The sequence below is a fragment of the Gobius niger genome, assembly GCF_951799975.1.
Source record: "Gobius niger genome assembly, chromosome: 6".
NCBI classification, from domain to species: Eukaryota; Metazoa; Chordata; class Actinopteri; order Gobiiformes; family Gobiidae; genus Gobius; species Gobius niger.
This window is the reverse complement of record NC_136857.1, coordinates 4,276,102-4,411,104: the sequence shown is the minus strand read 5'-3', so window position 1 is coordinate 4,411,104 and position 135,003 is coordinate 4,276,102. Positions and strand designations below refer to the sequence as shown.

Below are 135,003 nucleotides of genomic sequence, written 5' to 3'. Positions count from 1 at the left end.
TGAATGTGTATTTTGACTGTTTTCTGAATCTTGAAATAAACCCGTGGTCATTCTACTGTCTGCCTCGTGATCGCTGACCCGGTCGTCGTCGTCGTCTTAAAGGTTGCGCAAAAGTCTCTCGGGGCCCCAGTGTCAACAGAGGGGAGGAGCCTGCGGTTATAAATTCCTCTGGATGTTTGTTTGGGTTGTAAAACTCTCCGCAGTCACAAGACGCACTTCAATGGTTAATCTGCACAAGGTCTGCCGCAGTTACCCAGTGCTAAAGGTCCACCGGGGTTTAATACGGAACACCAGGACGACAAACTGCGGGTGACTCGGCAGTTTTACCAATACGACTGTTTGAGTATATTAATAAAGCATAAAGATGAATTGTTTTTTACTGTTCACCTATGTTCCAGTTTCTGCCTCAAAACGCTCTGTTCATTCTGCTGATGTCATGACGTGTCTTCACTCACCAGGAAGTGCCCCCAGCTTTTGTTTTTGCTCTATTTAATCTGCCCCCCCCCCTGCTCATGCTTCCTCTGTTGACCATGCTCAGAAATGATTACATACATGATTACATACATTAACATAATACAATTAAAAGATACCCTACTAAAAACAAGGGGGAAAAAAATTCTGCCAATGGGGTCAGCATTCTTTTCTTGCTAAGAATTCTTATTTCTAGAATATTTTTCTCATCATAAAACAAGAAAGAAACACTAAATTTAAGCAAATAAATAGCTAGAATTAAGCAAAATGTCCTCAGAAAATGGAAAACATTCTTATTTAGTGAAAAATGTGGGGGTATTTTACTTAAATGTTGCTTGATTTAAGTAAAATGAAGCCTAGGCGTTAATTCAACCTGGGAGACGATTTTCAGCATCACCTCCAGCCAATGATCGCTTCCGAGAGGCCACACCTCCACCTCAGCCATCAGCGTAAGAGCCGCACCTCCATAGCTCCAATCATCGCCCTCGGTCCCGCTTTTAAGCCCCAGCAATCATGGTTCATTCGCTTCCCAGTTGTGCTGCGACCCGCCTCCGCCCTATCCCCGCCTCTTCCATCCACGGCTTCTACCTGCTGCAGCTTCACGGGTCTTCCACACCACCACCAGTGTCCAGGCTCCGGGGGAGACATCCCTAACTACAAGCTGTTTATCCACACTGACTTTCATACATTGATGTTACCGATGTCTAGGTTGAAATGTTCTAAATTACACAAATTTTTGAGCAAAATGTTCTTAATAAATACTAATATTTAAGGAAAGTATTGCCCACGCCCGGGGACCCGTCTCCATGATGTGGAGCCAGGCTGATGGTCAGAATCACCTGCTGGAGGATTCACCTATTGTACATGTTTTTAGTGGTAGACACGGGGAGAACATGCTCCACACAGAAAGGCCCCGTCCTGGTGGGAATCGACCCCAAGACCTTCGAGCTGTGAAGCTGAGGCTCTAACCGCTGTGCCACCGAGCCGCCCACTTTAAAGAATGGAATGTATTATCTCTCTGTGAGAATCAGTTCTTACGTCAAGAGTTGTTGTGATCTTAGTTTTTTTTTAAACAAACATATTCTTTGTCTAAAGCTGAAGAAGATTCAAAAAGTTTTTCTTGTTACAATCAAAATTAGCATGTTTTTTTTAATCAAATTTATCTGAACAAGAAATGGCCAGATTTTATTTCCTTAAATAAGAATTTTTTTCTCAAGAAATCTTTGCTCGGCAAAACATCATTACTTTTTAGGGAAAAAATAAGAACTTATTTCTTAAAGTAAGACATTTTTTACTTGCCTAGAATCCACTTTTTGCAGTGTAATATAGGTTGCGCTAATTTAGAACAAGGCATTATTTACAACTGAAGTAGAGCTGCCTTTAAGCTGTAGATGACGCCACAAGCTCAACTTCCATATTGTGTAAACCGTCGCTCATTTGAAAGCCAAGAACGTCCAGAATTCATTCACCGAGCTTTAGGGCTGCATTAGGGTTTTGTTTGGGGACCGGTGCTGGGATTGTGGAAGCAGAAGAGTCCCTTTATGTTAATTTCCAAACTGGTTTTAGTATCTGGAAACCCTACAGTGGGGTTCTGTCTGATTGGATAATCCGCTAAAGAACCAAAACTACATGTTATTGCGAAATAACATGGGGATAATTAAAGTTATTTGTTGATTTGTACAAGTAGACTGTAAATTAACTCATGCAATAACTTCTATGCAATAATCTCTGTATCTGTCACTTTATGAACCATCTGCACTGTGGCTGTAAACTCTGCACTGCCATTGCAAACATATATTGATATTGTACCATTTTAGATTCTGTCTTAAGTTTTATTATTTATGCTTTTTGCCCCTTAGTTTTTTTTATTAATTGCAGCCTATATATGATACCTCATTGAATGCCCTGAGTGTTTCTTGCTGATGTAGCAATTGAATTTCTCCAGATCAATAAAAGCTTATCTTAACCTCTTAACTCCCGCCTGAACCGAGAGGATCTTTTTCCTCACGTCATTAGATTTTTTTTTCCATCATTTTTTTGTTGGGTATTCAACTCATTTTTGTAACTTTTTTTGTCATTTTTCGTCATTTTTTATCACATTTTTGTCACATTTTTTGTCATTTTTTCATCATTTTTTGGTCACATTTTTGTCATTTTATTGTCACATTTTTATCACATTTTTGTCACATTTTTGTATTTTTATTGTCACATTTTTATCACATTTTTGTCACATTTTTGTATTTTTTTGGTCATTTTATTTGTCATTTTTTGTCAATTTTTTGTAATTTTTCATCACATTTTTGTCACATTTTTGTATTTTTTTTGTCATATTTTGTCACATTTTTGTCATTATTTCTTAAATTTTTCGTCACTTTATTTGTCAATGTTTTCTCACCTTTTTGTCACATTTCCATCATTGTTTTCGTCTCAGTTTTGTTGCTATTTTCACAGCTTTTTCCCAGAAGCTTTTGGACTGGGGTAAAGCCAAACTGGAGAAAATGTGCTCCGTTCAGGTGCGACGAAAACAATGATGGAAATGTGACAAAAAAGTGAGAAAACATTGACAAAAAAGTGACGAAAAATTTATGAAAAAGTGGCAAAAATGTCACAAGAAATTGACAAAAAAATGACGAAAAAATTACAAAAATGTGACTAAAATTTGAGGGAAAAATTCACGAAAATTTGATTAAAAAAACTTTAGAAAAAATGACAAATGTGACGACAAATGAAAAAAAAATGACAAATGTCACAAAAAATTGACGAAAAAATTACAAAAATGTGACACAAATTTGAAAAAAAATTGACAAAAATGAGACAAAAAAATGACAAAAAAGTTGCAAAAATGAGTTGAATACCCAACAAAAAAAATGATGGCGAAAAAAATCTGACGTGAGGAAAAAGATCCTCTCAGTTCAGGCGGGCGTTAAGAGGTTAATGAGAATTGACACCATGAATGTTTGAATGTTTATGAAACATCTCACATCCCCTTTCCTTCAGTGATAAAAAATGAAACTCTTTTATAATTTCTGTGACCGAAACATCGTCCACTGCAATTTCGCAACATGTGAAGCCATTTTTGGTCAGGATAAACGGTGTCACTCCTCCTTCATGTGACTCGTGGTCATGTTACACAGTGTTTACCACGAACGCCAACATGACGCTGACTGGATGAAGTTCCTCTTTGACACTTCCCAATCCTCCAAGAGAGAAGATGAAGCCTGTCGCTCTGACAGCTCTCACACCTGTCAGGTATTTATTTATTCATTTATTTATCAACCGAGGTGAGAGTTTGAATCTCTGCTTTTGTTGTTGCAGCTGCACGGTTTCAATTACCTACTTTAATTCATATTTGTCACGCTTTTACAATAGTTTACTGTGGTCTAACAGATTTTAATGCATTATTTTTAACACATTGAACATTCTAAACTCAATATTTTATCTCCCCTGCTGAAAATCATTTTCCGTGCACATTACATGTCATTAATCTACTTAACCCTTTAAACTACTGTCAAAACAATGTCATTAGAAAATTGTGCCCACTTTTAAAGCTGTCAACTACAAGATTAAATGTTTCAAAAAAAGTTAATAGATTGCTCTGTGTTTTTATCAAATCGTACATTACATCAAATTCCAGGTTCAGGTGGTCAATTACACACAAATTGTCAAACGTGGACAGCAGTGAGTCCACCTGATGAGGAAACTGAACTCTTTTAATGTATCAGCAAATATTTTAAGTAACTTTTATCATTCTTTTATTGAAAGTGTCTCAACCTTTTCTTTTATTTGCTGGTTTGACGCCGGTCTGTGAAAAATAAGAACAGTCTGAACCACATTGTCAAAGTGTGGAGTCAGATTTCTGGTGTGCGTTTTGAAGACCTTGCCTCACTCTGTAAGAAAAGAGTCGTCCAAAAGACTCCATCGATTTTGGGTCAACAAAATCATGTCTTGCGGCCGCACTTTACTTTGATGCCTCCGGGAGGCGATATGTCGTCCCCCAACAGAAAAGAAACCGCTATTCAAAGTCCTTCTTTCCGACTGCTGTCAGAAATTTAAGTGACAACATCTAGGAAGGCAGAGTTTATCTTGTTCTTTTTTTACTGGTCCCCTTGTGTCCTGATGCTCTTACAGTTCATGACGTCTGTATATGGTCGTATGTGTCTCCATTTACTGTTTTTTATGACCAGAGAGCAGTGAACAGAATTGCCCATTGGGATGAATAAAGTTGTTTTGATTGATTGAGTAAGTAATATTAAAGGATCTGTATCTGCTATTTTAGCCATTCCAAAGTTAAGTATAGGCATTTATATGATATATTGTACCTTTACCATTATGCAGCACTCATTTTTGTGATAAATATAAGTGTTTTCTGGAGGTATTTTTCAAACCCGGAAAAGACTACGCTTCGATTCAGTTAACTCCGCCCCCTCTCTCCGCACATACAACTTTACCGTAAAATAAATAAACAGCAATTAGTGAAGTTACTTCACGATGCAGTTATACGGAGTTGATGATGGAGTACATGATGGGATTCACGTTGGTTATAAAAGTTAATCTGGCGAGGGTTCCCCAAACATCCATCAGAGACAGTCACAGAAAAACACTGTTCTGGTGGAAGTCGCCGAATCCCGGAGAAAAAAAACAACTTCTGACGAGTGGCCTCTTTAGAAAGGTTGAATAAACTCCCGTCCTCATAGCCAAACGCGCTTCTTTTTCTCCGTGACATTATCGTTAGGTAAGAATAAAGAACAGGTGTGTCCAGAGTAGGTTATAACGAGCTCCATCTTCACACTTTGACCAATGAGACGAGTTTTCCTGTGAACCGGCCTGCAGGTCCCTGTCCCAGTCCCCACCCCGCGCCCTACGCTCCTCTGCGAAGTGTGCACTTGTTTGAAGTGCAAGGGTTCAAGTGCGCAGGTCACAAGTACAAAAACTGCAGAACTGGGACAATGCAGCTGACGTCATTTTCAGACCGAAGCTTAATAAAGTTGAAGGTAATTTCGTCCGTCCCTGTGAAAACAAAAAGTAGTAGTTGATGAGTTGACGTTAAAACACGTTAAAATAAATATATATTAGATATTAGTAATTTATTTGAGCTCGCTGTATAATTATTATTTTAAATGTAGAGTGGGTAGCTAACTAGTATCTGGTAAGTTTTATGTTTTTATACATCCTAAGTTTTGTTGAAGTGAAAAGTTGAAATTGGATTTTAATGAATGACAGCATAAAAAAAAGGATTGAAATTGTTGCATAATGTCCGTAAATACCAGTTCGCAAATCATCGTAGTGCTTCATCATATATTTATGCTTCTTTCCAAAGAACATTTAATTTCATTTATTAATTTATTTGAATGGGACAGTGCATATTAATGAACAGGCAACTAGTGCTGTAAATGTGCCGGATTTAGCTCAAGGCTAATTTCCATCCGCAGTCCCATAAAAAACAAGACGAGAACATACAAAATATAAAACATAGAAGCCACAACACACAGCAGTGCATTACAGACAAAACAGGCAAAGTCAACAACTACACAATACATAAAGTGCATCTCTTTCATAGGCCACTCCCCTCGTCCCGCCCACTCACACACCTGTACCTGCAAGTATTTAAAAATATGTTCCTGTCTAATGCCTTTTAATGGTTACACCTTTGTTGGCAGAAAAGCCGTTCTTTCAGTTGTCTCTTAAATGAGACGTAGGTGCTGCTTTCTCTAACTGTCATGGGTCGAGTGTTCCAACTAGAACAAGCCTTAAAGGAACAGGCCACCGTTTTTACATACTGAGATATGTTCTTACCTGAGCTTTGACGAGTTCTTTAGGACCTGTCTGATCTTCACCCGTGCCTTCAGTCACGTAAACACAGCGCAGACCAGGAGTAGTTCGAAATCCGCGCAGTAATCTTCACTTTACTGTGCGGATGCCAAACTACTCCTGGTATTATTACGCCTTACAATATAGTCCCCCCTTTTTTCCACTAAGAAAATCCACATTGTTTAACTTTGTGTAATTATACTTTGTAGTGGAACACTTCACGTAACCATATTTAAATAGGGAAAACGTGGAAGAGCTTGGTAGCTTCTATCTTGACCTGTTTTGGAGCTATAGTGGAGAGAGGGAGAGGCTAAATGCTAACGCCGTCTGCGCTGTGTTTACGTGACTGAAGGCACGGGGGAAGATCAGACAGGTCCTAAAGAACTCGTCAAAGCTAAGGTAAGAACATGTCTCAGTATGTAAAAACGGTGGCCTATTCCTTTAACTCTTTCCCAAGTATCACATTTGAACAGATTCCCTTTGAGCCTCTTATGGATCATAACTGTGTTTGTGTCTTGCAGGAGCGCCTTTGCCTCTTGCAGAGAGTCTTCGAGCAGAGCAGTTTCTCATCTCTGGAGGATCTACTGCTCCCCTGCTCCCGCCGGCACCGACCTCCTCGCGCTCCTCTCCCTCTGCCTCGCTTTATCCACCGTCACAGGAGGCCTCCTTTACAACTGGCTCTGCGCGACCCTCAAATACTCCCACGATGCATCTGTCCAGACCTCCTGCGTCTACAGCGCGGCCGTGTTCCTCGCCTGCTCCCTGTGCCACCCCCTGCGCTGCGTCCTGACCATGACCCTGCCCACCGCCTGCACCAAGGAGGGCCGCCGGCTCCTCATCTCCGCCTCCCTCCTCCTCCTGCTGGTCAACGTGGTGCCCAACGTCGGCGCCAACGTGGGGGCCGTGGTGTGCCTCCTCAAGTGCACCGCCGAGGGCTTCACGCGCACCCTGCTCAACTCGTCCGAGCTGCTGAACGACGCCAAGAGGGACCTGGTGGAGGAGACCATCAGGGTGAAAAAAGACGACTTGAACATCGTGACACATCTGCGCGAGTGGAGCCACGACAACCGCGTCGACGTGTCCGAGGTGAAGAGCAGGTTCGCCAAAACGATCGGGCAAATACACGTCGACTTCTCCTACATAAGGGACGCGCTGAAGGGCTGCAAACTGCTCGCCAATCGGATCCTCGCCGCCGTTTTTGTTGCCGTGCTCGTTTACGAATCCGCACGATATCTGAAGTCCTTCCTCTCGTCGGTCAAGTTCGACAACCCCGGTAGGAAAACGGACACGAATACGGCTTTAAGTAAATTGAAAAGATGTAGAATCACGGGTCCAGAATGCACGTCGTGTTTGATCACTTTGATCGTGGTGACGCTGTATTTCATGGCCATGGCTTCGATCGTGGCTTTGGACTATGTCGTGTTTCATATAGTGGATGTGATTGAGCCCTGGCTGGAGGACTTTCCCACCACAACCGCCAGCATCGATGTCGACTTTCAGGTAAGGATTTAAGGGCCTTTATCAAGCCTACCACCACTATTACCACTGATACTACTACTACTACTACCACTGGTTCTACTACTGCCACTACCACTACTACCACCACCACCACTCACACTACTCACTAAGGCCCAACCGATATTTCGGCATATTCTCTATATCGGCCAAAATTGGCTGACGACAAGTCACGACCAAAATTAGCATTTAATCATACAGTTGTGCTCAAAAGTTGACATACTCTGGCAAAATTTGTGGTGACCATTTTCCAAAGTAAATAAAAAATTACAGTCATGGTGAAAAACATAAATGGCTTGACACAACGAGTTTGCTATAAAGAAAGTACCAAAATAGTTAACCATGGCGACGTGAAAATAGGAAGTGACCTCCCTCTCTCCTGGTGCAGCTGAATTGTTTGCCTTTTTCAGCGAACCACGTTGTTTTTCTGGATACTTTTGTACGTCTTTACCGTGTTTTTGTGGAGGTTTGGTGGATTTGTTTACTTTGAGAGTCCAAAATGGTCCTGAAGAAAGCAGCTTTTTGAAGGTAAACAAACTGCTAGCTTATCAGCTAAACCCATTTGAGATCTACAAACATCTTCTTCTGAGACACTGAACAGTGAAGAGGCACCAAGAGCCCCCACACCTGCAGCACGGAGGAGGCGTCACAAGAGGAGCTACAGGAAACAACAAAAGGGACCAACGAGGAGATGGTGATAGACTGTGGAGGGAGCTGTGCAGGAGGAAGAGGAAGGACGAGGTGGAGCTGACCAGTGCAGGACACCACGCTCTGAGACAGGAGGCGGGGCACCGTTTCAGATGATCAGAGGAGACCGAGGGCAGCTGCAGTTTCTCCATCCTCCAAGGTCATGCGGGTGGAGTGGCTGAAGGACAACGAGATCATGGACCCGGCCGAGGACAGGAACTTCTACATCACCGTGGACCTGATCATCAAGCAGGCGCGTCTGTCCCACACGGCCAACTACACCTGTGTGGCCAAGAACATCGTGGCCAAGCGCAAGAGCTCCTCCTGTGACCAAAACAGTGAAGATGGCGGCCGCGACACAACCATCTTTCACCAAAGAAAAAAAAGAGTGGAAAAAGAGTGGTGCGCACTGAATGGGTGCTGCTGCCGGATGCTCTCTCATCGAATGCAATTTCTCCATCTGTGAGATCAGTAAAGTATCATCTTATCTTATCTTATCTTAAAATGACCCTGATCCAAAGTTGTGGATCAATGACAGCTCATTTTGGCACTTTCTTTTTTCACTATGATTTAAAAAAAAAAAGTGTTTTCTTTCATATTCTTTGAAAAAATAGTTTAAAAAAGTCCAATTCTGCCAGGGTATGTAAACTTTTCAGCTGTATATTATACTGTATAATAATGCATTCCTCCCAAAAATATCATTGTTTTAAGCTTTGAATAAAATTAAAGCTCAAAAACACCTCAACATCTTAATTTTAACAAACTCAGCGTTTTGTACATTTTCTGAAGATAAATACTGAAAGGAAACCCACTTAGTAGTTTGGGTCCCCTTAGAGCAGGTTATGGCTCTGCTTTTTTTTAAAGATGCATTATGCAACTTTTTATGAAAAAAGGAAGTTAATATTAGTGCGTATTTGACCTTTCAGTGACCCAGTAGCTGTGTGGGTGGTGAGCTGAGTGAGCGCCTTTACCTTCTAAATACAGACGGCATCTCGTCATAGAAGGGGGCGTGGCTTTGCCGAGGGGAAAAAATAGAATCTTTTTGGAAACACATATTTCACTCTCTTTAGCCATTTTCTGGTGGAAAATGAACTTATTTATCACATACAAATAAAGTCAAGTGTAAATCGGGTCCATATGGATATTTTCTCAGATTGTTCTGTAGAAGTGAAAAAACGGCAGTCATAGCAGGCGCTAGCTAGAGTTATCATAAGCACGTCTCCGTTTGCTCCTCCGCATGTCTTTGTATCTTTATTTAGTAGAAAACTATGTTCATAATTCTGTAGTTTTTGAATAATTAGAGAAAGTTTAGATTTATTTCCTCAAAATTGTTTTCCCCTTAACTGATTTCAAACATGACCATATATGGGCGATTCCAGAGACGCCGTCTGTATCTATCCCAGTGGCCCCATGATGCTTCAGGAGAAATGTTATTTCTTTTTTCTTTTTTGGGGGGGGGTTTCTGGTAGGTTTTCAAGATGGAATGTTTATGTAACCATGGAGACGGTTCAATCAGCAGTGAAAACCTACCAGAAACCCTGAAAACAATTGATCATGGACTGTCTTAGGGGCCACCAGGATGGGAAATAAAGGTTCAGATGTTAATTACACACGAACATTTAACCTCTTAACTCCCGCCTGAACCGAGAGGATCTTTTTCCTCACGTTATCAGATTTTTTTCCATCAATTTTTTGTTGGGCATTCAACTCATTTTTGTCATATTTTTTTGTCAATTTTTTAGCATTTTTTTTGACATTTTTGTCACATTTTGGTCATTTTTTCGTCAATTTTTTTAATCACATTTTTGTCTTTTTTGTTGTCATATTTTGGTCCAATTTTTGTCATTTTTTCGTCAATTTTTTATTCAATTTTTGTCATTTTTTTGTCACATTTTTGTATTATTTTTTGTCATATTTTGTCATATTTTTGTCATTTTTTCCTCCATTTTTTATCACATTTTTGTCACATTTTTGTATTTTTTTTGGTCACATTTTTGTCATTTTTTCGTCCATTTTTTGTCAATTTCTTGTGACATTTTTGTGACATTTTTGCCACTTTTTCATCCATTTTTTGTCACTTTTTTGTCAATGTTTTCTCACTTTTTTGTCACATTTCCATCATTGTTTTCGTCTCAGTTTTGTTGCTATTTTCCCACCTTTTTCCCAGAAGCTTTTGGACTGGGGTAAAGCCAAACTGGAGAAAATGCTCTCGGTTCAGGCGGGAGTTAAGGGGTTAAGGCCCCAGTGTGGCCTTTTTCCCGCTGAGCCTGATGTTGTTTCTGTCCAGGTGAAGTTCTTCTCTCCCGTCTTCTGCCTCATCCCTTCGTCATGCGTGACCCACGAGCTCACCGACTTCCACCACGCTTACAAGTGGACCTACACGCCCGGGCCGTCCCTCTGCGACGTCACCACGTCCCGGCCCAAAGCGGGGGTCACGCTGCTGCTGGGGGCTCTGTGGCTCCTGTCCTACCTCCTGGTGTTTCTGGAGGTTTACGCCGGGCGCATGCGACGCAAAATCTCCGCATCTTTCTTCACGGCGCAGAAGGAGAAAAGGGCGGCTCACAGGGCAGGGAAAGTCCACAGAGCGGGTGTGGATGGCGTGGGCCTGCGTGTGGTGAACGTGTGAAGTTTCCATCATGCAGCCTACAAAAGCCCTCACTGTGAACACGTGCACACTCTAACACCTTCGCAAACATCCTGTGTGAACACGTGCCTCTTCAAATGCACATACGCCTACAATGTGGGGGCTCTTTGCTTTGTCACTTATGTTCAGGGGCCGGACTGGGACTGAAAAAACAGCCCTGGACTCTGACCAGCCTGGCCCAAATTAGCGTAATTGTGACACTTCCACAAATACATATTTTAACCTTTAACCCCTCGCCTTAACATTAACGAGTGCATTTTCCACAGTTCTGCGTTTTATTATTATTTTTTTGATCGGTATCATCAGCAAAAAGAACGGGAAAGGTGGTCGTAGAAGCAGAAGCAAAATCATTAATATAAATAATAAATAATAATGGGCCCAAAATTGAGCCTTGTGGTGCACCATACTCCACGGAATTCCTTTTAGATTCATGTTTTTTTAATACTGGGCTTTACCCGAATCTAAAAGCGTCTCGACTGGAGAGCAACAACGTAACGCCTCATTTGAAAGCAAAGACCTACAAAAGTGACGGAAACTTTTCGTGACGTCGCCACATTTGTCATATTTTTGTTGTTTTTTTAATCATTTTTTGTTTTGTTTTTCTCACGTTTTTGTTGACTTTTCATCCTCTTTTTCTCACAATTTTGATGCTTCTATGTTTAGCTTTTAGATTTGGGTAAAGCTCGGTTGAGGCGGGACTGGTGGCCCTTCTGTGCTCTTCCAGAATGGACATGTGGCCAGTCCGCCCCTGCTCATTGGTATTCTATGGAGCTACACTAGATGTCACTGTGGAGCTTTAACAAAACAGGCACAGAGAACTAGACTCTGTCGCTTTTCTTTCATTCATGAGGTCGCCACAAAGTCTACCTAAGAATTGTGTTGCTTGAAAATGCTTCTGCAATAGGAATGACCCCCTTTTATTGGAGTATGTGATTAATTAGATATCTTACTGGATCAGTACTATACTGCAGGTATCGAAAATGTTATTAATTAAAGTATTGTAAGCAGATACTGGGGGGAAAAATACCTTTAGATTCAAGTTGTTTTGCTGTTGGTCCATTGACAGCATTAAAGGAAGTGACTTAGTAGTTTCAGCTCAAATAAATGATTTCCGCCCCCCAATTTTGCCCAATTGTTTTCCCTATTTTTGCCCATTTTTCCTTTTTGATTTTTTTTTTGCCTAATGTTTGATCCACTTCCCAATATTTTTTTTTTTTAATCTTATGTTTTCACAATTATCCCCCTCATTTTTATTACTAATATTTTCCCTAATTCCAACTTTTTTTTTTACCCATTTTTATTTATTTTTGCCCAATTTTCCCCCATTTTTTAGACTTTTAAAAAAATTATTATTATTATTATTTGGTCCCAATTTTTTGCTAATTTTTATGGCTAATATTTTCTCAAATATTTTTCTTTTTTTTTTTTTTTACATATTTTGCCCCAATTTTTAGTTTTCACAATTTCCTCCCTCATTTTTATCACTAATATTTCCCTTATTCCAACATTCCCCCCTATATTTCTTTTTTTTTTGTGCCAAATTTTCCCCAATTTTTTAGACATTTTTTTCTCATTTTGCCTCAATTTTTTCCCTCATTTTTATGACTAATATTTTCCCATATTCCAACATTCCCCTATATTTCCCCTATATTTTCCTATTTTTTTCTCATTTTGCCTCAATTTTTCCCCTCTTTTTTATTACTAATATTTCCCCTTATTCCAACATTTTTTTTTACCCATTTTTCTTTTTTTTTGTGCCAAATTTTCCCAAATGTTTTTAGACATTTTTTTCTCATTTTGCCTCAATTTTTCCCTCATTTTTATTACAAATATGTTCTCTAATTCCTCCAAAATGACCCCCCATTTTCCACACATTTCTTGACATTGCACATTTGCAGATGGTTCTAGACGACTAATATTTTCAGTCCCAGCCCTAATCATGAGAAATCCACAATGTTCTGACGTCTCTGTGCATATTCATTGTTTTGCCCATGTCAGGGGTCGGCAACGTCAGGCCCGGCCCTCAAGATGATTTTGAGAAACATTATTACACAAATCAGAGAGTACTTTTAACATTATTAGAGTTAAATGGGAGAAAAAAGGTAGAAATATAGTCAATACACCCAATTAGGTCATATATTATGTACACTAGCGTTTGAAAGAAGTGCACTGGAAAAAGAATAATCGTTTTAAGGAAGAAATGACATAAATCTACTTAAATTAACAGATTAAATCTAAGGTTTGAGTGGATTTGGTCTGGTCTTAGACGAGATAAAACCTCTAGTAGTCGTTATTCCATCCGTTGGCGCTCTAGCATTTGTATCGTAGTTGGATTAGTTCAAACAGACTCAAATTCAACATAGAAGAACTTCAGAAATCAGTACGTACATATTAATAACATGAACTCAAAGGAGGGAAAAATAACCCACGGTGTTCCTCAGGGCTCCGTTTTGGGACCTAAACTATTTATCATGTACATTAATGAAATCACTGAAGTCCTCAACAAATTAAAATGTATCCTATTTGCTGATGATACCAGTCTGTGCTGTTCTGGAAAAGATCTTGAGCTGCTTTTGAATACAGTAGGAACTGAGCTTTAAGATACTAAAAAAATGGTTTGATATAAATAAACTTTCCATAAATCTGCATAAAACTAAATATATTGTATTTGGAAACAAGGAAGTAAACAAACCGTGTCAACTCAAAATTGGGGAGGTAGAAATCGAAAGGGTGTACGTAACAACGTTTTTAGGAATCAATATTGATGATAAGTTAAATTGGAAAGTGCACATAAATACACTAAAGACTAAAATTTCTAAAATTATTGCCATATTATGTAAAATAAAAACCTCTGTGAATCAAAACGCATTATATATACTGTACAATTCCCTCATCCTTCCACATTTTAGCTGTTGTGTGGAAATATGGGGGAACACCTATAAAACTAACATACAACCTATCTTTTTATTGCATAAGAAAGCAGTTAGAGTGATCAGCCGTGCAGAATAAACAACAAATCCACTTTTTATTCAACTAAATATCTTAAAATTGCATGATCCTGTTGATGTACAAAGCTCACAATCTCATGCTCCCTCAGTGTTTACAGGAGATGTTTCAAACTAGAGAATCTATAAACAACCTCAGAGGAACTGATCTGCTGCAAAAACCTCTGGCGCTCAGTAATACTAAGAGGAGGTGTTTATCAGTTAAAGGCGTCGATCTATGGAACGGTTTATCTATTCAACTCCAAAAACTATTAAAGCATTTAAGAAAATGTATAAGTTAAAAATGATAGAGAAGTATAGAACGCTTGAATGAAGAGCATTAGAAAAGAAGTCGATCGAGGAAACAAAGCATCATTTCTGATTGTTGAAGTTTAAGTTTTAAGTGTTTCCATCGTTGGCATTAGAGAAAGTGTATAATGTGTCTCTTTGGACACAGAGTCACAGTTGTAAAAGGGGTTTAGAGGCAGAATAAGTCTTGGCTTCAGCCTAAACCCCTTTCGGTCAGGCATCATTTAGATTAAATTCTTAATGTATGTGTTTTCTTATTGTATAATGTCTAAGATCTTTGCAAAACATGTGACATGTGATTTAAATGTTCATAATGGCTGAAGAAAATAAATTAACTAACTAAATTCAAGCAATTTTATGTCATTTATTTCATTTAAGATGGTCCTTTTTCCAGTGTTGTGCTTTACTTTGGGCTAATAATCAGCCTCCGCCAAGAAAACCTGCCCTACCCCTGCCTTATGTTGTGCTTCCTCCACTACCTTACAGTGCACAAAAAACTTATATAACATTATGCTTTTTGTCTGAAAGTGTTTCTGAAGTTCAGGTAAACGCTGCATATCTGAGTATTGGGTTATCTGGTTTCTAGTTATCTGATTTTTGTTCTGCCCGTGTAACTGTATCCACTCTATAAATAGCCTTCCTGTAAAAAAAAAAACACACACTTCTCGTTTTCTTGTCTTCCTTTTCTATAAATCCCACGTGAATCGGGTTTATTTTAAGCCCGGGTATAAATAGAATCTCTTTGTGGCATCTATTTTTGATGCCTTTGTGTCCACGCCGTGACTGTCCCGGTGTTTGACGAGTCGCGCCGAAACTGTCCGGTTCTGTCGCCGCCTGATACATAATTCACGACTCGCTCCCGGCTAAGAATAGCTGCTAAACGCGGCTTAGATTTTCCAGGGTTTCGTGGTTTGTGTCCCACTCTTTCAGGGGCGGACTGGGCCTGAAAAACAGCAAAAAGATGATATCAAGCATTGTCAAGCATTGTCTGGAATTGAGGAAATGTTTCTTGTTTTGAGCGGTTTTCACTCATTCAGACACTTTTCCTGATCGGACCAAGTTTACTTTGCTTGTTTGAGGACATTTCAGACAAGTTCTAGGGTAAATCTCGCTTGAAATAAGAAAGTAAAATTGCCAATGAGATAAGACCAATTTTCTTTCCCCATTGGCAAAGAAAATTACTTGAAATAAGGACAAAATGTATCGAAACGAGTCAGAAACGTCTCAGAACAAGTGAAATAATCTAGGACAAATGCCCAAGAACTTCTTATCGAGTCAAAACAACCAAAAATTGGATTATTATGCTCAAATTGAGATGTTTATACTGATCTAGTTAAGTACTCTTTGCAGTGCAGCCTGGCCCAAATTCACTTCCACAAATATATATGATAACCTCTTACCACCCGCCTTAAAGGGGCTAGATGCAAGTTAGTCATTTCATGCTCACTACTGCCACCTCAGGTCGTACGTGTAACTGCAGCTTCTAGAGGCAGTTGCGGTGAACAGGTCATGAGGACATGGAGGAACATGTAGGGGGAGGAAAATACTTTTAAGTTAACATTTTTAAACTCCTTATAGCCCCTTTAACCGAGAGCGTTTTCTCCAGTTCGGCTTTACCCAAATCCAAAGGCTTCTTGACTGGAGAGCAACACTGTAACGCCTCATTTGAAAGTTAAAATAGAAACGTGACTTTTTGTCACGTCGTCGCTGCATTTTTGTTTGTTGATGTTTGTTTTTGCTGCTTTTTCATTACTTTTTGTGACTTTTTGGCCTGTTTTCGTCACTTTTTTGTCACTTTCACTGCAAAAAGTATTTAACAAGATCAGTATAAACATCTCAATTTGAGCACAATAATCCAAATTTTAGTTGTTTTGACTTGTTAAGAAGTTCTTGGGCATTTGTCCTAGATTATTTCACTTGTTCTGAGATGTTTCTGACTCGTTTCGATACATTTAGTCCTTATTTCAGGTCATTTTCTTTGCCAATGGGGTAAGAAAATTGGTTTTATCTCATTGGCAATTTTACTTTCTTACTTACTTCTACTTACTTCAAGCGAGATTTACCCAAGAACTGGTCTGAAATGTCCTCAAACAAGCAAAGTAAACTCGGTCCGATCAGGAAAAGTGTCTAAATGAGTGAAAACCGCTCAAAACAAGATACATTTCCTCAATTCAAGTCATTTAAGCCAATGCTTGATATTCACTTTTTGCAGTGTTTTCGTCTCTTGTTTTTCGGGAGGGTTTTTTTGTCATGTTTTTGTTGTTTTTTCATTGCTTTGTCGTCACGTTTTCGCCACATTTTCGTCACTTTTTTGTTGCTTTTTGTTTTTGGATGCTTTTCTTTTAAGCTTTTAGATTTGGGTAAAGCTCGGTTTCGCCCGGGGGTAAGGGTAAGGTAAAGTGAGGGGTCAGACCGGTGGCCCCAGAGCCAGTGGCCCTTCTGTGCTCTTCCAGAATACAGGACATTTGGCCAGTCTTTTGAGGCGTGTTGCAGCTCTCTCCTTCTTTGATAAAAAGTGAAACATGTGGTGATGAGGATGACTGATCTTGTTCCTCGTCTGGATGAAAAATCTTCGAAGAGACGATTTCCTGCATTGTCGTTGTGCCCGTGTGCAAGAGGCGACGCCCGCCTTGTGTGTGAACGTGTAATAATAGAAAACGTCTGCGTCATCTACTTTCGATTCCTTCGTGTCCACATCGTGATTGTCCCGGTGTTTGACAAGCCGCGCCAGGACAGCAGCTCTATTATAGCGACATGCATTATTCATGATGGACGTCCGTGTGGGGCGGGTCAGTCGAGGGGGATCCGGTTTAGTGCAGCTGCTAAAACTGCATTATTTTTAACTTGTTATGTTATGACAAGGTTGGGACCCGGAGTGCATCATCTTTATGCCATTTTTCCACAGTTAAAAGACGGTGCTGGTTTGAGAATTTTAAAAACATTGACTGATGATAGATCCGATCCAAAAATACTGCAAGCACTTGTATTTTGACTTCATAAAATGCGGTGCGTATTGTCAATCAAAGTAATCTGTGCAAGTTATTGTGACTCATGTATTGCCAAGTAATGATTAAACAACGAGGAGCCGCATTAGACGGTTCTAACGCCCGACACAGTGTTGTTCCTCCTGCATTATAACGTCTAACGCGGCTCCTCGTTGTTTAATCCGCTTATACCAGGGTCCCACAAACGTAACATTTATAATAAATGTTTTTTTCATTGACTAAACTCACTAAATCTGCCAGACTACGGGAGTATTTTGTGTGGGTTATTAGCCGGTCACTGAAGGCTGGTCTCAGAGCGAGTCATTCTCCGCAGCTATTACGAGGATCTCAGTCAGGCTCAACGACACAACATCAGCACAGAATCACAACACAACAGGACTAACCCGGAAACACTTTTCCCTGGAAGTAAACACCGATATGCGGCTCTCGTGGGCAGGAGTTATTTCACTTTTACACTGTTTAACTTGAAGCTAGCTAGCTAGCTCAACCAGCTCAACTGTTTATGGAAACAGCTGCGGTGGAGTCGCTCACACCTGGGCCCCCCCAACTGAAACTTTTATGTTTGACTTTACTAATCCAGACAAATATGCTTCAATGCAGGATCATTTTATGTACGCCTGAAAATGATGAATAGCCTTAACCGTTTCCAATAGAAATGTAAAGCTCATATGTTATTAACAGTAGCTAACCTAGCTGCTCACTCTCCTCTACAAACATTTAGCAAACCTTTTGTTTTGGCCAAAAACGTTGAAATTAACACAAAATCCATCTCATACGTTCCTGTCAGTCACTAATTACGCCTTTATCTGATTCAGCTGTGTCATGCGTTGCTATGGCGACGCCACAGCGGAGTGATATCCCAGTGATTTAACTACCGGACTACGTGTGCGGTTATACCAAAATAATGCACCGGCCAATCAGAATCCAGTATTCACCCAGACCATGGTGTAAGTTACAGATAATTCACAATAGTGTTTTGTGTAGTACTATTTATTTCAACCTGGATAGACTCCGAGACAAAAGCAGCGATTAGACAAAAGTATCGACATGAATATTTTGGCGATCAGACCCCGGCCGTGGACATCAATATACGCATTTTTGTCATTTTTGTCACATTTTGTCATATTTTTGTCATATTTTTGTCATATTTTTGTCATATTTTTGTCATATTTTTGTCACATTTTTGTCATTTTTTTTGTCATTTTTTTGTCATTTTTTTGTCCGTTTTTTGTCATTTTTTCGTCACATTTTGTCACATTTTTGTCATTTTTTAATAAATTTTTTGTCACATTTTTGTCACATTTTTGACATTTTTTTAATCAATTTTTTGTCAGTTTTTTGTCAGTTTTTCGTCCATTTTTTATCAATTTTTTTTTTCATTTTTTGTCACAATTTTGTCACATTTTGTCATATTTTTGTCATTTTTTTGTCACATTTTTGTCATTTTTTGTCATTTTTTGTCACATTTTGTCATATTTTTGTAATTTTTTTGTCATTTTTTGTCACATTTTTGTCATTTTTTAGCCATTTTTTGTCATTTTTTTGTCCGTTTTTTTGTCCGTTTTTTGTCATTTTTTCGTCACATTTTTGTCATTTTTTAATCAAATTTTTGTCATTTTTTGTCACATTTTTGTCACATTTTTGTCATTTTTTTGTCATTTTTTTGTCACATTTTTGTCATTTTTTGTCACATTTTTGTCACATTTTTGTCATTTTTTTGTCATTTTTTTGTCACATTTTGTCATTTTTTTGTCATTTTTTTGTTTTTTTTTTCTCATTTTTTTGTCCGTTTTTTTGTCCGTTTTTTTTTCTGTTTTTTTGTCCGTTTTTTGTCATTTTTTCGTCACATTTTGTCACATTTTTGTCATTTTTTAATCAAATGTTTGTCATTTTTTGTCATATTTTGGTCACATTTTTGTCATTTTTTTAATCAATTTTTTGTCATTTTTTTGTCACATTTTTGTCATTTTTTTGTCCGTTTTTTATCGATTTTTTGTCACATTTTTGTCACATTTTTGTCATTTTTTTGTCATTTTTTTGTCACATTTTTGTCATTTTTTGTCACATTTTGTCATATTTTTGTCATTTTTTTGTCATTTTTTTGTTTTTGTTTTGTCATTTTTTTGTCAGTTTTTTTGTCCGTTTTTTTTTCTGTTTTTTTGTCCGTTTTTTGTCATTTTTTCGTCACATTTTGTCACATTTTTGTCATTTTTTAATCAAATGTTTGTCATTTTTTGTCATATTTTGGTCACATTTTTGTCATTTTTTTTATCAATTTTTTGTCATTTTTTTGTCACATTTTTGTCATTTTTTTGTCCGTTTTTTATCGATTTTTTGTCACATTTTTGTCACATTTTGTCATATTTTTGTCATTTTTTTGTCATTTTTTTGTCACATTTTTGTCATTTTTTCGTCCGTTTTTTATCAAATTATTGCCATTTTTTGTCACATTTTTGTCACATTTTGTCATATTTTTGTCAGTTTTTTGTCAGTTTTTTTTATCACATTTTTATCACATTTTTGTCATCTTTTGGTCACATTTTTCGTACATTTTTTGTCAATTTCTTGTGACATTTTTTGTCAATTTCTTGTGACATTTCTGTGACATTTTTGCCACTTTTTCATCCATTTTTCGCCCTGCTCCCTCCAGCTGCATTCACACAGTCTCAAGAGGGTTTCACTCTCTACATATGTACTCTCTGTGAGTGACAGTCAAGCTGACGTTGATCTTTTGATCTTTGGCCTTTGAGACGCTGAACTGAACTAAGGAGTAGTTCTTAACCGTCTCCCGAGGGAAATTTGTCCCCAGCATCCATCAAGGCGGCTTAAACCTGAGAGTATGAATAAAATGTACTCCGAGTCACAATAGGAAAGAAACGTGGACTGACCATGGAAAACAAATCCATTTCCTGTGTTGTTTTGATGGAGATGCTTTACGCCGTTTCACACAAACGCACAATTGTTCACCCGACCTTTGCTCATTATATTTCCGCCGATCACTTCATCTTTTTTTAATGGAGAGTTTACCTCCTCTGGTAATTGCAGGAATCACACCCAGTGACCAGGTCCATCGCTGCTGACACGGACTGGGAAACGCTATTGATCGGTCTTTCAGGGTATCGAGGGTTTAATAGTGTTTTTGTGAGGAGGTGAGAGGAGAGAGAGAGGCAGGTGGAGAGAGGGGAGAGAGGGAGGGAGTAACGGAGAGAGAGGAGGAGACGCTGGACTCTCGAAGGCGACCACTGCATTTGCACATGTTGGTGGAAACGTCAATGGAGTCCTGCTTTCTGCTCGCTCATGGTAAGTCACTACCTTTTTTTTTTTTTTTATTACAAAATGCAGTTAACCTCTCACCACCCGCCTAAACCGAATGCATGCTGTCCTCTTTGGCTATCGGCCTGTGTAACGCCTCATTTGAAAGCTAAGACCCACAAAACTGAGCTTTTTCCTCGCATTGTTCCTGTGCTGTGTCACCTTTTTTATGTTTTTTTGGGTTTTTTTTGGTTTTTGTCACATTTTTGTTGAATTTTTGATTAATTTTTATCACTTTTTGGTTGAATTTTTGTTGAGCTTTTGTCACATTTTTGTTGAATTTTTTGATGATTTTTTGTCACGTTTTTGTTGAATTTTTATCACTTTTTGGTTGAATTTTTGTCACGTTTTTGTTGAATTTTTGATGAATTTTTGTCACATTTTTGTTGAATTTTTGTTGAATTTTTATCACTTTTTGGTTGAATTTTTGTCACGTTTTTGTTGAATTTTGATGAATTTTTGTCACGTTTATGTTGAATTTTTATCACTTTTTGGTTGAATTTTTGTTGAGTTTTTCAAAAAAAATTGTTGCATTTTTGTCACATTTTTGTTGAATTTTTGATGAATTTTTGTCAGTTTTTTGTCACATTTTTGTCAGTTTTTTGTCACATTTTTGTCATTTTTTCGTCCGTTTTTTTATCAAATTTTTGTCACATTTTTGTCACATTTTGTCATATTTTAGTCAGTTTTTTGTCAATTTTTTGTCATTTTTTTGTCATTTTTTTGTCCGTTTTTTGTCCGTTTTTTATCACATTTTTATCACATTTTTGTCATCTTTTGGTCAAATTTTTGTCACATTTTTGCAGCGTTTACATCTTTGTTTTTATTATTTTTATTATTTTTTGTGGCTGTTCTGGTGCTTTTTTCCCCAAGAAGCTTTTTGATTTGGGTAAAGCCAAACTGGAGAAAATGGGATCTGTTCAGATGGGAGTTAAGAGGTTAAACTATGTTACACTGTCGAAAGGATTTCCAATAAATAGATCCTCATTTTAGTTTAGCTTTGGGAGTTTTAAATAAAAAGTGAACATAAAAATCCTGGTTTTGATTTGAAATGAATAGAAAATCGGCACAAATGTAACAGTGGTTAGTTCATTATATGTTTTATATGTATATTACTGTTACTGAGGTTTAGGTTAGGAAAGCTGGAATGTCTACAGTTCATAAGGCTGATCATTGCGTGACACTGCAGCTGACTTTCATCAATAAGGACGAGAGGAAGTGGTTTTGGCAAATACATGAGGTGATTGATATTATTGATTTAATATCGAACTGTGACAAAATAGTACAGTAAACGATATGGGAAAAATGTCACAATAATTGACGACCGAATTATTAATAATCTGTGTATGTCACGTTCTCGTTTTGAATCCTTGATGAGCCATGTACTGCACATGCATGTTTTACTGTTATTAACCTCTTAACTCCTACCTGAACGGATCCCATTTTCTCCAGTTTGGCTTTACCCAAATCAAAAAGCTTCTTGGGAAAAAACACCAAAATAGCCACAAAAAATGAGAAGAAAACAAGGATGTAAACGCAACAAAAATGTGACAAAAAATCAACAAAAATGTGACAAAAATTCTACAAAAATGTGACAAAAATGTGACAAAAATTCTACAAAAAAATGACAAAAAATGTGACAAAAATGTGACAAAAATGTGACAAAAATGTGACAAAAAATCAACAAAAAAATGACAAAAAATTCTACAAAAATGTGACAAAAAATGACAAAAAATGACAAAAAATGCAACAAAAATGTGACAAAAAATTCAACAAAAATGTGACAAAAAAATCAACAAAAATGTGACAAAAAATCAACAAAAATGTGACAAAAAATCAACAAAAAAATGATAAAAAATTCCACAAAAAATGTGACAAAAATGTGAAAAAAATTCAACAAAAAAATGACGACAAATCAACAAAAATGGGACAAAAATTCAACCAAAAATGACAAAAATTCAACAAAAAATGACAAAAAATCAAACTGATCAAAGCTAAGGTAAGAACATATCTCAGTATGTAAAAACGGTGGCCTATTCCTTTAAGCTTCAGCTTCTGCCTACTCCTTTTGAGCATCATATCCATGTTATTTATTTATTTATCTATACACCTACTCATGTATCCTTTCTTTGGTTTTGATTACTGTGCTGAACTGTTCCTATGAAGAACTTTGTGGAACTCAGATGCTCAAATAAATAGATGAATGAATGAATGAATGTCACCTGAAAGATGTGAAACGTGTTTATAAATCCCTGTAGAGAGTTAGAAAGGAATGGTAACATTTTGAACACACTTCTTCTGTCATTGTCAAGTACAGAGCCTTTATAACGTTTCTTTGTCTCACAGGTTTGACCCCAGTGAAGTAACAAAAACATGGAGAACATCACCAACACGTTCCAGGACCTGAGCCGAGTCTTAACCCTGACTGAAATCCCTCACAAGCCCGTGGAGGAGCAGGTCATCACCATCCTCCTGACTCTCCTGATCTGCGGCGTCGGCATCGCCGGCAACATCATGGTGGTGCTGGTCGTCCTGCGCACCAAGCACATGGTCACCCCGACCAACTGCTACCTGGTCAGCCTCGCCGTGGCCGACCTCATCGTCCTCCTGGCCGCCGGCCTGCCCAACATCTCAGACGTGGTGGCCTTCTGGATCTACGGCTACACCGGCTGCCTGTGCATCACCTACCTGCAGTACTTGGGCATCAACGTCTCGTCCTGCTCCATCCTGGCCTTCACCGTCGAGCGCTACATCGCCATCTGCCACTCCATCAGGGCGCAGTTCCTCTGCACCGTGTCCAGGGCGAAGAGGATCATCGCCGGGGTGTGGGTTTTCACCTCGCTCTACTGCGTGATGTGGTTCTTCCTGGTGGACATCGATGAGACGGTCTACTCCAACGGGGTGGTGGTGACGTGCGGGTACAGGGTGTCCCGGGGGCTCTACATGCCCGTGTACTTTCTGGATTTTGCCCTGTTTTACGCCGTGCCGCTGTTCGTGGCCATGGTTCTGTACGGACTCATAGCCAGGATTTTGTTCGTGAGCCCCCTGCCCCCCCACCTGAGCGACAGGGGCGGGTCGGTGCATCAGGCCAACGGGAGCAACAAGAACAGCAAGGGATCAGTGACCGCCAGGAAACAGGTTTGTGTCTTGTGTTACTTTTTTGTGTGGAGGTAACAATTGAAACAATATAATAAACACTGCTAGCTTTGTTAAAGGGGGGGTATTCTGCTTTTTTCAATCACATAGCACCAGTCTATATCACACTACAATGATGACAAACCTTCTGTTGGTCTGTAAATGCAGTAAATTAGAATAACTGCCTTGTATAAAATGTCTCTCTCAAAATGGCTGTAGTGAATGTCTTGAAATAGGCCTCTGTCTCTTTAAGAACCTCTGAGCCTTTAGACACGCCCCCTCCACACGCTGTCTGTGGCATCAGTGGGGAGGGGGTTCTGCTGAGGAGCAGTGGTTGGTTACTCGGCTGGTGACGAAAGCTCGGAGGCGTCTCCAGGAGGTGGGGGCGTTCCTAGGAGGACTCAGGCAAACCTATCCCTAAAATGGCCGCCATCAGAGTTTTTACAGATTCCTCAAAAATACGTGAATGTGCCAAGGCAACACTTCAGGCAACTAATTTTTGTAACTTTTTTTTTAATTTTTTTTGGTCATTTTTTGTCACATTTTTGTAATTTTTTCGTCAATTTTTATCACATTTTTTGTCATTTTTTTTGTCATTTTTTTGTCATTTTTTTGTCATTTTTTGGTCAAGTTTTTTGTAGTTTTTTGTCAATTTTTGTCATTTTTTTGTCCATTTTTTGTCCATTTTTTGTCCATTTTTTGTCCATTTCTTCTGACATTTTTGCCACTTTTTCATCCATTTTTCGTCACTTTTTTTGTTGTTTTCTCACTTTTTTGTCACATTTCCATCATTGTTTTCGTCTCAGTTTTGTTGCTATTTTCACAGCTTTTATCCAGAAGCTTTTGGACTGGGGTCAAGCCACAGTTATCCCTAAAATGGCCGCCATTAGAGTTTTTACAGATTACTCAAAAATACGTGAATGTGCCAAGGCAACACTTCAGGCATGTTTTTAATGAGGGAATGACATAATAACATGATGGAAAGCTTGAAAAAGTCAATTTTGCATAATACCCCCCCTTTAACATATAATAAGATGGTGTTGACTGAATGTGATTAGCATTAAGCTCAGAGGCCACAGCTGAAAACATCTGCTTCGTTCATAAAATGCAAGGTTTGATCATAGAAATTAAAAAAGGGGGGAAGCGTTTGATCCTAACTTATTTGGACAGTCAGAAAGTTGCCTTGTCCGGGAGTCCGTTAGCTCAGTTAGCATTAGCCATCAAACATCGCAAATTCTGAACAACCAAGACGTTTTCAGCTGTTGCCAACCTATCGACCATATTTAGTCAAGCCTGGTTTGAAATCATTAATGAATGTGCAGACCGTTTGAGATTTTACTTTAGAACAAAGCAGCATCAAAGTGTCCTCTGAGTGAAGTTTTTTCTTTTTGTGGGGTTGAATGACCATCCACTGGCCACTAAACACCATCTTGTAAGATTTTAGTGAAAAAGAAACCACAGAAATGAGAGAAATGTCATGAAAAAGACAAAACATGCCTCAAACTTTAGCATTACACCTGCAAGGCTGCATCCTGTAGGCCAGTGGTTCTCAACTTTTTGGAGCCGCGACCCCCATTATAACAGTTAATTAGGATCGTGACCCCCACCCGGGTCAGACCATGGGGAAAACAGGGACATTAACCCCTTAACTCCCACCTGAACCGAGCACATTTTCTCCAGTTTGACTTTACCCCAATCCAAAAGCTTCTGGAAAAAAGCAACAAAACTGAGATGAAAACAATGATGGAAATCTGACAAAAAAGTGAGAAAACATTAACAAAAAAGTGACGGTAAATTGATGAAAAAGTGGCAAAAATGTCACAAGAAAATGACAAAAATGTGACAAAATGTGACCAAAAAAAGACAAAAAAATGACCAAAAATTGCAAGAAAATGACCAAAAAAAAGACAAAAAATGTGATAAAAATTGACGAAAAAATGACAAAAAAGTTACAAAAATGTGACAAAATGTGACAAAAAAATCACAAAAATATAACAAAAAAATTACAAAAAATTAATAAAAAATTTACAAAGAAAATGAAAAAAAATGTGAGAAAAATGAAAAAAAAAAAATACAAAAATTTGATAAATATCTGACAAAAAACTACAAAAAACTTGACCAAAAATTGACGAAAAAATTACAAAAATGTGACAAAAAATTAGTTGCCTGAAGTGTTGCCTTGGCACATTCACCTATTTTTGAGTAATCTGTGTGAACATTCTGGAGTCATTAGAAATGTTTTAAAGGCAATTTAATGCACTCAGAAAATGCTGTATGAATACTTATGCAAGCCCCACTTTTCACTTTTTTATTTTTTGAAAATTAACAGAATCATGTATCATTTAGCTTTCACTTCACAGTTGTCGGTTACTTGTGTGTGAACGTTCAGTAAAAAAATCAAAATAAAATCTTTATGTTTAGGGTTGTAAACATGACAAAATGTGCAAAAGTTCAAGGTGTATGAATACTCACGAGAGGCACTGTAGATTGATAAAAAAATGGGGGGGAAAATTTAAAAAAAATTGACAAAATGTGACACAAAAATGATGACGTGAGGAAAAAGATCCTCTCGGTTCAGGCGGGAGTTCAGAGGAGAAAAAACAATGGCTAAAACCAAAATGAATTAAATTTAGAACAAATAATGGCACCCTGGTAAAATAGCATGTATGCTACGACACCATAATAATAATATTAAAATATATATTTTATCTATATGCTCTGGTGACCCCCCAAATTTGTCTCCCGACCCCCTGGTTGAGAACCCCTGCTGTAGGCCCATGTGGCGCCTCATTTGAAAGCCAAGACCTACAAAACTAATCTAAACTGATCTTTTTCCTTGCGTTGTTGCCACTTTTTTAAAACTTTTCTGTCTCATTTTCGTCTCATTTTTGTCGCATTTTTGACGTTTTTTTTCAAGAAGCTTTTAGATTTGGGTAAAGCCAAACTGGAGAAACTGAGCTCAGTTCAGGTGGGGGTTAAGACGTTCGTATCGGCTCATTTTATGAACTTGTGCTTAGCGGTGTTTAGCTGCTGGAGAAAAGGCTTAGGAATATAATTATACTGAACAAACATTATTTAAATGTCATGGAGCCTGTCAATAATCAATACGAGCAATAAAACGAAACAAATAAAAGAAAATGAGATGATTGATTGTGTTTATCCTCAGCGTCTCTGGGGTAGAGGGTACGTACTATGACCAGGGGTTTGACTCCAGTTGTCATCGGGCAAGACACTTTGTTGGTGCAGATAAACAGCTGTTATCCGGCCCCAGTTTAAAGGGGGGGTGTTATGCAAAATGGACTTTTTCAAGCTCTACATCATGTTATTATGTCATTCCCTCATTAAAAACATGCCTGAAGTGTTGCCATGGCACATTCATGTATTTTTGAGTAATCTGTAAAAACTCTGATGGCGGCCATTTTAGGGATAGGTTTGGCTTGACCCCAGTCCAAAAGCTTCTGGATAAAAGCTGTGAAAATAGCAACAAAACTGAGACGAAAACAATGATGGAAATGTGACAAAAAGTGAGAAAAACAACAACAAAAAGGGACAAAAAATTGATGAAAAAGTGGCAAAAATGTCACAAGAAATTGACAAAAAAATTACAAAAATGTGACAATAAAATTACAAAAATGTGATAAATATTTGGCCAAAAAACTACAAAATACTTGACAAAAAATTACAAAAAAATGACCAAAAAAATGACAAAAAATGTGATAAAAATTTACAAAAAAATGACAAAAAAATGACAAAAATGTGACAAAAAATTACAAAAAAATTACAAAAAAGTTACAAAAATGAGTTGCCTGAAGTGTTGCCTTGGCAGCCATTTTAGGGATAGGTTTGCCTGAGTCCTGAGTGACGCCACAGACAGCGTGTGGAGGGGGCGTGTCGGAAAGGCTCAGAGGTTCTTAAAGAGACAGAGGCCTATTTCAAGACATTCACTACAGCCATTTTGAGAGAGCAATTTTACACAAGGCAGGTATTCTAATTTACTGCATATACAGACCAACAGAAGGTTTGGTCATCATTGTAGTGTGATATAGACTGGTGCTACGTGACTGAAAAAAGCATAATACCTCCTCTTTAAGCACCTTCACCAAGTGCGGAGAAAGAATGAATAATGGCCGACGACTCCGCGTTTCGAGCTCGTAAAATGCGAGATAGATTTACAGCCTTTGCTCACTGACATTGTGTCTCAGGGAGGGCACTTAACCTACCTTTGTTTTGAACATGTGTGTGACTGTTTTATGTTTGTGTGGAGAGGGGGAAATGGAAAATGTAATAGGATAATTAGCAGTGAGGTTCTCACGACTAGGGCTGGGTGCATCGGGGGGGAAAGGTTTAGGTACTACTGAAAAAAAAAAGCAAAATACTTTGCCTTCAGAGACCAAGATTTTATGCCATGTTGGGTCCAGGGACAGCATTAACGGTAACTTGGTTGTTTTGGCTCAATTAAATTATTTGGTTCTAGTTGACAAATATTTTAGGCATTGGAAAATGTATCGTTCAGGTATCGGTATTGAAAAAAAGCCATGACCATAGACCAGAGTATTTAAATCTATATATCTGTAAATGCTAAGGTTTATTTGAAAAGCATTGGGCTGTATTCTTCTCACATGTTTGACTTTTCCTTTGTTTGAGCATAATTTGCACTATTATACTGTTAACCTCTTACCACCCGCCTAAACCAAATGCATTCTGTCCTCTTTTGCTATTATATAGGTCTGTGGAACACCTCATTTGAAAGCTAAGACCCACAAAACTGATCTTGTTCTTCGCATTGTTGCTGTGTTGAGTCACCTTTTGTATGTTTTTTGTGTGTGACTTTTTTGTTGAATTTTTGTCACTTTTTGGTTCAGTTTTTGTCACATTTTTGTTGAATTTTTGTCACATTTTTGTTGAATTTTTGTCACATTTTTGTTGAATTTTGTCACATTTTTGTCACATTTTTGTCACATTTTTGTTTTTTGTAAACGAGGAAGTGAATGTCAGCCGTGTTTCCATCAGTGCAGTCGCCTCCTCTTGTGACGCCCCCTCACAGGTGGCGGTGGCGAATGGCACATATAGCGCCGCCACTCGGAAAATAATTCGCCAAGAGCCTGCGCCGCCCCGTGCGCCGCCACAAGATCTGGCCCCATATCCTTTACCTTATGTCCCAAGAGAGAGAGAATACTATATATCGATGGGTCCCCCTCGAGATGTGGTAAAGAGCACTGGAAACTCACACCACATGATCAAAACACCAGGACATCCACCCCCACACCCATCGCCACCCAGAGCAGCGGAAATATTCCAGTTGGGCATGGTCTGTAGGGGGAAAAGCTTGGTGAGGGAACACTGATGTGCTAAATATCGCCATGGGAGGCTGTCCAGCCCTTGTCCAGCTCAGGTACTGTACCCAGTATGAAACTGAAGATTCCACATAGCCCCCATGTCATCACACAAATGTCTAGTGAAGTCTGCATTTGGCTCAATGTACTTCAGAAACAGTGTAAATGCCATTCTGTCAGCTTCTGTTGATATGGTGTTACCATCAGGGCCGTAGCCAGGATGTAAAAAACAGTGAGGCCCGGATGATTCTTTAAACCAGGGGAGTCTGGGGGTCTGAATTTTTTAAAGATTCAGATGTAATTTCCTGTATTTTAAGTGATCAAAAAGACTTTTGTCTCATCCTGAAGCTGTTTTCAAACATTGCTTTTTGTTGCACCGTTTGGGACCAGGAGCCTGAGTGAATGTGGTGAGTGGATGGTGGTCGGACATGCAGATGGAGCAGACTGGCCTCGCTTCCATCAGTCTGCCCCAGGGCAGTGGGTGCAGCCGTGCACGAGTCACGTACCCCCTACTTTGACATGATGAATATCACAAAATAAAATACCTATTTAACATCTATTTCATCCATTATTACTGTGAAGCAGGTACTCGTCTGAGTGAGAGGCAATAAGAATGTCTGGTCCTAAATAAACACGAAAATATTAAATGAAAATGTCTGTTTTTAATAGTTTTGAAAGCGAGGCTGTGGGTGTGAATGGGTAGAGCTGAGGGTTTTGCTTTGGCTCATTCTGAACATCAGACTCTGCGCTCTGGCCCCGCCCCCTCTGCGTCGCCCTCACTCAAACCACTGGAGCTACAAAGGTAAATGCGCTGGTTTAAGCTCTCATTAAAGCGAAGATCATTATACGCAGGACATTCTTTGCCTGGGACAGAAACAAAGTGAGCAGCAGAGGAGGAGGTGATGATGAGGCACAGACGCTTCTCCTTCTTCTCTCGCTCCTCAGATCAGAATGAGGAAAACTCCTGTTGTAAATCAGAGTCACCGTCAGTCTGAGGCGCACTGGCTCCTCTCTCTTTGGCTGTTTCCCAATTGCCAGGATCCTCAGCGTCTCGACCACTTCGGACGTCATTCGCGTCATCACGGCGCCGCCAAGTGGTTCCATTTCACCTGGACCACTCGCCCCCTCGCAGCTCGACTCCTCCGTTTGGCTCATTTACGAAGGATACAGCAGTGGATCCTCCGCTGCCTCGGAGAGCTGAAATTACCCATGATGCACTGCTTCTTTTCTTTTCTCCCAAACCATGTTTAGTTTTAACTCACAGGTCGGTGGGGAGTCCTTACCTCAAGTGGAGGAGTTCAAGTATCTCGGGGTCTTGTTCTCAGTGAGGGATGGATGGAGCGTGAGATCGACAGACGGATCGGTGCGGCGTCAGCAGTGATGCGGTCGCTGTATCGGTCTGTCGTGGTGAAGAGGGAGCTGAGTCGGGGCAAAGCTCTCGATTTACCGATCGATCTACGTTCCCACCCTCACCTATGGTCATGAGATTTGGGTCATGACCGAAAGGACAAGATCGCGACTACAAGCGGCCGAAATGAGTTTCCTTCGCAGGGTGGCTGGGCGCACCCTTCGAGATCGGGTGAGGAGCTCAGTTACCCGGGAGGAGCTCGGAGTAGAGTCGCTGCTCCTTCACGTCGAAAGGAGCAGCTGAGGTGGCTCGGGCATCTGTTCCGGATGCCTCCTGGTCGCCTCCCGCGGGAGGTGTTCCAGGCATGTCTTAGTGGGACGAGGCCTCGTGGAAGACCCAGGACACGGTGGTGGGACTATGTCTCCGAGCTGGCCTGGTGTCGCCTCGGGGTCAGAACAGCTGGAGGAGGTGTGGCCTCGGGGTCAGAACAGCTGGAGGAGGTGTGTGTGGATCGGGAAGTTTGGGCATCTCTGCTGAGACTGCTGCCCCCGCGACCCGGCCCCGGATAAAGCGGAAGAAAATGGATGGATGGATAAAAACGTTTTCTTCCACATAAACAGTTCCCTGGCCTCTGTTGTTCATAAAACAGTTGTTTTAATGAGCATAGATTGACATTTGATTATATGATTTGACACGAGACATGACGCCGCCGCTCGCTCCGGAGGCCGTTCCATTTGAGCTCAAAGGCGGCGGAGAGAGGACACAACGCTCCGTTTTGGAGGACCGAGGACGTCAACGAAGTGGCCAAACGGAGGACGGATCCTCGCAATTGGGAAACAGCCAACATGACAGAGAGCAAAGAAACTGCATCTCGATCAAACTTTGGCGCGATTCGTGCTGAAGGCGCAGAGTTTTACGCACTCGGGTCCAAAGCAGCTCATGAGGTTCGGTTTTAGAGTGGACACATTTGTGATGCCACACCATGCTGTGACATCACCTGCAAACCCTCTATAGTGGAACGCCAAATGTTATGTAAATTCTACCTCTTTGTGTCACATCCTGCGCTCAAACATTAGCGAAACACTTGGCCTCACCTGTCATATTTGTTCGCCGCAGATCACGAAGATGCTGGTGGTGGTGGTGGTCCTGTTCGCGCTGCTGTGGATGCCGTACCGCACCCTGGTGGTGGTCAACTCCTTCATCGAGCCGCCGTACCACGACCCCTGGTTTCTGCTCTTCTGCCGCATGTGCATCTACTCCAACAGCGCCATCAACCCCATCATCTACAACCTCATGTCCCACAAGTTCGGGGTGGCCTTCCGGAAGCTGTGCGCCTGCTCCCGGGGCGACGGGGAGCGGGACAGGTCGGCCGAGTACCACGCCCCCATGTACTACACCGTCCGCAGGGATTCGTCCAACGAGAGCCACGACACGCAGACGGATCAGGAGGACGAGGAGGGACTGGAGAGGAGGGGGAGGCTGATGATGCAGCGGCTCGATCGGCTAACGGTGACTGTTTCATAGACGGCAGGAGGAGAAAAGCCACTTTATTAGGGTAGGAAACTGGTACATGTTTCCTACCCTAATTTACAATACAACTTGGGCATTGTATTGCTTCAAGAGAATGTGAAAATTATTCAAAAATATTTAGGGATGCACCGATACCACTTTTTCTAAAACCGATACGAGTACTTTGATTTAAGTACTCGCCGATACCGAACACCGATACGAGTACAAGGCATTTTCTTCAACGTTCGTACTTTTTTCACAGCAGATCGGTTTGTAATTAGTTCATTTACTCATATACATTTCCTTAAGTAAAGCAGGCGACACATTTAAGAGCAGTTATATTAGAATTGTGCTGATGCCATTTATTTATTTATTTTCATTCAATATAATTTTTGATTTGTATTGCTCTGTCCATCATAGACAGAAAAGCCCATGTCCAAAAGCTCCCAATGCCTGAGCTTTATTTAAATTTGTATTTAACAATACACTGCAAAAAGTAATTATCTCAATTTGAGCATAATAATCCAAATTTTTGACTAGTTAAGAAGTTCTTGGGCATTCGTCCTAGATTATTTCACTTGTTCTCAGATGTTTCTGACTCGTTTCGATACATTTCGTCCTTATTTCAGGTCATTTTCTTTGCCAATGGGGAAAGAAAATTGGTCTTATCTCATTGGCAATTTTACTTTCTTATTTCAAGCGAGATTTACCCTAGAACTGGTCTGAAATGTCCTCAAACAAGCAAAGTGAACTTGGTCCGATCAGGAAAAGTGTCTAAATGAGCGAAAACCGCTCAAAACAAGAAACATTTCCTCAATTCAAGTCATTTAAGACAATGCTTGATATTTACTTTTTGCAGTGTGGTATTGAGATGTTTCTTAAATGGTCTCTTTTCGTCTTGACTTCAGCTCCTGTAGATTTTCTCGTGTGTTTGTAGTAACTTAGCGAGAAGCTACAGCGTTTTCATTGTTCTGCTGCAGCTCATTTTCCTCAATATAAACATGCTGTATGTCTTTAATTTGGATTTTCTGAGGACTTTTTAGTCGCTGGGTTAGTTTTTCAGATGAATTAACCCCTGGGCATAAAACGGCGTCAGAATGGCCAAAACTGCTAGCCACGAGTTAGCAACGTTAGCCTGTATGTTGTAAACACTGCAGACGCTGCAGCGCTAACAACATTAAGCTCTGGTTAAATCCAGCTCAGACTCTGGTTTAGAGAGCGCAGTCTGTAATAAAGTCAGCTCTATGTGGATTATTGTGTTTACACTAAACAATTCTACAGTTTGTTGCTTCTTCTCTCCTCAGCTGAGAGCTGCGCCTCGTAGCTGCGCCTCGTAGCTGCGCTGGCCGCACGTCTAATGGTATCGGTTTCTGGTATCGGGACCTCATGAATGAGTACAAGCATGTGGTATCGGTATCAGTGCCTGAGCCATGAGGAGAAAAGAGGTAAACATGTGGAGATGAAATATTTGTATCATGGCGTTATAATGCTTATTTGGTCACAGTTATATTAACAGGATGTAAAGGTCATAGTGGTGCCGCTGTTTGTGCTCCCGCCTTCCTGTGAGAAGGTTCTAGGTTTGATCCTGGACCAGGTGGAGCATTTCTGTGTTTGCATGTGCTTCTCGTGTCTGCGAAGCTTTCCTCCAGGAGCTCCGGTTTCCCCACAACTGGTCTTTTCAGGATCAGAATAGGTTTTATTGCCATTGTCTGTGAAAAGGTACGAACCAGTGTTAATTTTGACAACATATTTTAATTTAGTTTTAGTCTTTTGACGAAAAAGTAGTTCAATTTTAGTCAAGATTTAGTCAAAAAAATATCTTCAATTTTAGTCTAAGACAATTTTTTTTTTTTTTATAATATTCACTATAATCATATTTAATCTTGTTCCTCTGCTTCATGGAGCTGCTCCACATGAATAAAGCTCAGAGCTGATCCTTTAACAGAGGATTTACATGATCTGAGGCTCTTTCAGACGCTCAATAGAAGTTTGGATGATTTTAGTCTCTCCTTTTCATTTTTATTTAGTCTTATTTTAGTCGACTAAAATATCTGGACATTTTAGTCACAGTTTTAGTCTCATGAGAAACTTTTAATTTAGTTTTAGTCCAATTTTAGTCGTCAAAAAAATCACTTTGACTAAAATTAAGACTAAATATTTTAGTCGACGAAATTAACACTGGTACGAACGAGGATTTTTTTTGTGCAACATGAAACATATAATAGGAATAAAATAAACAGTAAGTCGTACATTACAAGGGCATGAAAAATATAAAATAACTAGGATAGAAAATGAACAAAATATGGGGCAATGTGTTCAATTCTGAAGATACAAACTCTTAGGGCTGGGACAAAATGTCAGACTTTTTGCTGCGACACCAAGTTTCGATGCTTTATCAAGTATCGCGATACTTTCAATGCTTGTGATTGGAGGATTTCCTGCACTGCTTTGTTTTCCAGTCACAGCACTTTGTTACATTTTGTGTTCATGCACTTTTCAATCTTAACCTCTCAACCCCCATCTTAACAAGAGCATTTTCTCCAGTTTTGCTTTTACAGATTACTACAAACCTCAGCTAAGTGATTCTTCTTCCTTGCATTGTTGCCGCTTTATTGTTTCATTGTTTTTTTCCGTGACTTTTCAACACTATTTTTTCACTTTTTCATCACTTTTTAGCTTTTTGTTTGCTAAGTAACTCTTCCCCCTAGAGGCCATGAGCGCCACTGCAGGAGTCGTAGCATGTTGTGCTTTTTTCTCATTAATTGTCCGTGAGAGTAAATACTTCGCTGACAGGAAAGACAAAGGGAGAGAGGGATATTGTACATCCAATTACACAATGGAGATCATTTTCACTCAAACTTGGCTGTAAATACTGTTTAAGTGGCGCTAGCCCGCAGTTAGCTTTACCTGTTAGCCTGCAAGCTTCTTCTTCATGATTACACTAGTGTGTATTGGTGGCTCCGACCTGTAGGCAGCGAAGGTGCAATTGTGGTTATCTGTCCAGAAGAAGAAGCTAACATGCTAACAGGCAAAGCTAACTGTGGGCTAGCGCCACTTAAACAGTATTTACAGCCAAGTTTGAGTGAAAAAAAATATTCCCATTTAATAATTGGATGTACAATATCCCTCTCTCCCTTCGCCTTTTCTGTCAGCGTAGTATTTACTCTCCAAGACAATAAGTTAAAGAATCGTAACTTGCTACGACACCTGCAGTTGCGCTTATGGCCTCTAGGTAGGGATGGGCGGATCCAAACGGCTACTTTTTAAGTATCGATATTGGGCAAAAAGTATCGATACTAATTTGCATATGTGAAAAGAAGGCGGGGCAGCAATTATCAACACAAAAGGATGATTTATTTCTTTGTTCTGAGCCAAAACAGTTCACAACAGGATTGAACTGAGCCGGGCTGATCATTCTGGTTTAGGTTCTGTTTGTCATTTAAGTATTAATTTTAAATGTTGTTTATGTATTTAATTTCACATTAGTATTGTTTAATTAACCAGTTAAAGTAATATAATTTTCATTGACCAGTTAATTATATAAAATAACCAGTTTTAGAAATGTATATTGATTGAAATACATTCACCCACATGAAATGACCAGTACCGGTATCGACAAAAATGACCCCAAAAGTATCGGTATCGTATCGATTCCAAAAAATGTGGTATCGCCCATCCCTACCTCTAGGGGCAAGAGTTACTTAGTACTGCTTTAAGCTTCAGAGTTAGTTTCTGCGGCATTATAAGGTCTTCAATTATATCGTTGATCGCGATAGTTTCTGCCGCAATATATCGAACTTTAGATTTTGTTATCGTGACAGGCCTGGCTAAAATAAGTAAATCATAAATGGCCTCTTTCTGATCCAAATCCTTGCTCCTGTCGAGTCCTAGTCAGTGCCAGTCCTCGCCTCCCGTTCTCAGCTCTCAGGTGAGGGAGGTTAAAGCGACGCAGCTCGAGTTGTGATTGTAGTGCCTGCTTTGAAGAGCACACGCTTATCTGCCTTTATGTGATATTGAGTGGATGGAGTGGAGTGTGTGGCAGGGGCGGACTGGCCATATGTCCACTCTGCAAAAAGTAGTGTACTAGATTAGTTTAGATGTCTCAATTTGAGCATAATAATCCAAATTTTAGTTATTTTGACTAGTTAAGATTTAGTTGGGCATTTGATCTTGATTATTTCACTTGTTCTGAGATGTTTCTGACTCATTTCAATATATTTCACTGTTATTTCAAGCACGTTTCTCTGCCAATGGGGTAAGAAAAATGGTCTTGTCCCATTGGCAGTTTTGCTTTCTTATTTCAAGTGATATTTACCATAGAACCATCTGAAATGTCCTCAAACAAGCAAAATAATCTTGGTCCGATCAGAAAAAGGTCTGAATGAGTGAAAACCGATCAAAACAAGATGCATTTCCTCAATTTAAGTCATTTAAGCCAATGCTTGATATTTACTTTTTGTAGTGCATTCTGGAAGAGCACAGAAGGGCCACTGGCTCTAGGGCCACCGGTCCCGCCTCAACCGAGCTTTACCCAAATCTAAAAGCTAAAAAGAAATAATAGCGAGAAAAAGAGGATGAAAAGTCAACAAAAATATGAGAAAAACATGGACAAAAATAAACTACAAAAACGTGAGAAAAATACAACAAAAAATGATAGAAAAATAATTTTAAAAAAACAACAAAAATATGACAAAAATGTGGCGACGTGACCAAAACTTTCCGTCACTTTTGTAGGTCTTAGCTTTCAAATGAGGCGTTACATTGTTGATCTCCAGTCGAGAAGCTTTTAGATTTGGGTAAAGCCCGTACAGGCGGCACGGTGGCGCAGCGGTTAGCGTGGTCACGCCTCACAGCTAGAAGGTCCCGGGTTCGATTCCCACCTGGACGGGGCCTTTCTGTGTGGAGTTTGCATGTTCTCCCCGAGTCTTCTTAATCTCAGTGGGACTATCCTGGTTAAATAAAGGTCAATAATAATAATAAATAATAATAAAAAACATGAATCTAAAAGGATTTCCATGGAGTATGGTGTGCCACAAGGTTCAATTTTGGGACCATTATTATTTATTATTTATATTAATGATTTTGCTTCTGTTTCTACGACCACCTTTCCCGCTCTTTTTGCTGATGATGCCGATCAAAAAAATAATAATAAAAAGCCGAACTGGGGAAAATGCACTCGTTAATGTTAAGGCGGGAGGTAAGAGGTTAAAATATGTATTTGTGGAAGTGTCACAATTACGCTGATTTGGGCCAGGCTGGTCAGAGTCCAGGGCTGTTTTTCAGTCCCAGTCCGCCCCTGGTGTATGGAGTGTATGAGTGTATGAGTGTCGCTGGTTACTGTCTGATTAAGAGGCTTGTTAAGTTATTACAATGTTTAGTTTTGGCAGTGTTTTGGATAATGTGTAAGTGTTTGTCAGTTGCACAGGAAATAAGAATGAATCTTTGTTGTTTTGCAGCGATGTCTATGTCTCACCTTGTGTTTATTGTTTTACGTCGATACACATGCACCGTGCTGTAAATACAAGTGACTCATGATTGATTTCTGTTTCATGTTGGTTTAGCATGTATGTATCACACCCTGTACAATGTGAGCAAGTTCATTTGTAATAAAATTTAGCCATTTTCTGGTGGAATATGAACTTATTTATCCCATAAATAAAGTCCAGTGTAAATCGGGTCCATATGGATATTTTCTCAGAGCAGATTGTTCAGTAGAAGTGAAAAAACGGCAGTTGTAGCTAGCGCTAGCTTGCCGATAACAATAGCACGATGCTAACATGTAGCATCATGTTAGCATTCTCCGTTATTTATATATTTATGGGCTGTTGAACCACTTTGCTCCTCCCCATGTCTTTGTATCATTATTTAGTAGAAACTATATTCATAATTCAGTGTTAAATTCGTTTTTGAATAATTAGAGAAAGTTTAGATTTTTCTCCAAATTGTTTTCCCCCATGTTTTCAAACATGACCATATATGGGCGATTCCAGAAGACACAGAAAAGACTTACGTTTTCTTGCCATTTCTGGTCGACCAAACTTAAAGTGCATACGACAGGTTTTAATATGCCTGAAAATATGACTTATTTAGATGGATAACATGTGTTGTGAGTAATAATTATGATTTTATTTCAGTAAAGCAGCAAATTAATAAAGAAAGGTTGGGCAGAAAAGTTATTTTTACTGACACGAAGTGACATAGATAGAGGTAAAGTCCCAGAGCAGTTTTACTCATTTCCTATTCACCTTATTCCGCCCCGCCCACTTTTGCCACTTTTTGCGTTGTCTCGGCACCTCTTTCTCCAGACACTTCCGGTCGAGCGCGAAGCCCGTTCATTTTAACGGAGAACGAGGGAAAATATTCTCCGCTCAAATCTGATGTTTAGTCGATTGATTTGTGTAAAATGTCCGATGTTCATTTACACCGACATGTCGACACTGCAGCGTTTCTCTGCGCGGCCGGAAAACGGCTTTGTTTTCGTGTAGTGACTGATTTTATGTGGACTTCTCCAGCCCCATGTTAACACATAGGAGAAAAGGGGCGGGCACAATTCATGGCGGCGCCCACGCGAGCCTATTGTCTGCCTCTATGTAATTTCCTGTCAGTGTCCAATATGGAAGTGAAAATAAAAACATCACAAAAATGATCAAATTAAAGAAAGCTGGGTGAAACTTGTGTTCACTATGTTTAACCTCTTAACTCTCGCCTGAACCGAGAGGATCTTTTTCCTCACGTCATCAGATTTTTTTTCCATCATTTTTTTGTTGGGTGTTCAACTCATTTTTGTAACTTTTTTGTAATTTTTTGTCACATTTTTGTCATTTTTTCGTCGATTTTTTATCACATTTTTGTCAATTTTTTGCAGATTTTTTATAAAATTTTCGTCACATTTTTGCCAATTTCTTGTGACATTTTTGTAACTTTTTCATAAATTTTTTCGTAATTTTTTATCACATTTTTGTCATTTTTCGTCAAATTTTTGTCCATTTCTTGTGACATTTTTGTGACTTTTTGCCACTTTTTCATAAATTTTTTTGTCACTTTTTCATCAATGTTTTCTCACTTTTTTGTCACATTTCCATCATTGTTTTCGTCTCAGTTTTGTTGCCATTTTCCCACCTTTTTTCCAGAAGCTTTTGGACTGGGGTAAAGCCAAACTGGAGAAAATGTGCTCGGTTCAGGTGGGAGTTAAGGGGTTAAGTAAAAAATGTGTGGGATGTATCATATGCACTTGAAGCTGTCCTTTGGCGTTTGACATATATGTGAGGGATAATGACGACGAGGTGTCCATTATCTCTGCTTCGCGTCGGACGGTTCACGCCTCCGCAGTTATTCTGATAATGGACACCTCGTCGTGCATTATCCCGCCAGCCCTTCAGCCAATCAGAGTCGAGTGTTCGCCCAGACCATGGTATAAATATATAGGCTAAAATATACTTTATACTGTGCATTTTAACTCAGCACTTTTACATGTTTTAGATGATTATTTTTTATCGGCCAGTCGTTCCATAAACAGAAACAAATCCAAGTGGGACATTTACCAAGCGTTTGCTCATGTGCAAACAAAGCACATGCAAAGGAGAAGGTGAAGAAGAAGGAGGAGGAGGAGGTGAAGAAGAAGGAGGAGGAGGAGCAGGAGAAGGAGGAGGAGGAGGAGAAGAAGGAGGAGAAGAAGAAGAAGAAGTAAAAGGAGTAAAGGAAAGAGGAGAAGGAGATGGAGAAGGAGAAGACAGAGAAGGAGACGGAGAAGGAGAAGAAGGAGGAGAAGGAAGAGAAGAAGGAGGAGGAGAAGGAGGAGAAGAAGGAGAAGAAGAAGAAGGAGGAGAAGGAGGAGGAGGAGGAGAAGAAGAAGAAGAAGAAGAAGGAGGAGGAGAAGGAGAAGAAGGAGGAGAAGAAGAAGGAGGAGGAGAAGAAGAAGGAGGAGGAGAAGAAGAAGACAGAGAAGGAGAAGGAGAAGGAGGAGAAGAAGAAGGAGGAGGAGGAGAAGAAGGAGGAGGAGAAGAAGAAGACAGAGAAGGAGAAGGAGAAGGAGGAGAAGAAGAAGGAGGAGGAGGAGAAGAAGGAGGAGGAGACGGAGGACAATGAGAAGATGAAGAAGAAGAAGAAGTAAAAGGAGTAAAGGAAAGAGGAGGAGGAGAAGGAGGAGAAGGAGGAGAAGAAGGAGAAGAAGAAGAAGTAAAAGGAGTAAAGGAAAGAGGAGATGGAGAAGGAGGAGAAGAAGAAGAAGTAAAAGGAGTAAAGGAAAGAGGAGGAGGAGAAGAAGGAGAAGAAGAAGTAAAAGGAGTAAAGGAAAGAGGAGGAGGAGAAGGAGGAGAAGAAGAAGAAGAAGAAGAAGAAGAAGAAGAAGAAGAAGAAGAAGAAGAAGAAGTAAAAGGAGTAAAGGAAAGAGGAGGAGGAGAAGGAGAAGAAGGAGAAGAAGAAGTAAAAGGAGTAAAGGAAAGAGGAGGAGGAGAAGGAGAAGAAGGAGAAGAAGAAGTAAAAGGAGTAAAGGAAAGAGGAGGAGGAGAAGGAGGAGGAGAAGTAGAAGACAGAGAAGGAGACGGAGAAGAAGTAAAAGGAGTAAAGGAAAGAGGAGGAGACAGAGGAAAAGAAGAAGAAGAAGAAGAAGAAGGAGAAGGAGAAGGAGAAGGAGAAGGAGAAGGAGAGCTTTATCTTGTTGTTCCCTGTGTTCGAACATCTTCTGACTTAACAATTTACAAGCTAAAAACACTTTTCTAATTTGAAATCAGCCGGTAAACCGATGCCGCCTGCGCTTTACGACGCACTTCACATAATACACTGAACACATTTTCTCATATTCACCAACCAAACAAGAAAAGCTGAAAAATCTCACCATGACACAGATTCGATGTGAACTATTTCCCGTTGAAGTCATTATTACTGCAAAGATCTAAATTCAGCCGTGACTTCAGTATTTTTATCCTCCGTCCTGACAGCAGCTCCGTGTGGAGACAGTGAAGTGAAGATAATTGGTATCAACAAGTCTCCTCCGCTGCAGCTGAACTCGCTCAGAGACGGGGAACGCTCTATATTCGTCTCTGAAATTATGCACCGGCCAGTAGATTTCGAAACAGCCCCTTGTATTAACTCGATCAACCAGCTCAAGCTCCATCTGGACGTTTCATGTGGACATCTTTACTGAACATCTGAACAACATCTAAACACAGGGGCGGACTGGCCATATGTCCATTCTAGGGCTGTCACGGTATCAACATTTTACCTCACGGTTATTGTGACCAAAATGATCACGGTTTTTGGTATTTTTTTAAATGTGTGTTAATATGTTCAGAAAGTATTGATAGTCCTACATACAGACAAAGCCTTTTCACATCAAAGTAAAGGAACTATAACGATGTGTTGTTGATCGTTTCGAGTTATTACATGGACTATTTATAGCGTCAGAAACGAAGATAAACCGTCTGTATCAGGAACATTGTTGTTGTCCTTCCAGTGAGCTTTCGCTTTGCAGATTTGGGAAAATGCCTCAGACAGTGATCAGTATAAAAATCATAAAACTGCGGCGAGAGTGAATCTGCCACCGGGAGCCCCGTAACAACGCATTGTGCCATCGTGCGGAGGTATCCGGACACGGCTTATGCTGGCGGTGGCGCTGCAGCTGCACTATGGGGCGACTCGTTACATTCTCCCTCAACACAAAGTCCTACATCAGCATTTCAGCTGAAACGCTAACGTTAGCTTCCTGCTATAGAGCTGAGACGGTCACGCTAACGTTAGCTTACTGCTATAGAGGGAGACGGTCATGCTAACGTTAGCTTACTGCTATAGAGGGAGACGGTCACGCTAACGTTAGCTTACTGCTATAGAGGGAGACGGTCACGCTAACGTTAGCTTACTGCTATAGAGGGAGACGGTCACGCTAACGTTAGCTTCCTGCTATAGAGGGAGACGGTCACGCTAACGTTAGCTTACTGCTATAGAGCTGTGGAGATGGTCACGCAGGAGAGTCACAGGTTCGAAGTCTTGCTGCTTTAGAGACACTTTTTCCTGCTCGTTCCACAAACAGGAAAACTGTCTCTAAAACTGTCCTTCAGCTTCTTAAAACACACAAACATGTCCAGACTTCAGGCTCGGTCTCTGAGGCTGATCCTGCGCTGTCGTCTCGGACATGATTCCAGCTTGGAGAAAGTTTAGTTTTGGTTGTAGCTACAGAGGCGCCTGCGGCAGCTTCAGCAGAGGAGACGGCGGCTCATGAGGCTCACTCTGCCTAAACCGCGGGCGCCGTAATCCACCGCGGTAAAATATTTATTCAAAAACTAGACGGTAATTATTATTGTCAACATTTTTACCGGAGTTTACCGCTACACCGGTAACCGTGACATCCCCAGTCCATTCTGGAAGAGCACAGAAGGGCCACTGGCCTCTGAATTTTCTCCTTTACCTCTTACCCCTGCCTTAAAGAGACTAGATGCAAGTTGGTCATTCTTACACTCACTACTGCCACCTCAGGTCTTAAGTGTAACTGCAGCTTCTATATTAAGCTCGTGCATGACAACACCTTTCTGAGTGACAGTGCAGGATTTTAGAGGCAGTTGTGTTACAGGTCTGAGCTCATTCTACACATTAGGACCCTTTAACCGAGCTCTACCCAAATCTAAAAGCCATGTAAAGCGTCTTTGAGTGTCCAAAAAAGCGCTATATAAGTTTGTTATTATTATTATTATTATTAAAAGAAAAGCATCAAAATAGCGACGATGTTACGGCCCCAGGCCTCCAGGTTCCCTCCTTTTTGTATATTTTTGTTTGTGTGGCCTAAACCTGTTTTTCCCCCCATGTAAATTTGCTGCTGTGGTCCTGGGCTGCGATTGGTTGAGCAGTTCTACACCTGGGGAGAGCTCGTTAAAGCCACCTGTGCCAGCCACTCCTATAAAAGGACTCCACCATGGCTTCTTCGGGGCTGCTGGTCCTTGTGGCCAGTACGCCATTTTGTCTGTGTTCCTTCGTGTCGGTCATGACTTCCTGTATTTTCTAGGAACACTCGGTTTTAGTTACGTTAGATTGTGTCTCATTTTGTTTGTCACTCGTTTTTTTATTAAGCCTTTTGTGACAAGTATTGGAGACACTCGTAAGTTTTTGTCAAATTGGTTTTGTTTTTTCATTTTAGTACCTTATGTTTGTTATACACCTTTTGTTAAGATTACCTTTTACATTACCTTTTATTAAATTACAACTTTATTTATCCATTTAACATCTTGGTTTTTGTTACTTCCTTTACTAGCAGAGCCGGGTCGTAACAGACGAAAACAAGGATGAAAACAGAACAAAAATGTGCCAGAAAAGCAATAAAAACGACAAAAAAACAGCAAAAAAGAGACTAAAACACAACGACAAAGCAATGAAAAAAGCCACAAAAATGTGACAAAAAAACGCGGTGACGTGACAAAAAGTGACAAACTATCACTTTTGTAGGTCTTACTCTGGCGTTACTCTGTCCAGAAGCTTTAGATTTGGGTAAAGCCGAACTTGAGAAAATGCCCTCGTTAAAATATGTATTTGTGAAATGCACATTTACGCTAATTTGGGCAAGGGTCCAGGGCTGATTTTCAGTCCCAGTCCGCCCCTGTCTAAACATCCACTACATCCTCAGAAACAAAGACTGTGCAGATTATGAACTAATGAAGATGTCTTGACGGGCAGCGGAGATAAATGGGCATCTGTAAAACAATTTTTAACCCGGCCACTGACTACAGGGAATGATCGTGGCAGGTGTGACCTTCAGGTGCCACATGTAAAAACACCATCTGCTTCGGGGATGGTCTTTGATTGATTATGCATGCATTTTCAAGGTCACACGCCACGCATTCTCTGGGATTTGTACAATATTTGAAACCCTTTTTGTGCTGGTATCTCATAGAGTCATTGTAAAGGTCTCGTTATTTTGAAAAGTCCAACTAAAAACATCACAAAAATGATTAAATTAAAGAAAGCTGGGTGAAACTTTCAGCAAAATCTTGTGTTCACTATGTTTAACCTCTTAACTCCCGCCTGAACCGAGAGGGTCTGTTTCCTCACGTCATCAGATTTTTTTTCCAGCATTTTTTTGTTGGGTATTCAACTCATTTTTGTAACTTTATTTGTCATTTTTTGGTCATTTTATGTCACATTTTGGTAATTTTTTCGTCAATTTTTTATCACATATTGGTCACATTTTTTTGTATATTTTTTTGTAATTTTTTGTCATTTTTTGTAAAAAATTTTTAATTTTTTGTCACATTTTTTCGTCGATTTTTTATCACATTTTTGTCTTTTTTCATGAATTTTTTATCACATTTTTATCACATTTTGTGACATTTTTGTGACATTTTTGCCACTTTTTCATATATTTTTCCGTCACTTTTTTGTCAATGTTTTCACACTTTTTTTTGTCACATTTCCATCATTGTTTTAAAAAAATTAAAAAATACCATTTCCATGCACCTTTCACCGCCAAGCGATAATCGATTCATCGATTAATCGTGAAAATAATCGGTAGATAAATCGATTATCAAAATAATCGTTAGCTGCAGCCCTAGTCAGAGGTTCTTAAAGAGACAGAGGCCTATTTCAAGACACTCACTACAGCCATTTTGAAAGAGCAATTTTATACAAGGCAGTTATTCTAATTTACTGCATTTACAGACCAACAGAAGGTTTGCTCATCATTGTAGTGTGATATAGACTGGTGCTATGTGGCTGAAAAAAGCATAATACCCCCTCTTTAACATAGTGATTATGAACCTCTTACACTTACAACACAGACTTAAAGAACAATTATACAGGCTTAAGATAAGATGATACTTTATTGATCTCACAGATGGAGAAATTGCATTCACTAATGTACGGTAAAGACGTACAAAAGTATCCAGAAAAACAACGTGGTTCGCTGAAAAAGGCAAATAATTCAGCTGCACCAGGAGAGAGGGAGGTCACTTCCTGTTTTCACGTCGCCATCACACTCATGATGTGTCCAGCTTCAGCAAAAAGGCAGAGGGCCACCAAAAATTTGTCTGAGGGCCGCAATAATATATGATGTCTACAAGTTCCCCACCATTAGTGACATTCAGACAGCTTCTTTACCACAACAGCACGTTTATGAGGCGCGACGTTAGCTCCAGACACAGTTTGAATCCTCTGAAACACTCGTATTGAAACACAGGGACACCTCCTCCACAGCAGCTCACCCAATTGTTACTGTAATAGAGGGAAAAAGGCTGTTCCACTCGGGTGATGAATAATGCATTCGTACAGTATTTTATTATGTGTGAAGAGCTCTCGTCCTGTCACATCGAGCGCCATTTATCAAAGGCCAGCGTCGCCCTGAAGAGTGGGCTCTGCACCTTCGCCAGTCGATTATCTTCATCAGATGAGGGTTGCAATGACCACAATGATAAACCGACAATAGTGTATCTGTTTTATTTAGTTTTGGATGTGTGGATGTGTTTCTTGAAGGTCAGAAGAACCACGAGAAGCTGTGAAACAAAAAGAAAGAGCTCAGTGTGTCCTTTGTGAAGCCCAGACGTTAATAAGCGGATTCAGCATGGTTAGTGCTAGATCGTATGCTCCGGAGGGACGTCTGCTGTGAGTTTGTATAGATCTATGAGTTGGTTTGTCTAAAAATACAAATAATCCTGATCCTAACCCTAATCCTTAAGGTTAACCCCTGAACTCCCACCTGAACCGAGCACATTTTCTCCAGTTTGACTTTACCCCAGTCCAAAAGCTTCTGGAAGAAAGCTGTGGAAATGGCAATAAAACAATGATGGAAATGTGACAAAAAAGTGAGAAAACATTGACAAAAAAGTGACGAAAAATTTATGAAAAAGTGGCAAAAATGTCACAAGAAATTGACAAAAAATTGATAAAAAATGGACGAAAAATTGACTAAAAAAATGACCAAAATGTGACAAAAAAATTTACAAAAAAGTGACAAAAAATGTATTAAAAATTGACGAAAAAAATTACGAAAAAATGACAAAAATGTGATTAAAAAAATTACTAAAAAAGTTACAAAAATGAGTTGAACACCCACCAAAAAAATGTTGGAAAAAAAAAATCTGATGACGTGAGGAAAAAAGATCCTCTCGGTTCAGGCGGGAGTTAAGAGGTTAAACCATTTCCCTGGCCCTAACCTTAATTTGTGTCATGATATCTCACGTTTTCACAGCAGACTGTCCCTCCGGAGCAGACGATCTAGCACTAACCATTCAGCATCTCACCGAGCGCAAAGCATGCTGGTCCAGGTTAAAGGTCAGCACTACCCAGTTCGTATCCCAAACTGTTAACATGACCGAGCGTGACACAGATGTTGAATATTTTGAGCGTTAAAAACCGATGTTTTAAAAGAATTCTGTAAGAAACGGGGAAGAGAAAAATAACTCGTGGCTCTTGCTAAACCAATAAATACATTTTAAAAACAGTTGTTATATTAAGTAAATAGACGTGTTGGTTACAAACAGCATTACTAGTTAGCTGTATGTCAAACTTACTAATTTAATCCATTCGCGTCACGACGTTCTGGATCTTTTCTTTCAGTTGGAAATGTGATGAGTGTGTATGGTGGCTCGCATATACGACGCTGTGAGGTTCCTTTGTTGCACTTGTGAATTGGGCAAAACTCCTCCATAGACTGATTAAGCCCACGTGGACAGTCACACTGCAATGGAGAATGAATGCGAACCTGCACATCACCGTAAAACCCCTTTAAGCGACGTAATAGTCACTAAATAGTCTGGTTTTAATGGGCTCTGTTGACACCGTGGGTAGCTGTGAACTTTGACTGGAACAACATACATCAATGTCTACCGACGGGGTCTGATCGGCAAAACTAATATAGATACAGACGGCATCTCGTCATAGAAGGGGGCGTGGCTTTGTCAAGGGGGAAATAGAATATTTAGAGAAACACAATTTTCCACTCTTTTTAACCATTTTCTGGTGGAATATGAACTTATTTATCACATAAATACAGTCAAGTGTAAATCGGGCCCATATGGATATTTTCTTACAGCAGATTGTTCTGTAGAAGTGAAAAAATGGCAGTTGTAGCTAGCGCTAGCTAACCGTTCGCATTAGCACAATAGATACAGACGGCTTCTCGTCACAGAAGGGGGCGTGGCCTCGGCAAGGGGGACAATAGAATATGTTGGGGCACACAATTTTTCGCCATTTTCTGGCAAAACATAAACGTATCACATACAAATAAAAGTATGTAAATCAGGTCCAAATGGATGTTTATTCACAGCAGATTGTTCAGTAGAAGTGAAAAAAGGGCAGTCGTAGCTCACGCCAGCTCGCATTAGCACCGTTATTTATGTTTTTATGCAATGTTGAACCACTTTGCTCCTCTCCATGTCTTTGTATCATTATTTAGTAGAAACTATGTTCATATTTCAGCGTCTGTTAAAGTTTAAATTTTTCTCCAAATTGTTTTCCCCCTTAACTGTTTTCAAATATGACCATATATGGGCGATTCGAGAGATGCCGTCTGTATCTATACATGTCAATAAATATTCCTAATTGCTGCTTTTGTCTGTTTGAGTCTATCCAGGTTTTCATGGTCTCAATTGTCGCATCATTTTCTACATATACCAGTGTTGTACATCATTTATGTTCTAAATGGGAGAAATGGTAATAATATTCATCAAAATTATCTTGAGGGCTGGAGGTTCTATGATGGAGGGCCGGTTTTCTGTAATCTGTTAAATTTCCTTATCGTCACAACCTGCTGAAGGATGTCAAGATCGAAGGTCATAATTGTGAATTTGATCTAATTTCACCAATTAGATCAAACCTTTGATTCAGTGCGTTCAGGAATGACTTTGTCTCTTTTTGTTTCACTCTTATGCTTCCACATCCTTCCACATCCTGACCTAACCCTAACCCAGAAGTACATTTTCTCCAGTTTGGCTTCACTGAAATCTAAAAGCTTCTTGGTAAAAATGGTCAAGAATAGCGACGAAAACATGACGAAAAAGCGACGAAAACATGACGAAAAAGCGCTGAAAAAATTATGGAGAAAAAACCACGAAAATGCCACAAAAGAACAACAAAAAGTGACAGAAACGCAACCACAAAGCAATGAAAACATGACAAAAATGTGTAACGAAAACGCAAAAAAAAAGTGATGGAAAAAGTGATGAAAAAGCCACAAAAGAACAACAAAAATAGTGACAAAAATGCAACAAGAAAGCAACGAAAAAGTGGCAACAACGCGAGGAAAAAGCTTCATTTAGATGAGTTTTGTTGGTCTTTCGAATGAGGCATTACTCTGACCTATACCTTTTAGATTTGGGTAAAGCTGAACTGGAGAAAATGCACTCAGATGGCGGGGGGTAAGAGGTTAAAGGATTATTAGCATCTGGTATAAATTCATGCCAACTACCGTAAATGCTCTAATATCGGCCGGGGCCTTTATTTACTCAAGGGCATCTAGGACCAGGCCTTTATTGGAACCAGGCCACAATTAGAGACAGGCCTTTATTTCTATTTGAGCAAAACGGACGACCAGGAAAACGAAGAAAAACGAGATTTGTGTCCATTTGCACCTAAAATATTAGGTTCATTTATTAATGAACATTTCAAACCCTCTCCCAGCGGCTGGAACATTGACGCCTTTTATTTTGTCGGGACAACAGGAAGTGTTTCGTTGCTGTTAGCGGAGCTTTAACATCAGTGTCACTGCAGGTTTCTGTTTCGTTTTTACCTCAGACCGGATTATTTGTTGTTATCTTGTGTAAAAGGCGAGTTTAGACGGAGCGTTTGTGTTTGTGATCGATCATGAGACTGACCCGAGAGAAGACGAGACGCTCGCGCTGATGGGAGGAGTTATTTTGAGGCGGGACTGACCTGCACACGGAGCAGCTGGACGTGCTTTGAAGACGCGATGGAGACTTTATTAAAACCCTGGAGGGTCACACAACTCTCCCCCTGTTTCCAAATATCGTCACAGGAGGTTTTAAAAGTGGCTAAATCTGTGTCAAAGTTACGCTCGGATCAGCTCCTCCACAGCGTCCCCCTCGGCCCGGGTTCCCGTTTGTTTACTTTTACAACTTAATTCCTAACTTGGGGACTATTTCTACCGCTATAGTTTCTAATAAAAGCCCCGGCCTGTTTTAGAGACCGGCTTTAATTTGCCTCCGCCAGCCGCAAACCCGCCCTCTGTCAGAGACCCAGCCTCTGTCGGAGACCCGGCCCCTGTCGGAGACCCGGCCTCTGTTATAGACCCGGCCTCTGTCGGAGACCCGGCCTCTGTCGGAGACCCGGCCTCTGTCGGAGACCCGGCCTCTGTCGGAGACCCGGCCTCTGTCGGAGACCCGGCCCCTGTCGGAGACCCGGCCTCTGTCTGAGACCCGGCCTCTGTCTGAGACCCGGCCCCTGTCGGAGACCCGGCCGCTGTCTGAGACCCGGCCCCTGTCAGAGACCCGGCCTCAGTCGGAGACCCGGCCCCTGTCGGAGACCCGGCCGCTGTCTGAGACCCGGCCCCTGTCAGAGACCCGGCCTCAGTCGGAGACCCGGCCGCTAATGGAATACAGGCCAGTATTAGAGAATTTACGGTATCAACACAGCTGTCGCCCGGTGTCGACCTCCAGCAGGAGCAGCTGGTCACGTGTCTGCGTTTGACCGATCACTTAACAAATCGTTGACGAGGCTTCAGGCAGTGCCCTCTTTGTTTTCATTTCTGAACTTTTAAGTTGAATGAGAAATGTTGTGAGCGCAGGCTAAGCTCCGAGGCCTGCATCGATGGAACCCTCATGATCATTGACTCTCGTGAGACTTATTCATTCACCCGAGGCTTATTTGCTCATAAAACCACAGCTATATTTGGCACATTCTGATCAGTAAACCTGAAGCATCTCACCTCTGATTTTAATCTATTCTATTACGTCGATATTTAATCTTTTCTCAAATGTGGTGGCTTGCGGAGTAGATTAAACCATGTTGCCTATATTTGAATGGTTTCCCAATAGAGATTCAGGATTACGAATGCTTGCATGGCCGACAAAGAAAGAAATGGCTGAACACAAAACTGCACACATTCAGTGTTGATTTTGACAACATAGTTTGATTTAGTTTTAGTCTTTTGACTAAAATGTAATGTAATTTTAGTCGAGATTTAGTCGAAAAAATCTTTTCAATTTTAGTCTAGTTTAAGTCGACTAAAATTGCATGTCAATTTAGTCGACTTTGCATTGATAATATTCATTATAACCATATTTAACCTCTTAACTCCCGCCTGAACCGAGAGCATTTTCTACAGTTCAGCTTTACCCAAATCCTGTAGGCCAGTGTAACACCTCATTTGAAATATCTACAAAACTAAATTGATCTTTTTCCTCACATTATCAGATTTTTTTTCATCACTTTTTTTGTTGGGCAGTCGTCTCATTTTTGTCAAATATTCATGACTTTTTTGTCATTTTTTTGTCAAATTCTTATCACTTTTTTGTCCAGTTTTTCTCCATTTTTTGTCAATTTTTTGTCATTTTTTGTCCATTTTTTGTCCATTTTTCATCGAATTTTTCTCACTTTTTTGTCACTTTTTTGTCCATTTTTTCTCAATTTTTCGTCAAATTTTTCTCACTTTTTTTCCATTTTTTGTCATTTTTTTGTCCATTTTTTGTCCATTTTTTGTCACTTTTTCTCACTTTTTTCACATTTTCATCCTCATTTTCGTCTCAGTTTTGTTGCTTTTTTCACACCTTTATTCCAACCTTTATTGCTTTTAGATTGGGGTAAAGCTAGAGAAAAAGTGCTCGGTTCAGGCGGGAGTTAAGGGGTTAATCTTGTTCCTCTGCTTCATGGAGCTGCTCCACATGATAAAGCTCAGAGCGGCTCCTATAGCAGAGAATTTACATGATATGAGGCTCTTTCAGACGGTCATTTGTAGTTTAGTAGTAGTAGTCGTAGTAGATTAAGACGTACAATGAGGGTGTATTGAACCCCTGACTGAGAGGGAGAAACGGGGAAATTGTGCAGCAGGGTTTTGACAGGTGCTCATTGAAACGGCCCAAAATGACAGGAGATTAACTACCATTGATTTCCTCAGCGCTGTAATCAGTTTATTGCATCAATATTTTCAACCGAACCACCAAAACAGTAATCTTTGAAGTGTAACCTGCTCTAAACGCCACAGGCCTATCGCAATAATGACTACATTGATTTATAGTTCAATAAATAGTGGTGTAGTCGCGTGCAGTGGCAGCGGTTCAAAAAGAATAGCCCCGTAGTGCTCACTCTGTCATGAGGTTTTTCAATCTTCTGTCACGGCGCTGTTGTGGCTGGTTGCATTGTTAAAGAGGGGGTGTTATGTTTTTTTCAATCACCGGCTCTTTTGCATCACACGAGGACAGATATTTGGATAAAGCCAAAGAAAACACTGGAGATAAACGTCGTCTCAAAGATAAGGCGTTTATAACCAGCTGGTGACTCCAGAGAGAAAAGTGAAGTGAAGTCTGACCTCCGTTGACATATTTATCTTATTTTATGGTAGTTTTTTCACTCCTCTGTGCAGAGAGGGTGACTGCCTGACAGTGAGTTAGTTGTTTTGACTATGTGTTTGCACTTTATCTGTACTTCACTTTAAGTACATAATGATTACGGTGACGACCATCGTTTATCAGCTAATCTCACTGACATGGTCTTCGTGTTCTGATTTAGTCGCAATCTATTACATTTGTAAAACATTTAGGGCCCGATCTTTGTTCTAAATGCTGGCTGTAAACTGGACTTTTCAGGCTGACGAGGGACGCACTGTGTAATCTTCAGCTCCAGAATAAACGTGGGTTGAACGGGGGCTGTACGTGGGCTGGACAGACACCCATGGCCAATGGGAGGAGGGGGAGGAGGAGCTTAAGTTTGTTCTCACGCTCCTCTTTTTGCAATCTTACAGACTATCACTTTAAGTTTATTTACTTCTTCTTTGGTCAAAATATAAACGTTTGGCTACTCTTAATAATTGACTTGCTGTAAAGTGGTACAAACAAAGGTAGAAAAGCCATTTTTAGACTTTATTGATGCACAAGGGAAACAGTAGCTCAATAATAACAATAATTAAAAGAACAAACTAATAATAATAGGGATCAAATTGAAAACAAAAAGTTATCTGTGGAAATAGCAGAATCTATAATATAAAACGCAATCGCGAGTAGGGCGGGGCTTAAGCTCCATAAGGGCGCCGCCATGTTTATTTCCCAGAAATCCGCGGGCGCCCCCCACGTGACGGTCCCTCCGCTCGCGGGCATTGGCCACGGGTCCATATGGACCGCGGTGCTGCTGTGCGAGGACAACCCGGCGTCACAACAACACCAGTGCACGAGATCTGACAGTTACATCCTCCAGAACACATGACATCTGCGTGTCTTTGTTTACCTTTCTCCTGCAGTGACCGAGGCTGTGGTTCATTATAGATCCAGTGCTGCGTCATGTCAGAGGTGCGGACACATGCGTAAGATCAAATCCTGGCCATATTCCGTCTCCAAAGCTTTGTCTCTGAAAAAAAGTACAGCAGAAAGTTGCCAAACACAAGCTTCAAATCAAACGCGCTGCTCCGAGAGCTTTAGCCTCCGTGTGCGGAAAACGAAAATGAAACTACCGCTTAAAGGAACAGGCCACCGTTTTTACAGATATGTTCTTACCTTAGCTTTGACGAGTTCTTTAGGACCTGTCTGATCTTCCCCCGTGCCTTCAGTCACGTAAACACAGCGCAGACGGCGTTAGCATTTAGCCTCTCCCTCTCTCCTCTATAGCTCCAAAACAGGTCAAGATAGAAGCTACCAAGCTCTTCCACGTTTTCCCTATTTAAATATGGTTACGTGAAGTGTTCCACTACAAAGTATAATTACACAAAATTAAACAATGTGGATTTTCTAAGCGGATAAAAGGGGGAACTATATTGTAAGGCGTAATAATACCAGGGGTAGTTTGGCATCCGCACAGTAAAGTGAAGATTACTGCACGGATTTCGAACTACTGTCTAACGTGCATCAAAAACTCCAATTGCAGTTTGTTTGAAATTATTTTTAGCATTCATTATTTTAAACATTTGTAGTGGCCATAGTTTTTGGAATGGGTTGGGAACCACTGGTCTACTTAGTGCAGGTCTACAGCTGTACTGAGTAACGGGTTATAGGGACTATACTGGACAAATCTTTGTAATAACTCATAATCTCAGAATATCAAATGTGGAGACTAGTGAAAAGGCCGGGTCTCAGCTAGTAGACCATATATGCAAATCTGTAGACATCAATATGTAGGTCTAAACATTCACAAATATTTTTTAAAAAAGATGACCAAATTATATCAAAGCAAAGAGAGCGCTGCACACGAACCTTCTTACCTTTCATCCAAAATATATTCCACTCTTAATACCATTGAAGAAGAAGTAATAGACACAGCGGTTCTATTTAAAGCCCTGACGCAACGCTGTTAAAATAAGAGCAACGTTTTTTGAATTTCTCGAACCACTCAGATCCCCATTTGGTCCGGCTGCTTTTCTTTCCCATGATGGACGGGAACAATGGAGGAGTGAATGATGAAAGCCTGAAGCCGCTTCCACACGAGTCGAACAAGCTAATTTTACCAGAGAGATTCATCCGAGCGCAAACGTAATGGCACCAATCTGCTGCCGTTATTAAAGGCTGCTTCTCATTGACATTTAGTGGAGCTCCAGTCAATGGTAAATGGATCTTTTTAAAACTTTTCTTTGACTTGTGATTTTTGGTGAAAAATATACTTGTTATTTTTACATTTAAAAAAAATCCTCCACATCTTTTATCCACATGTTGAAACCGTGCACTTGCGATGTAATGTTGCTTTGAGTGAGACATGTTTTGTTACATGTAGGTTTTCATGCATATTTTTATACTGTTTTTAACTTTTAATAGTATTTTGTCCTGGAAATTTGGTTCCAATCAAACACTGATTTCAAATGAAAATATAAATAACCCTGACCTAAGTTTAACCACATCCATGTTCCTAATTACTGTCATGAAATGTCAAATTGTACCTCGCTATCCGACGATCCAGCGTTAACCTTTTTCTGAGTCAGGAAATCCAAAATGGCGGCTCTTTCTTAACCCCTTAACTCCCACCTGAACTGAGCACATTTTCTCCAGTTTGGCTTTACTCCAGTCCAAAAGCTTCTGGGAAAAAGGTGTGAAAATAGCAACAAAACTGAGACGAAAACAATGATGGAAATGTGACAAAAAAGCGAGAAAACATTTACAAAAAAGTGACGAAAAATGTGACAAAAATGTGATACAAATTTGACAAAAATGTGACAAAAATGTGATAAAACATTGACTAAAAAATGACAAAAATGTAACAAAAAATGACCAAAAAAATTACAAAAATGTGATAAAAAAATGACAAAAAATGACAAAAAAGTGACAAAAAAGTGACACAAAAATGACAAAAATGTAACAAAAAATGACAAAAAAGTGACGAAAAAATGTAATAAAAAATTGGTGAAAAAATTACAAAAAATTGACCAAATAATGTGATAAAAAATTGCCCAAAAAAATGACAAAAAAGTTACAAAAATGAGTTGAATACCCAACAAACAAATGATGGAAAAAAAATCTGATGACGTGAGGAAAAAGATCCTCTCGGTTCAGGCGGTTAAAGAGGTTAAAGTAAGTAAATAAAAACACCTGACTTCTCCATGTGTTTGTTTGTGATATGGTACAATCTTTACTAACATTTTGCAAAATTGTGGTCAGCAAGAATGTTTATATACGACTCTACTTGGAGGTGGACTTTGGCCTTGACTTCGACGGGGCTGGAGTTTGGGGGCAGTGCCTTTGGTGTCGCTGTTCAGGCACAGACAGAGGGACCGAAGCCTGATCAGTGCGAGCTCCAGCCCAGAGAGGAAACACGGTGGACAAACTACTCAAGATCGACTTCAGGGAAACAGACATGCCTCGCTACAGGTGGAGTTCTTTTCATTTACTACTTTATCATCTATTACTGATAGGAGTGCTTTGTTTATTTAGCAGTTTATTGTCATTTAGAAAACATGTAAGACTTTGCTCTCTGCTTTATTTGACAGAGGGGTGAAGAACAAATAGTGACAGTGATATTTAAATGGACAGAGTAGGTCTTGAAGTTGTAGAATTAGTAATAACCTGGTGTAGCACAAGATTGTAATGGGCCCCCGGTTCATGTTCTCTCTATGACTTCTGGATTTTTGACAACACTGCAGTTGATGTCACAGAGAGGTGACAGTACGGCAACAAAGGCTGCATGAAACAAAAACAGAAGTTCCATTAACGATATTATTGTGATTGTTCATGAAATATTTCAACACAGTATGATCCTTTACATTTAAAGAGGGGGTATTCTGCTTTTTTCAGTCCCACAGCATCAGTCTATATCACACTACAATGATGACCAAACCTTCTGTTGGTCTGTAAATGCAGTAAATTAGAATAACTGCCTTGTATAAAATGTCTCTCTCAAAATGGCTGTAGTGAATGTCTTGAAATAGGCCTCTGTCTCTTTAAGAACCTCTGAGCCTTTAGACACGCCCCCTCCACACGCTGTCTGTGGCATCAGTGGGGAGGGGGTTCTGCTGAGGAGCAGTGGTTGGTTACTCGGCTGGTGACGAAAGCTCGGAGGCGTCTCCAGGAGGTGGGGGCGTTCCTAGGAGGACTCAGGCAAACCTATCCCTAAAATGGCCGCCATCACAGTTTTTACAGATTACTCAAAAATACGTGAATGTGCCAAGGCAACACTTCAGGCATGTTTTTAATGAGGGAATGACATAATAACAGGATGTAAAGCTTGAAAAAGTCCATTTTGCATAATACCCCCCTTTAATGAAAAGTAAGTAGTTTTTTTCCATAATGTTAGGCTATATATAAAAAAATAAGACTTGCACAAATACTAAATCCAGACTGAATCTCGGCTAAAATCATAACTTAAGGCACCTGCTTGTTTTGTTGTAGTGGAACAAACTTTGTTTTGTGTATGTCGGAAAATCACACATTTGTGGATCTAGATCTGTGTATCCAATTATAAAGCATTTCGTTAGCCACTTAGCATGATTGCCTAAGTCATTTTATGTATTGTTAAAATGAAAATAAAAGAACTCCAACTCCCTAAAAAACGTCTTTTTTCATGTCTTTACAAAAACAGTGGAATAATGAGTTAGGCAATTATGCTAAGTGGCTAATAGGGCTGAAACAACTAATCGATTAATCGACAATAATCATAGTCAACTATTTCAGTAATCGATTAATCGTTCTCTAGTGAACACAGACTAAAATAGAGCAAAAAGACATGACATGACAATTATGTATTTTGGATGAAAACCTACTTTATTTTTAAAGTGAAGGTCTGCAGTGTTTTGTAAAAATATCTGCCTTTGCCTCGTCCAATCAGACGCAGAATTAGCACAAAGAGCCGCCTACAAACGTTTACTTTAAGTTTACTCCATCAACACGTCCTCAAGCGGCGCCACTTTAGCTTTATGAGGTCAAAAAATTGAAAAAATACAATTTCCATGCACCTTTCACAGCCAAGCGATTAATCGATTAATCGTGAAAATATTCGGTAGATAAATCGATTATCAAAATAGTCGTTAGCTGCAACCCTAGTGGCTAAGGATTTGTATCCATTTCATGAACTTACAGTCTAGTTTTCTACCATTTCTGTGAAAGTAACCCTGAAAAGTGACCCTGGAAGTTGTAAAATGTGCCTATAGACTGGTCCCTGTGGAGATTTAAGATGCTACAAATGTGTTAGGAAAGTTAGGGATGAGTTGGGACCACCACGTCTTCCATTGTTTTTTTTTTGTTTTTTTTAATCCGGTATAGGGCCTTTAAACTGAGCTTCATGTATCACCTGTAACGTGACGATGATTTGGCGATTGTGCTGCAGCTCTAATGGCGGCCGAGGCCAAATGAGCGTTGAGTTATGAAGTTTGCTATGATTTATTCTGCGTTCTGTTCAGAATTAAAACAATGTAACTTCTGTGCTCTCAAAATCCCCTTCTTTCTGCTTGACAAATAACATTTTGAAACTCATACAATAACATTCAGCAAAGACGAAAAGGTTTTGAAAGTGCAAGTAAGGGGAATGCTCGGCGCACGTGGACCGTATGTTGTTGGAAAGACGTCAGGATAAGCCGCTGCTGAAGCTAATTCTCCTAATTCCACTTACGACTCATCTGTGTGAACTGCAGTGAACGGCTTATGGGCTCTTCACGTTAGCCCAGTCCAGCACAGTCCAGCACAGTCCAGCACAGCACGCTCAAGGTAAGCGACATGTGAGCCTGAAATGAACTCAGATATTTCGTTTCAGAGGGGGGGTTTGTTGTTGATAGTTGCTGCCTGTGCTCGTGTTTTGAATGGGATGTTGTGCTTCGTATCCAGATGTCCATAACAGTGAGCGTCCAAGCCTCTCTGGGTCATTTCCTCATCTGTTTCCTGCTTGAACAAAAGAACAGGGGGGACAGGGGAATATTTAGTGCATGGGTAGAAATACTAATCAGCTTTGATTTTAAGGCCACGATTTTGGATATTCCAGTTTGTAGCTGTATTTATACGCAGGGCCGGACTGGGACTGAAAACCAGCCCTGGACTCTGACCAGCCTGGCCCAAATTAGCGTAATCGTGCACTTCCACAAATACATATTTTAACCTCTGAACTCCCGCCTGAACCAAGAGGATCTTTTTCTTCACGTCACCACATTTTTTTTCCATCATTTTTTTGTTTGGTATTCAACTCATTTTTGTAGCTTTTTTGTCATTTTTTCGTCCATTTTTTATCACATTTTTGTCACATTTTTGTCATTTTTTTTGTCATTTTTTGTCACATTTTTGTCATTTTTGCGTCAATTTTTAATCAAATTTTTGTCATTTTTTTGTCACATTTTGTCACATTTTTGTCACATTTTTGTCATTTTTTTTGTCATTTTTTTTGTCATTTTTTTGTCAATTTTTGTCACATTTTCGTCATTTTTACGTCAATTTTTAATCAAATTTTTTTTCATTTTTTTGTCACATTTTTGCCATTTTTAATCAAATTTTTGTCATTTTTTTGTCACATTTTTGTCACATTTTTGTCACATTTTTGTCACATTTTTGTCATTTTTTTGTCCATTTTTTGTCCATTTCTTGTGATAATTTTGTGACATTTTTGCCACTTTTTCCATCAATTTTTCGTCACTTTATCGTCACATTTCCATTGTTTTCGTCTCAGTTTTGTTGCTATTTTCACAGCTTTTTTCCAGAAGCTTTTGGACTGGGGTAAAGCCAAACTGGAGAATAAAGCTTGGTTGAGGCGGGACCGGTGGCCCTTCTGTGCTCTTCCAGAATGGACTTATGGCCAGTCCGCCCCTGTTTATACGACACATGAGGAAATTTACTGTTGCAACAATGACAAACGCACTCTTGATGTTCAGCTATATCACCGAGATATGTCAGTGGGTTATCAAAATGTACAGATATAAACATAGAAATCACAGAACTGCCTTCAGCTTTCTGAGCCTGCTGCTACATTTAGCCTCAATCCTCATACAAATGAAAACCAGGCACCATTTACTTAATTTCTATGGTTTATTTATCATTTTATCATTTTTGTTGCTTTTTTAGTTGCATTTTCATCCTCATTTCGGCACTTTTTTGACACTGTTTTTAAGAAGCTTTCAGAAGTCAAACTGGAGAAAATGTGCTCGGTTCAGGTTGGGGTCAAGTGGTCAAAACAATAGCAATTTTAAAAGTTGAAGCCTGCAAACCATGTCCTCCACAAACTTTGAATAGATACAGACGGCAACTGGTCATAGAGGAAGATAGAAGAGAAACACAATTTTTCACTCTTTTTAGCCATTTTCTGGTGGAATATGAACTTATTTATCACATACAAATAAAGTCATGTGTAAATCGGGTCCATATGGATATTTTCTCACAGCAGATTGTTCTGTAGAAGAGAAAAAACGGCAGTTGTAGCTAGCACTAGCTAACCGTTAGAATTAGTCCGATGATACAGACAGCAGCTCTGGAATCGCCCATATATGGTCATGTTTGAAAACCGTTAAGGGGAGAACAATTTTGAAAAAAATCTGAACTTTCTTTAATCATTCAAAAACAAATGCTGAATTATGAATATAGTTTCTTCTAAATAAAGATATAAAGACATGGGGAGGAGCAAAGTGGATTAACAGCCCATAAATACATAAAAAACATGATGCTACATGTTAGCATCGGGCTAATGCTAACGGTTAGCTAGCGCTAGCTACAACTGCCGTTTTTTCACTTCTACTGAACAATCTGTTTGAGAAAATATCCATATGGGCCCGATTTACACATGACTTTATTTGTATGTGATAAATAAGTTCATATTACACCAGAAAATGGCTAAAAAGAGTGAAAAATTGTGTTTCTCAAAATATTCCATTTTCCCCCTCGGCGAAGCCACGCCCCCTTTTATGACGAGATCTATCAAGTTCATCAATCAATATTTAGAATTCAAGACTTTTTAAATCACTTTTCTATTTTTTTATTATTTGAATTTGCAGTGTGTCAATGGCTACAGCCACATTAGAACTCTTGAGGATGCGTCACATAAAATGCAATTTATAAACATTATTGTTTCCTTTCGGGCTCTTGATAACGGGTTGAGATCGGCCGACACACGACTAAACTGTTGTTGTCAAACTGTTGCATGTTTTGCAGGTGCAGAGGAGGAAACAAGCCGGCTTCCTCTCCCTCTCAGGAAAAACCATGCCTGGAACTTCACGCTGTCTGAGTGAACAAAGGCCAAACACTCACATGTGTGTCGAGTAATAAGTAATAACCCTCCAACATGGCGGTCACCCTTCCGTACGGGACTGAGGAGCCGGCCCTGGGGCTGGCTGAAGGGGACGACTGCATTCTGCAGATTAACATCATGTATGAGGTCATCCCAACCATCGTCTGCGCCATGTGTCTGTCGTTTGGACTGATCTACTGCTTTTTTGGTAAATATCATTTCATTTATACAGGAACAATACACTGCCCTAGACACAAATCCTTTTTGTTTTATGTTTTTGCATATTAAATCACTGTTAGAACCAAGATATTATTTAAAGGTTTTTTTAAATACAGTTTTACCACTATCAAAACACACCAACATTATTATTTGTAAGGTTTTGGAGGTCTTCTGGTTAAGTCCTCTGCATTGTTTTGACCAGCCCTTCAGTGCAGTGTTGGGGGCCCACCTTCAGATCATGATCCAGGCTCATGATTATTACCTGGAGGATGAACCGATTGCATGGGTTGGGTTTATGAAGGAAACTCTCCCAGACACATTCCACAAAAAGGTCCTGGAATCAAACCTGGAACCTTCTTGTTGTGAGAAAAAATAAAAATAAACACTCAGTGGTTTCAAAGTATAAAAAACAGGGACTAAATATGATTTGCTGACGTTGCATAAAAGATCTATGTGCAAAAAACCCTTCATATTATGGTGCGTTCATGTGGACCTGGGTGAACGACTTCACCAGTTGGGGAATTCAACGCTCGCTTAAGGGGAGACACTACAGGCAAAACTAAATTTATTCAGTTTTCACGTTTTGGACCAAATTGGTCTCTGAACATATAAGCTTTCACCCGGAAACAGAAAATATGCCTAATCTTCACAATAACATGTTTAAATATTGCACTGATTCAATGTTCCCCCATAGACTTATATGGGAGAATGCAATTTCAAGGGCCTTTTTCTCAAAACACATTTTTCGGTCATTGTGGCGACACTATGTCCACGTCAGTCGGACCTAAAGACTTCACATTTTCCAGCCTTGGACTGAACAATATTTGGAAGATTTTTTCAGAGGGATTTTTTATTATTTAATCCCTTAAGCCCCATTTATTGAGTTTTGAATGTCAAAAAATAAGGGGGGAAATTTCCTTTTTACAAAATTTTCAAAACAAGAAATCCAAAATCCCCTCTGAAAAAGTCTTGGCAACTCATTTATCACTCAAATGAAACCATAAATTTGAATGTAGCTCTATCCATTATTCAGATTTCGTCGGCAAAAAGATGGGAAATTTGGGGCATTTTTAGGCATGAAACACCTTGAAAAGAAAAGATAAAATGACAGAAAACTTTCAATGTATTTTTCTTCTCACATTAATGCCAGTTAATCTACAGCCAAAGTTTCAAATTGATATCTGTAAATATACATTATTTTCCCTATTCACCTGCAGTGTCTCGCCTTAATTGGGGAAAACGACTGGGGAACTCGGGTGAAAACGAGCTTCCTGACTTTCGCACCTGACTGCGGAAATCAGCTGATTTGTTCTGTTATCGTTTATGTGGAGCTTTTTAGTTTAACACTGCTACTTTTTTCAGTTTAGTGCTTGCTGTCGTCATCCTCGTAGTAACAAAATTATGAGTGAAATGTCCGACATCATTTCACACGTGATATTTTTTGTAAAACTAACAAACCAACCTTTAGCTTTTGAGACACTGACACATTTAAATGATTAGCTCAGCTCTGCGTTAATCAGTGATAAAAGACCGTTTTTGTTTGATGACATAAAAATCCCCACTTTCCCACATAAAAACCACACAAACACAAACTGGGAACAATGACGTCACATCTCGGGAAAACAAGCTCCCCAGTCCACATGAACATTCAGGGCGGCACGGTAGCGCAGCGGTTAGTGCTCTCACTTCACAGCTAGCAGGTCCGGGTTCGATTCCCACCTGGACGGGGCCTTTCTTTGTGGAGTTTGCATGTTCTCCCCGTGTCTGTGTAGGTTTCCTCCGGGCACTCCAGTTTCCCCTACCACTAAAAACATGCACAATAGGCCAGGATGAATGATGTGAGTGAATGTGTCCGTTGGCGCAGACGTGTGCAGTCGCGAAAGCGCTTCTGACAGTCTCCCCCAGGGGAAACTGAAGCTACAAACGTAGCTTTCCACCACCGAGTATGGAGTGACTGTCCAATTGTCTCATGTAAAGCGCTTTGTGACCATGTCTGTGAAAGGCGCTATATAAATAAAGATCTTCTTCTTCTTCATTTCTCTGCTGATTGAACCATCTCCATGGCTACGCATATGTTTCCAGTAGGGCCACCTATGGAAAGCAAAGGCGGCAATGCTATACCACCCATACAGCTGCTCACTAAGTTCAAATAAGCAATAATATAATTTCTATTCACACAAAAAGCTCAAAGTGTTGTAAATTAGTCCGGAAAAGTATGTCAATCTTGCCCCCACACATCAGTTGGAGGGAGCGGCCCAGATCCCACTCAGAAATCTGCTCAGTTAGTTGTCCATTGGCTCCGGAAAGTCCCCAAAACTACTACTCAAAGTTCCCTATATCTGAACACAAACGTTGAGCCTCATTGGTGCGCGTGCCGTTGTCCCGCCGCCGCCTGACGGCTTCATTAGCTCACCTGGCCTTGGCCTCGGTGCCAGGCGCCCCGTGGCTCCAGGGTTTAGTGTTTAGAAGAGACAGAGCTGGAGCAGATGGCACTGAAGTCTCTGAATTTGACTGAGGCAGCGTTTAGCACCACCTGTTCGCGCTGACGTCTTGTTGAGATTCGATTATAAAGCTGACGTAATACGAGGAAAGAACAATTAACAATATAAACAATATGGCAACAGTCGGAACATCTCACGGGATTGTGCAGCATGAAATTATCTGTCATTTCAAAAAGCCTGTTTGCAAAGTGTGTGCTGCTATAAACTTACATTACATTGTTTTGTTGCCTGAATAAAATCAAAACAGATGAGTTGAGATGGCAGGGATTCAAGGTTAAAGACCTGAGCACAATCCGAAAACATGTGACTGGAGCAAACACACGTGCACTGGTGTCAACGTCCACAGCCTTCAGACAAAGTTACTGATTTGTGGCACTTTTTTTGGGAAAAGCAATACCATTAACAGAGGTCCTGGCAGGGGCAGGTTTGTGTTTTATATACAGTTTGTTTGTATAATCCTGTCCCCCTTTTGGATTAATAAACGTGACAATGTCCTTCTCACAGATGGAGCAGAATCTATTACTTTTGTATTGATTAGAAGACTTTTTAATGAGGAAAAATCCAAATTAACTAGAGTGTGCGGTACTTTGTGAAAGCGTTCAGTTATCCTGGCGTTTTCCAGCACATGCAAAGTTTTCTAAAAGTATAGTCGTCATCTGGATTGGGTTAGGGTTGGACACGATGTGAAGGTTTTAAGGTAAGTCCAGTTGTCAGAACAGGAGAGTCAGAGCTGAAGAAACCTCATGGATGGGAGCAGGTGCGGACTGGCCATATGTCCATTCTGGAAGAACACAGAGGGGCCACTGGCTCTAGGGCCACCGGTCCCGCCTTAACCGAGCTTTACCCAAATCTAAAAGCTAAAAAGAAAAGCATCAAAATAGCGACAAAAAAGAGGATGAAAACAAAACAAAAATGTGCCGGAAAAGCAACAAAAAAGTGACGAAAAATGTGATGAAAAGTCAACAAAAACACGATAACAAAGCAACGAAAAGGCCACAAAAACGTGACAGAACCATAACAAAAGAATGATGGGAAAAATGTGACAAAAAAGTGACAAAAACAAAACAAAAAGTCACAAAAAGTAATGAAGAAACAACAAAAAAAGCGGCGACTTGACAAAAAGTTACAATAAAGGCCTGGTCCTAGATGCCCTTGAGTAAATAAAGGCCTCGGCCTATATTAGAGCATTTACGGTATATAAATAAATTTGACCTTGACATTATTCCAAAGTCACAAGACGTCTTAGATACTGTGATAGTTGAATGTTGTGCCTGACGATGTTGTCCATTTCCCCTCTAGGATACCGCTGCTTGAAGATGGTCCTGTTCTTCTCCGGCTTCATGTTCGGGTCGGCCGCCGTGCTCCTGCTGTACCACAAGGAGCCCGTCTTGAACTCGCGCCTCAGCCTGGAGACGCAGGCGGGCATCGGGCTGGGCGTGGGCATCCTCTGCGGCCTCATAACCACGCTCGTCTCCGCTCTCGGATACACGCTGAGCGGACTGCAGCTGGGCAGCCTGACGTGCCTCTGCGTCCTCGTTCTGGTCGGACAGTTCTGCCCGCTCGCCCCTGAATGGGTGCCGATCGGGTCCACACTGGCCGTGGGGGTCGTGACTGCCGTCCTCACGCTCCTGTGGCACAGACTGTTCATGGTCCTGTACACCAGCGTGCTCGGGGCGGCCACTGTGACGCTGTGTGTGGATTACATTGTTGGGACTTTTACGTTGCCAGATCAGGTGTACGATATCTTCAGCCATGGCTCAGGACGTCCACTGTGCTGGTTTGACTGGGCCGTCATCGGGACGTTCCCTTTGCTCGGTGCGATCGGGGGACTGGTGCAGTGGAAATGGACCGCAAGGGAGTTACCACAGAAGGAAGGTGAGTGTTTTAGCTGCCGAGTGTGGAAAGCGAAACTGAAACTTATCACTTAATGACCGCGTGGCCTGCACTGTGCTGCTATTTCAATTATTTATTTATTTTTTACTTTAGCACACTACAGCTTTGTTTTCCTTTTTGTTTTCTATTTTGTTTTTCTATTGTAAGCTTTTATTATAAAGCAGCGTTGAAAAATTCAAAATTTTATTTCAAAACCAACTTTTTTTTAATATTGTACCTACTTGCACCGTGAACTGAACCGTGAGAGCTGAACCGTTACACCCCTACAAAATGTAACCTGGTTCATTGGGAAAACGGGCATCGGTTACTTTTTCATAACTGTCGCCTTGCAACCATACTGTACAAAAGGGCCATGAGTGGATGCCAGTTCTTTAAAAATTTGATAAAAATTTGATTAAAAAATTACAAAAAGTTGACAAAAAAATTATGAAAAAATGACAAAAATGTGACAAAAATGACAAAAAAAAATGACAAAAAAAATGACTAAAAATTGATAAAAATTTGACAAATAATTGACCAAAAAATGACGAAAAAATGACAAAAAATTTGACTAAAAAAAAAAAAATCAACAAAAAATTGACGAAAAAATGACACAAATGTGACAAAAAAAGACAAAAAAATTACAAAAATGCTACAAAAATGAGTTGAATACTCAACAAAAATCTGATGATGTGAGGAAAAAGATCCTCTCGGCTCAGGCGGACGTTAAGAGGTTAATAAAATATAAACTAGTCTTGACTGAATTAAAAACAAAGATGACTAAGTATTAATAATTGTGTTTCTCTGTCCAGGATTTCATAAGAAACAAAGGAAACACGTCCCAAAGCACAGACACTTTGTGCAGGGCGGCCGACGACCCCATCGCAAACGCCGGCCTCCACCGCTCAAGCGCTACGCAGGGGACGTCCTGGCTCCGGTGAGTTATGGAAATACTAGACTCTCCTCTAATGCAACATGATCTGTGATACAACAAACAAAACAACTAATCGGCAACTTAGAAAACTAGTCGGTAACTAAAACACAAACTTTACCATTTAAAAACTCTTGGGCCACAGCATGTGACTGATGACCTTTTGGATTTTTTCAAAAATGAAAGCTCTGGTGCAGTAATACTCATAGTAATGCTGCTATTGGTCATCTGCAATTTTAGACACTATATATGTTATTTATGCAATATTATTTGTTTTACACTCAGTCTGTTGGGGCCTGGCCAGACTTTTTCACTGGGGTGGTGACCTGGGGCAGTCCAAAGCTTTAAAGGTGCACTCTGTAACTTTGTTCATGTTTGACCTTTTAGTGACTCGGTGGCGTTATGGGTGCTGCGTGCCTCACAGTGGCCTCTGTGATGCTCCAGAATCAAATGTTTCTTGGGTTTCTGGACAGTTTCTGGTACAAACCCCTAAAAACAACTGATCCTGGAGCGTCATAAAGGCCACTGTGAGACAAAGCAAAGGTTCTTTTTTTTTTATTACAACTTTCAAGTAAAAACGTCGTGCCCAAAGGCATTGACGGCTGGGTTCATGAATATTAAAACATAACATCAAAGATCAGCCTCTTATCGATGTCCCATAATTTGTTTTTAAAACAGTCCAAAGCAGGACAGTCCCACAGTTCTGGAATTTTGTTTAGTAACTTTGTTGCGAATAGAAATGGAGATCGGTCCAGTGCTCGACTCGTGGGGAACTCTATGCCCAGATGGACAAGTGTTTTATTCCGTCTTTCAAAAGGAGTTCTTTTAATGGTTGGACACAGGGACTGGAGAGCCTTTGGTAGTAATCCTCGTAACAGCTCGTAGCCATAGCACATAACTGCAAAGTTTCTTCTGTGTTTTAGAGGAGACAGTTTGAGTTCTTCATAGTCCCCATCTGTAACTGGTTGTAGGAGTGATGTAGTTTGATCCTAATGGCTCGGCGTTTGAGTTTTTCCAAGCGGTTAGTTTGTGTGACATTTAAAGCGGCCCAGACAGGTGAGAGGTCAAAATGAGGTAGAATATAACATTTATACAGTCTTGTTATAGATTCTTGTCATTAACAGAGAGGGAGAGTCTACGGAGGAGGAACATTTGAGACGCCGCCTTTCGGCAGGCGTAGTCCACTTGTTTGAGATCGCATGTAATCCAAAATCCTAGATGGAGACGTTCATTAACCATTTCGACTGGACAGCCCATGAATTTGATGTCGATGTTTGCATTTTGCATTTTGGAGAGAAACATTGCTTTGGTTTTGCTTGGATTAAATTGCATACCCCAAGTTTCAGCCCACTGAGCAAAGTCCAGGAGATCTTCATTTACTTTCTCTACCATTAGAGGGAGCTGCACCTATGACGCCACAGAGTCACTAAAAGGTCAAATATGCACAAATATCAAGGGGTCATTTTCCACATAAAAGTTGCATAATAGTCAGGGACCCAAACTCTCAAAACTGGGTTGAACCTGACACCGTCTGATATATGCTTTATTTGTGTTTTTTCTGTTAACTTTGACCCTAAGGACCAATAATTGGAGGGTCTGCTCTGCTGGAAATATTGCGAAAAAAAATTGTGGCCATTTTAGTGCATGCACCCTGTATTTTTATCAGAAAAATGTGAAAAACGACTTTTTTCCCTCAAATCCTCAGTGGGTTGAGTAGGCTGTCAATAAATGCATTCCAGATACACAGAACACATGTGCTGAGAACATCCACTGAAAAAATCGCTCTAAAAACACATTTCTACACATTTTTGCATCAATTTAATACAAAAAAATGTGGCGTTTTCTCACTTTTTTCCAATATTTGTATCTTTACTTCATTGGCAATCAACTATTCCACCCAGATATGGCATCAGTCAATATGCCATTATTTTAAACAGACTGTAGACACATTCCACAGAAAAAATGATAAAAATCCAACCAACATTATTGGATCTGTGATGATTTAAAGACCAATATGTGACCGACAGACTCAGAACCTCAGAACTGTCAAGTCACTTTTGACACTGGTCCATATTTTGGTTGAGGCCATTTCCAGCCCATTAGATAATGATTTACACCAATGTATTTGGTATCATTGGAAAGAAGACATTGTCATGTTTCATTTGAGCCCAAAGGTACTACTCTGTAACAATTACCGTGGTAACCATAGCTCCTCAGACTCAAATGTGAGAGCATTTTTTCACAATTTTCACAAAAAAATGTTTTACTACGTTTAACGCTGTTTCTTCCAGAAACATCACAGACATAAATCTCTGATACTGGGTAACTCTGTAGACTCTGAGGGTTCAGGAAATGTATAACATGTCAGTACTTTCTCAGCTTAAGGCCTCACTGTGAGCCATGAAGTAAAAGAATGTCCACCTCATATGAGCCTCTCCCATAGAAATAAGCCTATATCTGCCAGGTTGGAACAGCTGGTGAGACTTTCTGACCAGGACAGGCCCAACGTAACTTAAAATTACATTTATGGAGAACAACAGTTCTGTATTTTTACATAAAGTTGTTCATCTATTTTTTATATTATGTAACTGTTTATCTATCCTTTACTATGCCATATACACAATATACATCTGTTGATTTCACTCCAATATACATCCCTTTAAATCTGTAAAAAAAAATCCTCAAGAATCCAAGATAATTCCAACAGTGTGTCTTTGTAGACACCACATGGTTATGCCTAAAATACTACACATTTGTTATACATTAGATAGTAATATGGTTGGTAATGTATTTGCTGAGGAAAACTGTGCTCTGAAGCTGGATTTTCCATAAACCACATGTTTACAATGAACAACAGCCTTTTTACTGTTTAGTAAATTAATAAAGTAAATAATTTGATGTAGTCTGTTCACTAAAGTTGGTTTACTACATTACTAATGCACGGCACACAACTAAAGCTTAGGGCTCGTCCAGGACTAAATCACAGTGGCAGTCGTCTGAGCAAAACCGTCCATACTGGATTAAACCATTTCTCTTCTCTTTTCTGAAGTTGTTTTAAGTTCTTTGTACATGTTAAAATTGTCACACTTTTTAAAAAATATATATATTCATGTATTTCAGTTTTGGTTATAAAGGACCTGCATCATGCTATTTTACTCATTCCAAAGTAAACTATAAACATTTATATGATATATTGTATCTCGATTTGTGAGAAATATAAGTATTTTCTGGGGTTATATTTCCAACCCGGAAGACAAGACACTTGGACTCAATTAACTCCGCCCCCTCTCTGCGCTCATGCAACATTAGCAGTAAAATAAATATAAATATCACAGCAATAAGTGAAGTTACTTCATAATGCAGTTATAAGGAGTTGACATCTGCCTGACATTATCGTTAGGTAAGAAAAAAGAACAGGCGTGTCCAGAGTAGGTTAGAAAGAGCTCCTTTTTCACATCCTTCAGTGCAAACATGACGTCTGTTCAGACGCTCAGGGGGTGCGTTTGTTTTCTCCGCAGGGGCAGCGCGGACGTGTCAGGCACTTCCTTTTCTTTCTTTTTTTTAAATTAATTAACTTTTTTTTACAAATTAAAATCGGGTTTTCCAGCAGAGGGCGGAGCTGCTCAGAGCAGGATTCAGGAGGATTGCTGAGAACTGTGAGAATGAAGCCAAAAACCACTCTGGGGGTGTTTTTGATTAGGAAATAGCACAACAAAGTCGATTTTGCATGATATAGCCCCTTTAATGTTGTGTAATTTATTTATTTTATTCGCTGGCACATTGAATCTGTACTACCCACAAGAAATATGCTTTATGAATGATTAAATAAAAAGTAACTTTTATGACCAGAGTTTCTAGGCGCAGCCAGGGACCGGAGAGTGTCCGGTTTGGGAACCTCAGGATCTCATCTCTGCTGTTTGCAGATGATGTTGTTCTGTTGGACCTTCAGCTGCTCTGGTTTGCAGCCGAGTGTGAAGCGGACGAAATTAGTTACCTTCACAAGATGGCTGGGGGTAAGGCAGTTACATGGGAGGAGCTTGGAATAGAACCACTGCTCCTTCCTGTCAGGAGCAGCCAGATGAGGTGGCTCGGGGACACATTGGATGGATTATATCTCTCTGTGGCCAGCGAATGCCTCAGGATTCCTTCAGAAGGGCTGGAGTTAGTGTTTGTGAAGAGTGATATCTGGGAATCTCTGCTTTGACTGCTGCATCCATGACCAGACCGTGGGTAAATTGTAAGAAAATGGATGGATGGGTGCAAACCTGGGTCAAAGGGTTTTGCACAGACGATAATCCAGTAGAATCCAGTTTCAGTACTCTAAAACACCTCAGTACTTCTAACCTAGCTTCTGGCTCAAAATCTAGAGATAGCTCCACAGGCAGCGTGATGACTCTGCTCCTGACAGGTTTCTCTGAGGCTTGAAGGATGAGTCAAATGCAGAGGGTAAATTTGGGAGTCTATGGATACATTAAATACTATACTGGACTCCAAAGAGCATTGAAAATATTATTATAAAATATTATTAATATAAAGACAAATGCCATCAAGAACATTTCAGACATTGTAAAAAGTTGTGGATCAAGTGAGGCTGAAAAATGGAACCACACAAGGCAGGACTTGATCACCTCGACTGGGTCGTCTGGATATGAGTGTATGATGTAGAAAGACCCAAAGTACACAATGACCCCAGGAAGGTCACTATGGATGTTTCTGAGTTGCACCAAGTTTGTTAGCACTGGCCTGAATATATTAATACAGGAGGAAGAGGAGCTGACCAGTGCAGGACACCATGCTCTGACACAGGGACAAACCCAGGAGGCGCTGCACTGTTTTCAGAACAGCACTGAGAGCAGGCAGCCAGGTTTCCTCTGGGTACTCCTGATCTCCAAAACATGCTGGTCAGGCAGCACGCTCAGTCGCAGTGACTCAGGGCTAACCCACAGAGCCGGTTCTTCCTATACACAGACTACGCAAGGTGCGTAGGGCCCCCGCAGCTGCAAGGGCCCCGCATCTCAGTCAAACTACCGTGTTGTTTCACTGATTAATCAACGCGTTGTTACGGGGACAGGCTCTGACAGCGCGCACTCACTCTCCGCCTACTTCGCCACATATAACATCAAAACGGAGCAGTCTGCTGAAGTGAATGATCAGGAGAGACCGACCGCCTTCCCCTGTCTCTTCCAAAGCGCGAGTGCTTCTCCGCTCGTGTCCCGCTCGGCCGTCTGTCTCCCGGTTCTCGCTTCGCCTTTAAACTCTTTTCTTGTTGTGTCTAGCGGAGAATCAGGACAGTAGTTTGATGGATAGACGAGAGTAAAGCCGTGTCTGTGGCCTTTTTGTCTCAAAGAGGAGTTGAATCCACACGGTTCTCACGAGCACAGTAACTTACAGTAACTCTGGTTCTCTGAATGTGCACAGTCTATAAGGCCTGCTACTTTTTTCGGATGAAAGCAAATTTTGCATGTCATTCGGAAATCAAGGTGCCAGAGTCTGGAGGAAGACTGGGGAGAAGGAAATGCCAAAATGCCTGAAGTCCAGTGTCAAGTACCCACAGTCAGTGATGGTCTGGGGGGCCATGTCAGCTGCTGGTGTTGGTCCACTGTGTTTTATCAATGCAGCTACTGTAACTATCAGGAGATTTTGGAGCACTTCATGCTTCCATCTGCTGAAAAGCTTTATGGAGATGAAGATTTCATTTTTCAGCACGACCTGGCACCTGCTCACAGTGCCAAAACCACTGGTAAATGGTTTACTGACCATTGTATTACTGTGCTCAATTGGCCTGCCAACTCTCCTGACCTGAACCCCATAGAGAATCTGTGGGATATTGTGAAGAGAAAGTTGAGAGACGCAAGACCCAACACTCTGGATGAGCTTAAGGCCGCTATCGAAGCATCCTGGGCCTCCAGAACACCTCAGCAGGTCCACAGGCTGATTACCTCCATGCCACGCCGCATTGAAGCAGTTATTTCTGCAAAAGGATTCCCCACCAAGTATTGAGTGCATAACTGAACATAATTATTTGAAGGTTGACTTTTTTTGTATTAAAAACACTTTTCTTTTATTGGTCGGATGAAATATGCTAATTTTTTGAGATAGGTATTTTTGGGTTTTCATGAGCTGTTTGCCAAAATCATCAGTTTTAAAACAATAAAAGACCAGAAATATTTCAGTTGGTTTGCAATGAATCTAAAATATATGAAAGTTTAACTTTTATCATTACATTATGGAAAAGAATGAACTTTATCACAATATGCTCATTTTTTTAGAAGGACCTGTAGACCAGTAGTCGTCCTAAATCCCAGTTGGACAATGGCTTAGTGGTTAGTGATTCTGATTTATTGAATTGCGGTCATTATTTTCCACTTCTGCCCTGCTTTACTGTACAGTGGAACTGTTTTTGGCCGTAAATAGGTCCGCCCTTTGCCGAATAACCATGGGATGCTACTGTAGGGCCCCCGTGTGGATTTTTGCTTAGGGCCCCAGAAGGGCCAGCACCGGCTCTGCTAACCCAACACCTGAACACAATGTCAGTGTACAATTATACACTGACAAAGCACTTACTTATACTTACATCCTGTGGAGTGTAGCTTCTTTTAGAACATCGTTAAAAAGTGCATTCATTTCTGTTATTCAACTTACTGTATTTTTCGCACTATAAGGCGCACATGAAAGCCTTTAATTTTAACAGTGCGCCTTATGTCCTGGTGCGCTCTTTGTATCAACTTCTGGCTGTGTTTACACACCTACAGGTTTACAGGTAAACCAGCATTAATTAGTGCGCCTTATTTATGAAAATTAACATTATCAGTGATAACGCGCCTTATAATCAGGTGCGCCTGGGGCGAAACACACGGTAAACTGTGAAACTAATATATGATAGACTCATTACATGCAAAGTGAGGCATGTATGGCCTTCATTCATTATACTTTGGATGATTATGGCCCAGCTTGTAAAAAACACAAATTAAAAATCCTAAAATTAGAATATTTTGAAAATGCCATAATCATGATAACAAACAAAAGCTTGACATATGCAACTTTGCATGTCATGAGTCTATATCATATATTAGTTTCACATTTTAACTTGAATTACAGAAATAAATGAACTTTTGAACGATATTCTAATTTTCCGAGTTTCACCTGTACTGTTAAAGGCTACAGAATACGGATATATATGTTTTCTTTTACAATTTAAGACACAGCTTATATGATACAGAATAATTATAATTTTTATAAATGTAATTTCAAGTTACGTTGGGCCTGTCCTGGTCAGAAAGTCTCACCAGCTGTTCCAACCTGGCAGATATAGGCTTATTTCTATGGGAGAGGCTCATATGAGGTGGACATTCTTTTACTTCATGGCTCACAGTGAGGCCTTAAGCTGAGAAAGTACTGACATGTTATACATTTCCTGAACCCTCAGAGTCTAGAGAGTTGCCCAGTATCAGAGATTTATGTCTGTGATGTTTCTGGAAGAAACAGCGTTAAACGTAGTAAAACATTTTTTTGTGAAAATTGTGAAAAAATGTTCTCACATTTGAGTCTGAGGAGCTTTGGTTACCACGGTAATTGTTACAGAGTAGTACCTTTGGGCTCAAATGAAACATGACAATGTCTTCTTTCCAATGATACCAAATACATTGGTGTAAATCATTATCTAATGGGCTGGAAATGGCCTCAACCAAAATATGGACCAGTGTCAAAAGTGACTTTTGACAGTTCCGAGGTTCTGAGTCTGTCGGTCAATTATTGGTCTTTAAATCATCACAGATCCAATAATGTTGGTTGGATTTTTATCATTTTTTCTGTGGAATGTGTCTACAGTCTGTTTAAAATAATGGCATATTGACTGATGCCATATCTGGGTGGAATAGTTGATTGCCAATGAAGTAAAGATACAAATATTGGAAAAAAGTGAGAAAACGCCACATTTTTTTGTATTAAATTGATGCAAAAATGTGTAGAAATGTGTTTTTAGAGCGATTTTTTCAGTGGATGTTCTCAGCACATGTGTTCTGTGTATCTGGAATGCATTTATTGACAGCCTACTCAACCCACTGAGGATTTGAGGGAAAAAAGTCATTTTTCACATTTTTCTGATAAAAATACAGGGTGCATGCACTAAAATGGCCACAATTTTTTTTCGCAATATTTCCAGCAGAGCAGACCCTCCAATTATTGGTCCTTAGGGTCAAAGTTAACAGAAAAAACACAAATAAAGCATATATCAGACGGTGTCAGGTTCAACCCAATTTAAAGAGCTTTTGAGAGTTTGGGTCCCTGACTATAACCTTTTCAATGTAACTCTTTTAGCACTCTGATGAACTCGTATGCACAGGTGTGTTCTTGTTCATGGCATTTCCCCCATATTACTTACAGTTTGGTGATACAAACTCGTCAATAGTTTGGAAATACTTTTTATATATTGGCTTTTCTTTATTTGTTCCACATTGTGTGATTCTGGAGGCATAAAACACAGAGGATTATGTAGGAAACAGAAAAAGGGTGAAATAACTCTAAATATGTTCAGAATTGCTACCCTTTATTCCTGGCATTTCCTCAATGAGCTTCACCAGAAACGTTCTGTTTACTATATCAGTGGTTCTCAACCTGGGGGTCAAATTGAGGGGGTCACCAGATCATGTAGGTAAAATATACATATTTTTATTAGCATCTAATCTAATATTTTATTGTAGCATGTGTGTGCTATAATACCAGAGTGCCATTATTTGTATGTAATTTGATGGATGTTTTTTAAGATTTATGTAGGCTATTTCTCACGGTGTGACCCGGGCGGGGCGTCACCAACCCCTTTAACTGTTATAATGTAAATTGTTGAGAACCACTGCACTACATCATGAAGCTCATTGAGAAAATGTCAAAAGTGCAAAGCAGAAATCAAAGCAAACGGCGACTATTATGAGAGAGAACTCAGTGAGAATCTACAACGTAAATAATAGTCTTGAAATACTGAACGAAAGACCAAATGAACAAAACTGAACTGAGTTTGAGCGGCACTTGAGGAGGACAAACATGAGCCACCCCACATGGCCCTCACAGTTTATCCAGACCTGGTTTAGTCCGGTTTGGGTCTTTGTCTTTTCTTGGAAATGCTTGAAAATGAAGAGCAACCACAACAGATAAAACATTGTTCGAGAGCCTTGATAACCTTTATTATTATACGGCTCTTCACAACATAAGTAGAAGCTCCGTTGATTTGAATGGGATTTCCCAACGTTCTACCGGTCATTATTTTCTGATAAAGGACCTCTGAAAAAAATAATGACGCTGCCCATGGCAACGGAGTTCGTGCTTTCATATCACTCCGCGCGTACGTAGTAGCGACACTCTCTCTGTCCCCGTCACTGCGAGAGAAGTTGGGGGAATTGCTCGTGAAGTTAGCGTGAGTCTGACTTTCAATTTACCCAAATATTCACCACCATTCCTCCAACTGCGCCTTCAACTAAGCAGCTAGGCTAGCTGCTAGCCTTGCTGCTTCTAGCCTAGCCAAACGCTGCAGCGCAACGCGCAAACTTTTGGGAACTATTTGTCGCGGATGTCACTAAATAAACCTTTCGGCCTTCATAAAAGTGTACGAAGTTTATGTTGTGTGTGTTCAGTTGGCAAATGGCCGTATAATAAGCGGGATAATGTATAGAACGCTGGTCATTATCGGGAAAATAAGCACCTTCAGGGCGAAACAAGACCCCTCCGCTTCGCGTCGGGGTCCAGTTCGCCCTGTCGGTGCTTATTTTCCCGATAATGACCAGCGTTCTATACATTATCCCTTACATAATGCAGGTCCCAGCCCACTTCCCCCACAGACATGCTTTTATTTTATTTTACTACTTTATTTTTTCATTTTTTTCAAAAGTAATATAAAACATATACTGTAGCTAATATACAAAAACATACAAATGTAAAAGAAACAAACGGACAAACATAGAAAAATGAGAGAGAAAAAACAAACAAACAGAAAAAGCAGAACAAAAAAGACAACAACAACACTACAGCTTTGTTTTCTATTTTGTTTTCTATTGTAAGCTTTTATTATTATTTTTTCTTATTTCAAAACCATTCTTTTTTTTTATATTGTACCTACTTGCACCGTGATGCACCAAACCGTGAGAGCTGAACCGTTACACCCCTACAAAATGTAACCTGGTTCTTTGGGAAAACGGGCATCGGTTACTTTTTCATAACTGTCGCCTTGACTGTACAAAAGGGCCGTGAGTGAATGGCCAGTTCTTTGTAACTTCCATCAAACCAAGTTAAAGTTCCAACATGAAATCCTGTAACGTGCACCTCTATTAACCCCTTAACTCCCACCTGAACCAAGCACATTTTCTCCAGTTTGGCTTTACCCCAGTCCAAAAGCTTCTGGGAAAAAGCTGTGAAAATAGCAACAAAACTGAGACGAAAACAATGATGGAAATGTGACAAAAAAGTGGCAAAAAATTGATGAAAAAGTGGCAAAAATGTGACCAAAAAAATGACAAAAAATGACAAAAAATTGACAAAATGTGACAAACAAATTGGAAAAATTTAACAAAAATGTGATGAAAATTTGACCAAAAAATTACAAAAATGTGACCAAAAATGACAAAAATGTAACAAAAAAATGACAAAAATTTGATATAAAATTGATTAAAAAATGAAAAAAATATGGGGAAAAATGGACAAAAAAAACGACAAAAATTTGACATAAAATTAATTAAAAAATGAAAAAAAAAATGTGATAAAAAATTGACCAAAAAAATGAAAAAAAATTGATAAAAATTTGAAGAAAAAATGACAAAAAAATGACCAAAAAAATGACCAAAAAGTCACAAAAATGAGTTGAATACCCAACAAAAAAATGATGGAAAAAAAAATCTGATGACGTGAGGAAAAAGATCCTCTCGGTTCAGGCGGGAGTTAAGAGGTTAACATTGTTTGCTATTTTCTCTTTTTGCTGCAATAAAATTTGGTATCGCTGACTCATAGCATTTTATTGTTTCTTATTACGATTATTTGCCATATAGATTATCAGGGGGTTTAGGTCATATTTAATCTTTCCCAATGTACTCTTCACATAACTTCTTACTTGTAAATATTTATAAATCTGGGTTCTTGGTATATTACATTGTTTGGACATGATCTTGTGAAGGTTGAATCTGGTGATGTCTTTGGCAGAGCTACATCCAGAGTCTCCAGGAGCGGAGGATGGGCACCGGCTCGTCCTGCAGCAGCATCAGCAGCACCGTAAATCACACGCTCATCGACTTTGACTTCGAAACGGGCTCCATGGTCCCGCTGACGGCCTCGCCTACGCCTCTGTTTGCCGTCTGAGAAATCAACACCTGTCCAATAATTCAACACCCACGGACAACGGCAAACGCAATAACGCCGTGAAGGCAGTGTTCTCCTTCTACCGCCGTCCCGAGTGTTGAAGCTGCGCTGATGATGTGGGTCAGGGGGAAGTCACGGGTCTATGTTTTTGAGTCATTGTGAGGAAAATGATTGCGATTTTACGATTATTCACGATGAAAAAGATGTAGAGAATTCCTCAAAGCCTTAAAGGGATATTTCAGAGTTTTTGACATAGGGCGTCATTTCCTCGTTATCCAGAGTGTTGCTGGTACCTTGAGATATTTTTTTTGTAATTCACGCAGTTCTTATGTTAAAAACAGTGTGACCCGCTCCACAGAGCACCTGAGGCAAATCACTTATAACACCAGACTAACCATATAAATGTCTGTAGAATAATAATAGAATAATTTTAACCATTTTGCATTTAAAACACCTTATATTTGAGCAGCATCAGCTTCGTGGTTGTATAAGCTACGCGGCGGCGGAGTGATCTGCTAGAAAATAGTCCCTCAAAATGCGATCATTCATGTGATGCAAGGTCAGTTATATTCCAAAAAATATTCTATCGACACAGACATTTATATGGTTAATCTGGTGTTTTAATCATCTACAACCATAAAACCGAGCAATGATGTTAATTTAATCCATAAAGACAAGGGGCCCGATCTTGTGCATCAAAACGCAGAGATAGCGTGACATGTTGCCTCAGTAGGAGCACTTTGTGATCTTGCCACTCCAGACTTAGCTCATTTAAGTGGGTGGAGACACACATTTTCCTCCAACCAGATCGACTCCGCGTCCAGGAGAGAGGTTGTGTGGGAGTGGGGGGTGAACATGTGCTTTTGTTTTGCTTCGCGTTCACGCCAAGCGCGGCCGATCTTTTTCTCTGGAGACGTGAACATGGTTTAGCTCACGATGGGGTAAATAAAGTTTTTAGTTTGACCTGTGAGACCTAATTGCTGTATGTTGTTGAATGTCTGTGGATGTATTGTTTTTATCGGGCCCGTACTGGCACTTCTCCTGCAAATGAAGTTCCTAACGGATAAATAAAGTGAATTTGAATTTGAATTAAGGCTTAAGAAAGAACGCAAGACAGCGCAATGTAAACCAGGAAGTGAATGTCAGCCGTGTTTCCATCAGTGCAGTCGCCTCCTCTTGTGACGCCCCCTGCAGGCGGCGGAGGCGAATGGCACATATAGCGCCGCCACTCGGAAAATAATTCGCCAAGAGCCTGCGCCGCCCCGTGCGCCGCCACAAGATCTGGCCCAATTTCTTTTAAATCTGTATAATTTATTTGAGCTGAAACAACCACATAACTTCCTTTAATGCAGTCCCTGGACCAACGGCATCAAAACTTGGTCTCTAAAAATATCATATTTTTTTAGTTCCTGCTTTTGATACTTGTTTCCCCCCATTTAACGGTGCCCTGATCCCGAGTGGCTCTGGTTATATGAAGTCTAATGCAGCAACAACTACAACACAGGACATCATAAACACAAGACTATTTAAAATGTATTTATTTATGTGAATTCAAAGGGCTCGATTGTCTTTAGGGCTTGTTACACACAGTACATGTATTTGTCACAATGGATGTTTTTCTCATTGTTAGCAAAGTGTTCTGTTTTCACTTTTCTTTACCGTGGACAATCATTTAAAGCTTCTGCAGGTTTGCCGAGCGCGTCGTGCGGAGGTCGCCGTGTAAGCGACGCAGGCACAAAATGGACGACGGCTTTGCCCCTTTGTGTTTCCCTCTCTCTCCGTCTGACACTGTTCTCGCTCAGTTTTATTTGAAGCATCTCTGGGAGTTTCCTGAAGTCGCCAGAGTGCTCGCGTCGGCGTGAATTATTGATGTGTAAAAGCAACGTCAAGAGACTGTCAATCAGAAATATGGCGGAAAGGTCAGCTCCCAACGACCGCACATCCCGGTGAAATACGGCCGTCGTTCTTTCGTTTCCCTTCATTTGTTTTGTTTTGTCCACTGAGCTGTGACTGCCTTAACAGCAACAATAAAATAACAAAAAGATTCTTCTCTTTGTCGTTCCATTTGTCTGTATTGTTTTACAGCTACGTAATAAACATGTTTCAGATCAATAAACATCAGTCTGGGTTTCCTTTGTTAGCTTATTGTCACTGGTGGGAGGTCAGGGCCGGACTGGGACTGAAAAACAGCCCTGGACTCTGACCAGCCTGGCCCAAATTAGCGTAACTGTGACTTCCACAAATACATATTTTAACCTTTTACCCCCCGCCTTAACATTAACAAGTGCATTTTCCCCAGTTCGGCTTTTTATTATTTTTTTTTTGATCGGTATCATCAGCAAAAAGAACGGGAAAGGTGGTCGTAGAAACAGAAGCAAAATCATTCATATAAATAATAAATAATAATGGTCCCAAAACTGATCCTTGTGGTGCCCCATACTCCACTGAATTCCTTTTAGATTCGTGTTTTTTTTTATACTGGGCTTCACCCAAATATAAAAGCTTCTCGACTGGAGAGCAACAATGTAACGCCTCATTTGAAAGCTAAGACCTACAAAAGTGATGGAAGCTTTTCGTCACGTCGCCACATTTTTGTTGTTTTGTTAAATATTTTTTTCTAGCATTTTTTGTTTTGTTTTTCTCACGTTTTTTTTGTCCGGCTCCAAAAGGTTGAGAATCACTGGCTTAAACCATGAGGTTTCCAGAAATATACAGTTTTCATACAATAGTGGAAATCTAAACATAGACTGGACTTTATCTGTAATAAAACAAATGCTTGTATTCTACTCTATCTACCGGGGGAAATGTTATGTACATTTCAAGTATTTTTTAACATCTTAATCCCAGCAGGAACCGTTTACATTTTCTCCAGTTTGGCATTACCCGAATCTAAAAGCAAAAAAGTGGCAAAAAAAAACAGCAATAACACGACAGAAAAGAGACAAAAACACGCGACTAAAGAGTGATGAAAAAGCATCAAAAACGTGACAAAAACACCACAAAAAAACTGCGAAAAACACGATATTTGCTCTAAAAAGTTACAACCAGTTTCACAAGTCTTAGCTTTCAAATGAGGCGTCACACCGGCCTATAGGCTGTGAGCTCCAGTCGAGAGGCTTTAGATTTGTGTAAAACTGACCAGGAGAAATGCACTTGGTTAAATCGGGAGGTGAGAGCTTAAGTACAAGTACATTTTAATGGATACTTTTATTATACCTAACAAATTATACTTTTGTTTGGTTTGAAAACATGTATTTTTGTGTGGCCTCATCCTCATCCTCACACTTCAACAGAAAACTTTGGCACCTTCTTGACACTACTTTTACATAATACTGCTTTACCCACATATCAAATTAAAATCACAACATTATGACAAGAAATTGCTACGATTATTTACAGCATGAAAAATACGTTTTGTCCAGAGCAGCTCCATTCTTTAATTTTATTTATGTTTTTGACCTTTGGGTTAATCCTCATTTGGAACAATTTAGTAATGGTTTGGTTTCCATGTTAGACCTGGTTTAGCACTAGTTTAGGTCTGGTTTAGTCCTGTTTTAGATAATCACAGGGGCGGACTGGGATGTTTTTGTTGACTTTTCATCCTCTTTTTCTTTTTTGATGCTTTTCTTTTTAGCTTTTAGATTTGGGTAAAGCTCGGTTGACTGGTGGCCCTTCTGTGCTCTTCCAGAATGGACACATGGCCAGTCCGCCCCTGTCTGTGCTCTACTTTACTGGTGCCGTCAATACGAAACATGCTCCTAATGGCCGACGAGACACAGAAATAGCGATTTTAACTGTGGATAATCAAAGAACAGACTCGGGATGAGGACCGACCTCAGATTAATCTCTTATTTGGCTGCTTTTGGTCAAAATCTCCATGGAAACGAGCTGGAGTTTGAGCATTTTGTAGGTAATTTTCAACAATGGAAATATTAGTCCGGCTCACTGTGTAATCTTGACGCATTTTTATGGAGATTAATAAAACCAAACATTTTGAAAACTTTATGAAATTATCAATCTAAAAAAGAATGTTTCCATTTGCTCTGATATGTTAAAAAAAAACAACAACAACACAATTTTTCACTCTTTTTAGCCATTTTCTGGTGGAATATGAACTTATTTATCACATACAAGTAAAGTCAAGTCTAAATCGGGTCCATATGGATATTTTTCTCACGGCAGATTGTTCAGTAGAAGCGAAAAAACGGCAGTCGTAGCTAGCGTTAGCATTACCACGATGCAAACATGTAGCATCATGTTAGCATTCTCCGTTATTCATGTATTCATGGGCTGTTGAACCACTTTTTTGGGTCGATATCTATATAAATAATTCAGCATTTGTTAAAGTATTTTTTGAATAATTAGAGAAAGTCTGATTTTTCCCCAAATTGTTTTCCCCCTTAACTGTTTTCAAACATGACCATATATGGGCGATTCCAGAGACGCCGTCTGTATCTATAGTGGCAACAACATTTATATGGGGAGTAAAAAAACGTATTCCATTTGGTCGCTCCAATCAAAAGAGTCAATGAAACCCTTGTCATATTTTTCACGGTGTTGCCATAGCGATGACCAGAACTCCCCATTCACTCTAATGGACAAATTGTATAATTGCACAATTTTACAAAATGACAAGGGCAAACGGAAACATTGTTTTTTCTCATTGCTTACACCAGTGGTTCTCAACCTGGGGATCGGGACCCAAATTTGGGGGGTCGCCAGATCATTTAGATAAAATATACATATTTTCATTAGCATATCATCTAATGCAGGGGTGTCCAGACTTTTTTCCTGTGGGGCCGCATACTGAAGCGTACACAGGGTGAAGGGCCGTAGATCGGTGGTTAGCGCCGCCAAACCTTTGACAAGCAGAGGTTTTAATTGCGCCCACACCTTTATTTCTGCTCAAAACCTTCATGCAGCTCTGTCTCACAGTACAAGGTTAGTTGTTTGGTTAGAATTGTGTAGAATTATTACATTTCAAATAAAAAGGACTCTCTCTGATGATGTGTCCCGATTCAGCAAAAAAAATTGACCAAAAATTGGTCTGAGGGCCGCATTTGGCCCCCGGGCCGCACTTTGGACACCCCTGATCTAATGTTTTATTGTAGCATGTGTTTGCTATTTTACCAGAGTGTCATTATTTGTTCGTAGTTTGATGAATTTTATTTCAGCCATTTGTTTTTTATCTTTGTTTTATAAGAATTATAGAATAGAATAGAATAGAATAGAATAGAATAGAATAGAATAGAATAGAATAGAATAGAACTTTATTGTCTGTTCCAGAGAGCAGAAATGTGTCTTTCAGCACGGCTCATTGAAAATCCAATATGTCGGCTAATGTTCATATTTCTCACGGTGTGACCAGGGCGGGGGGTCATCACGAACCCCTTTACCGGTTATAATGGGGGTCGCGGCTCCAAAAGGTTGAGAATCACTGGCTTACACCATGAGGTTTCCAGAAATATATAGTTTTCATACAATAGTGGAAATCTAAACATAGACTGGACTTTATCTGTAATAAAACAAATGCTTGTATCCTATTCTATCTACCGGGGGAAATGTTATGTACATTTCAAGTATTTTTTAACATCTTAATCCCCACAGGAACCGTTTACATTTTCTCCAGTTTGGCATTACCCGAATCTAAAAGCAAAAAAGTGGCAAAAGAGTCACAAAAGTGGGCTGGAAAAACAACAATGACACAACAAAAAAGCGACAAAAACACACGACTAAAGAGTGATGAAAAAGCATCAAAAACGTGACCAAAACACAACAAAAAAACTACAAAAAACACGATATTTGCTCTAAAAAAGTTACAATCAGTTTTGCAGGTCACACTGTCAAGAAGCTTTAGATTTGTGTAAAACTGACCTGGAGAAATGCACTTGGTTAAAGCGGGAGGTGAGAGCTTAAGTACAAGTACATTTTAATGGATACTTTTATTATACCTAACAAATAATACTTTTGTTTGGTTGCCAAATTTCACAACATTTCTTGGTTTGAAAACATGTGTTTTTGTGTGGCCTCATCCTCACACTTCAACAGAGAACTTTGGCACTTACTCCTGTAACTTTACTTAAAGACACGATACTGCTTTCCCCACATATCAAATTAAAATCACAACATCATGACAAGAAATTGTTACGATTATTTACAGCAGGGGCGGACCGGCCATATGTCCTGTATTCTGGAAGAGCCACCGGTCTGGCCTCTCACTTTGCCTTAGCCTTACCCCCGGGCGTGACCGAGCTTTACCCAAATCTAAAAGCTTAACCTCTTAACCCCCGCCTGAACCGAGAGGATCTTTTTCCTCACGTCATCAGATTTTTTTTCCATCATTTTTTTGTTGGGTATTCAACTTTTTTTTGTCATTTTTTCATCTAATTTTTGTCATTTTTTGGTCAAATTTTTATCACATTTTTGTCACATTTTTGTAAATTTTTCGTCATTTTTTTGTAATTTTTGTGATATTTTTGCCACTTTTTCATCACTTTTTCTCACTTTTTTGTCACATTTCCGTCATTGTTTTCGTCTCAGTTTTGTTGCTATTTTCACAGCTTTTTTCCAGAAGCTTTTGGACTGGGGGTAAAGCCAAACTGGAGAAAATGTGCTCGGTTCAGGTGGGAGTTAAGGGGTTAAAAGAAAAGCATCAAAAAACAAAAATGTGCTGGAAACGCAACAAAAAAGTGACAAGAAAGTGACAAAAACACAACAAAATGTGACGAAAACGTGACGACAAAGCGATGAAAAAACAATAACATAAAAAAAACCCGAAAAACAAGAGACGAAAACACAACCAAAAAGTAACAAAAAAGTAACAAAAAAGTGACAAAAATGCAGCGACAACGTGACAAAAAGTTCCCATCACTTTTCTAGATTTTATCTTTCAAATGAGGCGTTACAGTGTTGCTCTCCAGTCAAGAAGCTTTTAGATTTGGGTAAAGCCGAACTGGAGAAAATGCTCTCGGTTAAGGCGGGGGGTCAGAGGTTCACATGTGTATTTGTGGAAGTGTCACATTTACGCTAATTTGGGCCAGGCTGACCCAGAGTCCAGGGCTGGTTTTCAGTCCCAGTCCAGCCCTGACAGCATGAAAAATATGTTTCATCCAGAGCAGTTCCATTCTTTAATTTTATTTTATTTAGTAATGGTTTGGTTTCCATGTTAGACCTGGTTTGGCACTAGTTTAGGTCTGGTTTAATCCTGTTTTAGATAATCATGCTCACCACGTGACCAAATCAACTTTATATTCTAACATTTGTGGTGAAATGACTACACAGGGACGTCAACAATTGCCAATAACCGTGACGTCACTCTGGTTGGCGCGTCTCCTACCGCGGACACTTATCTCCCCCTGGTGGCTCAGTCGTCACATTGCAGCCAGCGCGCGGCGATGTCCGAGGGCGACCCTTTCACCTGCTGCTTGTTTTGGTCCACGCGCCAGAACTGAGCGCCTTTGAAGAGGTACACGCTGCCGTCGGTCCACGTCACCGCCGCGTCCGTGCCGCTGGGGGCGCCCTTGAAGAGGCGGCTCGTGGGCTGAGGGTAAGACTTGAAATCTCCAGGTTTAATCTCATCCCACTGCCAGAAGCCGGAGCCCTGAGTGAATGCAGAACACAGGAGATCTGGGTGGAATAACAGGGTTTACACAGGTGGCAGCAGGTCAGATGTAACGCTTTTGAATGACATTTTAACCTCTTAACTCCCGCCTGAACCGAGAGGATCTTTTTCCTCACGTCAGATTTTTTTCCATCATTTTTTTGTTGGGTGTTCAACTCATTTTTGTAGCTTTTTTGTCATTGTTTTGTCATTTTTTTCCTCACATTTTTGTCTTTTTGTTTTGTTTTTTGTCAAATATTTGTAATTTTTTTTTGCCAAGTTTTAATCACATTTTTTTATTTTTTTTTATTTTTTTTTGTCATATTTTGTCACATTTTTGGTCATTTTTTTCCTCAAATTTTTTTTTGTCATTTTTTTATTTTTTGTCAATTTTTTGTAATTTTTTGGTCAAATTTTTATCAAATTTTTGTCATTTTTTGGTCATATTTTGTCACATTTTTTTCATTTTTTTCTCGCTTTTTTTTGTTTGTTTTTTATTTTTATCAAGTTTTTGTAATTTTTTGTCAAATTTTTTTCATTTTTTATCACTTTTTTTTTTTTTGGTCAAATTTTTTGGTCAAATTTTAATCACATTTTAGTATTTTTTTGTATTTTTTGTCATATTTTGTCACATTTTTGTCATTTTTTTCTCACTTTTTTTTGTTTGTTTTTTATTTTTTTATCATTTTTTAGTCATTTTTTGTCATTTTTTATCACATTTTTTTTTAAAATTTTGTCAATTTTTTGGGTCAAATTTTAATCACATTTTTGTCATTTTTTGTCAAATTTTATCACATTTTTAAAATTATTTTTTGTCAATTTATTGTAATGTTTTTGGTCAAATTTGAATCACATTTTTGTCATTTTTTTTGTCAATTTTTTTTTATCACAATTTTGTATTTTTTTGTCACATTTTTGTCATTTTTTGGTCATTTTTTGTCACATTTTTGTCATTTTTTGGTCATTTTTTGTCACATTTTTGTATTTTTTGGTCATATTTTGTCACATTTTTGTCATTTTTTTGTCACATTTTTGTCATTTTTTGGTCATTTTTTATCACGTTTTTTATTTATTTTTTGTCAATTTTTTGTAATTTTTTTGGTCAAATTTTAATCACATTTTTGTATTTTTTTGTCACATTTTTGTATTTTTTGGTCATATTTTGTCACATTTTTGTATTTTTTTGTCACATTTTGTCATTTTTTGTCACATTTTTGTCACATTTTTGTCACATTTTTGTCACTTTTTCGTCCATTTTTCGTCACTGTTTTGTCACATTTCCATCACTGTTTTCGTCTCAGTTTTGTTGCTTTTTTTCCCAGAAGCTTTTGGAGGTGGGAGTTAAGGGGTTAATGCCTAAACACTAAATTACGAATGCCACAAATGCAAAAAAAAAATTGCAGCATATTTCATTTTGTGAGATTTGTAAATATTCAATCAAACTAAATGTTCATATTCAAAACAACTGGCAACTTTTGAGAAAAAGATTGTGTATGTCAGAACTGCAGCTGAATTTTAGACCTTTGTGTTTTTGACAAGTGTTTGCAGTAAGAATAGTTGAGCAGTGCCATTTGAAAACATATATTGGGGCTGGGCTCATGGGGCCTTTTCAGGGAGTATCCGAGATCTACCACCTCGTCTGACGAAAATAGCCTAAACCCATGTAAATCCGGGAGGTTCGATACTGTCAATACTGTGAACATAAGATGTTAAAGTAAATTAAATAAAGTAAAATTAAATAAATAACGTAGAGCTGTTTTACCTTTAAAAAGACCAGCTTCTTGTTTTGTGTTGAATAAAACGCTGAGTCGATATTTGCAGGAATGTGACTGAGGCGTCGGGGAAATCCATGGTCTATTTTGAAGCCGCTGTATCTCCACAACTTGTCACCTGTGGAGCCACAATGCTCAACATGTGACCTCATGTACATTACAAAATACAACAATAATTCTCATCAAATTTAATCCACTGAGGCCATTTAAAAAACACTCACTATTTAGATTTTTTATACAATGATTTTCATGAAAAGATAAGGTCCAGGGATTCATCATTTACAAAAATAGAGAATCTTTATTTCTGGCCCCGAAATAAATACTATCTTTTTATTTGCTTGTTTGTTTGTGTAGTTTATTTGAGCAATTAACATTTTCTCTTTCTCCAGAGTTTCACAATCGTACAGTTAATGGAAGCTCAAAGGGAGTCGACCGAAGCAAAAGCTTATAAGTGCCTCCCTGTTGTTCATGTACATTACATTTGCAGTTCATGATGCTACAGTTATACATTACTTTTACATTTACATTAAATAAACAAAATACAATCCTTTCTGAGTGTTCTATATCAGTTTCAGAACACAAATATATACTTATGTATTTGTGAGTTAAGTTTTGTCCTACTGTTGTTACAATTGTCAACATACAATCAATGCTTATGCTTATACCATGGTCTGGGTGAATACTGGATTCTGATTGGCTGGTGCATTATTTTGGTATAACCGCACACGTAGTCCGGTAGTTAAATCACTGGGATATCGCTCCGCTGTGGCGTCGCCATAGCAACGCCTGACACAGCTGAATCAGATAAAGGCGTAATTAGTGACTGACAGGAACGTATGAGATGGATTTTGTTTAATTTCAACGTTTTTGGCCAAAACAAAAGGTTTGCTAAATGTTTGTAGAGGAGAGTGAGCAGCTAGGTTAGCTACTGTTAATAACATATGAGCTTTACATTTCTATTGAAAACGCTTAAGGCTATTCATCATTTTCAGGCGTACATAAAATGATCCTGCATTGAAGCATATTTGTCTGGATTAGTAAAGTCAAACATAAAGGTTTCAGTTGGGGGGGCCCAGGTGTGAGCGACTCCACCGCAGCTGTTTCCATAAACAGTTGAGCTGGTTGAGCTAGCTTTAGCTTCAGGTTAAACAGCGTAAAAGTGAAATAACTCCTGCCCACGAGTGCCGCATATCGGTGTTTACTTCCAGGGAAAAGTGTTTCCGGGTTAGTCCTGTTGTGTTGTGATTCTGTGCTGATGTTGTGTCGTTGAGCCTGACTGAGATCCTCGTAATAGCTGCGGAGAATGACTCGCTCTGAGACCAGCCTTCAGTGACCGGCTAATAACCCACACAAAATAGTCCCGTAGTCTGGCAGATTTAGTGACTTTAGTCAATGAAAAAAACATTTATTATAAATGTTACGTTTGTGGGACCCTGATATAAGCGGATTAAACAACGAGGAGCCGCATTAGACGTTATAATGCAGGAGGAACAACACTGTGTCGGGCGTTAGAACCGTCTAATGCGGCTCCTCGTTGTTTAATCCTTACATATTCCACTACTTCCTTCCATGAGCACCGTCTGTTTGCTGGACACCAGAGGCTCAATGATATAATTGTTGTAACATATTTTTCATGTTGCTTAAAATGAATTCTCATGTAAATGATTCGAGCTCTTGTCGACCTTTGAAAAGGGAAACGTCTGAAACACCGTCAGCGTCATCACATCTACAGTCTCTCATCGATCCATGTTCATCACGTTTGCGTATTGGATTGACGAGGGTGAAGACGGTCCTTGGAGACTCGCCCTGACTCACCTTTGAGGAAGTAGGTCTTGCCGGTGCGGGGGGAGTGGACGGCGGCGCTCAGACCCCCAGGCAGCTCCTTCCACAGAGAGGCCACGGGGACCGCACTGGAGCCAGACAGGGTCCACACAAACTGACCGCTGAAGAGGTACGTCTTCTCCTTTGGACCTGAGGGACACATGTTTCACAGAGAGTCTTTCGGTTTTGGTTTTGTAGGTTATAATCAGGGCCGGATTTATGAGGGGGCTTACAGGGGCTATGGTGAAAAACGAGTTCCCTCTCTCTTTGCTTTCCCCCTCATATTTATCACATGATTTTTTTACCCGAGAATAAACCAGGTCTAAACAAGGTCTGAGTCATTTTCATTGAGTTGACCCTGGGAAAAAATATGTACCTATTGGTCTGTTAAAATGCATGGAAAAGTTGAAGAAGATCTCTGTGGGAGGACCTCCAGACCCCCCTTTTAAATGAGTTCCCCCTCCAATCTGGCAGTAGCAAAGGTTCTTCCACGAGAGCTAAATTTTTTCACACATTTTTTATTTTTTTTAAGGCGAGACGCTACAGGTGAATAGGGAAAAAAATGTATTTTTACAGATATCGATTTGAAACTTTTGCTGTCGATCACTGGCATAAATGTGAGAAGAAAAATACATGGCGAGTTTTCTGTTATTTTATCTTTTCATATAAGGTGTTTTATGCCTAAAAATGCCCCAAATTTCCCATCTTTTTGGCGGCGAAATCTGAATAATGGACAGAGCTACATTCAAATTTATGGTTTCACTTAAGTGATGAATGAGTTACCAAGACTTTTTCAGAGGGGATTTTGGATTTCTTGTTTAGTTTTAAAATAAGCTGTTTTTTAGTGGAAAATTTTGTAAAAATGTTATTTTCGCCTCATTTTTTGACATTCAAAACTCAATAAATGGGGCTTAAGGGATTAGAAAATAAAAAATCCCTCTGAAAAAATCTTCCAAATATTGTTCAGTCCAAGGCTGGAAAATGTGAAGTCTTTAGGTCCGACTGACGTGGACATAGTGTCGCCACAATGACAGAAAAATGTGTTTTGAGAAAAAGGCCCTTGAAATTGCGTTCTCCCATATAAGTCTATGGGGGAACATTGAATCAGTGCAATATTTAAGGGGAGACACTACAGGCAAAACTCAATTTATTCAGTTTTCAGTTTTTGGGCCAAATTGGTCTCTGAACATACAAACTTTCACCCGGAAACAGAAAATATACCTAATCTTCACAATAACATGTTTAAATATTGCGCTGATTGAGTGTTCCCCCATAGACTTATATGGGAGAACACAATTTCATGGGCCTTTTTCTCAAAACACATTTTTCTGTCATTGTGGCGACACTTTGTCCACGTCAGTCGGACCTAAAGACTTCACGTTTTCCAGCCTTGGACTGAACAAGATTTAGAAGATTTTTTCAGAGGGATTTTTTATTATTTAATCCCTTAAGCCCCATTTATTGAGTTTTGAATGTCAAAAAATAAGGCGAAAATTAAATTTTTACAAATTTTTCCACTAAAAAACAGCTTATTTTAAAACTAAACAAGAAATCCAAAATCCCCTCTGAAAAAGTCTTGGCAACTCATTTATCAATAAAATGAAACCATAAATTTGAATGTAGCTCTATCCATTATTCAGATTTCGTCGCCGAAAAGATGGGAAATTTGGGGCATTTTTAGGCATAAAACACCTTGTTCTTATATGAAAAGATAAAATGACAGAAAACTGTATAAAAATGTATTTTTTTCTCACATTTATGCCAGTGATCGACAGCCAAAGTTTCAAATTGATATCTGTAAATATACATTTTTCTCCCTCTTCACCTGCAGTGTCTCACCTTAAACATGTTACTGTGAAGATTAGGCATATTTTCTGTTTCCGGGTGAAAGCTTGTATGTTCAGAGACCAATTTGGCCCAAAAACTGAAAACTGAAAGAATTGAGTTTTGCCTGTAGTGTCTCCCCTTAAACTAATACTATGTTTAATTTACTTCTGCATGTTCAAATTGAAAATAAAAATCATTCATTTATCCTTTAATTGTGGAGAGAGAGAGAAATCCCACAGACATGCAGTATATGTACAGATGTTGTTAAGGCGCTGTATAAATAAATATTGAGTTATTATGGGGGGCCCTGAAAAAACCTTAGGCCCGTTTTACTTAAATCCGGCCCTGGTTATAATGATGGATGGAGCTATGACTGTACCGAGCATCACAGCATCCAGCGTGACTTTGCAGAGGTCGGGGGCGCCTCCTGGTGGAGCAGCTGGGACCGGGTTTGAAGACTGAGGCTTCCCTGGAATAAAAAGTTACTGTACAGAGTTGTTTAAGCAGAGACGGAAACTGGAAACAGGTTTGAATTTGAGTTTTATAAAGCTGAGCATTTGTCTGCGTGAGCTCAGAGTCACAGTGGTTTTCCATCATTGAAAAGCTCATCTGTACCGGGTTGAAGACGTTTGACCAAATATTGCCTACACTGCAAAAAGTGGATTCTAAGCAAGTAAAAAATGTCTTACTTTAAGAAATAAGTTCTTATTTTTCCCCTAAAAAGTAATAATGTCTCACCGAGCAAAGTTTTCTTGAGAAAAAAAATCTTATTTTAGGAAATAAAATCTAGCCATTTCTTGTTCAGATATATATATAAAAAACATGCTAGTTTTTCTCGTAACAAGAAAGAAAAACTTTTTGAATCTTCTTCAGCTTTAGACAAAGAATATTTTTCTTATTTTAAGAAAAACTAAGATCACGACAACTCTTAATGTAAGAACTGATTCTCACAGAGAGATAATACATTCCATTCTTTAAAGTGGGCGGCTCGGTGGCACAGTGGTTAGAGCCTCAGCTTAACAGCTCGAAGGTCCTGGGTTCGATTCCCACCAGGACGGGGCCTTTCTGTGTGGAGCATGTTCTCCCCATGTCTACCACTAAAAACATGTACAATAGGTGAATCCTCCAGCAGGTGATTCTGACCATCAGCCTGGCTCCACATCATGGAGACGGGTCCCCAGGCGCGGGCAGTGTTTTCCTTAAATATTAGTATTTATTAAGAACATTTTGCTCAAAAATGTGTGTAATTTAGAACATTTTACTTAAATCAAACAACATTTAAGTAAAATATCCACAATTTTTCACTAAATAAGAATGTTTTCCTTAAATGATTCCATTTTCTTAGGACATTTTGCTTAATTCTAGTTATTTATTTGCTTAAATTTAGTGTTTCTTTCTTGTTTTATGATGAGAAAAACATTCTAGGAAAAATAATTCTTAGCAAGAAAAAAATGCTGACCCCATTGGCAGAATATTTTCCTTAAAACAAGACAAAACGTCTTATTTTAAGATTTTTTTTCCTTGTTTTTAGTAGGGCACTTTTTGCAGTGTAATACTTAAGATGACTCCGTTATTGTAAGTTTACTTTTGTCAAATGGTGAGATGAGTCGTATCTTCTCTTAAACGTTTCAAAAACAAAAGATCTGATCATCGACTTCAGGAAGAGCTCCCCCACATGTTGTAACGTATATAAAGGGACACAAGTGGAGTGTGTGGAGTCCTACAGGTGTCTTGGAACAGTTATAGATTGCAAACTGAATTTTAATGAAAACTGTGCTGCTGTTTGTAAAAAGTGTCACCGACGACTGTATTGTCTTCGTAAACTGTCCTCCTGTCATGTAAATAAAACTGTGATGACGCTTTTCTATCGGGCGTTCATGGAATCGACCCGAGTTTTCTGCCTGGTCGCCTGGGCTTAAACTTCAGTTGTTTCTGTACCAAAGGCACATCCTCTTAGTATCTGGAGCACTTACAAGTTTTATATTTAAATATGTGTGATGTTTTATCTTTGTATAATGTGTTTTAATGTTCTCAGAATTGCAAGACGAATTTACCCACGGGTACAAATAACCTAACCTAACCTTTGACATTAAAGCGCGACACACTGATTCAGGGGCGGACTGGGACCGAAGAACAGCCCTGGAATCTGAACAAACTGTCCCAAATTAGTGTAGACTTCCACAAACACATATTTTAACCTCTTACCCCCGGGAAAAAGAGTGCATTATCTTCAGTTCGGCTTTACCCAAATCTAAAAGCTTCTCGACTGGAGAGCAACAGTGGAACGCCTCATTTGAACGCTTAGGGCCAGCTCCGTCCTGGGGCCCCCTGGACTCTGTGGAGGAGGTGAGGGACAGGAGGGTGTTAGCCAAGCTCACCTCCATCATGGACAACACCTCCCACCCACTGCACGGGACTGTAGAAGAGCTGAGCAGCTCTCTCAGTGGCAGACTGAGACACCCTCAGTGCAGGACGGAGCGCGACCGCAAAGCCTTCATCCCCACTGCTGTCAGACTGTGCAATAAGACTGTGAAGTAACATGTGCAATAATCTCTGCATCAGCTGCACTTTATTAACTCTTCTTCTTGAACGCCGACTGTAACAAGTGAATTTCTCCTTTGTGAGATCAATAAAGGTTTATCTTATCTTAAGCCTTCTCATGTTGTTGCCGTGTTTTTGTCACATTTTTGTTGCTTTTTCAGTTCTTGTTTTGTAGCTTGATGTGTTTTTTTGTCACGTTTTTAACCTCTCAACTCCCGCCTGAACCGAGAGGATCTTTTTCCATCATTTTTTTTTGGGATGTTCAACTCATTTTTGTAACTTTTTTGTCATTTTTTTGTCAATTTTTTGTATTTTTGTATTTTATTTTTGTCAAAAAAAGAATAATTTTTTTGTCACATTTTTGTCACATTTCCATCATTGTTTTCGTCTCAGTTCTGTTGCTGTTTTCTCACCTTTTTTCCAGAAGCTTTTGGGCTGGGGTAAAGCCAAACTGGAGAAAATGTGCTCGGTTCAGGTGGGAGTTAAGGGGTTAAGTCACTTTTTATTTTTTGTTGCTTTTTTCATTGCTTTGTTGTTGTGTTTGACATGCTTTTTTTGGGTCACTTTTTCGTTCTTTAATGTCATGTTTGCGTCACGTTTTTTAGTCAGTTTTTGTTCCAGCACATTTTTGTTCCGTTTGCCTCCACTATTTTCATGCTTTTCATTTAAGCTTTTAGATTTGGGTAAAGCTTGGTTAAGGTGGATGGTAAGAGGTTAAGGAGACCGGTGGCCCTTCTGTGCTCTTCCAGAACAGGACACATGGCCAGTCCGCCCCTGCACTGATTCATGACTGTGTACCATATAACGCCTGTATTCCCTGGATGTCGTCTGGATGCAGCCTGAAGTTGGAGTTGTATCTGTACACTGGCCCCATGAGGGCGCTGTAGTGCTGCGAGTGTCCCAGGCCGAGCGCGTGGCCGATCTCGTGCGCCGCTACGATCCTCAGGTTGGTCCCGGAGCTGCGCCCCTCCGTCCACAGCTCGTCCGCGTCAAAGTGAATGAGACCCGACTCAGGGGCGTCCGCGTGCGCCAAAACGTGCCCTGAAGAAGAGAAACTTACGGTCAGTGATGAGAGAAGGGACGAGCTCTGGGAATTTACCCCAAAATACTTTTTCTGTGCATAAATCCTATTTATTAACCTCTTAACTCCCGCCTGAGCCGAGAGCATTTTCTCCAGTTCAGCTTTACCCAAATCCTGTAGGCCAGTGTAACGCCTCATTTGAAAGACCTGCAAAACTAAATTGATCTTTTTCATCACATCAGATTTTTTTTCATCACTTTTTTGTTTTTGTTTTGGGCAGTCGTCTCATTTTTGTGAAATTTTCGTGACTTTTTTGTCACTTTTTCGTCAAAATTATCCGCATTTTTTTGTCAAATTGTTATCACTTTTTTGTCCTTTTTTTCACAATTTTTCGTCAATTTTTTGTCCAGTTTTGTCATTTTTTGTAAATTTTTCGTCACTTTTTTGTCACATTTCCATCATTGTTTTCACCTCAGTTTTGTCACTATTTTCACACCTTTTTTCCAGAAGCTTTTGGATTGGGGTAAAGCCAAACTGGAGAAAATGTGCTCGGTTCAGGTGCGAGTTAAGGGGTTACAACAACCAGAACTCTAAGTCATGGTCCAATCACAGGGCCGGACTGGGACTGAAAACCAGCCCTGGACTCTGGTCAGCCTGGCCCAAATTAGCGTAAATGTGACACTTCCACAAATACATGTGTTAACCTCTGACCCCCGCCTTAACCGAGAGCATTTTCTCCAGTTCGGCTTTGCCCAAATCTAGAAGCTTCTTGACTGGAGAGCAACACTGTAACGCCTCATTTGAAAGATAAAATCTAGAAAAGTAATGGGAACTTTTTGTCATGTTTTTGTTGCTTTTTCATCACTTTTTTTGTCATTTTTTCGTTGTGTTTTCGTCTCTTGTTTTTCGGGGGGGTTTTCATGTTATTGTTGTTTTTTAATCGTTTTTTTTCATTTCTTTGTTGTCATGTTTTCGTCACATTTTGTTGTGTTTTTTGTCACTTTTTTGTTGCTTTTCCAGCACATTTTGACATAATAACATGATGTAAAGCTTGAAAAAGTCAATTTTGCATAATACCCTCCTTTAACATTTTTTAGGTTAGATGGGAGAAATACTCTTAAATGGGGGGGTATTATGCAAAATGGACTTTTTCAAGCTTTACATCATGTTATTCTGTCATTCCCTCATTAAAAACATGCCTGAAGTGTTGCCTTGGCACATTCACGTATTTGTGAGTAATCTGTAAAAACTCTGATGGCGGCCATTTTAGGGATAGGTTTGCCTGAGTCCTCCTAGGAACGCCCCCACCTCCTGGAGACGCCTCCGAGCTTTTGTCACCAGCCGAGTAACCAACCACTGCTCCTCAGCAGAACCCCCTCCCCACTGATGCCACAGACAGCGTGTGGAGGGGGCGTGTCGGAAAGGCTCAGAGGTTCTTAAAGAGACAGAGGCCTATTTCAAGACATTCACTACAGCCATTTTGAGAGAGACATTTTATACAAGGCAGTTATTCTAATTTACTGCATTTACAGACCAACAGAAGGTTTGCTCATCATTGTAGTGTGATATAGACTGGTGCTATGTGACTGAAAAAAGCATAATACCCCCTCTTTAAGGAGCAGGACTCATGCCTCGACCAACTCATTCTCATTCTTGCACAGCCAACCAGTCCCGCCTTCACTAAACCCCGCCCCTATTTGTGCCTCTTCCACACTGTCTGTCTTACCTCTGCCGTCGAAGGGGACCGGGCAGGACTTGTCTTTTCGGTGGAAGGAGATCTTGATGTCGGCTCGTCCTGAGTGCAGCTCTTTGAATCTCAAGGGCGAAACGTCACTCCAGTATCTGAAGGCGCTGTGGACGGCCGAGCGCGTCTTCCCCTGGCCCAGGTCAGGAGCGTGGTTATAGATGCGGAAGGTCAGCAGCTTCTTCTTCCATTTGCCTGTATCCAAGAGCAGAGTATTACTACAGTGGTTCATAACTACCGCCCCTGTGCAGTATGTCGTCCCTGCAGAGCTATAGGGCGACAGTGGCACAGGTGGGGCAGGTCACTTCATGATCGGACAAGACACTGCACATTGGTATTTGAATGAATGGGTGAACTGGTGAGTAGTTTCTTGCTGTAAATCACTAATGTGGGTGCGCTATAGAAGTAAAAAAAAATATTTGCCATAACTACGGCTGTGTACCATTAACGATACCACATGACTGGATTTTTGTCACTTTTTTGCTGGATTTTTGTCACTTTTTTTGCTGGATTTTTGTCACTTTTTTGCTGGATTTTTGTCACTTTTTTGGCTGGATTTTTATCACTTTTTTGCTGGATTTTTGTCACTTTTTTGCTGGATTTTTGTCATTTTTTTTGCTGGATTTTTGTCACTTTTTTGCTGGATTTTTGTCATTTTTTTGCTGGATTTTTATCACTTTTTTGCTGGATTTTTGTCACTTTTTTGCTGGATTTTTGTCACTTTTTTGCTGGATTTTTGTCACTTTTGTGCTGGATTTTTGTCCTTTTTATTGCTGGATTTTTGTCACTTTTTTGCTGGATTTTTGTCCTTTTTTTGCTGGATTTTTGTCCCTTTTTTTGGCTGGATTTTTGTCACTTTTTTTTGCTGGATTTTTGTCACTTTTTTGCTGGATTTTTGTCCTTTTTTTTGCTGGATTTTTATCACTTTTTTGCTGGATTTTTGTCTTTTTTGCTGGATTTTTGTCACTTTTTTGCTGGATTTTTATCACTTTTTTGCTGGATTTTTGTCCTTTTTTTGCTGGATTTTTGTCACTTTTTTGCTGGATTTTTGTCCTTTTTTGCTGGATTTTTGTCCCTTTTTTTTGCTGGATTTTTGTCCTTTTTTTGCTGGATTTTTGTCACTTTTTTGCTGGATTTTTATCACTTTTTTGCTGGATTTTTGTCTTTTTTGCTGGATTTTTGTCCTTTTTTTGCTGGATTTTTGTCACTTTTTTGCTGGATTTTTATCACTTTTTTGCTGGATTTTTGTCCTTTTTTTGCTGGATTTTTGTCACTTTTTTGCTGGATTTTTATCACTTTTTTGCTGGATTTTTGTCTTTTTTGCTGGATTTTTGTCCTTTTTTTGCTGGATTTTTGTCCTTTTTTTTGCTGGATTTTTGTCACTTTTTTGCTGGATTTTTATCACTTTTTTGCTGGATTTTTGTCCTTTTTTTGCTGGATTTTTGTCACTTTTTTGCTGGATTTTTGTCCTTTTTTTGCTGGATTTTTGTCCCTTTTTTTGGCTGGATTTTTGTCCTTTTTTTGCTGGATTTTTGTCACTTTTTTGCTGGATTTTTGTCACTTTTTTGCTGGATTTTTGTCCCTTTTTTGCTGGATTTTTGTCCCTTTTTTGCTGGATTTTTGTCCCTTTTTTGGCTGGATTTTTGTCCCTTTTTTTGTCTGGATTTTTGTCCCTTTTTTTTGCTGGATTTTTGTCCCTTTTTTTGCTGGATTTTTGTCACTTTTTTGCTGGATTTTTATCACTTTTTTGCTGGATTTTTGTCACTTTTTTTGATGGATTTTTGTCACTTTTTTGCTGGATTTTTGTCTTTTTTGCTGGATTTTTGTCCTTTTTTGCTGGATTTTTATCACTTTTTTTGCTGGATTTTTGTCACTTTTTTGCTGGATTTTTGTCTTTTTTTGCTGGATTTTTGTCACATTTTTGGCTGGATTTTTGTCTTTTTTTCTGGATTTTAATTACTTTTTTGGCTGGATTTTTGTCCCTTTTTTTGCTGGATTTTTGTCACTTTTTTTCTGGATTTTTATCACTTTTTTTCTGGATTTTTTAATATAACTCACCCATGATGCGATATCTGAGGGACTTGTCACTAAAAGCGTCCTCCAAACCACAGCGCGGCTTGTCCATCATGGCCAGGGTCGGTGCGTCCGGCCTCCCTGATGCCGGCAGGTGGGTCGCCCTCTGAAATGTCCTAGAAGAAAAAGGGGAAAAAAGTGCATTTAGAACAAAAGCCGTAGGTTTGAGCCCACGGGAAAAGGTCGCCCGCTCACCTCAGCGCATCTGCCAACTCGTCTTGCCGGTAGTTTGTAGGTTTACCGCTCAGCTGGATGTGAAGGTAGCCATATTTCTTTAAGTACGCCTGAACTCACAGCACAGATCCGTTACGAGAGACGGGACAGGGATGGAACAGCAAAACATCTCTGCAGAAAGTGGATTCTAAGCAAGTAAAATATGTCTTAAATGAAAACAGAAGAAGGCGAGTGCATCAATGGTCTGGGAAAGAGTGAGAAGTACCGGTGCTCTTCAAAGACTGGGCTGAGCTTTATAAGAATACATTTGCTGAGACTGGCTTGTAGAGTAGCTTGTGCTAAGTAGAGAACGCAGTCAAAAAAAGCAAAATAAAGTCCGAGGCACTCGAGTCATGTAGCAAAAATAAAAGTCCTTTATTGAATATGGACCAGCCTACGCGTTTCCACCGCACAGGTCTTCGTCAGGGCATTAAATATGTCTTACTTTAAGAAATAAGTTCTTATTTTTTCCCTAAAAAGTAATAATGTCTTGCAAGGCCGTGGGAACCCAGGGTGCTGAGGGCGCTGCAGCGGTGGATAGTTTGTGAACTGCAGGCGATATCAACCCCTTAACTCCCACCTGAACCGAGCACATTTTCTCCAGCTTTAGCCCAGTCCAAAAGCTTCTGGTAAAAAGGTGTGAAAATAGCAACAAAACTGAAAATGTGAAAAAGTGACAAAAAATTTACAAAAAATTTACAAAAATTTTACAAAAAATTGACAAAAAATTGACAAAAAATTGACAAAAAATTGACAAAAAATTGACAAAAATTAGACGACTGCCCAACAAAAAAAGTGATGAAAAAGAATCTGGCGTGAGGAAAAAGATCAATTTAGTTTTGTAGGTCTTTCAAATGAGGCGTGACACTGGCCTACAGGATTTGGGTAAAGCTGAACTGGAGAAAATGCTCTCGGTTCAGGCGGGAGTTAAGAGGTTAATAAATAGGATTTACGCACAGAAAAAGTATTTTGGGGGTAAATTTTGTCCCTCAGCGCCCCCTAACTAAAATATCTTCCCACGGCTCTGATGTCTCGCCGAGCCAAGTTTTCTTGAGAAAAAAACACCTTATTTTTTATTTTAGGAAATAAAATCTAGCCATTTCTTGTTCAGATATATTTGCAAGATATAACATGCAAGAAAGAAAAACTTTTTGAATCTTCTTCAGCTTTTGACAAAGAATATTTGTTACATTCCATTCTTTAAAGTGGGCGGCTCGGTGGCACAGCGGTTAGAGCCTCAGCTTCACAGCTGGAAGGTCCCAGGTTCGATTCCCACCAGGACGGGGCCTTTCTGTGTGGAGCATGTTCTCCCCATGTCTACCACTAAAAACATGTACAATAGGTGAATCCTCCTGCAGGTGATTCAGGACCATCATGGAGACGGGTCTCCAGGCGCAGGCAGTATTTTCCTTAAATATTAGTATTTATTAAGAACATTTTGCTCAAAAATGTGAGTAATTTAGAACATTTTACTTAAATCAAGCAACATTTAAGAAAAATACCCACAATTTTTCACTAAATAAGAATTTCTTCCTTAAATTATTCCATTTTCTGAGGACATTTTGCTTAATTCTAGTTATTTATTTGCTTGAATTTAGTGTTTCTTTCTTGTTTTACGATAAGAAAGATATTCTAGGAAAAATAATTCTAAGCAAGAAAAAAATGCTGACCCCATTGGCAGAATTTTTTCCTTCAAACAAGACAAAACGTCTTATTTTAACATTGTTTTCCTTGTTTTTAGAATGGCACTTTTTGCAGTAATATTGAAAACATTGAGAAGAGGCAATAAGTCGTCTCACCAGTGCGTCTTCACTCCTCAAGGCAACAGATAAAACCACTTGTAATGTGAAGGCAAATCCCAGCAGCTCCAGTTTTGTGGGCACCATCCTCACTGATCCAAATAACAATGGTCACACATAAAAGGATCAATCAAAAATGGATGTAAAATCTACAGTTTAAGTTTCCATAAAACAAAGTGCAGTAATCCTCCTGCATGGGACTTGTTTGGCTCTCTCGCACAGCCGGTTCCTTGTACATGAGGTTTTTATACAGATAGGGCCAGACACAAAACCACTAATGCCTTAAAAGGAATGCCGAGTGTCGTCTGCAGCAAACCGAGACATAATTCACTCACTTACAACACAATAGCGCTTCTTACTCAAACAAGTCCAGGAATAGGAGCCGCCATAGGAAGTAATACAGCATATACTTTACAGGGCTTAGAATATAGATTATAAACAGGCACATCTCGGTGGCGCCTATTTTAGTCTCGCTGGTTCAGCCCTAATTCAGATTTTATTCATAGTTAACACACTAAACAAGTCCTGAAGTCTGGACCTCTTGATGAAGATGATCTCACAGAAAATAGACTATTATTACTATTATTTCTACAGGTGGGCAGTACTCAGTTACATTGACTCATGTTCTTAACTGTAGTAGTTTTTTCAGACAGTACTTTTTTACTTCTACATGAGTAATATTAAAACAAAGTGTGCTCTTATTTAAGTAAAACAAAAAAAAACAGTAACTCATGCCACAGAGCAGGGCCGGACTGGGACTGAAAAACAGCCCTGGACTCAGGTCAGCCTGGCCCAAATCAGCGTAAATGTGACACTTCCACAAATACACATGTTAACCTCTGACCCCCCGCCTTAACCCAGAGCATTTTCTCCAGTTCGGCTTTGCCCAAATCTAAAAGCTTCTTGACTGGAGAGCAACACTGTAACGCCTCATTTGAAAGATAAAATCTAGAAAAGTGATGGTAACTTTTTGTCACGTTTTTTGTTGCTTTTTCGTCACTTTTTTGTCACTTTTTCGTTGTGTTTTCGTCTCTTTTTTTTCGGGGGGTTTTTTCATGTTTTTGTCACTTTTTTGTCACTTTTTTGTTGCTTTTGGATGCTTTTCTTGAGCACATTTTCTCCAGTTTGGCTTTACCCCAATCCAAAAGCTTCTGGAAAAAAGGTGTGAAAATGGCGACAAAACTGAGACGAAAACAATGATGGAAATGTGACAAAAAAGTGATGAAAAATTTATGAAAAAGTGGCCAAAAAGTGACAAAAATTGGATAAAAATTTGACAAAAAAATGACAAAAATTAGACAAAAAAATGACCAAAAAAATGACAAAATTGTGACAATAAATGGCAAAAAAATGAGTTACAAAAATGAGTTGAACACCCAACAAAAAAATCTGATGACGTGAGGAAAAAGATCCTCTCGGTTCAGGCGGGAGTTAAGAGGTTAAGCTTTTAGATTTGGGTAAAGCTCGGTTTCTCCCGGGGGTAAGGCTAAGGTAAAGTGAGAGGCCAGACCGGTGACCCCAGAGCCAGTGGCCCTTCTGTGCTCTTCCAGAATACAGGACATATGGCCAGTCCGCCCCTGCCACAGAGTAAATCCTTAAAGGGGCTAGATGCAAGTTGGCCATTTTATACTCACTACTGCCACCTCAGGTCTTATGTGTAACTGCAGGTTTTATATTAATTCAGACCTGAAGAAACACCTTTTTGAGAGGATTTTAGAGGCAGTTGTGGTGAAAAGGTCTGAGCTCATTCTGCACATTAGGACATGGCTGGAACATGTAGGGCTGGGAAAAAACATAATTTTAACATTTTTAAACTCTGTATAGTCCCTTTAAAGAGGGGGTATTCTGCTTTTTTCACTCACACAGCACCAGTCTATATCACACTACAATGATGACCAAACCTTCTGTTGGTCTGTAAATGCAGTAAATTAGAATAACTGCCTTGTATAAAATGTCTCTCTCAAAATGGCTGTAGTGAATGTCTTGAAATAGGCCTCTGTCTCTTTAAGAACCTCTGAGCCTTTCCGACACGCCCCCTCCACACGCTGTCTGTGGCATCAGTGGGGAGGGGGTTCTGCTGAGGAGCAGTGGTTGGTTACTCGGCTGGTGACGAAAGCTCGGAGGCGTCTCCAGGAGGTGGGGGCGTTCCTAGGAGGACTCAGGCAAACCTATCCCTAAAATGGCCGCCATCAGAGTTTTTACAGATTACTCAGAAATACGTGAATGTGCCAAGGCAACACTTCAGGCATGTTTTTAATGAGGGAATGACAGAATAACATGATGTAAAGCTTGAAAAACTCCATTTTGCAGAATACCCCCCCTTTAAAGGAACCGTTTTTCCATACTGAGATATGTTCTTACCTGAGCTTAGACGAGTTGATCCGTACCTGTCTGGTCTTGGTGCCTGTGGAAGAGCTTGGTCGCTTCCAACTTCACCCCCGTTTGGAGCCATAGGAATATACTGGGAGAGGCCAAATGCTAGCAACATCTTTGGTCGTTTTCTATGACTGAGCGCACACACAAAGACCAGACAGGAACGCATCAACTCGTCTAAGCTCAGGTAAGAACATATCTCAGTGTGGAAAACAGCGGCCTGTTCCTTTAAGTGACAAATCTCCATATTCAAAATGTATTTCTTGATTTGTTTAATTCTTCATAATGATTTCCTCTGACATGTTTTCATGGTATTTCCCACATAATTTCATGTTTTGTTTCTCATATTTATGTCACTGCTGTAACATGAATCGCTCAAACAGTTGCTCAGTACATACAGTACTCAAGCAAAGTTTTTTACTCTTACTTGAGTAAATATTTGGGCTACTTTACCCACCTGTGCTCATGGTATTATATAGGGCTAAACAGTTTGGGCAAAATACCAACTTTCTCATAAGCACTGTTTGTTTTAGAACAGGATTCAGTTCTGAGAGCACAGTTTTCAGTTCAACAGCATAAAAACAACAAACTGAAATATGAACTAACAGCAGATTAACATACGTTTCAGACCAGAGCTGCACTGCAAAAAGTAATATGTAGCGTTCACGGTTTAGAATGTGATGATGTCATAATGTCAGATGGAGGGCGGGGCCAATACAACTCTATGGGAGAAATGCAGTTTTTGGAAGAAATCTCCAAAACGAAAATTGACAAATGTTTTTCCTTTTCAGTATTTGATCGTGATTGGATTCACAAACCTGTGATATTATCTTTATGTCTGAAAGTCTTTTCCATTGGACAACATCATGGTCATGTTTTCACATATTGTCACCACTTTTTGACATTTTTCAGAGATAATAATTGTACATTAGTTCATATGTGCCGACAGAGGAGACAATGAACTTTGTGACAGTTTTTGTTTCATGTGGATTCCTCCAGTAATGACTGAGACATGAGCCAAAAAACAAAGACATAAAAATATGCATTTTGTTAGTTACCACCGTTACCATAGTTACCATCAGTTGACCTCCACCTCAATGTTAAACTATTCACCTTATTCCGGAGGCTCGCGTGGGCGCCGCCATGAATTGTGCCCGCCCCTTTTCTGCTATGTGTTAACATGGGGCTGGAGACGTCCACATAAAATCAGTCACTACACGAAAACAAAGTCGTTTTTAGTCCGTGCTGAGAAACGGTGCAGTGTCGACATGTCGGTGCAAATGAACATTGGACATTTTACACAAATCAATCGACTGAACATCAGATTTGAGCGGAGAATATTTTCCCTCGTTCTCCGTTAAAATGAACGGGCTTCGCGCTCGACCGGAAGCGTCTGGACAACGGAAAAAGTGGCAAAAGTGGGCGGGGCGGAATAAGGTGAATAGGCTCTTTAGAATGTTGTGATGTCACGTGAACGCTACCTATTAACGAGATCAGTATAAACATCTCAATTTGAGCATAATAATCCAAATTTTAGTTGTTTTGATTATAGCTAAGAAGTTCTCGGGCATTTGTCCTGGATTATTTCACTTGTTCTGAGATGTTTCTGACTCGTTTCGATACATTTCGTCCTTATTTCAGGTCATTTTCTTTGCCAATGGGGAAAGAAAATTGTTCTTATCTCATTGGCAATTTCACTTTCTTATTTCAAGCGAGATTTACCCTAGAACTGGTCTGAAATGTCCTCAAACAAGCAAAGCAAACTCGGTCCGATCAGGAAAAGTGTCTAAATGAGTGAAAACCGCTCAAAACAAGAAACATTTCCTCAATTCAAGTCATTTAAGCCAATGCTTGATATTGACTTTTTGTAGTGTGTCGTGGACAAAACCACCGGGTTGGCAACATTTATGAGACACATCATTGTGTTGAGCTTGAATAATTACAGTCTTTGAAATTTGCTAATTGCAGCCAATAAAATCGCAATTTACATTTGATTGTGCGGCCCTAGCATTACCGGCTCCATAGCAATCATTTCATAAAAAGTCAATAAAGGGCACAGAGGGAGGAGTGGCTTTGATTCCACTTCTTACTTAATGCTCACAGCTGTGGGAACAAAACAACTCAACCACATGAATTTTCACAAGAGACAAAGGCCGGTTAATTATAATGTGCTCGTGTCGGGACAGACCCACTGATCCAAAACAATGATATTTATAACACCGTTGCGTAGGAATACAGTGTTCATGAATGATATTTGAGAATCTGAGAATTTAAATGAGGGTGTTTCTTTATGTTGTTTACGCTGAAGAAGAGCAAAGGATCTGTCGACGTAGTTTCCTCTTCCTCTGTTGCTTTAACACAACGGCAATAAGAAAGCATTTTACACCAGCTCCCGCACACTGTTGCTGTGTCCTTGGGCAAGACATTTCAAGCACGTTGCCTCCAGTGTCTGGGTACATTAGTGTATGAATGAGAGAGTGAATGGGAGACCTGGTTCTTTTACTGTAAAGCGCTTTTATTACATCCATATCATTGCCATAATTAAAGGTTTGTATGGAGCATCGAGTCAAATTTAATGCTTTTTAAACACCCTTGACTCCCACCTGAAGCGAGCACGTTTTCTCCAGCTTTTACCACAGTCCAAAAGCTTCTGGAAAAAAGGTGTGAAAAAAGCAACAAAACTGAGATGAAAACAAGGATGAAAATGTGAAAAAAGTGAGAAAAAAATGACGAAAAAGTGACGAAAAATGTGCAAAAAAATGACAAAAATGGAGAAAAATTTGACAAAAAAGTGAGAAAAATGTGACGAAAAATTGAGAAAAAATGGACGAAAAAGTGACAAAAAATGTACAAAAAATGTACAAAAAATGTACAAAAAATGTACAAAAAAATGACAAAAATTGACAAAAATTTGAAAAAGAAAGTGACAAAAAATTGACAAAAAATTGACAAAAAATTGACAAAAATTGACAAAAAAGTGAGAAAAATGTGACGAAAAATTGAGGAAAAAATGGACGAAAAAGTGATGAGAAGTTGACAAAAAAAGCGAAGAAATTTGACAAAAATGAGACGACTGCCCAACAAAAAAAGTGATGAAAAAAAAAAGTATGACGTGAGGAAAAAAATTTAGTTTTGTAGGTCTTAGCTTTCAAATGAGGCGTTACACTGGCCTACAGGATTTGGGTAAAGCTGAACTGGAGAAAATGCTCTCGGTTCAGGCGGGAGTTAAGAGGTTAAAGGAACAGGCCACCGTTCTTCCACACTGAGACATGTTCTTACCTGAGCTTAGACGAGTTGATGCGTTCCTGTCTGGTCTTTGTGTGCGCCCTCAGTCACGCAAAACGACCAAAGATGTTGTTAGCATTTGGCCTCTCCCAGTGTATTCCTATGGCTCCAAACGGGGGTGAAGTTAGATGCGACCACGCTCTTCCACGGGCACAAAGACCAGACAGGTACGGATCAACTCGCCTAAGCTCAGGTAAGAACATATCTCAGTCTGTAATAAAATCTATATTAATAAGAATAATAATACAATAAAAATGCACATACATTAACATTGTGTGAGTTTGGTTTGCGTCAAAAAGGAAACGAGTTCTTCATATTTTTGCTATTGTTCCTTGTTGTTGTTTTGCTCACATTGATTGTACTGTGTGAAATGAAGTTTTATCATTTTGAGTTGGGGGAAGGCGCTCATAAGCTTTTGCTTCAGCCTACTCCTTTTGAGCTAAATGTATGCTCAGATAAGTAAATAAAATAAAAAATAAAAAATGTAAAAATGGTGGAAAATTTTATTTTTTACTCAAATAAGAGTACACTTTGTTTTAATATTACTCATGTAGAAGTAAAAAGTACTGTATGAAAAACTGCTACAGTTTACATCTTCTTGAACGCCGACTGTAACAAGTGAATTTCTCCTTTGTGAGATCAATAAAGGTTTATCTCATCTTATCTTGTTACTTAACCTCTTACCACCTGCCTAAACCAAATGCATTCTGTCCTCTTTGGCTATTATATAGGCCTGTGTAACACCTCATTTTGTCACATTTTTGTTGAATTTTTGTCACTTTTTGGTTGAATTTTTGTCACATTTTTGTCACATTTTTGTTGAATTTTTGTCACATTTTTGTTGAATTTATGTCACATTTTTTTTGCGTTTACATCCTTGTTTTCTTTTCATATTTTTGTAGCTGTTTTGGTGCTTTTTTCCGAAGAAGCTTTTTGATTCGGGTAAAGCCAAACTGGATAGAATGGGTTCCGTTCAGGTGGGAGTTAAGAGGTTTAAGGGGCTAGATGAAAGTTAACCATTTTATACTCACTACTGCCACCTCAGGTCATACGTGTAACTGCACCTTCTATGTTAAGCTCGTGCATGACGGCACTTTGGACCCGAATTAACACCGTATTGAGCGACAGTGCAGGATTTTAGAGGCAGTTGTGGTGAACAGGGATGAGCTCATTTTACACATTATGGCTGGAACATGTAGGGGGAGGAAAACACAGAATTTTAACATTTTTAAAATCCATATAGTTCCTTTAACCTCTTAACCCCCGCTTGAACTGAGAGGATCTTTTTCCTCACGTCATCAGATTTTTTTTCCATCATTTTTTTGTTGGGTATTCAACTCATTTTTGTAACTTTTTTGTCATTTTTTGGTTATTTTTTGGTCATTTTTTTATATCGGATTTTTGTCTTTTTTTGTCATTTTTTGCTACATTTCTGTCATTTTTTGGTCAATTATTCATTCATTTCTTGTGACATTTTTGCCACTTTTTCATCAATTTTTCATCACATTTTTGTAATTTTTTTTGTCACATTTTTGTCATTTTTTTATAAATTCTTTGTCATTTTTTTGTCAAATTGTTGTCAATGTTTTCTCACTTTTTTGTCACATTTTTGTAATTTTTTTTGTTAATTTTTTGTTATTTTTTTGTAATTTTTGTCACATTTTTGTCATATATTTTTAATTTTTTAGTCAAATTTTAGTCATTTTTTCGTCCTTTTTTGTCAATGTTTTCTCACTTTTTTGTCAAATTTTAGTCATTTTTTCGTCCTTTTTTGTCAATGTTTTCTCACTTTTTTGTCACATTTCCATCATTGTTTTCGTCTCAGTTTTGTTGCTTTTTTCCAGAAGCTTTTGGATTGGGGTAAAGCCAAACTGGAGAAAATGTGCTCGGTTCAGGTGGGAGTCAAGGGGTTAAAAACATGTATCAATGTAACTGAGTACTACCCCCCTGTAGTCTAATAATAGTCTATGTATTTTTTATTTTATTTTTTAAGTTTATTACATTAGAGTCTTGCCAAGAACACTCGATTCGATTGATTTTCTGCAGGTTAAAATAAGAAGAATTACATTTGAAATCATGGTCATCGTTCTTTTATTGTGGTGTGAAATAAAGAATCTTCCGTTTGCATGTCCACACAAACACTGAGGCATATCAAAAATCCCCTTTCTGAAAGTTATGTCGACATGAGGGTTTCATTAGTCTATGTACATGTAATAACACTGCTGAGATGAGGAGTCCATGATCAAAGTTGTAAAATAGAACGAAACAAAACACTAAAAAAGGTTTCGCCACTTTAGGATTAGTGAGTGGTTTAATGAATGTACACATGATGTAAAAAACAAATGACAAGGTTTTTAAAAGACGTCCATGTAGTAAGAAAGTCTGAAGATTTCCCCAACTGGTTAAAAAGTGAATGAAAGCTCCCGTATTACGCTTTAATCAGGCTTTTCACAATACTTGTATGCAAAAATGACGGCTCCCTGTAGATGTTGGATTATTAAACAAACAAACAAACAAACATGGACGGCTTCTGCTTCTCCCTGCACGTTTTTGTTGAATTTTTGTCACATTTTTGTTAAATTTTTGTCACTTTTTTGTTAAATTTTTGTCACATTTTTGTTGAATTTTTGTCACTTTTTTGTTGAATTTTTGTCACTTTTTTGTTGAATTTTTGTCACTTTTTTGTTGAATTTTTGTCACATTTTTGTTGAATTTTTGTCACATTTTTGTTGAATTTTTGTCACATTTTTGTTGAATATTTGTCATTTTTTTGTGAGTTTTTGTCACATTTGTTGAATTTTTGTCATTTTTTTTGTTGAATTTTTGTCACATTTTTGTTGAATTTTTGTCATTTTTTTTGTGAGTTTTTGTCACAGTTTTATTGAATTTATGCCACATTTTTGTTGAATTTGTGTCACATTTTTGTTGCGTTTACATCCTTGTCTTCTTTTCATATTTTGTAGCTGTTTTGGTGCTTTTTTCCGAAGAAGCTTTTTGATTAGGGTAAAGCCAAAGACGTCCATGTAGTAAGAAAGTCTGAAGATTTCCCCAACTGGTTAAAAAGTGAATGAAAGCTCCCGTATTACGCTTTAATCAGGCTTTTCACAATACTTGTATGCAAAAATGACGGCTCCCTGTAGATGTTGGATTAGTAAACAAACAAACAAACAAACAAACAAACTGCTTCTCCCTGCACGTTTCTACGGTTACGTGGTTGGAGTTAGCACAGTTAGCACAGTTAGCACAGTTAGCACAGCTTCCAAAGTGGCGCATCTAGTCATACAGAATGTGGGAATGCAACACTTCCGACAAATTCATTTCCTTATGTAGCTTAGCATGAAAAAAATACTAGGCACGTTTTCCTGGTGGTTAAGGCGAGACACTGCAGGTGAATAGGGGGGGAAAAAAAATGTAGAGATGTCAATTTGAAACTTTTGCTGAACATCACAGATATAAATATGAGGAAAAAATGTATTGCATTTTTTCTGTCATTTTATGTTTTCACAAAAAAATAATTCATTTTGAGCATTAAAATTGCCAAAATTGCCGAAATCAAAATAATGAATTGAGCCAGATTAAAATTTATGGTTTTATTCTATTGACATATTAGTGACTAAGATTTTTTCAGAGGAGATTTTGGATATTTTGTTTAGTTTTTCAATAAACTAATCATCAGTGAAAAAATCTGTAAAAATTCAAATTCCGCCTGATTTTTTTGGTTTCAAAGTTGAATAAATCAGGCTAGGAATTAGATATTAAAAAATCCCTCTGAAAAAACCTTCAAAACATTGTCAGGTCTGAGCCTGTAAAGTTTGGAGTCTGTGGGAGCTTCTATAAGGGCTCAGGCTCTGCCCGAGTGCGGCTTCTCTCATTCAGAGAAAACCAGCCCTGAAGTTTTGTAGCGAGTGCGCATGCTCGGCCCGTTCTTCCACTTTTCCGCTCCAGCGTCTCGTAGGAGGAAAAACACCATATTTGGGTGAAAGCGTCATCACGGGGCCCCTTAGCAGGACACGTGGATGTCAAATCTGTCAATATTTATGAATGAAAACCCGCGGGAAAGACGGACTTTCTACGCGGCGCAGCAGCTACTTCCGGGTCGCCCCCACCTCGCAGACAAAACATCATAAAATAAACATCATGCGGGTGAGTTTTGTCATTTTTATTCTCTGACATGAAAACTAAGATGTAAAGGGAGGAAAATGGATAAAAATCTCCACTTCGACCACTGCGTGAAAAATCAATACTTTCACCTGCCGTGTCTCGCCTTAAAAGAAGAAGCTAAAGCCTATGGAGCGTGATCTGGGAGCTTTGAGAGTAACATGGAAGAAGATGAATGTTGGTGACTTAACAAAATTGTCTTCAAATGCTTGTGGATCTGGAGTGTTCAGGTCCTCTCTTTTGGCCGCCGACGTAGCTGCGCTTTATAGATCTTCCTCCAGCTGCTCGAGCTCGTCTCTCAAAGCCTGCGCCCGGCCCAGCTTGTCCAGTTGCTCCTTCGAAGGCTGCTTGATTTCTCCCGAGTCCACTTTGCTTTGAAGATCCTCGATTTGCCGTATCTTCTTTTTCAGGTTCTTGATTTTCTTGGCCTTTTCCGACATCGCCGAGGAGTCGTCGGGGGCGGAGACGGCGGAGGCGGCGGCCGGACTCTCGTTGACCGTGAGGTGGTCGACGGCGTGACTCACGGCGTCCACCTGGTCCTCCTCGTCCGCCCCGCCCTGCTGCTGCTGCTTGCGTTTCTCTTTGCGCTTCATGTTTCGTTTGGCTGATTTGGAGAGGCCGGATGCTTCGGTCTCCTGTGGCTTCGCGGCAGACGCGTCGTTCGGGCTCATGCCTGGGGGCAGGTCTGGCTTACTCTTGAAGAACTTCACATACTTGTTTTCGTACCTAGAAGAGAGAGCGCATTGCTTCATTTGTATTTTTCAATGGGAATTTTTTCAATAAATCACTGGTTTTCACAAACGACATGTAAACAATTAAAAACCGGCAAGTGTGATTTATTGAAGCAGTTCATGTACGGTTAGTAATCCAGCAGGTACCGCCATAGATGCAGACGGCGTCTCTGGAATCGCCCATATATGGTCATTTTTGAATGCAGTTAAGGGGAAAACAATTAGGAGAAAAATGTAAACTTTCTTTAATTATTCAAAAACTACTTTAAAGGAATAGTCCACCGTTTTTACATACTGAGATATGTTCTTACCTGGGCTTTGACGAGTTCTTTAGGACCTGTCTGATCTTCACCCGTGCCTTCAGTCACGTAAACACAGCGCACACGGCGTTAGCATTTAGCCTCTCCCTCTCTCCTCTATAGCTCCAAAACAGGTCAAGATAGAAGCTACCAAGCTCTTCCACGTTTTCCCTATTTAAACATGGTTACGTGAAGTGTTCCACTACAAAGTATAATTACACAAAATTAAACAATGTGGATTTTCTAAGCGGATAAAAGGGGATCTATATTATAAGGCGTAATAATACCAGGAGTAGCTCGAAATCCGCGCAGTAATCTTCACTTTACTGTGCAGATGCCAAATTACTCCTGGTATTATTACGCCTTACAATATAGTTCCCCCTTTTATCCGCTTAGAAAATCCACATTGTTTAACTTTGTGTAATTATACTTTGTAGTGGAACACTTCACGTAACCATATTTAAATAGGGAAAACGTGGAAGAGCTTGGTAGCTTCTATCTTGACCTGTTTTGGAGCTATAGAGGAGAGAGGGAGAGGCTAAATGCTAACGCCGTCTGCGCTGTGTTTACGTGACTGAAGGCCCGGGGGAAGATCAGACAGGTCTTATTCACCTTATTCCGGAGGCTCGCGTGGGCGGCGCCATGAATTGTGCCCGCCCCTTTCCCTCCTATGTGTTAACATGGGTCTGGAGACGTCCACATAAAATCAGTCACTACAGGAAAACAAAGCCGTTTTCCGGCTGCGCAGAGAAACGCTGCAGTGTCGACTTGTCGGTGCAAATGAACATCGGCCGTTTCACACAAATCAATCGACTGAACATCAGATTTGAGCGGAGAATATTTTCCCTCGTTCTCCGTTTAAATGAACGGGCTTCGCGCTCGACCGGAAGTGTTTGGAAAACGGAAGTGCTGAGACAACGCAAAAAGTGGCAAAAGTGGGCGGGGCGGAATAAGGTGAATAGAACTCGTCAAAGCTAAGATAAGAACACATCTCAGTATGTAAAAACGGTGGCCTATTCCTTTAAGGGGAAAACAATTTGGAGAAAAATCTAAACTTTCTTTTTAGCAGTTTAGTAGTTCTTTAAAAAACTACTCGCTGAATTATGAATATAGTTTTCCACTGAATCAAGAAGACATGGAGAGGAGCAAAGTGGTTCAACAGCCCATACATACATAAATGACGGAGAATGCTAACAGGATGCTTCATGTGCTAATGCTAATGTTAGCTAGCACGGGCTACAACTGCCGTTTTTTTCACTTGTACTGAACAATCTGCTGTGAGGAAAATATCCACATGAGCCCGATTTAGACTTGACTTTATCTGTGTGTGATAAATAAGTTCATATTCCACCAGAAAATGGCTAGAGTGAAAAATGTGTTTCTCTAACGATTCTATTTCCCCCCTCGACAAAGCCACGCCCCCTTCTATAACACGATGCCGTCTGTATCTATACTCACCATAAGTCGGGAGGATTCAAGTGACTTACCAAATACGTCATTACTTTTTAGTTTGTCAGCTGGAAGACATCGCTTCTTCTCACAACACTTGTAACTTGTTTATATGTGAAAAGCACAAAATGAAAGTATGGACGTCTTACACTGGCACTTCCTCCTGAGGGGTGTATCCGTCCTTCACTCGCCGTGGCTTCCTCCAGCTCCCGTCAGGACGCTGAGTGGCGGCGATGTATTTACCTAAAGATTAAAGAACAGACATGATGAGGTGTCAATAAAAAAAATGATATCCATAATAAAAACACTTGCTAACAGTTTCCAGAACTACATGTCCAGACCCAACTTGGTGGTCAGTGGAGCCAATGGCGCAGATTGTCAGCCGCACTTCCTTAACCTCTGAATTCCCGCCTGAACCGAGAGGATTTTCTCCAGTTCAGCTTTACCCAAATCCTGTCGGCCAGTGGAACGCCTCATTTGAAAGCTAAGATCTACAAAACTCATCTAAATGGATCTTTTTCCTCACGTCATCAGATTTTTTTTCAGCACTTTATGGGGGGGGGGGGGGGTATTCGACTCATTTTTTCACTTTTTGTAATTTTTTGGTGACATTTTTTGGCCATTTTTTGTCACATTTTTGTCATTTTTTCGTCCATTTTTGGTCAATTTTTTGTGACATTTTTTTCAATGTTTTCTCACTTTTTGTCACATTTCCATCATTGTTTTCGTCTCAGTTCTGTCGCTATTTTCACACCTTTTTTCCAGAAGCGTCTCGCGTTTGTTAGAAAGTTTGGGAATAAAACTATTTTAAAAGTTTGTGAATACATTTCTGCTTCTCCCACACACCAGACAAATCACTACAGCAAAAATAACAGCCTCTCCTCTTACAGTTTAGGATTAGAATAATAAAATTATGCATATTTCAATGTAGGCCATATGTTGAACAGAAGACTCTGAAGCATTTCTGCAGATTTAAGTAGATCTTGGTGATGAGAAAAAGGATGCAGGGGCTGCGGAGCGTCAGGGCAACATGTTTCTGATCTAAACACAACTCAGATCCAATCATCTGTCAGTCCTCTGTCAGCGTACGTGTTTACGGCACTTCATTTCCCACAATCCCTTTGGCCTTTGTAGTTCAGGCAGCCGAGCGAGGCGGAGAAAAGCAACTTCGCTCGCCGTCTCAAGAGGACACGGGCACCGTCGCACAGGAGGCGTCAGAGCGAGGCGGGGCCATCTTGGACACGAATCTGACCGGCCTGCACCGCTCGCCTGCAGCGCCTCGCTCATCTTAAACACACCTGCTGTCTGTGGCATCAGTGGGGAGGGGGTTCTGCTGAGGAGCAGTGGTTGGTTACTCGGCTGGTGACGAAAGCTCGGAGGCGTCTCCAGGAGGTGGGGGCGTTCCTAGGAGGACTCAGGCAAACCTATCCCTAAAATGGCCGCCATCAGAGTTTTTACAGATTACTCAGAAATACGTGAATGTGCCAAGGCAACACTTCAGGCATGTTTTTAATGAGGGAATGACAGAATAACATGATGTAAAGCTTGAAAAAGTCCATTTTGCACAATACCCCCCCCTTTAAGCTGGTGCATGAAGGCACTTCGGACCCAAATTAACACATTACCAGTGCAGGATTTTAGAGGCAGTTGTGGTGAACAGGTCTGAGCTCATTCTACACATTAGGACATTGCTGGAACATGTTACATGTTTAAACTCCATACAGTCTCTTTGAGTCTACCCCAAGGCAGCTGTGGCAACAATAGGAGCTTTCGGTCACCAAGCATCAGGGGCGGACTGGGACTGAAAAACAGCCCTGGACTCTGACCAGCCTGACCCAAATTAGCGTAAATGCGACACTTCCACAAAGACATATTTTAACCCTTAACTCCCGCCTGAACCGAGCACATTTGGCTTTACCCAAATCTAAAAGCTTCTGGAAAAAAGCTGTGAAAATGGCAACAAAACTGAGACGAAAACAATGATGGAAATGTGAAAAAAGTGAGAAAAAACTGACGAAAAAGTGACAAAAAATTGACAAAAATTTGACTAAAAAGTGAAAAGAATTTGACGAAAAAGTGGCAAAAAAGTCACAAAAATTAGACAAAAATGAGACGACTGAAATGTGACAAAAAAGTGAGAAAAATTGATGGAAAAGTGGCAAAAATGTCACAAAAATGTCACAAGAAATTAGCAAAAAAATTACGAAAAAACAACAAAAAATTGACAAAAAATGACAAAAAAAAGATAAAAATGTGACAAAAAAAAAAGACAAAAATGTGACAAAAAAATGACAAAAATGTGACAAAAAAAATGGCACTTTGTGTTTTTATTGCTATTATTCTTCGGGTTTTTACTATTGAAATGTTATGTTGTCTTGTGTGTCAATTGTAGCACTTTGAGATGTGTTTTCCTATGTAAAGTGCAATACAAATAAAATGTATTCTTATTATTATTATTACTTTGGCTTTTTTGTTGCTTTTTTTAGATTGCTTTGTTGTTGAGTTTTCATCTCTTTTGTCACGTTTTGTTGTGTTTTCGTCACTTTAATTTTTTGGGTCACACTTTTGTTCTGTTTTCATCCTCATTTTCGGCGCTATTCCAATGCTTTTCTTTTAAGTTCTTAGATTTGGGTAAAGCTCGGTTAAGGAGAAAAGGCCAGACCGGTGGCCCTAGAGCCAGTGGCCCCTCTGTGCTCTTCCAGAATGGACACATGGCCAGTCCGCCCCTGCCAAGCATGAAATGAATGAGTAAGTCCAGTAAAGTGAAGCCATTATTGTTATCATTGTATGTACTATTTATCTTGTGTACTTTAGGATATACTACGTAATAACTATGTACTAATATAGTCATGGGAATAAACATACTTTATCTTCTACACTAATAATAACAGTAGAAGGTGCGTATCAGCATTTAAGTTGGAAGAAACAGCACACTATGTAGCAACTGTTAGCACAATAGCTAACACACAACACATTCAAGTTGAGCACATTTTCTCCAGTTTGGCTTTACCCAAATCTAAAAGCTTCTGGAAAAAAGTTGTGAAAATGGCAACAAAACTGAGACGAAAACAATGATGGAAATGTGAAAAAAGTGAGAAAAAACTGACGAAAAAATGACAAAAAATGGACAAAAATTTGACAAAAATGAGATGACTGAAATGTGACAAAAAGGTGAGAAAACCTTGACAAAAAAGTGACGAAAAATTGATGAAAAAGTGGCAAAAATTTCACAAAAATTTCACAAGAAATTGGCAAAAAATTGAAGAAAAAATGACAAAAATGACACACAAAAATTACAGAAAATTGACCCAAAAAAAATGGAAGAAAAAATGACTAAAATGTGACTAAAAAAATGGCACTTTGGCTTTTTTGTTGCTTTTTTACATTGCTTTGTTGTTGAGTTTTCATCTCTTTTGTCACGTTTTGTTCTGTTTTCGTCCTCATTTTCGGCGCTATTTCAATGCTTTTCTTTTAAGTTCTTCGATTTGGGTAAAGCTCGGTTAAGGAGAAAAGGCCAGACCGGTGGCCCCTCTGTGCTCTTCCAGAATGGACACATGGCCAGTCCGCCCCTGCCAAGCATGAAATGAATGAGTAAGTCCAGTAAAGTGAAGCCATTATTGTTATCATTGTATGTACTATTTATCTTGTGTACTTTAGGATATACTACGTAATAACTATGTACTAATATAGTCATGGGAATAAACATACTTTATCTCCTACACTAATAATAATAGCAGAAGGTGCATATCAGCATTTAAGTTGGAAGAAACAGCACACTATGTAGCAACTGTTAGCACAATAGCTAACACACAACACATTCAAGTTGAGCACATTGATCAATCTTTACTTTGAAGGCGTGAACAGCAAGGCATAAGCTTTTTAATTACGTTTTTGCAACGCGGTGCTCGCATTAGTGGAGTGATAATTCGCACTTTGAACAGACAGACAATGAGCCACATGCAGCAGCCTTACCCGATTCATCCGTGACATAGGGGGTCGCCATTTTAACGCCCGTCGCCCCGCTCTTCATCAAAAACGTCCCCGCGGCTCCGTGCGCCGGGCAAGAGCTGCGACCGGACGAGCTAAAGCGAAGGGTTTTTCAGGCTCCCAAAGCGGAGAGAGACATGTTCGTTCACACTGTGCACGCTCCAGGGCCGACGCTAGTGTGAAAAACACCGCCGCACTTTACCCCCGCACCGGGACGAGCGCGAGCGGAAAACAAGCCGACCCTGACTTCGGAAATGACGACGTGGAACGCGGGTTGCCATATCCTGTGGTGTTTACGTAAAGCGGTATCAGTAACAAAATCAAAGAAATTCACTGGAAGATTATTCACAACATTTACTAGGGCTGTGCAATTAATCGAAATTTGATTACGATTTCGATTACAACAGTAAACGATTACAAAATTAGCATAATCGCAAAAAATCGATTATAATTATTTTTTTCAATTTTTTTTTTCAATTTTTTTTGTCACTTTTTTGATGGATTTTTGTCACTTTTTTGATGGATTTTTGTCACTTTTTTGATGGATTTTTGTCCTTTTTTGATGGATTTTTGTCACTTTTTTGATGGATTTTTGTCACTTTTTTGATGGATTTTTGTCCTTTTTTTGATGGATTTTTGTCACTTTTTTGATGGATTTTTGTCACTTTTTTTTTTATTTTTGTCCCTTTTTTGCTGGATTTTTGTCACTTTTTTTGCTGGATTTTTGTCCTTTTTTTGATGGATTTTTGTCCTTTTTTGATGGATTTTTGTCACTTTTTTGATGGATTTTTGTCCTTTTTTTGATGGATTTTTGTCACTTTTTTGATGGATTTTTGTCACTTTTTTGATGGATTTTTGGCACTTTTTTGATGGATTTTTTTTAAAGGCAACAAATAATCGTTTGAATAATCGTGATTTCAATTATGCCAAAAATAATCGTGATTATTATTTTTTCAATAATCGAGCAGCCCTAACATTTACCCTACTAATTCTTATATATCGAAATTTAGAGATATTGACAACAAATGCTCATTTTGCAATCTGGAAACAGAAACTCTAAAACATTTATTTTACGACTGCGCATATACTCACGAAGTATGGTCCAAACTACAAATGTTTTTATCACAAAAAATCACTTGTCCTATTAAATTAGATTATCAACATATTGTCACGCACTTTAACCACAAAAATAGTAATATTGAATATATGGTTAACTTAGGGCTGTGCAATTAATCGAAATTTGATTACGATTTCGATTACAACAGTAAACGATTACAAAATTAGCATAATCGCAAAAAATCGATTATATATATTTTTTTCAATTTTTTTTTTTCACATTTTTTTTCCAACATTTTTTATTTTTATTTTTTTTGTCACTTTTTTGCTGGATTTTTGTTACTTTTTTGCTGGATTTTTGTCACTTTTTGCTGGATTTTTATCACTTTTTTGCTGGATTTTTGTCACTTTTTTGATGGATTTTTGTCACTTTTTTAATGGATTTTTGTCACTTTTTTGATGGATTTTTTTTCACTTTTTTGATGGATTTTTGTCCTTTTTTTGATGGATTTTTGTCACTTTTTTGATGGATTTTTGTCCTTTTTTTGATGGATTTTTGTCACTTTATTTTTTTGATTTTTGTCACTTTTTTGCTGGATTTTTGTCACTTTATTGCTGGATTTTTGTTACTTTTTTGCTGGATTTTTGTCCTTTTTTTGATGGATTTTTGTCACTTTTTTGATGGATTTTTGTCACTTTTTTGCTGGATTTTTGTCACTTTTTTGCTGGATTTTTGTCACTTTTTTGCTGGATTTTTGTCACTTTTTTGCTGGATTTTTGTCACTTTTTTGATGGATTTTTGTCCTTTTTTTGATGGATTTTTGTCACTTTTTTGATGGATTTTTGTCACTTTTTGATGGATTTTTGTCACTTTTTTTGATGGATTTTTGTCACTTTTTTGATGGATTTTTGTCACTTTTTTGATGGATTTTTGTCACTTTTTTGATGGATTTTTGTCAATTTTTTGATGGATTTTTTTTAAAGGCAACAAATAATCGTTTGAATAATCGTGATTTCAATTATGACAAAAATAATCGTGATTATTATTTTTTCAATAATCGAGCAGCCCTAGGTTAACTTATTCATTCTCTATGGAAAATTTCATATACACAAAGCTAAATTCTTAACGTACAAGCCCTCGATCAAATTACTAAGTATGGAGATCAACAACTATCTGCAATCACTCAAAAATATTGCCAACAAAAAATCATTTAAAACTTTAAACGTCGCGGAACAGTTTAACATTACAACTTGACAAACAGCCGGTGTTATCCCGTAGCCTTGCCTTATGTCACCAGTAGAAAGTATTGAAATGTTATGTCTTTCTTGTTTTTTGTGTTGTTGCTGTTGCTAGAATGTTAATAGATGGGTGGGGCGAGCGCCGAGCCGTCAGCCCCTCTTGCTGACCGCTCCACCGGGACATCACCCACATAATACGGAAGCAACGGTGTAACAATGATATTCTTCTGAAATAGCCTCACACCAGGGGGACATGAATACATATACAGTTAACAAGAAACTAGGCAATGGAACCAAAGTCTGTACTCTTTACTTTCTGTTGTAATATATGTTTTTAATCTCTGTATACTGCTGCTCAAGATGTAATGCAAAAGAAGTAAATAAAACATTTTTTTTAAAAAATGTGTCGAGCTCATAGAGCGAAGCCCCGTATCGACGCGCGTGTCACTTTAATGGACAGGTGTTGAAAATTAGCACATGTGCTATAACACTTTAAACAATGCATCTGGTTCGTCCAATGTAATTGCTATGTCCATATTAAATAAATAAATAAATGAAATGAAAATTAAGAAAAAGCCGCGTGGCCGATACTGCTGCTGTGTCGCTCGTCACCGACGCACCAAACTGTGTTTAAAAGGTACCGCGTCTGCAAGTGTGAATGGGACGAATCACTGTCAATGCAGCAGCTGACTCCATGACCGGTTCAGGGCTCTAACTTTTGGTTGCGTTTGTTTAGCTCCGTGTGTAAAGCGCCGGGCTTAAGTGGCCAGGCTCTACAATGATATTGTCAGCTCGAATCCCGGTCTACGCTTTTTTTCTTTTCTTTTGTGGGCACGCACTAACCTGGCTAACACCAGGCTGCTGTGTGCGCTCGAATTATTTCGAACTGCACAACAGCCTGGGGACCATGGCCCAAATTTTCCGGTGGATTTGGGAACCAATCACAGAGCGAGGAGAGACGGCAAGACGATGACGCGCTATTCGATATACGGAAGCTTGTAGTTTATTTACGGATAAAAAAAAAAAAGTTTATTTACGGATCCAACATGACAGCAGCAGACACGATGGTATTTTTCAATCAAGCTTTAGACCTTGTTCTAAATAATTTAGCTCAAAAGTTTACAGCGGGTACGTCATACGTCATCTCATACGATGATACGATTGGCTGTGGCCTCGTGCAGACGCAAGAGACTTTTTTTTTTTTTCGTATCGCCCAATAAACGAGTATGGACGATCGTAAACCACACCTCTCCTACGAGAAAATGAATTGGTCCCCAGACTAAATATCACTTGTGATTTTAGTCTGGTGTTAGCCAGGCTAGGCACGCACTGGGAAGAACATAAATCTGCGCCTATACCCCAGCGTCTTCTGTACCTGTGAGCTGTATTCTCCAAAGCTGCAACAAAACACAAAAGACCGAATGCCAAAATATTGGACACATTTTTTTTTTACGCAAAAAATAAAATAAAATCAGTCAATCACATTCACGACTTTCACTTTAATTTGCACATAACATGAAATATAATACCATAGGAAATACAGTAACATTGAATCAGTGTGTTTTGTGAGTCTCAACTAAGTTGCATGCAATGATGTAAAAGATCCACCAGGTGTCAATATAGAGCAACACAGCGACACTGTACCGGCACAGTCTCAATACAGTTTGGGGGATGTGCCGAAACGCTTCACGAGGCCTCATCTACCCATCACTAAGAAATACCGTGAAGCGAATCCACCGTGATAGTGTGCGATAGTGCGCCCTCTGCTGGTGAGGACAGATCTACGACGGTATTTAGCTCGGAGACTGATCGACATAGCAATACCAAGCGACTTCAACATCAGGAAAAAGGAACACGAGAAACTAGAGAAATACCAGGGGCTCAGAGAAGAGCTGGAGAAAACCTGGAGGGTGAAGCATCAGTGGTGCCCGTGGTCGTTGGGGCACTCGGGGCAGTGACCCCCAAACTGGAGGAGTGGCTCCAGCAGATCCCAGGAAATACATCAGACATCTCGGTCCAGAAAAGTGCAGTTCTAGGAACAGCAAAGATACTGCGCAGAACCCTCAAGCTCCCAGGCCGACGGTAGAGGACCCGAGCAGGTGGAAAAAAGAGAGACCGCCCGCGGAGGGTGAGGAAGAGTTTATATATATATATATATATATATATATATATATATATATATATATATATATATATATATATATATATATATATATATATATATATATATATATATATATATATATACTGGAGAGCAGAAGATGGGGTGAATGAAGAGGTGACCTATGGCAGGACAACCAGGGAAACTGGGATCACATTTATACAGTAGTATTCTGGAAATACACTTTATAAACTTCTTTTATATGTTATTCATTTACAGAAGACATGAAGCATGTGCGGAAAGAGTTTGCTCTGGGGTCGTACAGATCCAGTCCTTTCCTGATGCTGCTGGTGCTTCACTGTCCAAGGTAACATATTGTAAAATATTTCCAACATTTACTCCTTTGATTTGCAGTAATCTAGTCTGGATTTTGTGTCACTGAAGGTTTAACTGGTGTCATGTTGACTGTTTGGGCTCAGCGTCCTGGTGACCAAAGAGGATCCTTCAGTGATCAGTGAGGAGAGCTTAAGGTGAACAGAGCTGAGTCATGGACATGTGACCTGATACAAAACAATAGCTCATGGTGGACTTTTATTTTACACCCTGTCTGTCAAAATGACAGAGAGAAATGATCCCCAACAAAACCACTGCCTGTGGCACTTCTGATATGTGCATGTCCTTTGTGTCTGTACAGGAGGACTGACCACCACCATCAGTGTCTGTACAGGAGGACTGACCACCACCATCAGGGTCTGTACAGGAGGACTGACCACCACCATCAGGGCCTGTACAGGAGGACTGACCACCACCATCAGGGCCTGTACAGGAGGACTGACCACTACCATCAGGGTCTGTACAGGAGGACTGACCACCACCATCAGAGTCTGTACAGGAGGACTGACCACCACCATCAGGGTCTGTACAGGAGGACTGACCACCACCATCAGTGTCTACAGGAGGACTGACCACCACCATCAGAGTCTGTACAGGAGGACTGACCACCACCATCAGAGTCTGTACAGGAGGACTGACCACCACCATCAGTGTCTACAGGAGGACTGACCACCACCATCAGGGTCTGTACAGGAGGACTGACCACCACCATCAGAGTCTGTACAGGAGGACTGACCACCACCATCAGGGTCTGTACAGGAGGACTGACCACCACCATCAGAGTCTGTACAGGAGGACTGACCACCACCATCAGGGTCTGTACAGGAGGACTGACCACCACCATCAGTGTCTACAGGAGGACTGACCACCACCATCAGGGTCTGCACAGGAGGACTGACCACCACCATCAGTGTCTGTACAGGAGGACTGACCACTACCATCAGGGTCTGCACAGGAGGACTGACCACCACCATCAGGGCCTGCACAGGAGGACTGACCACCACCATCAGTGTCTACAAGAGGACTGACCACCACCATCAGGGTCTACAGGAGGACTGACCACCACCATCAGGGTCTACAGGAGGACTGACCACCACCATCAGTGTCTACAGGAGGACTGACCACCACCATCAGGGCCTGTACAGGAGGACTGACCACCACCATCAGTGTCTGTACAGGAGGACTGACCACCACCATCAGTGTCTGTACAGGAGGACTGACCACCACCATCAGTGTCTACAGGAGGACTGACCACCACCATCAGGGTCTTCAGGAGGACTGACCACCACCATCAGTGTCTACAGGAGGACTGACCACCACCATCAGGGCCTGTACAGGAGGACTGACCACCACCATCAGGGCCTGTACAGGAGGACTGACCACCACCATCAGTGTCTACAGGAGGACTGACCACCACCATCAGGGTCTACAGGAGGACTGACCACCACCATCAGTGTCTGTACAGGAGGACTGACCACCACCATCAGGGCCTGTACAGGAGGACTGACCACCACCATCAGGGTCTACAGGAGGACTGACCACCACCATCAGGGTCTACAGGAGGACTGACCACCACCATCAGGGTCTTCAGGAGGACTGACCACCACCATCAGTGTCTACAGGAGGACTGACCACCACCATCAGGGTCTACAGGAGGACTGACCACCACCATCAGTGTCTGTACAGGAGGACTGACCACCACCATCAGGGCCTTACAGGAGGACTGACCACCACCATCAGTGTCTACAGGAGGACTGACCACCACCATCAGTGTCTACAGGAGGACTGACCACCACCATCAGGGCCTGCACAGGAGGACTGACCACCACCATCAGTGCCTGTACAGGAGGACTGACCACCACCATCAGGGTCTGTACAGGAGGACTGACCACCACCATCAGTGTCTGCACAGGAGGACTGACCACCACCATCAGGGTCTGCACAGGAGGACTGACCACCACCATCAGGGTCTACAGGAGGACTGACCACCACCATCAGGGCCTGTACTGGAGGACTGACCACCACCATCAGTGTCTGCACAGGAGGACTGACCACCACCATCAGTGTCTGCACAGGAGGACTGACCACCACCATCAGTGTCTGCACTGGAGGACTGACCACCACCATCAGTGTCTGCACAGGAGGACTGACCACCACCATCAGTGTCTGCACAGGAGGACTGACCACCACCATCAGTGTCTGCACTGGAGGACTGACCACCACCATCAGTGTCTGCACAGGAGGACTGACCACCACCATCAGGGCCTGTACAGGAGGACTGACCACCACCATCAGGGCCTGTACAGGAGGACTGACCACCACCATCAGTGTCTACAGGAGGACTGACCACCACCATCAGTGTCTGCACAGGAGGACTGACCACCACCATCAGGGCCTGTACAGGAGGACTGACCACCACCATCAGGGCCTGTACTGGAGGACTGACCACCACCATCAGGGCCTGTACAGGAGGACTGACCACCACCATCAGGGCCTGTACAGGAGGACTGACCACCACCATCAGTGTCTACAGGAGGACTGACCACCACCATCAGTGTCTACAGGAGGACTGACCACCACCATCAGGGCCTGTACAGGAGGACTGACCACCACCATCAGTGTCTACAGGAGGACTGACCACCACCATCAGGGCCTGTACAGGAGGACTGACCACCACCATCAGGGCCTGTACAGGAGGACTGACCACCACCATCAGGGTCTTCAGGAGGACTGACCACCACCATCAGGGCCTGTACAGGAGGACTGACCACCACCATCAGTGTCTACAGGAGGACTGACCACCACCATCAGTGTCTACAGGAGGACTGACCACCACCATCAGTGTCTACAGGAGGACTGACCACCACCATCAGGGTCTACAGGAGGACTGACCACCACCATCAGTGTCTACAGGAGGACTGACCACCACCATCAGGGCCTGTACAGGAGGACTGACCACCACCATCAGTGTCTGCACAGGAGGACTGACCACCACCATCAGTGTCTGCATAAGAGGACTGACCACCACCATCAGGGTCTGTACAGGAGGACTGACCACCACCATCAGGGTCTACAGGAGGACTGACCACCACCATCAGGGCCTGTACAGGAGGACTGACCACCACCATCAGTGTCTGCACAGGAGGACTGACCACCACCATCAGGGTCTGTACAGGAGGACTGACCACCACCATCAGGGCCTGTACAGGAGGACTGACCACCACCATCAGGGCCTGTACAGGAGGACTGACCACCACCATCAGGGCCTGTACAGGAGGACTGACCACCACCATCAGTGTCTGTACAGGAGGACTGACCACCACCATCAGGGCCTGTACAGGAGGACTGACCACCACCATCAGTGTCTGCATAAGAGGACTGACCACCACCATCAGGGTCTGTACAGGAGGACTGACCACCACCATCAGTGTCTACAGGAGGACTGACCACCACCATCAGTGTCTACAGGAGGACTGACCACCACCATCAGTGTCTGCATAAGAGGACTGACCACCACCATCAGGGCCTGTACAGGAGGACTGACCACCACCATCAGTGTCTGCATAAGAGGACTGACCACCACCATCAGGGTCTGTACAGGAGGACTGACCACCACCATCAGGGTCTACAGGAGGACTGACCACCACCATCAGTGTCTACAGGAGGACTGACCACCACCATCAGTGTCTGCATAAGAGGACTGACCACCACCATCAGGGCCTGTACAGGAGGACTGACCACCACCATCAGGGTCTACAGGAGGACTGACCACCACCATCAGGGCCTGCACTGGAGGACTGACCACCACCATCAGGGCCTGCACAGGAGGACTGACCACCACCATCAGTGTCTGTACAGGAGGACTGACCACCACCATCAGTGTCTACAGGAGGACTGACCACCACCATCAGTGTCTACAGGAGGACTGACCACCACCATCAGTGTCTGCACAGGAGGACTGACCACCACCATCAGGGTCTACAGGAGGACTGACCACCACCATCAGTGTCTGCACAGGAGGACTGACCACCACCATCAGTGTCTGTACAGGAGGACTGACCACCACCATCAGTGTCTACAGGAGGACTGACCACCACCATCAGTGTCTGCACTGAAGGACTGACCACCACCATCAGGGCCTGCACAGGAGGACTGACCACCACCATCAGTGTCTGCACAGGAGGACTGACCACCACCATCAGGGTCTACAGGAGGACTGACCACCACCATCAGGGCCTGCACAGGAGGACTGACCACCACCATCAGTGTCTGCACAGGAGGACTGACCACCACCATCAGGGTCTACAGGAGGACTGGCCACCACCATCAGGGCCTGCACAGGAGGACTGACCACCACCATCAGTGTCTGTACAGGAGGACTGACCACCACCATCAGGGCCAGGAGGACTGACCACCACCATCAGGGTCTGTACAGGAGGACTGACCACCACCATCAGGGTCTGCACAGGAGGACTGACCACCACCATCAGGGTCTACAGGAGGACTGACCACCACCATCAGGGTCTACAGGAGGACTGACCACCACCATCAGAGTCTGTACAGGAGGACTGACCACCACCATCAGTGTCTGCACAGGAGGACTGACCACCACCATCAGGGTCTACAGGAGGACTGACCACCACCATCAGGGCCTGTACAGGAGGACTGACCACCACCATCAGGGCCTGTACAGGAGGACTGACCACCACCATCAGGACCTGTACAGGAGGACTGACCACCACCATCAGGACCTGTACAGGAGGACTGACCACCACCATCAGGGTCTGTACAGGAGGACTGACCACCACCATCAGGGTCTGTACAGGAGGACTGACCACCACCATCAGTGCCTGTACAGGAGGACTGACCACCACCATCAGGGCCTGTACAGGAGGACTGACCACCACCATCAGGGTCTACAGGAGGACTGACCACCACCATCAGTGTCTGTACAGGAGGACTGACCACCACCATCAGTGTCTACAGGACGCCTGACCACCACCATCAGGGTCTGTACAGGAGGACTGACCACCACCATCAGAGTCTGTACAGGAGGACTGACCACCACCATCAGGGCCTGCACAGGACAGGAGGACTGACCACCACCATCAGGGTCTGTACAGGAGGACTGACCACCACCATCAGGGTCTGTACAGGAGGACTGACCACCACCATCAGGGTCTACAGGAGGACTGACCACCACCATCAGGGTCTGTACAGGAGGACTGACCACCACCATCAGTGTCTGTACAGGAGGACTGACCACCACCATCAGGGCCTGTACTGGAGGACTGACCACCACCATCAGTGTCTGTACAGGAGGACTGACCACCACCATCAGGGCCTGTACAGGAGGACTGACCACCACCATCAGTGTCTGTACAGGAGGACTGACCACCACCATCAGTGTCTGCACAGGAGGACTGACCACCACCATCAGGGCCTGTACAGGAGGACTGACCACCACCATCAGGGTCTACAGGAGGACTGACCACCACCATCAGTGTCTACAGGAGGACTGACCACCACCATCAGGGCCTGTACAGGAGGACTGACCACCACCATCAGGGCCTGTACTGGAGGACTGACCACCGTGGATGGAGTTGTGGTGGGCGGGACCAGCCGCTTGACCATAAAAGGGCCTTTAGACTTTCTAATAATTATTTTCTCATATTATTAATGACTCAGTATTTCTGGCTAATATTCCAGGAGTCTTGTTTTAAACTGGGTGAAAGAAAATGAATGACATTATTGGTTTGTGTTAAATTATCCAGAGTTTTACTCATCTGCAGGTACATCCTCATTGGCGTCGGTGTAAATGACATGACTGTATTAATTAAAGTACTGCACTGTTGTTTTGTTTCTCTGCCTTTAGCAGCAGCATCAGTAGGAGTCATGTAATATTGCCTTGTTGGTTACAGTTTATTGATCATTTTAGTGCTATCATTCATGTTCTCCTTTACCAACATGAACATTAAACAATATTTAGAAGTGAACAAACCCTTTATGTAGTTATGAAGCAATTCAATACAAAAATATTAAAAATGTACTTTTATTTGGCAACACAAATCTCATGAAGTACAACAGAAATCAAGGTTATAATGTTTGGGCATCAGACCCGTTACATTTGTCTTGTCATGTTATGAGCTGAATGCTCAGCTGCTCCAAAAAAAAAAGAAGAATTTTTTGCATAAAAATCCTATAAATCACACTTTTTTGTCACAATCAGAGCAGTGTGGTTTGGAATCTTAACACTAATGGACATATGGGAAGTCAGTGATTAGTTATGTGTTGTAAAATAACATGTCTATTTGCAAAAGTCTATAAAAGAACAACAACCGTTTGTGAGCCCTGTCAGCATCATAATAAGGACGTGAGAGTCCTTAATGTGCAATATTCCTGATATCCAATGTTTTCTTTGTGGTGCTGGGAAGCAGGACTAATATCCTCCAGAGAAGTGTGGACATCAGGAGGAGCTTCAGGCCGGACCTGCAGAGATTGAGGAGCTTCATGTTAACAGGTTTTGACGTTAGGAGCCAAACAAATGAGTGATTTACACTTTGATTTACAACCGTCTTTAAGAGCCAACTTTAGACGCACATATTTTTTCAGGCATTTCATTCGTTTTTCTTGGGCCGTTATGATTTTTGTGTTGTCGTTGGCCTTTTATTGTGTGTATTTTTCAGATTTTAAACTGTGTTGTAAAGCACTTTGTGGATCTTGTCTGTGAAAGGTGCTATAAAGATTACTTAGTCTACTTACACAAATACTGAGTAGTAAACTTACCAAGTACATTAAATGCTGCTAGTATTTTTTTAATTAATCTAACAGTTACAGGTTGTTAACTTCGTTTTGTAAAATGTTGACATACTTTTTCTGCTCAAATGAATAAATAAATGAAAATTATTAGTGCCATTATTTAATTAGTCAGAAATGAGTTTCCAATAACATGTAGTTGTTTCTTATTAACCATAATCCAATGCGATAAACACTATACTATATTCATCATACAAACGTATTTAGTTTTTGGCTAAAGACTTAGAGAAACATAAACTTACTTGAGATGTTTGTTGTTTGTCGTTTATCCTTGTTTTCAGTCCAGTTCATTTGTTTTGCTCAGACTTCAGCCGCTGAATCAACTCTGCTCGTTCATGAGTCATCACGCACACGCTCGCGCACGTCTGCGGCCCTGGTGACGTCACGTCATTAGAAAACTTTTAAAAATGTATTTTTGATGCTTTACAATTTTTTTACGAAGAAAAAAAGTCCATGTCCTAAAAATGCGAATAATTTAAAAAAATGTATTCGCATTTTTTTGTACATTTAAAAAAAAAAAAGTACATTTAAAAAAAAAAGTACAAAAATTTGACAAAAAAGTGATACGAATTTGAAGAAAAAATGCGGATAATTTTACGAAAAAGTGACAAAAAAAAGTGACAAAAAAGTGACAAAAAAGTGACAAAAAAGTGACAAAAAAAGTGACAAAAAAGTGACAAAAAAATGTACAAAAATTTGACAAAAAAGTGATAAGAATTTGAAGGAAAAATGCGAATAATTTGACGAAAAAGTGACAAAAAATGGACAAAAAAGTGATAAGAATTTGAAGAAAAAATTCAAATAATTTGACAAAAAAGTGACAAAAAATGTACAAAAATTTGACAAAAAAATGTACGAAAAAATGCAAATTATTTGACGAAAAAGTGACCAAAAAATGTATAAAAATTTGACAAAAAAGTGATAACAATTTGAAGAAAAAATGCGAATAATTTGACGAAAAAGTGACAAAAAATGGACAAAAAAGTGATAAGAACTTGATGAAAAAATGACAAAAATTTACAAAAAAATGACAAAAAAGTGATAAGAATTTGAAGAAAAAATGCGAATAATTTGACGAAAAAGTGACAAAAAAATGGACAAAAAAGTGACAAAAAAATGTACAAAAATTTGACTAAAATTTGACAAAAAAGTGATAAGAATTTGAAGAAAAAATGCGAATAATTTGACGAAAAAGTGACAAAAAATGGACAAAAAAGTGATAAGAACTTGACGAAAAAATGACAAAAATTTACAAAAAATTGACAAAAAAGTGATAAGAATTTGAAGAAAAAATGCGAATAATTTGACGAAAAAGTGACAAAAAAATGGACAAAAAAGTGACAAAAAAATGTACAAAAATTTGACAAAAATTTGACAAAAAAGTGATAAGAATTTGAAGAAAAAATGCGAATAATTTGACGAAAAAGTGACAAAAAAATGGACAAAAAAGTGATAAGAACTTGACGAAAAAATGACAAAAATTTGACAAAAATTTGACAAAAATTTGACAAAAAAGTCAAATGCGAATAATTTTCGCATGGACTTTTTTTTACGAAGAAAAAAAGTCCATGTCCTAAAAATAGTAATTTTAAAGAAATATATATTTGCCTCAGTCTGAAACTCCAGATGCCCTGTGGACCATTTTACACGAGTGTCTATGACAAAAAAGGGCTTTTTTGGGCCGCTGGCTGCAATACCACGGCCTGCCACTAGCACGCACTCATTTCAGAGTAAAAAACGGGGGCGGAGCAGCGCTTGATTCTCACATCTCATTCGCGCTGTAATCTGCGTCCGCTTCCTCCAATCTGGCAACCTCGCAGAGCCTCCGAAGGAAAATATTGCCCAGAGCAGATACTTGGCATTACAGCCGCTCCGGGAGCACCAGGAGCCTCCTCTGCATCTACACCTCCGAGTCCTTTTCCATCGCAAAAAGTACGTATGTAATTTTCCCCAATGCAAGTACGACGCGTTTCCTGGCGGGTCCTCGCGCAGATGAACGTGCGTTTTACGTCAACGTTAGCAGTTAGGAAACGGCTAGCTTTTACAACAAGGCATTGAATAGTGAAAAAGGCAGCAGCCGACTAGCCCCCGCCGCTAGCACAGCTCTCGGCTTTCGACTGCCATGATTTGGAGGGGGGAAAGGCGTCAGAAATCCACATCGTTCATCTCAATTTCATCCCTTTTTACGTACATTTTTTGTGTGCCGTGAGTGACGCAGGCGGTGCAGGGCTAGTGCTGTTTTTTTTTTGTTTTTTTTCTGTAGCGGCAGGAAAAAAAAAAAGCTCCGGTGGCGCCGCTGCAGCCTCCGCTTTGGCCGAATGTCCTCAACCCCTAAAGAGGCTGATGTAAAGACGAGACCTTCTGGGGGGAAATGGACCGATGTAACAGGGGCACCCAGGCCTTTTACCGTACCCTTACCCCCCGGGCGAAACCGAGCTTTAGTCAGGTCTAGAAGCTTAACGTCTTTGACTCCCCACCTGAACCGAGCACATTTTCTCCAGCTTTTACCCCCCCAGTGCAAAAGCGTCTGGAAAAAAGGTGCGAAAATGGCAACAAAACTGAGACGGAAACAAGGATGGAAATGGGGGAAAAGTGAGAAAAAATGTACAAAAAAATGACAAAAAAGTGAGAAAAATTTGACAAAAGAGTGACAAAAAATTACAAAAATGTGAATAGTTTGAAAAAAAAGTGACAAAAAATTGAGAAAATCTGACAAAAAAATTAGAAAAAAATGAACGAAAAAGTGATAAGAATTTGACAAAAAATGTGAATAATTTGAAAAAAAAAAGTGACAAAAAATGTACAAAAAAATGTCAAGAAAGTGAGAAAAATTTGACGAAAAATTGAGAAAAAATGGACGAAAAAGTGACCAAAAATATACAAAAAAATGTCAAAAAAGGGAGAAAAATTTGACCAAAAAATGGACGAAAAAGTGACAAAAAATGCGAATAGTTTGAAAAAAAAGTGACAAAAAATTTACATAAAAATGACAAAAAAGTGAGAAAATTTGACCAAAAAATTAGAAAAAAATGAACGAAAAAGTGATAAGAATTTGACAAAAAATGCGAATAATTTGAAAAAAAAAAGTGACAAAAAATGTACAAAAATTTGACGAAAAATTTAGAAAAAATGGACGAAAAAGTGACAAAAAATTTACAAAAAAATGGAGGAAAAAAAATGGAGGAAAAAGTGATAAGAATTTGACCAAAAAAATGCGAATAATTTGAAAAAAAAAAGTGACAAAAAAAACAAAAAAAACAAAAAAAGGAACAATTTGACGAAAAAGTGAAAAAAAAAAAAAAAGTCACGAAAATTTGACAAACATGAGACGACTGCCCGACAAAAAAAGTGATGAAAAAAAATCTGATGACGTCAGGAAAAAGATCAATTTAGTTTTGTAGGTCTTTCAAATGAGAGAGATTGCTCTCGGTTCAGGCGGGAGTTAAGGGGTTAAAAGAAAAGCATCCAAAAACAAAAAATGTGCTGGAAAAGCAACAAAAAAAAGTGACAAAAACGTGACGACAAAGCGATGGAAAAAACAACAATAACATGAAAAAAAAATCGAAAAACAAGAGACGAAAAAGCAACGAAAAAACATGACAAAAATGCAGCGACAACGTGACAAAAAGTTCCCATCACTTTTCTAGATTTTACCTTTCAAATGAGGCGTTACAGTGTCGCTCTCCAGTCAAGAAGCCTTTAGATTTGGGTAAAGCCGAACTGGAGGAAATGCTCTCGGTTAAGGCGGGGGGTCAGAGGTTAACATATGTATTTGTGGAAGTGTCACATTTACGCTGACCAGAGTCCAGGGCTGTTTTTCAGACCCAGTCCGCCCCTGGGTGCACCGTGCACACTTTTGTTTAGCCTTTATGTTTCAGGGTGCGAGGTGAACTCGTTAGCCTAAAGCAAAGCACTGTAATGATTTTTTTTTTCGCCTGGATTTTCTGGAATTTTTTTCCTTCTTCACAATATTACTTGTGCTTTGTGTTTCTGGGCCTGTTTGTCTGAGGAGTGAGGAGTGTGCCAGCTGCAGAAATGTATCTGTTATTTGATCTTCCTGTCAGTGTTAATATGGTTGGCTCGGATTTTTTTTACCCCAGTCCAAAAGCTTCTGGAAAAAAAGGTGTGAAAATAGCAACAAAACTGAGACGAAAACAAGGATGAAAATGTGAAAAAAGTGAGGGAAAAACTGACGAAAAATTGACAAAAAAGTGATAAGAATTTGACGAAAAAAATGGGAATAATTTGACGAAAAAGTGACAAAAAAATGTACAAAAATTTGACAAAAAAGTTATAAGAATTTGAAGAAAAAATGCGAATAATTTGACGAAAAAGTGACAAAAAATGGACAAAAAAGTGATAAGAACTTGACAAAAAAATGACAAAAATTTGACAAAAAAGTGATAAGAACTTGACGAAAAAGTGACAAAAAAGTGAAAAAATTGACCCAAAAAGTCACGAAAATTCAACAATAATGAGATGACTGCCCGACAAAAAAAGTGATGAAAAAAAATTCTGATAATGTGAGGAAAAAGATCAATTTAGTTTTGTAGATCTTAGCTTTCAAATGAGGTGTTTACACTGGCCTACAGGGTTTGGGTAAAGCTGAACTGGAGAAAACGCTCTCGGTTCAGGCGGGAGTTAAGAGGTTAACTTCCACCTGAACCTATCACAGTTTCTCCAGTTTGGCTTTACCCAAATCTAAAAGGTTCTTGGGGGGAAAAAGGGTCAAAACAGCCACAAAAAATGAGAAGAAAGCGAGGATGAAAACGCAACAAAAAAGCGACAAAAAAATTAACAAAAAAGTGACAAAAATGACTCGGATTTTTAGTCCAAGTTATATTTTTTGGCTAAAATGGGCTAAAACTTAATGACAAGACATGATTTTTGGGCTTGATATTTATCGTCTGTACATTTGTTAACATTTTCCCCTCATTTTTTTCTTGTAAAACTTTGCAAACAAATTGAGTTACGTGATACTCCGTGTTTATCGCAGCTCGTGTGGTATTTCAGGATATGATGATGCACTTTTAGAACAAAGGTTTACTGTCATTTTTATGCCTGACAGTTGACAGTATCCAGTATCGTCAGAGTCAATAATATCGCGATACTTTCCTGCCTCAATATATCGTTATCGGGACACTCTGCCACTAACAATTTACCAAAACTGGACCAACAATGTTTAATACAGAGTGAGCGCTCACTTTCAACAAACAACAAACAATCTTTGATATTCCTGTCGCTGCAGCTGCTGTAAAGTTGTAAACAAGAGCACGTAAGCTCAGCCTCCGGGTCTGTCGCTAAAGGTAAAGACGTCTTTCCTATCGTCACTGCTGTTTTTTGCTTTTCAGTTTGACTAAAAGCCCAAGTTTCTTATTCAGTCCTGGTTTAGTCCTGGTTCATAACTGATTTTGTTTAGCTCTGGGTTTTACCCGGTGTAGTCCACGTCCTGACTCAGTCCTGACGCAGACGCGGCTCTGCCATCTCTATTACACAAGTTTAGCAAGTTATAGCTTTGCTTCGCTATAAGTTACATCTATGAAATATATCTTTGCTTCGCTCCATTTGCGCTGAAGCCGCTCAGTACCTGCACACGTTCATGTTGCTTTTTTAAGACTTGCTGAGGGTCATATATTGACGTCTGGAGAGAAAAAGAACCGGAAGTTGGCACCGAAAGAATTAAAATTTTTCGATAACGCCCCCGACCGAAGCTTTTCGGTCGGTTCCAAGTAGGAACCGTTTAACGGTGCCCATCCCTAATCGTAATACATATCGGATCGGCCTCTGAGTATTGTAATACATATCGGATCGGCCCCTGAGTATCGTGATACGTATCGGATCGGCCCCTGAGTATCGTGATACACATCGGATCGTGACCAAAGTGGATCGTCCCAGCCCTAATATCTAAATTGATCAGGTTTATCTGAAAAGAGAGGCCTTGTGTTGTCGAACGCCGATATGATGAATGGAAGTTTATTTGTTTAGCACTTTTCACACGACACAAGTCGCCCAAAGAGCTTCATAGAGTGTCAGGCATTTGTTCTGCTTTCACTCCACACACACACGAGCCCCAGCAGTTCGATCTTCAAGGTTTTTTAATTTTTTTTATTGTAGATCTTTTCACTGAATCCACAGTCAGATTTGTGAAACTGCTGTGTCAAAGGCTTTCACGTCACCAGATAAGAGCGCTGATGTAGCAGGTTTCACACACTCGAATGTCTCTCAGGAGTCACGCACCATCCCTCTTGATAAACACAATGCATCCTAGTTTTGGATGAATGGAAACTGCAGAGGCACTTGTTGATTGTACACTCTGCTTTGACGTAGCACAGGCGTGGTGTAACCAGGACTATGACATGCCACGCTCCACACAGGGCGTGCATTTGTTCAGCCAGAGTCTCTCCTTCATTATTTTTTTAAACTGTGCCATATCGCCACAGAATATATATATTTTTAAAGGTTTTCCAGGAAACATGGGTCTCCTTAAACAGAAACTATGCCCATGTTGACTCTGCTTCATATTGCAATGAAATGAATTGAATGTAGTATTAAGTACCAGAAGCAGGTCTGTAAATATATCAGTAAATTATCATTGCAATTGTTGCAGGTATTGGCCGGTGCGATCACCACAAACAGTTTATTTTTTTGTACATAGGGAAGGATTGGGGAGCTGAAATAAATAAATAAAGAGACAGGAGTCAAAACACGATGTAGCGTCCAGGCTCTCTGCTTGCCGACTCTTTTAATTGTTATTTTAAACAATGTAATGCACAATATTCATCTTTTCCATTTTCACATCCAGATCTGACCATAGGCACAGAAATAGTTGAACAGAAATTTTCTTATACAATAGCTTCTCCTAATATATGTGCATCTCATATTGACATTGTCGGAACTTCGAAACCTTGCTTTTTACTTACTTACTATTTCTTAAACAAAATAACAAATTTCCAATTTTTAACCAAGAAACTCACAATGAGGAAAACAAAATGGCGGCGAGCCAATCTTACGTAGGCTAACGGCTAGCGCAACAGTAAATGCATATTTTCTATAATAAAACAAGTCTTTGACTCCTACATGAAATACAGCATGAGCTATTTTAAACAGGCTTCATCTGAGCCAAAAGATGTGTTTATGCCACAGTACAAACCTGAAATAAATAAATAAAGAGACGGGAGTCAAAACACGATGTAGCGTCTGCTAGCCGACCATAGACTGTAGAAAAAATGGACGTCTTCTCCTCACTCCTCCCCGTTTACCATAATGACCACGGCCGTGGGGCAATTCATGGCGGATTTACAGACTCCGCCTCCCCAGCTCTGACGAAGCATGTTCCTAAAAAGGACATACGGGCGGGATTTTCACTGTAGACTCGGCCCTTGTGTGACGTGTAGCTCGCGCTGCTCCAATGCTAACAGTCCGAGCCTCATTAAGTACGAGATTTCAAAAATTCATATTACGAAAACCAGCCTGGTTTCATATATTGTGATTAACCCAGCGTTATCTCAGGAGGAATATCTAGCCTGGTCTAGTGTTAAAACAATTGAAACCAGGCTTTAAAGTAGTTTTTAACGTGTCTAAAGTCCAATGCTTTTCAATGGGGACCTAGCGGCGATATGGAGGTACTGCAGCAACGGCGGAGCAATGGCGGCCCCCACGTTTGTGGTCGAAAAAGCACGGCAGCCAGCGGCCATTGTTGCCGACTGGCGAGAAGCAGGAGTGAACGCTCTAAACCCGTCTCCCAACCAGCGCTGCCCTCTAGCGGTAGGCATCGATACTACCTCAAATACCCAATACCCTTACACTAATTTATAAAATTACTATAATAAATCTAAATCTGATACTGTATTAATCTCTGTAGAGAAATGAGTTCTCTGCATTTGACCCATCCTCAGTATCACATGGGGCGACCTGTAGGAGCAGTGACCTGTAGGAGCAGTGAGCTGTAGGAGCAGTGACCTGTAGGAGCAGTGACCTGTAGGAGCAGTGACCTGTAGGAGCAGTGAGCTGTAGGAGCAGTAACCTGTAGGAGCAGTGAGCT

The 135,003-nt window shown here is 40.0% G+C and overlaps 5 protein-coding genes across 6 annotated transcripts; 3 read left to right on the top strand and 2 right to left on the bottom strand.

The window, feature by feature from the left end:
- Positions 1-3,669: 3,669 nt before the first annotated feature.
- On the top strand, positions 3,670-11,107 carry ocstamp (osteoclast stimulatory transmembrane protein; the record flags this gene model as incomplete). The annotated part of the gene is made up of 3 exons (XM_079558277.1): positions 3,670-3,720; positions 6,801-7,779; positions 10,769-11,107. The coding sequence occupies exons 1-3, from the start codon at positions 3,683-3,685 to the stop codon at positions 11,105-11,107; spliced, it is 1,356 nt and encodes a 451-aa protein (XP_079414403.1). The 5' UTR covers positions 3,670-3,682.
- A 9,555-nt stretch (positions 11,108-20,662) lies between these two features.
- Positions 20,663-32,082, top strand: LOC306964924 (thyrotropin-releasing hormone receptor-like). Its single transcript, XM_079559094.1, has 3 exons — positions 20,663-20,723; positions 23,082-23,873; positions 31,668-32,082. The coding sequence occupies exons 2-3, from the start codon at positions 23,109-23,111 to the stop codon at positions 32,073-32,075; spliced, it is 1,173 nt and encodes a 390-aa protein (XP_079415220.1). The 5' UTR covers positions 20,663-20,723; positions 23,082-23,108; the 3' UTR covers positions 32,076-32,082.
- Positions 32,083-54,891: 22,809 nt separating this feature from the next.
- LOC306964722 (transmembrane protein 198-like) lies at positions 54,892-76,703 on the top strand. Of its 2 annotated transcripts, none has more exons than XM_079558837.1 (5): positions 54,892-54,985; positions 59,732-60,015; positions 63,827-64,402; positions 65,265-65,336; positions 76,509-76,703. In XM_079558837.1, the coding sequence occupies exons 2-5, from the start codon at positions 59,862-59,864 to the stop codon at positions 76,601-76,603; spliced, it is 897 nt and encodes a 298-aa protein (XP_079414963.1). In that variant the 5' UTR covers positions 54,892-54,985; positions 59,732-59,861; the 3' UTR covers positions 76,604-76,703. The 2 variants fall into 2 exon arrangements, with proteins under 2 accessions (XP_079414963.1, XP_079414962.1); XM_079558836.1 differs by having other exon boundaries at positions 65,212-65,336.
- A 7,127-nt stretch (positions 76,704-83,830) lies between these two features.
- Positions 83,831-99,171, bottom strand: LOC306964749 (matrix metalloproteinase-19-like). Its single transcript, XM_079558869.1, has 9 exons — positions 99,076-99,171; positions 97,259-97,347; positions 97,049-97,179; positions 94,973-95,185; positions 93,024-93,266; positions 90,064-90,153; positions 87,852-88,007; positions 86,027-86,154; positions 83,831-84,264 (listed from the first exon to the last, which is right to left on the bottom strand). Exons 1-9 carry the CDS (start codon positions 99,160-99,162, stop codon positions 84,028-84,030), a joined length of 1,374 nt encoding a protein of 457 aa, XP_079414995.1. The 5' UTR covers positions 99,163-99,171; the 3' UTR covers positions 83,831-84,027.
- A 9,555-nt stretch (positions 99,172-108,726) lies between these two features.
- Positions 108,727-115,398, bottom strand: pym1 (PYM homolog 1, exon junction complex associated factor). Its single transcript, XM_079558858.1, has 3 exons — positions 115,343-115,398; positions 111,520-111,613; positions 108,727-109,617 (listed from the first exon to the last, which is right to left on the bottom strand). The coding sequence occupies exons 1-3, from the start codon at positions 115,371-115,373 to the stop codon at positions 109,155-109,157; spliced, it is 588 nt and encodes a 195-aa protein (XP_079414984.1). The 5' UTR covers positions 115,374-115,398; the 3' UTR covers positions 108,727-109,154.
- Between the last annotated feature and the right edge of the window lie 19,605 nt (positions 115,399-135,003).

Coding starts and splice junctions, on each gene's coding strand:
- LOC306964924 (XM_079559094.1), top strand. CDS start 23,109: ATGGAGAACATCACCAACACGTTCCAGGACCTGAGCCGAGTCTTAACC. Junction 23,874..31,667: donor CAGTGACCGCCAGGAAACAG/GTTTGTGTCTTG, acceptor TGTTCGCCGCAG/ATCACGAAGATGCTGGTGGT.
- LOC306964722 (XM_079558836.1), top strand. CDS start 59,862: ATGGCGGTCACCCTTCCGTACGGGACTGAGGAGCCGGCCCTGGGGCTG. Junction 60,016..63,826: donor ACTGATCTACTGCTTTTTTG/GTAAATATCATT, acceptor TTTCCCCTCTAG/GATACCGCTGCTTGAAGATG. Junction 65,337..76,508: donor CAGGGGACGTCCTGGCTCCG/GTGAGTTATGGA, acceptor TGTCTTTGGCAG/AGCTACATCCAGAGTCTCCA.
- LOC306964749 (XM_079558869.1), bottom strand. CDS start 99,162: ATGGTGCCCACAAAACTGGAGCTGCTGGGATTTGCCTTCACATTACAA. Junction 97,180..97,258: donor GAGTTGGCAGATGCGCTGAG/GTGAGCGGGCGA, acceptor TTTTTCTTCTAG/GACATTTCAGAGGGCGACCC. Junction 95,186..97,048: donor CCTCAGATATCGCATCATGG/GTGAGTTATATT, acceptor TCTTGGATACAG/GCAAATGGAAGAAGAAGCTG.
- pym1 (XM_079558858.1), bottom strand. CDS start 115,373: ATGGCGACCCCCTATGTCACGGATGAATCGG. Junction 111,614..115,342: donor CTATGTCACGGATGAATCGG/GTAAGGCTGCTG, acceptor TTTAATCTTTAG/GTAAATACATCGCCGCCACT. Junction 109,618..111,519: donor CCTCAGGAGGAAGTGCCAGT/GTAAGACGTCCA, acceptor TCTCTCTTCTAG/GTACGAAAACAAGTATGTGA.